The sequence below is a fragment of the Zosterops lateralis genome (assembly GCF_965231275.1).
Source record: "Zosterops lateralis genome assembly, chromosome: 1".
NCBI classification, from domain to species: domain Eukaryota; kingdom Metazoa; phylum Chordata; class Aves; order Passeriformes; family Zosteropidae; genus Zosterops; species Zosterops lateralis.
This window is the reverse complement of record NC_139762.1, coordinates 12,773,854-12,918,032: the sequence shown is the minus strand read 5'-3', so window position 1 is coordinate 12,918,032 and position 144,179 is coordinate 12,773,854. Positions and strand designations below refer to the sequence as shown.

General features: G+C 38.2%; 2 protein-coding genes across 4 annotated transcripts; one reads left to right on the top strand and one right to left on the bottom strand.

Annotated features, from left to right (window-relative positions):
• The first annotated feature begins 43,483 nt into the window (after positions 1–43,483).
• PITRM1 (pitrilysin metallopeptidase 1) lies at positions 43,484–70,566 on the top strand. Its single transcript, XM_083864529.1, has 27 exons — positions 43,484–43,559; positions 43,729–43,831; positions 44,639–44,745; positions 45,295–45,446; positions 45,865–45,979; positions 46,091–46,187; positions 46,580–46,740; positions 47,966–48,092; positions 48,744–48,832; positions 49,361–49,489; positions 51,248–51,361; positions 51,743–51,839; positions 55,777–55,911; positions 57,798–57,936; positions 59,175–59,291; positions 60,353–60,485; positions 61,222–61,342; positions 62,119–62,195; positions 62,495–62,660; positions 62,784–62,884; positions 63,816–63,936; positions 64,722–64,793; positions 65,836–65,948; positions 66,400–66,525; positions 67,728–67,873; positions 69,473–69,575; positions 70,084–70,566. The coding sequence occupies exons 1-27, from the start codon at positions 43,522–43,524 to the stop codon at positions 70,175–70,177; spliced, it is 3,093 nt and encodes a 1,030-aa protein (XP_083720655.1). The 5' UTR covers positions 43,484–43,521; the 3' UTR covers positions 70,178–70,566.
• A 637-nt stretch (positions 70,567–71,203) lies between these two features.
• On the bottom strand, positions 71,204–113,827 carry PFKP (phosphofructokinase, platelet). Of its 3 annotated transcripts, XM_083864542.1 has the most exons (23): positions 113,309–113,827; positions 105,436–105,509; positions 98,537–98,614; positions 96,421–96,610; positions 93,777–93,942; positions 93,071–93,115; positions 92,868–92,976; positions 92,335–92,430; positions 91,531–91,623; positions 91,043–91,168; positions 90,393–90,457; positions 89,620–89,689; positions 87,450–87,596; positions 86,517–86,587; positions 85,986–86,073; positions 84,948–85,100; positions 79,624–79,776; positions 75,911–76,075; positions 74,420–74,481; positions 73,799–73,910; positions 72,967–73,066; positions 72,225–72,330; positions 71,204–71,739 (listed from the first exon to the last, which is right to left on the bottom strand). In XM_083864542.1, exons 1-23 carry the CDS (start codon positions 113,391–113,393, stop codon positions 71,589–71,591), a joined length of 2,505 nt encoding a protein of 834 aa, XP_083720668.1. In that variant the 5' UTR covers positions 113,394–113,827; the 3' UTR covers positions 71,204–71,588. The 3 variants fall into 3 exon arrangements, with proteins under 3 accessions (XP_083720668.1, XP_083720666.1, XP_083720667.1); XM_083864540.1 differs by lacking the exon at positions 79,624–79,776 and having other exon boundaries at positions 113,309–113,826; XM_083864541.1 differs by lacking the exon at positions 84,948–85,100 and having other exon boundaries at positions 113,309–113,826.
• Between the last annotated feature and the right edge of the window lie 30,352 nt (positions 113,828–144,179).

Below are 144,179 nucleotides of genomic sequence, written 5' to 3'. Positions count from 1 at the left end.
AATGTACTGGACTGAATGAGACTTTTCCTTAATTTCATATAATAACTTAAAGTCATAAAGAATAGAATCATTTGTGTTGGCAAAGACCTCTGAAGGTCACCTCATCCAGACTCAGACTCAAAGCAGAGGTAACTCAGAAACTGGCCTGCACTTCTCAAGGGCATGTCCAGTTAGGCACAGAGCAAATGCCCCAGCCCAGGTCCATTGTGAGGATTCTCTTCTGAACTCACTCCTAGAGGAGCACTCTGCTCCCCAGGTGCCCTTCCGAGAGTTGTGTAGAGGAAATAAAACATTTTCCTTCAACCTGCAGGTTGTTCTTTTGCCAATACAGCCCATCATACTGTTAGCCTTTGTGGCTGCAAGGACTCTCCACTAATTCATGTCCAGGTGTTTATTTATGAGGGCTTCCAGGCCCTTTTGGCAGAGTTGCCACCTGGACAGTCATTTCCCAGCCTGGACTACTGCATGGAGTTGCTCCACTCCAGGTTCAGGGCTTTGCACTGTTTTTTTTGGACTTTATGAATTTTCCTAATTCTCCTGCTGGTTGATATTCCTTTTCTGTACTATCAACTCGTCTCCCTGTTTTGATGCCAGTTGAAAACTTTGCTGGGGTTATGCTTTGTCCCATTGTCCAGGTCATTGATAAAAATGTTAAACACTGCTATGCGCTCCAGGGAATATACCACAGTTTTCTTGTCTGTCTCACCTCCACTCCTAACTGCCCTCACACAATCTGTCACATAGAAAAAAAAGAAAAAAAAAATTGGCAGTAGAAGCTCCAAAATCTTCCCATTTCACGTGTGAGCAGCACCACGTGAACTATGCTATGGAAATAACAGATAAAAGTAAGATAGCTCAGCCAAACAAGGATAACCTAAAGTCAACATTAAATAGGTGGGAATATAGCTTCTCACAACTTGATTTTTAATTTCTTACTGCGATTTTGTATAGTGTTCCTAACAGTAAAAGATGTAGGTGAAACTGTAAAGCCAGTAATAATATTAGAAGGAGAGGATCTTAGCCAAAAAAGCAAGTTGTCCTTAAAAGGAGGTTAAATTCATAAATACAGACCATGTGCTAAGTGGTAAAACAAATTTAATACTTACTGAATAGTGTCACTGATATAAAAATAGAGCATGTTGCCTCATTCTTAATGGACCATATCAGATTCAGAAAAAAGTTTCTAGATATATTTGTTAGTTCAAAATAACCACGTGACACCGAACATTCACACTGCCCCATACTGATAAACAATCAGCAAAACCAAGCAGCTTTTAAAGAAAAACTGAAAAGCAGAAAGTGCAATAAATGAGTTTTTAATATCAGAATGGGGATGAATTCAGTCCATTTGATCTTCTCTCAAACCCTGTGATATGTTCTATGTGGCACAAAGGAAAGTGGTACTTTCTTAGAAAGAACACAGAACAGTCTGGATTGGAAAGGATGTTAAAGGTCCTCTAGTTTCAAACCCTCTTCCATGTACAGGAACACCTTCCACTACACCAGGTTACTGAGATCCCTATCCAGTCTGACTCTGAATACTTCCAGGAGTGGGGCATCCACACCATCTCTGGGCAACTTGTGCCCACCACCCTCACTGTAAAGAATTTCTGCCATATATCTAACCTAACTCTACTTAATTTTGAAGAGATTCCCCCCTTTTCCAATCACTAAATGCCCTTGTAGTATCTTTAGGTACTGGAAGGTGCTATAAGGTTTTCCCGGTGCCTTCTCCAGGCTGGACAACCCCAACTGTCTCAGCCTGTCTTTACAGGAGAGGTGCTCTAAGCCTCTGATCATTTTTGTGTCCTCCTCTGGACTTGCTCTAACATATCCATGACCTTCTTACATTAGGAGCACCAGAACTGTAAACAACAGTGCAAATGGGAGATCATCAGAGCAGGATGGAGGGGAAGAAGTGCCTTCCTCCACCTGTTGGCCACAGAGCAATGCCAAACACACAATATCTAAACCTTCCTCTTCCTTCTCCAAGAATGTTTAGTGAAAACCCTATGATTTCCAGAAAACACTGTCTTTAAAACCCTTGTTTGGCAATTGTAAGGCAATATGAGAAGGATTATTTAGGTGATGGGCAGCATAATAATCCACTGATAGCCTTCAGAGGCTACAGTAATTTACGCAAATATTGAGGTTGTATAAGACATGGCCACTGACTATTTCTACCCAGGATTTCTATAGGAAGTCTGGGTAGCTTGAACCTGGAAATCTTGCAGATCATGAGGGATCATTCTCTATTATCTAAGGAAAAGCAAGGTCCAACAGAAAATCATAGAATATCCTGATTTGAAAGGGACCCACGAGAATCATCACAGCACAATCTGCCCCTGCATGGGACAACCCTAAGAATCATGAGGTGCCTGAGGGCATTGTCCAAATGCTTCCTGAACTCTGTCAGGCTTGGTGCTGTGGCCATATCCCTGGGGAGCCTGTTCCAGTGTCCAACCACCCTCTAGCTGAAATAAATAAATAAACAAACAAATAAATGAATAGATAAATAATCAGAACCATAGAATGTTCAGAGTTGGAAGGGACCCACAAGGACGATGAGGTCCAAATGTGATTTCTGTCAGGTATGAGAGGTATTGGGGACTCAGGCTCTGGTTTGGCTTTCTCTAATACTAACATTACCTTGTGGCTGCTAATACCAATGCCAACAAGAAGCAAAGAAAACTTTTGCTTTGCCCTAGGCTTTGAAAGGGCTGGTGGTAGAACATCTACTTGAGCAGTCACAACATCTTGTGGTGTATTTGATGCAAGGAAGAAGGACTTGATAAACTCAACAGTTTCCCAGATTTGCTATTTTAATTCAGTTCATTCCTTGTCAGTTAAATTTCCTTCATTTCCCTTTTGTAATGGATTGTAATCCTAGATATGTATTCTCAAAGCTCAAAGTACCTCTGAGTTTTCAGCAGAGATATTTCTTTCAAGAAGCACTAACACAAGTTGTAACCATTCATCCTGGTTTTCAGCCAGGTTACTTGGCAAATGCATAGAATTAGGCGGTTCCTTTAATCTAATTTGATGCTTTGCCAAGGTGGGTTATTTTTATTATTAACCTTCTGTCATGCCTGCTGTATGACAGTCCAGAAACCTCTCGAGTCTTTGGCAGAGCAGCGAGGGAGACTCTCTGGCAGAGGAATAAGAAGGACTCAAAACCAATGGAATTTAAATGATTATGAAGAACAATAAAAAACTAAGTGACTAGATTGATTAAAAATATCTCGAGGACCCTGCTGCATCCAGCAGTGGGAGTTAGTGCTCACTAACAAAGTATTATTATTATTGTGAGAGTGGCCACCCAGAGGTGAATTTGGTGATCAGTTCATACAAAAAGAGATATCTCTACTAAAACTACTGTGTTCACAGATATATTGCATCCTCTTTTTTGATATTTCAGTAGATGTCAACAACTGACTGAACAGAAATGAATGTGTTTTCATTTAGATGAGAAAGGTCTCAGTCCTCCAAATCAAGAATTTTCTGGGCTTCAAGAAATCATGATGTTGCATTCAGATACTTGTGCTTTCACAACAGGAGGGTTGGTATTATTCTCTACTCCAATTCCAATTTCTTTTTCTCTTTTATTTATGTCTAGCCCCTTCTACAGTAAATCTCCTCACCTAAAAGACACATAAATAGCTCACAGCTTCAGCCTAAAATGCTGTGATTCATTCGTGACCCACTGTTTTGCTTGGAGTTACATAAGGAATACCCCTCTATGATTCCTTTGAGGAAATTGAGGCAATCAGTCTTTTGTAGCAAAACTTCATGAGAAGGCATGTTAGGAACTTTCTTCTCAAGCACAGCTCTGCAGAGGTAGACAGCTTCCAGTTCAGAATTTGCTTTATAGCCTCAGATATTCTTCATGTTGGCTTCCTACCCTTTAAAATAGGCAGGTCTTCTTGGCCTTTGAAACTTTGAACTCAATAGAATTATATACAAAAGAAGATCAGGCTGCATATAGTGTTTTGAGGCACAGTAATATAATCTGACTAGCACTTTACCTCTTAACAGTCAGGATTTATGTTTTATTTAAATAGAAAAACCAGCACAGGAATATCTCCAAACTAAAGAACTGCCTTGGCCCTTGGGAATTTAAAGTCCAGATATTTTTATTTCACATGAACTCTCTGGTAAGTTGTATAAAGGGTGAGTATTTTAAGAGGTATTAGTCAACTAATGCCAAGTTAGGTATCTCACTAACTTTTAAAGTATCTCCCCTGTTAACTTTTTATCAAAGTACCTGCTCTACTATATTAGGCTTTGTCTGTCTTAGGTTATATTTAAAATAAGAAAAATAAAATGGAAAATTGCTTGCTAACAAAAACTGAAAGAGTCTCTCAAAGGTCACAGATTCAAAAAGTTAAGGGGAATTTACACACGATCCCACTGCTCTTTTTTTCGTGTGGTCTTCCTAATATTTCTGTCAAAAACCCCAGTCTTTATAGGAAGTGGTTCTCTCACACATATTTCTCACTCTCATATTCCCTACAAGATTCAGTCAACCCTTGTAACACCACTTGGCAAATGCACTGACTGACACGACAGCAGATTAAGACCATTAATAAAATCCACTGCACAACCATCCTTCCAATGAGAATGTGCCCTGTGGTAATGGGGAAACTGTCAGTAGTAACTAAAAAGGAACAGCAAATCTACAAAAGGAAACTCATAACCATCTAACCTATGTAGCCTGCAGTAATGACCTAACTAAAATGATTTAACTAAATAATACAATGTTTAACTTTCCTCAGCGAGAAGAGGAAAGAAGAAAGGCAGATATACTAAGGTATTTAATTTTAGGAAGCTTGCTCAAGGGAACATGAATGTTATTGGTATTTGTTTTTTATTCTTAGAAATACCTATGGGATTGGTAATTTGCCCTTAACACTTTTACCATTTCACACATCAAGCTGTTTTATTGGAAGTGGAAAGAAACGAATGTGGGATAGGAATATGGACCTCCTTATTTTTCTATTTGTTTAGTAACAGCATGGTCCTCTCATGCTGTGTATGCAGCCAGAATAGATATTTCACTTTCTATCAGGCAAATGGGAATGGAAAGATGGAACCTTTGTGACATTAGCTTCTGTCAGGGTCATTTAGTGGACATCAGGCTAAGAAAACTTTTAAGGAGAGATTTATAAGAAGAAAGGAGGCTGAACTAGAGAGGAGAAAGCAGAAAGGTTTATTTGCCATACAGACCTTATTACATTAGCACTGGAAAGCCTGGACTACAAAAGCTTGAGCAACCAAAATAAAATCAATAGAATCATTTGTATAAATTAAACTTACATTATGTGGCACAGCTACTGTACACAGCTGTACATTCTTCATGTAAGCAATCCTCTTCCTTGGTTTAAATTAATGTCTGAAGAATAAGGAGTGCTCAGTCACTAGCAAAATGAAGATGGTCTCAGTGGCTATTATCATGGAAAACAGAGGATGTGGTACTAGGAAAGAAAGAAGAAGGAAAAGGAGCTGGGAAAAAACATTCTTTTAGATATCAATTTTTAGTCACAAGACAATGCCTTTTCCCATTGACCTTAGCATCAAATCAGGCTGAAGGATGACTGAAGGATGAGGAGGGACAGGGGAGGGGTAAGTGGGCCTCTTTCTCAGAATAATGTTGATTTCTGCACATGGGCTTTTTGACCATCATTATTGTATCTGACTGGAGCGAACTGAAAAGACACGGGTGAAACAAGAATTTATCCACTATAGTACTGTATCTTCCTTTTCCTGTGACAAAGGACAGCTCTGTGACATGCAGAAAGCTCCCTGCACATAAGGTGTTAACCTTTTGCAGTGACCCAAAATGGGGAAATTACTAAGAAAGGCAAGAGATCTTCTCAGAAATTATAAATCTCACTCTTTAATGCACATGAAAAATCTCTTTCTTTACCTTATTTTGCCTTTCATGATTCATTTTAGCAATGGGTGATACTGAATTTTTTGGAAAGCAAAGGGCTCCAGGGAGAGAGATGTAAAAGTAAGAAAAACTGCACATAAGCCTGTGAGTCACATTTTCTGTTGATCTAAATCACTGTCATTCCAGCTGTCTTCATTAGAAATATACTGATTTACACAGGCTGAGGACCTTGCCCTGCATTTCCAGGAATTAACAAACAGTGGATGATGGAAAAAATTGTATGATAGTTGTTATAACTCTATTGTATTTTCTTAGGGGAAGGAGGAGGATGGTTTTATGTACAGTATCTATGTTGATCCATGGTCATCATTAATTGTCTTTTGGTACATGATACCTCTCTTATTAATAGATTAACTTCCCAGCTGTAAATGACAAGATAAATTGATTGACCAGCTGGTAGTTTGGAGATGCAGTATTTCTCCAAAGTATCCAAAGCTTGAAGAGGGGGAAGGGATTAATTTTGTTTTAACCAGGATTCAGCATTTCTTCATACAAACAGGATTTATGGAATAAATCTGATTAACACATCTAGGTTATGAAGAAAAAAAAAAAGGTATTTTCCTTTAATTGTATACTCTGACTTTCAAAACATTTCCTCTCCTCCTCCCCCTAGCACACACACAGTAGATGTACCTTTGGTTTACTTTCGCATATTTTATGAAAAATGTATGATGAGGAGCAGCAGCGGGCAGCTGCCATCTGCCGGCAATTCCTCAGCCTGGGAGAGGGGGCTGTGCGCTGACATTGATCCAGACATTTCAGAGATTACTACTGCAAATCAAAGTACATTTGGAAAAACAGAGCAATAAATCAACATTATCAGAATCTAATCTGGTAACAGTGTTGAGGATACACCCCTATTCACGCTGCAATTCCCTGTCAGACTGACAGTAATCGCAGTGATCCTGATCAAAGAACTTTGGTTTCCCAGAAAAACAGAGAACCGAACCTGACACCACGTGCTGTGCTGCCCCGAGCAGGAATCCTTCCAAAAACTGGTTCTTTTTTTTTTTTTTTTTTTTTTTTTTTTTTTTTTTTTTTTTTTTTTTTTTTTTTTTCTAATTTAGAAGCTAGGAGGAGAAGTGATGGGGGAAGGAGAGAGGCTGCATTTCTGAAATTCTTTCTTTGTGAATCAGCAGATAGTGCTTCTGGAGCTGGGAATGTTTCCTCTTGGACGGACTCCATCTCCTTTTTTGGTCTGCAAATGCTTGAGGTTAATGGTTGGGGTTGAAGAAGTTGAAGCACATGGTAGTGCTTTGAATATGAAAAGAGGAATTTGCACAATATGGGTGCATTAGTCATTTGCAGTTCACTAATTATCTGTTTTATGTTAATGCTAATGCTCCATGTAAGTAAAGTAAATTAACACGATAACATAAAAGAAGCAATTAATGGAATATATAACATTTGTAGCTTTAATAAAACCGATTTCATTCCACACACAGAGAAAGCAGCTATTTAGGTCTCTGAAATAAATGAGGAGCTTGCTGAAACCTTGCTGCTCTAAGTAATACCAAGGACAGACTCACATGACATAATATTGTTGCCATAGTAACAGGGATGTGCACCAGCGGAATCATGCCCATATATCATTAATTTAGTGCTCTGCTAAACACAAAATAATACCTCTCCTAATTATATTGTGTCTTTGATTCTTAAGAATGTAACACCATTATTACCTAGAGTCAACAGTAGGACATTTGAAGCACAATGGCTATCAGAACATACAACCTAACCAGAACATATAGCTTGTTGTACACTTTCTTGGATTCAAAAAAAAAAAAAAAAAAAAAAAAAAAAAAAAAAAAAAAAAAAAAAAAAAGAAAATTAAAAGAATCCACGTCCACAAGTCTCCCATATCCACAAGTCTCCCCTAATTCTCCTATATATGCCACAGAGGAAGCTAATTGGATGTGTGCCATTTGGCAACATCCTTCTTTACAGTCTTCCTGAGGCTCTGTGATATCAACCACTTCCCAAAGCCTGGAGGCTCAGCTTGATTTAGAACCGCATCTGGTGCTTTTGGGAAGCGCGCTTGATATCAGCAATCACCCTGCACACACACAACTTCCCGAATATCACATCCATACCCAGAATACCCACAGCAGCAGCCAAAAAAGGGGGAGGGGAGAAAGAAAAACCAGCATAAAAAGCTGTGACTAAATTTACTGATGAGAAAATGCTGATGTTGGTGAAGCCACAGGATGACTTGAAATGTTAGTAATGCTATTAAGTCACCTTAGAGGAAATCACCCTGCAGACTAATGTAGAGAAAGACTGTTTTATGGCACAAAGTGTTTCATTCAGGTGATGAATAGTTTCCAGAGGATCCACGAGTTTCTGGAGGTTGCAGGATCTCACACTGCTCTCAATCCTGTTACCTTACTTCTGTCACTCACTCTAATTCAGTCAGGTATTTCAGTGCATGTAGTGGAAACACACCATGTGGTCTTGCTGAAAGCAAGAGCACAACTCATCTCCTCCAACTCGGCAGTGTGAAAATGCCTTCCGGATTTGGAGTCACAGTGTTTTATTTTCCTATACCTTGATCCTCAAGCACATCACACTGCTTCCTCCTAAGTGGGTTTGCACCATCAGCTTGCTCATTTTGAATCTCAGCTTCCTTCTGATTTGCAGAAGAAGGCCAGAGAACTCTGCTGAATGATGGGCTATTTTCGCATCTCATTTCTCTGGATGGAAGGGAAATCTCCAAGAACTTGCATCTCCTCAGTAACCCTTCTCACATTCCAGTCTGGCTGACGCTATTTCAGGACAGCACCCAGGTTCATCTCTCCTGTAGCCATGCTTTGATGTTGCTCCCCAAAGACATATTTATACTTTGTTTGAGTCTCTGCTTCTTCGACCAGGAGAGGTGGAAGGATTTTCCCCATTTTCCTCGCCACCCTTCCCCATTAATCTCAAATATCTCCCACTTAAAAAAAAAAAAAAAAAAAAAAAAAAAAAAAAAAAAAAAAAAGGGAATACTGCAGGGGGGCTAGGCGCGTGGTGGTGTTTAATATTCTTTTATATAAATTCAGTTCATAACCTCAGTTAAGTGATTGGTTCTCTTGAGGTGAGACATAATAATCATGATGTTACTTGTATGTATTGGAGTTCCATTTTTAACACATTTGAAACTCATGGGGGATTTCTTTTTTCCCTGAAAAGACAACGTAATTTGTATGCAGTTTTCCTAGTGATTATTCTGGGGGACATTTTTCTTCAAACGATGATTAGAGTCCTAACAAGGTTCAATACCTCCCATCACTTCACGGCGTGGATTCCGAGGACCACACTGTCACCTAGTGGAATGCTCCTGCAGCCAGCCCAGCACCCACCAACGGGGCTGCCCGGGAGCTCCAGTCCCTGCTGCTGCGCTGTGCTGGCCTCCGTTTATGCAAAAAAAACCCTCAGAAAAACCACCCAGCACAAATAAACAGTAGTTTAAATAAATAAATAAAATCACAGACAAGCTGAAGAAAGCCAGTAGGCAAAGTCTGGGACTATCTGTTACTGTTGTTATCTCTAAGCAAGCAAAAGCATCACTTGTATAGTTCTGTTTGGAAAAAAATATGTTCTCTTACACAGGGACTTGTGTCATTCACAGCACTGTAAATAAGAGCTATATGCATGAATGGGTAGGAGTCTCTCTACATTGCTAAATGAAAATCCACTGCAGGCAAATGCTAAATAAAATTTAATGTCATGTACTTCTACTTTCAGTGCCTGCTTCCATTGTACACAGTATAGAAACAGCATGTGACAGAGCTAAGTAACATGTTTTGCTTTCATCCTATTTTAAATTTGATTACTCCAGCTTTTATATTGCTGATGCATAGCAGGCACCTGATTTATAATATGATATAAAAAGGGAAATTACTCCTACAAGTAGTCTTAAGTAGCACTTACTTCTAGCCTCTGCTTCTTCCAGACAGGAGCCTTCTGACAGACCTTGGATTACAAGATAGATTTGCCTAAAATAACCACTGATTTAATAAATCAGCAACAAGAATAATCAGGAGCAAAATTAGGACATTAGGACACTGTCCTTTGGACCAGACTGTCCAATACCTGGCTAGATCCAGTGCTGCCAATGAGTACATGAGGTTCCTTTGTCTAATGATCTGGTTGAATATTTCTTGATATTAATCTATGCAATTTTTGGCAAGGGGAGAGCACAGGAACAGACTGCAGCTTTATTCTCGTTACTCAAAGGCAGGGGCTGTACAAGAACCCTCCCAGCTCCTAGCAGAAGACAGATTTGCTTTCCTCAGTGCCCAAAGGGCACAGAAGTGTTGCATCATTCAGTGTCCAGAATGTTCCTGAAAAACCCTAAAATGTGTGTGTGTTCAGCCAGGATATGACTGTTTGTGTCCAAGCTCTCCTAAAGTATCCTCTGGAGATCACTTTTGCCTTCTTTAGAGCCCTTTTATACCTTAAGGATGGCAAAGAGAAGCACTATTATGATGGATTATCTGTCCTTTGTCAGTCTATGCTGAGGTCCTTTGGATATGACCAGAACAGAAGAGCACTGGGTCACTGTGTTTTCTGGAGTCTGCTAGGTACAATTCCTCTACAATTCCTGTACAGCAAAGAACTTCAGGCACCAAGGAAGGACAATATATTGCAAACAAATCAAACTACAGTTTTACAGACTCTTTTCCATGATTTAGAAATGATTTATAATGGGGTGATTAATAAGGGTGTTTGTTGCGATTGTTTAGGCAAATGAGACAGAACACAGCAGCTCAGCCATAACCAGAAGCAGCAGAACATATTTTTTTTCCAGAAAAATGAAACTAGACAAAATGAAGGGATACAAAGGTTCAAGTGCTATAAATTTAAAAGTCTTCCAATTATGCCATCCTGCAAACTTTTCAAGCTTGGTGTGTGCCACAGCCAAACTTTTCCTCTCATTCTTTCAGTATGCAACAAAACCCGAATGGGGGGTCATGAGGCAAAGATGCCTCTTATTCTGGCATTTAAAATTGCTTTCTGTGAAGTGCCTGGAAGAGAGATTCACCAAGTGAACCTCAGAGCAGACACTGTAGGACATCATCATCCACTTGCAAATATTTCTGTCAACAAAAAGAAAAGCTCTATTTTTCAAATTGCATACCCTCTACAAATTACTCCCACAACGGTAATTAGGAACATGCCCCCAAGTACAAATAAAACACACTGTAAAAAGCAGAATTTCTCTCTGAGATTTGACAGGGGCACTTTGTGAGAGACTTACTAGGTTTCTTTGTACTTAAACTAAAATATTGGATCCACACTAATACAGACTTGCTGTAACAAATTAGTCACTAAGACCTGAAGGTTTCCTATCATAACCAGATGAATTACACTATGCATCACTCCATATGAAAATTAACAGTCCATCTCACACAACATAGTGTAGCTAATTTTATTTCACTCTACCTTTAGTCCACCTACACAAGAACCTTTTAAAAGGTTCCATTGCCATTAAAAACCGAGTATCACCATCTCAGGACTGGTTGTGCATCTCTGCTCTTTTGTGAAACATGATGGTGCTGCATGAATTTCTCTTAATGGCTGTTGTTCTCAAATATTCTTTTTAGGTCAGTTCCAGCATCCTTAAAAATCAGTGGAAGTCCTTCCTTTGATTTCAGTGGGAGCTGGATGAGATCTGTAATTTATAAATTACTAAAGCAGCTGGAATTCGAGACAAGCCCTCGGATTGAAATCTACAGACATCTGAGATAACTTACAATTACTGTATCTGAGGAAGGGTAACATGGGATTTTATTGCATAGCATTTTCCCTAGGAACTTACAGTGAATTATTGAAATAAGACATATGGTTTTGAACAGCCTTACATTCAGCATTGCATATTCTGAACATTTCTGGGTTTCAAATAAAACAGTATGACATTAAACAGACATGATGTCTTTTACCAAAGGGTCTTACAGTGCTTTAGAAGCAGCAATTAAGCTGGCAAGGTATTTAAGTGGTGCTACAGATGGTCACTAAGGCACAAAGACATTTCCAAGGTCACTCAATAAATCAGTGACAGCAAGAGAGCTAAACCCCAGGCATCCCTGTCTCCCCACTGCAGCCACATGTAGGGCCAGCCTGTGCCTCTGTTCTGTGGTTTCACTGTCCCACATATTTTTCTTTTTTTATTTTTTTAAATTTCTTGGAGGTTTTTGTGAGTGCTGGATGTTTGGTTATATGAATTGAGCAAGCCAATCTACTGATGTAAATTGGCTGGATTTGACTGACTCCTGAGCAATGCAGCATTTGCATTTAGCTTTGATACAGAATCATGTGAAATATGACAGTTTGATGCAGTTGGCCACCGTCATGCCTGGGTCCTGCAGGTCTGATTTAAAAGACACTGTCACTGACTTCGTTGGAGCTATGGCAGCTGAAACCAGCTGAGGATCTGACCCAGTAATCTCCTAAAACCCCTGAAAAATACAGAAGCAGCTAGAATTTCATACAACAAAGAATGACAGATATATCACAAATCATAGTCAGACACTTTATACATTCAACAGGCTCTTTAACTATTTACCTGCAGTCAAAGATTTGGAATACACTGATGTCTTTAGTTTGATGTAAATACATAAATAAACAGAAACTGAGACTCGCTGAACTTAAAGAAGCCAGGAGTAAATGAATATTTGATACTAAATGTTATTTTTTGAACATTTAAAGAACATTGAAACAATTTTCACAATACCCTACAATGAGAAAATTTTAATTATCCATAATAAATATTTAGTTTGGAAGAGTAGAGAACATTTGCAAGGGGGAAACTGAGACTGAGAGTTGATGACCTTGCCTCTGGACACAGAACAGGTCAGTAGTAGAGCAGAGTTTAGATTTTACCATTTCTCAAACCCCCATCTTGTATTCATTCCCCCAGAGCCCAGGCTCCTAATTTAGGAGGCATGTATTTAGCAACACACTGTCAAAACAAGTCATCATTTTTCAGGAAGAGATAATGTGACTGGAATTTACAAGCACCAGAACCTTTGCCATGTTTGATCATCAGCAAAAAGCTCTGTCTGCCTCCTACTGCCAGATTTCCTCAAACTTGGAGCTTTTCCATAAGCATGATTGCACTGCCCAGTAAGTCACCATTTCTTAGGTCAGCTCTTCTGAGGTGAAACCCTCACCCACCTTCCACTTACAAAGTAGAATGTCTTTGTGGGTTTTTTTACAATTATTACTCAGACATACATGTTTACCCTTAAAATCAAACGAAATAACATATAAAGATTGCTTTAAAAAGAGACATACTGTGTAAAGATTATGGTCTTTCACTTTACCTATAAAAATACCTTTCATTTCTGACTCATGACCAGCATACAGCATGTGGCCATATTCTGAAGGGCAAGAGAGAGTGTCTGGATGGTAACCAAATGTTATCTCATTCTCTGACTATTTTAAAATATTCATTAACATGAACCCAAGCTTGTAAAATGGAATATTTTTTTAATACTTTTATCATCATTCATAACATTGCAATTGCATACTAATGAACAAGAAATAGTCTCACTGCAAGAAATAACCCCATTGCTCTAAAATACTTGAGGAAAACTACAGGAAGTTGGAACTAACTGTAGTTAGTTTCAATAAAACTGTACAAGACAGACTGGAGTAAACCAGAAAGCCTGTGATGGTTATATTAAAAACATTCCCTTATTGAAGATTGTATTCTATTAAAATCACAGTTATATTCTTAGCTCCTCAGTCAAAGAAAAAAGAGTGAGTTCTTCTACTCCAAAGCCCCTCGACCTCATTATGATAGGAAATTGTTTCATGTTAGAAAAACCATAAATATCATTTAACTAATCTGCTTCTAAGTACACATGAACTCTGGCATCTACAGCTGTAAGGAAGTAGACGGCAACTAAATCTAGGAGTACATGCAGGGTTGAAAATTAAGAGGTCATCCACTAGAATAGTATTATTCTTATGCTTATTACCATTTTACTTGAAATGCATTTGTAGATACAGTAGATTTTCCCAGACATATCTGCTGAAACCAAAAGCTCCTTTTAAATTTTTCTTTTAATTCAGGTTGTTGATTCTAGATGCTGTGGGAAAAGAATTCTTGCAGTGATTTAAGCAAGCACCCAGCACCCATGTAAACATTTATCCTTCTACAAAGTGTGATGCTATTTTTTTGCAAACATTTCCATCTCTTTTATGTTCCTTGGTGCTAGGCTATTCAGTCCCAAATGATTTTTCCCATTTCCTCAAAGGCTGCAGTCACTTTTTATTGCAGTCAGCAGTTTCGTTTGATTTGTAGGACAAATGCTCTTAGCACTTGGGGTATTATTCTTGCATTTAAATTTCACAAAATGTACAATGAAATAGGCTTATTTCGTTGTCTCTAGTATAGAATCCCCCACAGTCTTAAAGAACATAATCTATTGGAGCACCAAAACTCCACACTTCTATCTGGAGACTTGATCTCCAAAAATTGATTAAAGAAGGAGTTAATTTGTTTGAATAATTAAGGGAAATTCTCCACTTAAATACCAGAAACTGAACTGAGAGGCTTATTCTGCATATGCTCAACATTCCACATATTAGCGTGGGAGAAATGAAATGTTTGAAGACTAATTTTGTTATCTGTGAGATATATGTCCCTCTGTAGGATGAGCGTCACTCTAAAAGTGAAGAAAGATTTTGCTAGGTTCTTAAGTTGAGTGAATTTTATCTCTTTGGTAGACATCAACAGCTTTTGAAAATCAAGAAAAGTTGAGAAAAATCATGAACACGGAAAACTGATGAAAGGTTTTAAATAATAATTATTCTATGTATAATGTCAGACCTGAACTCATATGCTTGCAGAGTAATCAGACAAAACAATAATAAATGACAACTAATCCATACCTATAAAGTGAACTGTGATCAACTGTGTGTTTGAAGAACTTCACTATGTATGACTTGATACTAGGAATTTCTCACTAAGCCATGACAAATGTGATGCTTGTTTACCATCACTGCCTCTTTTCACTCTATATTGACTTCGCTCCACTGGAAGTAAATTTGCATCTGGCACATAGATTATAATGAATGGTCATTAAACCTTAATTATAATCTGAATCTTAATTATCATCTGTTTATAATAAATGTTTTGGGACAAGGTAGTGCTAAAAGACCTTGATGTGCCAATATTTCAAGGCTGAAGACTTGGCTAAGATGAACAAGTGGTGGTAGGAGCTGTTTAGGAATTTGCTGGTACAAAGCAAGTGAAACATTGTGGAATGGAAATTTGCAGTCCAGTTTTTTAGTAAAGAGGAAGGGACAAAGCAGGAAAGATAAAATTTTGAAGAGGCAAACTTTGAAGTAATTCCTGAGCTCCTGAAGGTCTCTATCTATTGTTCAAAAGCTTAAAGAAAATTCAGAGTAATAAGGAAAAAAAATTATTTGAAGTGTTTCATTGCTCTGAGCAAAAGTTATGAATGACTGGTTTGGGAATGGTGCTTGTTCCTAGTGGAGAATGGGAAGACAATGAGCACTTGCCAAAGCTGTCTGTCAAAAAGGCCAACAAGTACAGGAGCAGACTCTGAGGAGTTATGCCTTATGTCATCTACTTGTCAGTATCCAGACTGTTCATGTCCAAGGTAGATTCTTACATCTACTCATATGAATCCTATCCAAGGCACTTGCTGCACGTGAGCCAAGCATGTGAGGCCCAAGCACAGCAGTCAGTCAAATGCCCAGAGACAAAGGGAACACTGCCAGGGCTGGAATAATATAGACTGTCCATTTAAAATGTCATCTAAGTTTCAGCGCTCTTGAGAGAGTGAAATAATTCACCTGTTAATTAAAATGAATAGGACCTGACTAATCACTCGGTACTTCTTTGTAAATCCAATCCCCCACTTCCTCCCACTTTCAAATGCTCACAATTTTATAAATCTATAAACTGTGTTCCTTGAAATGTATCTATTTATTTGTTTATTTATTTAAACCCACAGATGCTGGATTTTTGAAATTGGGTCATATCCTTGAAAATGCATGATTCATAATCTGTGTATTTCAGAATATTTCTACGTCTTACCTCAATTTACTTTACATTTCAGTCTTTCTTCCTCAAAGATGCCTAAGTAAATCTATGCTTCTGCAGCCCACAAGACCCCATGATCTCAGTTGCACCACAAGACTCATGAACATGAGTCAGGTGTTATAAACTATAATCACCTCCCTGGGAAGAGGGATGAGTGAAGACTCAGCCTTTGGAAGCTCTGGTTCATTACCCACCCAGCTTCTCAGTGGTGAGGAACCAACACTGAGCATAGAGGTACCCCAGACTTTGCACTTGCCTGTAACCTCAGCCAATAAGTTCTTTACATAACTCTGTATAAAACCTTGCATTTTTATAGTAAGAACTTCTAAGTTATACAAGGAAACTCCTTGAATATCAGCATTATACAAAAAAGACCATTTCTTCTCATAGGAACATCAGTCTCACTTGCAGCCCTTTCCCAGGGAATCACCAGAAGTAGGTGACCACATAACACAAGAAACACAATGCCAGCCAGACAGAACCCAGAGCTGTGACAGATAAAGCTTGTAACAAACCTGTGGCATGAAGCTTACTAAATCTTTCAGAATTTATATTTTCATTCACTACTGTTGATGGGGACATTCCTGGGAACTATATAAACATCCAGCTACCTTTTAATCTTGCTAAGTCTTCAACCTTAAAAGCATTCTTTCCAGTAAGTTTTAATATTTACCAGCTCTGTGCAACAATATATTTATTTTTATCTGTTTTCAATTTACGACCTTTTAATTTGATAAAAGCCCCCATATTCTTGTGTTATGAGACAGGGAGAACAGATGCTCCTGATCTATTTCTTCTATACTTTTTATTATTTTGCATTTTTATATCACATTCCCTTATTCGTCTTTTTTATCCCAATGCTTTCAATTTCTGTTATGAGTTTCTCCACTGCTCTATTCATTGTATAAATGAAGATTAAAAATGAAATAATTTTAAAATATTTAAATCAGATAAAATGGCTGAAGTATACAAAATAATAAAACTATAAACATTTGTGTTCAAGTTTGTTTGTTTGTTTGTTTTTTAAAGTCTCCAATGATACCAAGGATGGAAAATATTAGCAACAAAGTATTTTGTTTTGGACAAAATCAGCCTCAATAAAGAAAATGAATCTTGTTGTTATTATGTATAAAAATACAGACAAATATACAAACCTACTTATTCATATACAAAGATCTAAATATATAAATGTACACATGTTCATACAAAATGTTTGATTTACCTCCAGGTATTATGAGTCCTATGGCTACAGGTCAGTGAAATGGTTGAATTAGAATTGTGGGTACAAAGATTTGACAGTTCATGATACACCTCAGCCTGTTCCAGACACTGAAATTTATGCACCAGGCTGTTTTAATAGAACAGACATTAATATGATGGAATTCTAGTTAAAATACAATATTCATGGTGTTATAGAGCAAGTAACACAGTACCTATAAACCTGTTCTGTTAGCAGGAAAATTAAGGCTGGGTCTTACACCAGCTGCTGAACTCAATCTTGCAATCATCACAAATAAGTAACTTTACTCAAATGCATTTATCTTGGCCATGTTAGCTTTCTCATCTTTAATCTAGGCCCCTGCTTCATTTGATTTATTGCAATCATTACCCTCTTAAATCACAGCCTGAGACACCTTTTCGAGCTCAAATAGATAAATATTCTGCTTTCTTACAAGTTACCCCATATATTTATTTATTTTCTTACTCTGCTGTTGTCCTTTTATGTTATAAATGACAGTGAATGCACTGTATTTGAACAGGAAAACCGTTACTCAGTCTAGAATTTCAGCTTCCATATAAAACATGGATTATAATATGGTTTATAGCACAATCCATGGCCACATTAGTGTCTTAAATCACCACCACATTCCATCTGTCTCTATTTGATCAACACACAGAGAAAATGAGAGCCAAGATATAACAAGCATTTGCTGAAACTTTTTATGAACATGTCCAGTTTATTTTGCACTTCAAATAGAAGCAAAACCAGAAGTGAGGAACATAATCTCATGTGATTTAATCTCCGTTCCCATCACCATTCAGCAACGGACTCCGTGTCAGTCTGTGCACCAGGTTCATATTTGCTGAAGCAGAAATGAGCTTGGGAACCACTGTGAGTACACAGCCTGGCATTGATTCTGGTTCTCCCACACTACCCTGAGAGAGTTCAGGAGGAGGACAGCTCCCTTAAAGAAGACAAGTGAAGAACATGTTTGCATTTATTCACCATCCTGTCTAAACCAAAGGACAGATCAACAGCTTCTGCTGTCCCTGCTCACTGATGAGTCATTGGGCATCCCCACCTGCACCTGGGCATCAATATTTTTAGAATCTGCAGAAGTCAGGGCATGATTTCCCAGAGAAGGTAAAATCTTTTCTGTCCTGCTCTGTTTGCCTGCACCACAGTCAGCACAGTTGGATTAGTCAGCAGCGTCTATCCAGTATCTGAAGTACAATATCTTTGACTGGGAAAAGACAAACACAATCTTTTCATGCAGCGGAGATAAAACCAATTCCTTAAAAGTGCAGGAAAAGAACAGTGGAAAACTGATACCTTACCATACTGCAGAGGCACCTCCTTGACACAGATTTTCCTCGTTTCAGCTGGTTTAATGTAATGCATGCTGAGTTTCACTCCATAATTATAGAATACCTAAGTGAGAATGCTGAAAGGAAAATAATAAGTCAATACTATATGAATTCTAAAGATTTCAAAATGAGACCTGAAATTTTTTATTTCTATTACAGAACAGAAAGCAATATGCTGGAAATTTATAACAGTCAAGCAGCTGCACAAATTTCATTCTCCACTTAAACAACTGAAGACAGTATTTTCTTTTTGGTTTCTAAATATTCACAACAGGATACTTTTATTTTTGAAAGTTCTTCAAAATGGCATATGCCTTAAGAAAGAGTCAGTTTTAGGGTTTTTTTTAAATATCAAAAAATTTAGGTCCAGTTCTGGAGGTGTGCATACTGACGTATTCCTCACAGACAACAATAGCCATGCTATTGAAATCAAATTCAATGTCTCAAATATACCTTTGTATCACATCAACTTTTCTGGGTATGAATTACTGAAATTACAGGTCTAGCATATATTTACATCACCCACAGTTCTTATAAGAACAACTATTTCTGCTTATGTGAGGGAGGCAGGTTTGTGTGCAAGGAAACAGCATACATTTCTACAAAGATCAGTTTTTTCTCAAAGCCACATTCTGTCAATATACTTCAGGACAGAAAAAGCTGAAGATAGGCAGATGTGTCCCTTGCTTGCAGATTTGGGAATGGCAAATCCAAGTCCTGTTTGGATCCACTGGTGAGGCAGCAGCAGCAAGCAGAAAGCCTTTCCTTGCATACATGACATAAAGAAGAAATCTTGACTCTAAAGAGCCATTACTGATGTAGCTTTTGCAGATAAATTTTTCTTTCATGTGAACAACCTGCAGTAAAATTCCCTCATAGCAAGGAGTTAATTCTAATTTAAGTCGCTCACTCCCTTCTCCAGATGCTCAGCAGAAGGGATATCTGAAAGTCTGCTGGAAGCTCAGAGTCTGAGCCAAAACCCGACAAAGCCAGGAGGTTGCTGCCCCAAACCAGAATGAATCATCCATCCTGCAGCATTTTCACACTTATGAGTTTGCCAGTGAGTATCAGCTGATCAAGTCAGGTAGCCAAACATTTATCACACCCCACTCCACCCAGCCTGACCGCCTGGTTGCATAACGTGTCTGTGCTGCACAAAAGAAATGCTAAAGCCTGAGAAGTTATTCTAATTCAGGTTTCCGCTAACTCTGAGCAAAAATGGCTGGCAACTCTTGTAATAAAAGCTGACAAGCTGTCACTCTGCCTACAATGAAGAGAGAAAACTGTGGTTTTACACAAGGACCTGTCCAAATGAAAGAAAACAAACATTGAAACCACACGTTTAAGAGGTTGCAATGAAAACTGACTTGATAATTAAAAGAAACTTTTCAATTGAACAAATGATACCACTTAGAGCTTTTTTAATAGCTGTTAGCCAGCTATTAAAATTCCTCAGAGGGACATTTTTAACCATGAGTTTTAGTGTTTTCTGTAAGTGGCAGCTGGGTACACTGAAGACCAAGGCACGAGGCCAGCACAGGGGATAAGGGAGCTGGCTGCCTCTGGTGCCCTGCTCCCTCTCGACCAGGCACAGAGCTGCCATTAGAAATGAGAGCCTCCCAGCCTGTCCCATCCTGGTCCCTCTGTCTGCTGACATTGCCAGGGGGTCGTTTTCAGATAGAGACAAGAGTGCATCACAAATGCATAAACATGTCAAAACGAGACTGTTTAAAACTCTTTTTTATTACACTGGAGCTTGAAGCAGTGATCAGGAATGACTGATGAGTCTGGGTTTCGGGTTTGAGGATGGCCAAGTTTTCATTAAGTTACATCATTTTTGGCCTTGACCATTTGCTTTTATGTTTTTAAACTTTTGCTGGCACAGGCCTTATTGATCCCCATCCAACTACCCATCTCAAAATAGGTTTACCTCATGCTTTTCAAGAGAGGTTTTATTAGCATTGTCTAGCGGTGAGAGGAAAGCTCAAAGAGCCCAGTTTAGCTTTTAGTCAGAAAATTCCATGCCACTGATGTATTAAAAACCACTGCAGTAGGTCAGAGGAAGAAAAAAGGGAGAAAAATAAGAAATGAAAGAGTAGATTCTTCCATAATTAATAGATCACAGAGCTCTTCACTATTAATATAAATTCAATTCAACTACCTTTGTGTCCTGGACCTTCTTATTCTGTGTATGTAACTGTTTTTCACTATTAGCTGTTCCATCAAGTCTTTATTTAAATGCTTTCTGTCATGAACTCATTTCACTCTGTCCTCTAGGAAACATTTGCTCATTCTAGGTGCAGAATGGATAATGAAGTCATCCATTACAGGCTCTGGTCTACTCTGTCATACTCGGTTTATTTAGTAGAGATCTGTCTCACGGATACAGGCACACTCTTGCCGTCTTTCCAGCAGGAGATACAGTCCTGGCTGACAGTATTTTTGTTGATGAACTCCACAAGGCACATTCCTGTAGGTGCCTGTTACCTGCCAGCCAAAGCAAAGAATCACTCAGGCACTCCAGGAATCAGTTCCCAGCACAGCATCCCATGTATTTCCCCAGGCTGGAAGGCAGTGCTCCCCAGGGAGCTCAGGGTTAAGGCTCCTACTCTGCCAATCTCTTCGCAAATTGTTTTTCCTGAGTGCTACATCCCAAAAGCTTTCCCCTGTTACTTGTCTGGATCCTGTTTAAGCTAAGAGCTGGAAATTTTGTTTTGTAACAGAGGAAAGACAGTTACTCTCCAAAGTCCATAAAAATTACATATTCTATGTTACAAATCCAGACAGAAAGTCCACCTTTGTAGGAAAATTGGAAAGATTCCTGACACCCTGTAAATAGTCTCCCTTCATTTGAAGATGCAGTTTAATGCTTAACATCAACACAGAACTGAATGGACTTATTTTCACATGGGAATGTCAATAATCTTTATTTAGAAACTTTTTATTCTGTGGATAATTTTAATTATAATAATGGCCAAAAATCCAGATTTTAAGAAAGGACTGAACTGAAGGGGCTTCCCAGAATATGGAAGATCCAATTTTCATTTTTTCTAATTCTAAAATTCACAATTAAATACCAAGAGATTCCTCTCTGACATAAAAGCCCCCACAAAGTCTCAGTGAAGGATGATTTATCATTGTTTTTAACTGGTTACAAGCATTTAAAATAGCTGACAAATTCAAAAAGCTTCATAACAGAAACAGTTTCTATCACTGTAAATTGAGAAGATGAGTGAAGAGAGCAAGAAAATGCACTTGGAATTTCAATTCATGTTCAGAAAAACACTTAAGTCTGTGCTTAGCTTTCAGTAGGGCCAAGCTAAAGTTAAGTTTAACGTGGTTAATATGCTTTCCTGAACAGAGATAATTTTCTGCATCAGGTTGTTAATGGACAACTGGTGAGACTTTTTTTTTTCTGCTACATGTTCAAATGAAGCACAGTAATTTCCAACCAGCAAGTAATAAAACTATATTGTGAGGAATACCTTGCTAAGAAAATCTACTATGAAATATTATATAAAAATAACAGATTGTTCTGCATTTGATTTCTCCAAATGATCTCATTTAAATGTAAATTTTAACTAAGTTATGCTTCCCTTGGTGGTATTACTGTTTAAACTAATTGCTGGCTGTTAGAACTCAAAATCGTGTGTATGCAGCTGTGAATAATAAATTTCTATCATCTCACTAAAGAGCTCGGGTTTGTCTCTCTTGATATCTCTTTGTCTTCATGGTATTATTAGAACTAGTTTTTACACCAAATAAAGTTCAAGAAAGGTCATATAAGAAATCTTAAAAATAGATTTTGTAAGAGGTTAGGTAGGTCTCTTCCAAGGGAAACATCTGTAAGTTTGCAGAATTTTACCTAGAAGTCACTCTAAGATCATTTACTCCCATCAGCACAAAACAACCTCGTGCAATCTGTGACGCTTTGCTTTTAGTTTCCATCTACTGCATTTTTTTTTCTCTCAGAAAAATCAAAGCAGTTTGATTTTTGCCAAAATTTACAAAATCAGGAGAAGAATCAACAGCTAATGGATAAATGGTATTATGATATATCTCTTTTTTTTTCTCAACATATTCCCTCCAGTTTGTATCAGGAAATGCTGCACATTCATGGATCCCCAGGTGTGTTTGTGCCTTACAGTGGTGACCATGTGCAGAGACCAAGACTTACCCCAGACAAATACACATCCAAAACCACCCCCTTTTGAGGCTTTGCAGAACTGTGCATGTTCCACATGTCCCCAGTGCTTGCTCTCCAAGAGAGCTACACAGCAGTTCAGTGGCTGCCATTGGTGCAGAAAAAAATAACCACAATATATAAATGATTTGGCATAGGAAAGACATAGTCAGGAAGTGGCAGGTGATACAATATTTTCCAAATTTATAGCTCTCCAAGGAGGACCTTGGAGAATTTCCATTTTGTATTGTGATAATTTATTTGCAAAATTTATCAAAAAATTGTAACAGGAGTGTTCTAAGCATAAAAAACAAGTTTTTTGAAGTGCTTAGATAGCACAGCCACAAACCCCCAAACCAAACAATATAAAATAAAATTAAAAAAAAAAAAAAAAAAAAAAAAAAAAAAAAAAAAAAAAAACACCAACACATAATGCAAATAAATAAAAAATAAAAATAATGCAGATGGATAAAAATTCAATGAGAGCACAGACAGGAAACAAAGTGTGTTTCCAACTACTTCTGAGAAAGACAAGACCTTAAAAACCCAAAAACCTATTACTTGAAAAACTAGGTGATCTGACTGGAACCCAATGTAGAATTTACATGCATTATTCAAAAGCCAAACTACTGGTCTTCCTTTATGCATCCCTTGCCAGCAAAGCTGAAATATTTTACTTTGTCCATTTCCTTTCTTCCTGCCAATGCTACAAAATAAATTAATTCATTCATCCTGCTGTCACTTTGCTTTAAATGAGGTTTCCAAATATTCATTTAACTTAAAATATGAGCTGAAGATGATAAGTTTTGACCGGAGGTGGGAGTTTTAATGATTTCAGAAACCAGCAACTGGGCAGAATCTTTCTACTTTGATTACCAATTAAAACTTAATCAAAGGGTAACCTCTCAGGGGCTAGTTATGAAATTCATTGACACCTTGCACCCAATTCTTTGAACAGGAAACCACTTTGTAACTGGCACTTACTGGATGACTTGTTGGCCATCCAAGCAGAACAAGTTTTAAGATTTAAGAGATTTTGAAATTGAATCTTTTTCCAAGAGCTGAAGAGTGTGCGAGGTCCTTCTGCTGCTGTAGGTGATGGGATGTGCTCCCAAGCTGGAATTGCTGGGAGCTCTTCCACTTCCCACATGGGCTTAAGTTCACAAGCTAAAGCCCAGCTTCAACATTTCTGGGCGCTTTCCCTAGGACTGTCAGCAATTACAGTGTCATTACTTTATCACTGTAGCTCATTTGCTGGTGGTGGGTGTGCTTTTAGGCTCCTGTCCATAGTGCTAGGAAAACAGTAACACAATGTAAAGAAATGGACCCTCCCACAAATTACATAAACTTTATGGTTGCCAAGCCTAACACCTATACTTAACACACCCATGGACAGTTAAATTGCAAGCCAGTAGTTACCAAGTCACCACAAAGCTACAATAAAGTGCTGCACCCCTTTTTATATACGTTTAAGAGCCCCCACATTTAGAGAAAAAAGGAGTGTTACGGAGTAGCATCCAGAAAAGGTTGATTTCTCATGCTTGCTGCTGGAATATAAACTGTGATTATTGCAGTCAATCGAGTAACATTTTATTTCTACAATTTTTTTTTTCTCAAAATAAATTCGAACACTTCAATAACCATAAATTTTGCTCTGCTTTCTAGTCTCCTAAAACAAATGGAAATTACAGGAAAGTGTGTCCCAAAGATACAATGATATTTTGGAAATTAATGAGGGAATACAAAATTATGGTTCTGACAACAGGCATTATATTTTCCACATTGCATAATGTACTTGCTGCATAACTTGTTTTACTCCCTTTAAATCAGGGTTAAGGCAGCTTAGATGAAGTTTTATTAATGTTAACTTAAAAGATACCCACCGAATCTTCAGTAGCCTGGGACAAACTTAAAAAAGATTTTTATTTTATTTGTTCTTGTTCTTGGGAAGTGAAATTACATAATCCTGACAAAAAAGACAAATTCTCTTTGTCAAAGGAGACAGCATTTTTCACTTTGTAATACTGTCTTCATTGAATCAGATTATTCAGGAGAGTCAGCAATTCTTACATTACAAAATCAGAAAAACAGTGTAGAAATTCCCTTGAACAGCATAAAGCAGGATCTGTAGTGTGGAAACAGTAAACCTCAGCCCTCCTCTTGGAGAGTTGCTCGAACACTCTCCATAAATTCTACTGGGATATCTTTTTATTTGCTTTTGTGGACTGCCTATGCAGCTACGGAACATTAGTTAAATTGAACCAATATAGATGTATCATTTGGTACTATTGAAGGCAATTTTCTTTAATTAGCATAATAAGAGAGAAATTACATATCTTAGCAAGGGCCACTTGTGCCATTTCTCTGTGTAGGCAGGTCTCTCCAGCTGATTGTTTTCAATCAACCTGGAAAGCACCAGTGAAGGAAGCTGCTGCAGTGAGCAGCCTCACTTCCAACGTAATCCCTTTCATATGTGACATTAGCAAACAGGGTTTCTGCGATCCAGAGCGCATGAAAGGGTTTCTTCTGACTGTTTCGGAAAGTTTGCGGTCTGTCTGTTCTCTTACAGTCATCATAGAAAGGCTGATTCAATGACTGCATGTTTTTAGTGGTTTGGAGGTTTTTTTCCCCTTTCCTGTCTTGTGAGAGAAGATGAAAGAAGAACCTAATTACTCTAGGATTAAACTTCTTTATATGAAGGACACTTCTCTGTGACTTTGAACATTAATACCGCTAGAAAACACAGAGACAATAATTCTCATTTACCATGCAGGTTCAGATGATGCAACACACTGAATGAAAGGATGTAAAACTATAATTATATATGTATATATACACACACCTATATGACTTGTCAGAAAGTGAAAGGAATGTTATAATAGCTGCTAATTAACTTTTACAGCATGAGAAAAGTTGGTAAAGTATTTTGAATCATGAGAAGGTGAAAAGCCTTGCTGCTTCTGAACTGTGAAAAAAAGTGATATGAGCACTTTTGCCCCCAGAAAGATCACTCAAAAAACAGATAAAGTTGTATTTGAAACTTGGCATGTGAAAAATGGCTAGTGATCCTGTTCTTTGATGCACTGTAAAAGACTTGGTTGTCAAGCAACACAGGGCAACTAGCAGCTAAAGAGGCATAGCTCTGAACTTCTAAAAACATGTTGTCATATATGCACATTAAAAGTAAATCTAAGGATCTGTCACTAGAAATGTCTTGTAGTAATATTGCTCTTCAATTACTATGGAGGTTTTTTCATTTTCAGGATAAGGCTTCATTTTTGTTAAACACAAGAATGAGAGCAACTTAAAGGAAATAGAATTAATTTTTAAGAGATTCCAGAAATCAAAAAAATGTAATTTTTGTTGATATTTTTTTACTAGACTATATAAAAAAACGAAATTTTTTCATTTTTCATAGTTCTTTTATTTTGAATAGACGAAAATGTTACTTTTCTTCAACAAATGTAGTAGAAAAATAAAGAAACACCTGACACATACATTTATACATTATCCAGGTAGCCATGATTCACAGGCTTATAACAGTGGAAAACTAGGAAATGCACACAAGGACAAGGAGCTAAACTCTCTCTTTGGCTAAAGGTTCTCATGTAGATAAGTCTTAATTACACACTTAGAGCTTGCTTGATAACTTTTATCTAGAGTGAGCAACGCCCAGCTTCACCAGAAATTTTATGAAGACACTGGAGGAATGCTGACTGAAAAGAAAAATATGAAAATCTGCCTTGCAGTATGAATACAATCAAAACTTGTATGTACCACAGCCTGCATTCATTTTGAGGAATCTAATTCAGACGAAAACTGAAAGTAAGTTTTATTCGTGTCACAAAGTATTGTCCAATACCTCTGAGCAAAATGCTGCATTTTCTTTTTAAATGACCTTTCTGTAAAAAAAAAAAAAATAAACCTACTCAACTCAAAACACCAAACTCAAAACAAAACAAGACAAATCAAAATTCACCAATGAAAATTCCATTTACAGAGGGTGTTTGCAGTGGAAGTTTTGTTCTACTCAACCCGAATTTTCAAATCTTCCAATTCTTTTTTTGATTTTTGGAACCTTCCTCCTGCTTCACATAAAGAACATCACTGATTGACAGTGGGATCATCCAATTTTCCACATTTCAAGTAAATCAATTTTCTTCTTGGCACAAAACATGCAGGATTATGACAGCTTTGCCCACCACCAAAGCAGTCCTGCCATAAAGCCACACGTCACTCACACTGCTTATTGCCCACAATCCTGAGGTATGCTGACGTGCACTTCACAAGCCTTTGAGCCAAACACTTCTGTTCTTCATTACCTGGCTTTCCATTCTCTCAAGTATATGTGCAAGGTTGTAGCATCTGAGGAAACATGCTATTTTCTTTTTATAATAATCAATATCAACATCCCCTCCAGGTTGCAGCCTTCTCAAGTAAGAAACTTCCAAGGAACAAATAAATATCACTTTATGTGCCATTAATTACCATTTCTTTTGCAATGGCCAAAGGCAAAGTCACAGAGACTTGGAGAGGAGGTACTTTTATAAACTTCAACAAATTTAGTGCCCTCTGAGCTTATCTGAGCAAATCAAAACCAAGCTGCTTTTTGCCTAGAATTTTTAAATGTGAATTACTCGCAAAAAGCTTCTCTGGCTTTGATTCTCCATTTGGATTACCTGCAATTGCTTGTGAGCACTTAGATGCAAATAAGCACAATTTCCCTTCAAGATCAAAGACTTATTGGATGTCAGATTGTATCTCTGACAATCACAACTCTATATGCATAAGCCTAATGCTGCTGTATGTTCGTGCAGTCAGAGCTCTGCATTTACTGTGTTAAACAGAAAGTAGGTCATTGCCACATAGTAAGTGAATGAGCATAACAGTATAAGAAATCAATAATTCTCTCTTGAGGCTTCAACAAGAGAAGCAGGGAAAGAGATTGGATTAATTCTACTGAAACAGTGTGGTTGGTCATTATTCTTTATGTAGATCAATATGAACTGAGTCTGAGCTATTCTAAAACGTACTGTTACTTTCCAGAAGGCAGGGAGCTATTTTGGTGATGTGCTCAAACCATAATAGTTACATTTGTCAGATTATCCATTACACCTCACATCTCCATAGAAATTCTCAGTGCTGTGATGTGCTGATGGAATCATCTTGGATACTTTTACTTGGAGGTGAGATAATATAGCCGGAGCTATTTTGGGCAATTTTTTAATGACCTTTATTATCTTAACGATTCTTTAAAATATACTGAGGACAATTGGGTTGTAATTATCTCTAGCCATTTTTGATATTTAAAAAATTCATTTACTGTCTAATCTGAGTATATCAAAATATGACAAGATTAGACCTGCAAATATGAGATGCCACCTTAATATTAGTAACAAAGTAGTTACTGCTCAGGTTTTTCTGCCTCTTTGAATTGTGCTTACTTTCTTAGCCCCAGAATTCTGACAGATACCTAAGATGTATGCAATCCCAGCTGTCCCTTGGGAATATGCTTCATGGTGCTGTTGATGCTTGCTGATCTGATCCTGTAACAAATAAACAGCTTCTGGAACTTTTAAATTCCTTTTTCTAAGGACTAGGATTTTTGCTGAGATGAACTGTTACTGAAACAAGGAGAAAGACTTCAATGGATCTACAAGTATTTAAATCAGCTGATGTTTTGCCACTGCTTTCATGATCTCAGAAGGAGTTGCAGCCTTTCAACACCACATTGCAGGACGAAGCCCTGAGGAATAAAAGTTAAAAATCCCCTTACAACCTCTATCATAGGGACTATGTGCTCAGAATGTATATTTGAGGAAGTGTTTAGAGCTGCATAATATATGCTGTGAAAACGTCCTTCCTCCTTTTGACATTGACACAGATTGCCTCAACTCGTCGCAGAATTCTTCCTGCTTATAGCTAACTTCTTTTCCATTTATTATCTTCCCTGTATCTAATGATAGTGGGTGCAATGTGCAGTCATTTGGACAAAAGCAGTGTTCTTATATTCATACCCAGTAAATGGGAATGAAACAAGGATGTCCAGAAGCAAAGGACTGCATGAAAGATATGGAGGGCACTGAAAAGTCAGCTTTTTGAAGGGAATGTGTAAGGAGATTATTGTAATCATCTTCATATGAAGCACTTGACCTTTATCTTCACTGCAGCATTTAAAGGACGGGTGAAGTGTTTTGGTTTTTAATTCAAAAGACAAGGAATCAAATCTGAAAAAAGCACCTATTTTCAGTGTTAGTTATACAATAAAGTAAAACCTGTTTTCTCATATAATGTCTAGTAGACAGAGCTGCTGAGTAGATATCACTCAAAATGAATGAAAGGAGTCATGAGCAGTGGCTAAAAATCCTTTCTTCTCTCATTGCACAGATTTCAGTCTCTTTTCTCCTGAGATGTCATAATTTCATTGTATCTCCAGTTACTATAGCATTTTTCACAATGGACAAGAGCTGAAAGCACATTAAAGAATAATAAATGACTAAGCAAATAGAAGAAAACCCTTTTTATTTTCTTTTTTCAAAATTATTAATATGTGAGACTTCTCTTCCTGAGAAAATAAATGCAATGGATTAAATTAAAGCAATGCTGACATTGTGGCTGGAAAATGCAAGGGCATTATTCATTTATTACTTCCCACTGAGTCACAGAATTTAGAGAGTGAGCACTACCTCACAGTGTACTTAAGGTCCTTGATTCTGCTAACATGCACTTAAAACAGGGGAGTAATTTCATGTGATTGTAATGGCAAAACAAGCATGCTTCAAGTTAAGAAGCTGCATATGTCTTTGTGGGTTGGAAACCCAGATGGACAAGGCAGCTGATATGAGTACAAAAATTTACCCAAATTTTTGTATCCTAGACATGGAGAAATAGATCTTAAGTTTACTTCTGCTGAAAGTTATAGGTTGATTTTGCCCTTTAGGTATCATTGCACAACGGAAATACATGGAGATAAAAACAATATATTAGATTTTCAAACTGAACCCTTTAAAGTACAGAAAGTCCAGGAATAGCACTGCCTAAAGGTACCATCACACACTTTCTCAATACATTTGCATCCAGACAACAGGAAGTCCAAATATGAAAAACTCATAGGAATCAGGTCAGTGAGGCAAGTGACTAAATGTGCATTTGGGATTAGAATTTCCAAACAAGTCAGATCCCTCCTCTGCAACACTGTCCTCAAACCTAAGACACTTAAATGACTTAAATGCCTGAATCTTACTGTTCTTTCCTTTGATCTGCTGAAACTCCTAGTCTAGCATTGAAATCCAGGCCCCATTAAAGTCCATAAAAACCTACCCATTTGATCTCAACAATCTAGGATTTCACCTGGAATGTCTAGCTTTACCCATCCTAGAGCTTGGTTCTTTACCCAGTAATGACTCCATTTAGCACTAGAATGAGCCAGAGTAATTACCTTGATTTGAATCCAACTTGAGGTGAACAATCTTTAAGGAAAACTATGACACAGTGACAATAAGCCATGAACAAAATAGCCCCAATAAAAATCACAAATTTCTGCAAGGACACAGGAATTTATTATGCTTTCTACAGGCAGAAGGCAGTATTGTTGATCTGTGCTGCCACCCTGTGTCACTCCACACTCTGCCTGGTGATTTCAGTTGCTAACATATGGAGTACTCTCTGAGCAGCTCCAAATCCCTTACGATATTGGCCCCTTTTCCATTTCCTTTCTGTTGAACTTCGCCCACAGAAAACACCTCTCACTAGATTCCATCAGTGAGTGGGATGTATATTCCAGTTGGACATATTTGATATCAGCCTAGTTCCAAACACGTGCATGCACCAACCCTTGAAAAGTAAAAGTTTTCATCATAGCAAAGTCAAACTGATATTTTTTTACCACTATGGACAGACATCATTGTGTGCTAATTGTCAAATAGGTTATGCTCTGATTTAATTGGAAAACTGCAATTGAAAATGATGGAGAATGTTTCCATTACATTTTTTTTCAAGGCATTGCTTAATTATAGTTCATAATAGGGAAATATTTCGACTAAATTTCTGTAGGCAAGTCTGGGGACAAAAACTGTCCTTTCATTTTCATGTGAAGTCCTTTAGGCAAGAAGATTGCCATCTTTAATCATGGCCTTTAAACACAACTACAGTTAATAAATGCACAGTTTACATATGTATGCGTGTTTAGTTGGAAATTATAACTTTTAATTCTGTGCAGATGTGCAACAGCTTGAGTGGCCATGGGAAAACTGAGCTGGCTGTTTCCTCATGGTCAATTAGTTTTTCCCTCTGTTCAAGGGTGCAAAGGGCAGAAACATTCATTCCTTTCAACCACAATCTTCCGGTTAAGAAAATATTGTATATAGAGAAACCTATAATCTTGTTAAAGTTAGCTGCCAGCAAAACCACATGGTGTCCTCCTCTTTGGCACACAGGATGAGTTTTAATTAAAGAATGATGTTTTGCACAGGGCAGTATTTACCGATCAGTGAGTGCTCAAAATTTGTTTTCTTATATCTGAAGCTGAGAGGCCTCCACTCTTTTCTTGTTTGTGGTTCCCTTTGGAGCAGTAACAGCCAGGAAGTTTTACAGAGACTCTGCACTGTTGGCTTCAACTCTTCAGGTTGTTTCTTCATAATTCAGTTATCTTCCTTCTAGATTAACTCTTGCCCAGACTGCTGAGTGGGACATTTCTCATAAGTCCTGTCTCCTTTAGAGAAATACTCACTAGATACCAATCTTTGCATTTTATTGCACAACAATTTTTTTTCTAAACTAAGTTCAGAAACTGGTATACAAAACCCTTGTATTATACACAGAAAATACAAGACTGAAAATTGTTAACTAAATGTTATTTAATGAATACAGTCTTTGACCACACACTGTTTTTTCACAGTATTATTTAGTGCTGATAATAGCTAGTACACCATAAACTGATAATTTCTGGTAACTCTCAGGACACTCAGCATTGGATTTTATTTACTGTGTGCTGTTTATTTACATGCCAAATGTGCACATAGGGTATTTTATCTCCTCATGGCCTTTTCATGCTAAATCTTAGCCCCATTTTTCACAAGTGTTCATTAATCCAAGGTATGTGTGCACCAAGCAGTGGAGGGATGGACAGGCCAGCCACAAAACAAAAAGCACTACAAATGTACCAGTGTTACATTGCACCTTGTCTTAAGGATATGTTTTTGCCATGGAATGAGAATCCCACTGTCTTTGTAACTCAGATGAGTATCTCTGCATGGGAATGTGCTCTGCCCTTCAGCCATACCAAACAACTCGAAGCTGGCAGAGGGATCTGGAACATGGTGTTGTTTTGTATCACACAAACATGGCCTTATCTTCATTGTGCTGTGAAAAAGGAGATACTGTTCCTCTTGGTCTAGGAAAAATACTATCTGGTTTTGCTCCAATTATGGAACACATTCAGCTTGGTTTTTCAGTGATGGCAGCACTTTTATGGCACTTTAAAATACACTTCTTTTTTGCTCCACTTGCAAACCTAGGTTTTGCTTTCAGTTTCAAGTTAAAATAATGACATTGCAAAGCTCTGTCATGGCATGGACAGTTTTCTAGAAAAATAAACAGCAAAAACCCAGCCTAGACCACATATTAAAAATTTTGTATAATTTCACATCTCCACTGAGATATTTTAAGACAGCAAATCAAAAATTGCACATAAAATAACTGCCTTCAGTTTTCAGAGAAGGTCATGAATAGCATTGGAGGAGTTTTACCACTTTGCTGCAGTGTCAGATTTTAGCTTTAGAATCTAATACCACCCACCTAATGAGCTCTAAGTGCTCGGCTGGTCTCAGTGCCAACTGTGTCAAACAAAAGCTCCTCCTGGAGGCAGCCCAATCGATAATGCAATTGGAGCAGCAAAAGGAGGGAAGCTAAAACCAGCAGGGTGACCGAGAAGAAAGTGGAGGTTAAGCCAAGGCTTTGCCATAGAAAAGGGTGATAGCATCAGCTTTAAATAAGACTGGGGTAGAAGAAATGATGCAAAACAGGACTCAATCCTGTATCCAGGAGGTTTTAAGATGTGAGGGGGTGCCCTCATTCTCCAGAGGCTTGGTGACCAACAACCAACCTGGCTCTCTTGGGCTCACAAATCCTTCACTACAGCTCATGTGTGAAAAGGCTCAGGTCATGGAAATTCCTGGGCTGCAGGGATGCTGGCAGGATAGGGCTGTGTGCCCTCCTGAGAGCTGTCCATGCTGGTTTTGGCTGGGACAGAGTTAGCTTTCTTCCCAAAAGCTAGTATGTGGCTGTTCTTTGCATTTGAGCTGGAAACAGTGTTGATAACACAGGAATGTTCTAGCTATTGCTGAGCAGTGCTTATAGTCAAAACCTTTTCTGCTTCTCTCACTTCCCCACCAGCGAGGAGCCTGGGGAGCAAGAGAAAGGGGACAGCTGGCGGGGACAGGTGACCTCAGCTCACCTAAGGGATGTCCCATATCATCCTCAGTGTACGGAGGTGGGGGAGGAAGGTGGTGGGGGGGACATTCAGAGTGGTGGAGTTTGTTACCCCAAGTCACCATTACACATGATAGAACCCTGCTTTCCTGGGCATGGCTGAACACTTGCCTGCACACGGGAAGCAGGGAATGAATTCCTTGTTTTCCTTTGTTTGCACATGCAGTGTTGCTTCGCGTATCTGTCTCTCAGGTCAGCTCAGCGTCAGCTGGGCCACCCTGCTAGCTGTGATACGCCCAACAGTACCTTTGCGTGGGTCTTGGCTCCGCAGCACCTTTGCCTTAGCTGTCTCAGCCGTGGTTTGAAAGAGGGGACACTCCAGGCTCAGGGAGAAAAGGTTTTATTCGGGTAACTCAGGGGGTAGCCCCTGGTTCCAGGCCTGTGCCTCTGGGGAGTGACCCCTGGCCTCGGTTACAGGGGGTTTTTGTTCCCCCAAAATCTCAGGGGTGGATACAAGTTACCAGACCAATGAAACAAGGCCAGGTGGGTAAGGTCAAAATGCAATACACAACATTAACAAATCAGGTGAATTTGGGATGTGGTCCTGTGAGACCCACCAATCCCTGTCAGACACCTCTCCTGAAGGTTCTGGGGCCTGGGGGATGGTGGACATGTGGGGGAGAAATACAATGGGATGGGGGAAAATACAATAGGATGATCGAAACCCAGGGCAGAGGATTAGAGTTGTCTTGGCAACTCTTATCAACCTCTGATAAGCACAATCCAAGACAGGAACTTTACCAGGCTAGGGTTAAAGTCCAAATCACATCAAACCTACAACTAAGAAACTTATGATACCATTCCAGCACCCCCACAATGCAGCTTTTGTCTCCCCTATTAAACTGATTATCTTAACCAGGAGTTATCTAACCCAGGAGTTTCCTCACTTACTCTCCATTTTTCTCTTCTATCCCATGGGGGGAAGTTGTGAGCAGCTGTGTGGGGCTTATTTGCTGTTTGAGGTTAAACCATGAAACTGACTGCAAAAACTGAGCACTAAAGCTATCAGTCTGAACACTGAAGTTATCTGTAAGATAATTCAGGAGCTTCTGGAGCTACAAACTTGCAAATTGTGATCTTCCTGGAACAAATGAGAGCAGGTGTCACTTTCCCATACCATTTCTTGAGCATTAAGTCTGCCATGATCCTCAATCTCACCTAAAACTGATATCACCCCTTCCCATGGTATAGCCTCAGTTTAGCTTTCCTCTCCTTCCCTGTTCTCCAGCAAGTTTCATTTTCCTCTGTGTGGCACAAGTACCCACCATCTTTGCCTTGTATTTTATTACCTTTCCTTCTGCCTTCTCCACTGTCTCCAAAGGTGTGGAAGATGGGGGAGTTTTTTAATTTTTCAGTAATCCAACACCTACTATCACACCAACCTAAAATCCTCCATTCTCAGTATTGGTTCCTTAAAAAGTAAACCATTAATATGTGTGAAGAAAATGAAATTGTCATCCAAGGAATGGACTGCATATAACAAAACCTGTTTGGTTGCAGAGGACAAATAATTTTTTGATAGTTCCAAAGTCACCAAACTAAAAGAGTATTCCCAGGATAATTTAAGCAATGCTAAATGGATCATTTAGCAGAAAACTCTTAAATATGCATGGCATGTAATACCACTTCAGAAGCAGTTTGTACTTTTATTTTTGAAAGATGTGTAAATTTGACCAGCGTTCCCTAAGGTGTAAATTTTAAGGCTCTGTTGAATTTTAATTGCTTACTAACAACATTATGTAATTCTCCAATTAATCTTCTCTCAAAACAAGCTTACCCATGAGATATTATTTCAAAGCCTATTTGTGCAAAATTGTTATTCTTGAAAATGAAAATGTATTTGAATTCCTAACTGGACTTAATATCTTCTATTTTTGAACAATGTGTTAAGTAGGATCAGAAACCATAGCTGTTCAGTTTTGCAAATAAATGCAGCCCTCCTCATAATTTAATTACATCAAACCTTCCTCTGGAAACTGTTGATGTACCAGAAGAAGGTTTGGGGCCCACATTAAGAGAGCAGAGCCTATAATCTATAATCTAATCTATAAGATCAAACTGGATGTATTCTTGGCATGTTTGCTGATTTATTTAACTAGTTTCCACATGTATGACATATACATGGGTGCTTGATACATTACACAGCACACTGTTAAGTAGTTTATTTTAGCCAAACACAGTTATCTGAAGGCAAAATGTGAGTTTGGTGAGCTCTATCATTAATAGATAAATTACTGAGAGAAGTGTATCTGTAAGTAGGTCTGAGGCATGTATATTCAATGATTTTTCCATGTATGGTGATTTTTCTAATGGTTGATGTTGTATCTGACATTCAGGATGTACATTATTCCATTTATTGAAAGCTCGGTTGCTTCTGTTTTGAATGGCAAACTGTATGTGCTTGAGTTAACCATGATAGAAAAGCTTATCATAATAATGGCACACAAACTGCAAGAGGGCAAAATCTTTGGCCCATAGTAGCACCGTATGAGACATTGCCTCATCTGGATGCAATTGCACCCTAAGTTATGTTTAAGAGCTGAATAAGTCAAAGTTATTATCATGTTCACTTTTGTGCTCAGTTGTCACTTTAGAGACACAGCCTACTACACTTACATGCTGCCTGGCCTTAATGTTTTTATTGGGTATTCATCTTACAGAGAAATTTAAAAAGCTATATTTGACATACAGAAGCAGAGTGCCTTTTTCTGACTTGCTACATACAGAAATGAGAAATATATAAAATGGGTAAAGTGAAAAATATTATATATATTTTATTGACAGTAAGGTTTGGAGGTTCCAAGGATTCCATATTTCTAGCTACACATTTTTAATTAGAGTCTTCCAATCTCTTTTCAGTACCCTTTTGTCACAGCCTCACAACTCCATGGTGGAATTTTCCTGTTTGTGAATACATACCCCATTCGCCATAGACCAGTCCAGTTTCTCCTGATAAAATGAAAGGACAAACCCGTAACTGAAACCTTGCTGTGCTGACCCTATTTGCAGAGTGGTCATTGATTTGATCAGCATTTTTTCACATCCTCTTCATCCTCCATTAGTTTGTGAAAGACATGGGAGATGACATTGCAAATGATAGAAGGCTGAATGACATGTACATTTCACATACACATGGATGAAATCCATGCTGAAATTCTCCTTATTTGTTTGTTTTAACAATGCAGGAGGCTGTAGCTACAAGGCTAACAACATGAGTTCTTTTAACACTGGTTTTGCTATGATTTTGGTCAAAATGAGCAAAAAGCAAGCTTTAGAGAATTTACACTCTTGAAAAAAATTCACTACTGAATTACTTTTCATGTTGCCAAGAAAACTAACACAAAAAAACTCCCAAAGTTTTCAAAATGTATAAAATCACCAGATGTGACTTAGAAGTCTGTGTTCAAACTAGATCCATTTGTTTAGGATATCCATTTATGCAAAATAAATATTTCAGAAAATTGGCTTGTTTAGAAAGTCATAATGAAGCATTAAGAACAACATATATTTGAATTTCAAATATATACAAATACATTTGCATTTCTATAAAAAGTGTGCCAACTTTCCTGGAACTCCAGAAGAAGTTTCACCTATATATGTCAACACATAGGTGTTATATGATTCTGACAAATAAATTAATATTGTTCCTGAGTCCTACTGATCGATTAATGTAATCCTATTATATATAAAACAGATAAGAATAGCAACCTTAACTCATGATTTCTTTGAGAAATAGTGAGACTGAGAGACTTGATGACTGAAGCAGAGATTATAGTGATGCAGAAGTCACCATTAATCCTAGCAAGGTCAGGGTTTCTTTTTGTAAGTCAGTGGCAAAGTTAAAAGATTCCTGGAGTCACGACATACAGTCTTCAGTTTTAATAACTACTAAAGCCATCAAAAATACTAACTCAATTTTCATATTATTGTTGCAGGCAGTCATCCAACACTAAGCTTCTGTAGTAGGCTGCCTTCAATTATTAAGCAGTAAAAGGTGGCAGGTCTTTATCAGGAACAGAGATGAAAGAGAATACTTTGCTTTAATACACGAAGGGAGAGACGTTGCTGAACATAATGAACTGTATACTATGTGGAGTACATCATAATGCCCTCTTTATTTGGGTTACATGTGGAAGATGAAACAAATATGTTCATGCATTTCAGAGACATCTTTTTGAAACTTCAAATCATCTCATTTCATTCACTTTGGATAATATTTTACATCTGACAAGGCATGAGATCATTCAGCGGATTAGGTCACATCGCCTATTTGAAGACTTTATAGATTATTTAAAGGAGAGAGAACTTACATGTCCTGAAAACTGTAAGTAGAAATGTAATGTGCATGATAAAAACCCTGCCTCAGTTCTGCAACCTTACCTAGGTGTAGCTCCCAGGAGATTTATAGGAATGCCTGTATCCTGCCTGAAACTCAAGGATTGCAGAGGCTGCAGCTCTCTGTCAGAAGGATGCTTCTCAGGTGGTAGCAGTACTTGTGCACCTCTTCTTCCAGTCAGCTGGAAGTCCTTCCAACTACAGCTATAGAGAAAGAACCTTAAAGAACAAAAGCCATGGGACAACATTGCACTGGTTTGTGCTTCATGAAATGCTATTTATTTCAGTATATGACTTACCATGGCATATGTAAGTTAGCAGAAATTGTTTGACCCATGAGACTTGAGGATTAATTGAAAACAAAGGGGGTTTGAGCAAATTAAAAAAAAAAAAAAAAAAAAAAGCAAGCACAATCTTCAACATTTCTGAAGTGTTTTGACTCCAAATCTTCAGAACAATAACCCGCATTTTAAAGTTTCATTTCAACGGTACAAAATGATGACATGTAAAAGACATTTAACAAGACTTGAAATTGTGTCTCATGTCTACAATGTGTTTATAAGAGCTGGCCAACTGCAGCACCATGTAGACATTAACAGTAGAAGATACAGATGGTTTCTGCTCAGCATTTGCTTACAATAATAAAGTGTAAATCAAGTTGCATTTTGTTCTGCATTTTAAACAGCTGTTTAAGACCCAGTACAAAATCTAAAACCAAGTACTACTTATAATATAACACGTCTTGCTTTTCAGAAGGAGTCAGTGAACTGGAGAATGTTTTGATTACTTTAACTGTACATCCTTTGTACATCTTGGTTTGCTACGAAAATTAGATTTGCAGCTCATGCTTTTCCTGGCCATCACAGAGTTCCCCTCTCCTGTGCCAACTAATTGAAATGGAACCTGATGAGAGCAGAAGTCTTAGAGATATTAGAGTCTATGTTTTGTTTAAGGAGACAAGATGAGCAACAGAAAAGCTGAGCGCTCAGATGAGGGAAAAGCAGGAAGAGCCTATCCTTTACATGCTCATTTTGCTGAGCAATCTGTCCATACATCACTCCAAATCAGCTGCAGCACATGATTGCCCAGGTGGCCCACATGGTGCTCAGGTAGGTGAAAAGGCCAATGGCATCACTGTTTGTGTTGTGGTTTTACCCCAGACAACAACAAAACCCTACACAGCCGCTTGCTTGATGCCTCACCAGTGGGATGGGAGAGCCAATCAAAAGGGTAGAACTTGTGGGCTGAGATAAAGACCCAGGGAAAGCAAAAACAAAGGAAAAAAACCAAGGAATTAATTCAGTGCTTCCCATGGCAGGCAGGTGTTCAGCCATCTCCAGCAGGGCCCCATCACACATAACAGTGACTGGGAAAGACAAACCTGTATCACTCCAAATGCCCCCCTTTTCTCCTCCTTTCTCCCACTTTATATAACTGAGCATGATGTCACATGATCTGGGATATCCCTTTGGTCAGTGAGGTCATCTGTCCTGGCTGTGTTTCCTCCCAGCCCCCCAGTCACCCCCAGCCTCCTGGCCACTGTGGCCATATAGATAGCAGAGAAGGCCTTGGCTCAGTGTAAACCCTGTTCAACATTGCTAAATTATCAACCCTGTGTTCAGCAAAATCCAAAATACAGCCCTATACTCACCCCCATGAAGACAATTAATTCTACCCCAGTCAAACCCAGCACAACTTGTGTGGACAGCAAGACTGAGGAAGTTACTGTTCCCCTGCACTCCACACTGGTGAGGCCTCGAATCCAGTTTGGGGCTCTCCTGACAAGGAAGACATTGAGGGGCTCAATTGTGTCCAGAGAAGGGCAATGGAGCTGGTGAAGGGTCTGCAGCATAAGTTCTGTGAGGAGCAACTGAGGGAGCTGGAGGGCTCACCCTGGAGAAGAGGAGGCTCAGGGGAGACCTCATTGCTCTCCACCACCAGATGAAAGGAGGCTGAGCCAGGTGGGGATCTGCCTCTTCTCCCAGTGACAGGAGATGAGAGGAAATCGCCTTAAGTTGCACCAGGGGAAGTTTAGATTGGGTACTGGGAAAAATTTCTTAATGGAAATCACTGGAACAGAGAAGTGTCTGAGTCACCAAACCTGGAGGAATTTAAAAGACGTGTAGATGTGCTGCTTTGGGACACGGTTTAGTGGTGGCCTGGTAGTGTGAGTAATGGTTGGACTTGATAATCTTAAAGGTCTTTTCCAAACTAAATGTTTCTATGATTTTACACTGCTAGCACAGGAAATGAAAAATCAGAGTAGGGATGAGAGGCTTTGACAACATTGCAATATGGGGCAGATAATTGGCATAGCTTTACTTCAATGCAATGTACACAACTTATGCAAGCACCTGTCTCTTCACATAACAAACTTCTGATACTTTAAATAGTCATAGATGCAAATATGGCATTTTTACTGTCACTGCTACTTCAGCATGTCAGAATTCATCCAGCTGAGTACACTATGTGTTCAAACATAATAAGGAAAGCTGAAGATCAGTAAAAAACTGCTCCTCTGGCTATTGGGAGTATAGACTCTGGCAATACCATTCCCTTGTGGTTCAGACCATATAAACATTAATTCATTCTCAGGCTTTTGAAGTAAATAAAATAAAATAGTCCTGAAATGAAATCTGGTAAAATTATGGAGATAAGTTGCTCAAAAACCTTTTCTAAAAGGCAACTGGACCAACCTGTGCTGCAGAGGATAAAGAATGGAATTTCTTAGTCACACACAAAATAGCATTTCCATTCCTGAACAGATTATGTTGAATTTTTTTGAAAGAAACAGCTTGTGGAGGCATGGGACTTTTTATACCAAATATCTGGATAAACATATGATCGAAAACAAAATCTTTTGAAGGAAAATAACACTAAGTATCTCTCTACTCAAACACTGAGAATTAAATTATCATCTCATTCTCACCATTGGAAAAGCTCATTTGCCACAATTGCAGTTACACAGAATTTTTTGCTAAATAACTGAAAGCAAAATCTGGTCATGGTAATCAAAATGGTTTAATGCCATTTACCAAGACAAGTCAACAAAAATAATTTTAGATCTATTTTCACATGCCAGTAGTTTTTCTGAATTACTCTTCTCTTAAGATGCAAAAGTCATGTTACATATATATATTTATGTATGTGTGACTATACTTCACAAAGAATATAATGTACTACTCTTACACTATCAGTGTAGCAGAACTCTTACACAGCAAGAAAATAATAAAAAAAATACTGTAACATACCAGTTTCTGTTTTGTTTCACAGAAGAAAAGCTTTGATGTACAAAACATATCAGAGACAATAGCAGAAGTAGAAAGAAAAAAATATTTTAAAGTTGTCCAAGGGATCATGTAAAATACTTCCATCTTGTGATTAAGTTTAGGAATAATGTATTTTGAAACTCTGCTTGCTCAGACTGGTTAAGTTTGTGAAAGGTTGCCTGTCAAACGCTATGTCAGTGATATGAAAACAGACAGCCAGAAAATCATCCTTCCAATATAAACATCAACTAAAAGTAAATAAATGTCTGCAGCAGAATGCCAGCCTGATGTTCCATTAAGATGAATGCTATAAGCCATGAAGAAAACTAAATATTGATGACAAGAAATCTGCAAAGAGAGACAGTAGCTTATGGTCAGATTAGGAAACTGTTAGTAAAATGAAGAAACTGAGCAGTCAACAGAAACAACAGTATACCCTTGAATACAAAAATTGCTACAAATTAACCTTGTTGTGACAGTAATAAACAATAAACATATAAAAACATTTAGAAATATTTGAAAACTGAGCCATGCAGTGTAAATTCATGGTTCTACACAAAGCTCAGAAATACTTTTTTTTAATATGTTCATTCTTTTGAGAACATTGTTAATTTTATGTTTTCATCATTGTTTGGTCTTAATTTGAAAAAATGTTGAAGTTCCTATCATGGCTGGTTCCTCATGGTGCTAGCTATAATGCCTGGAAATATATGCTAAAATAAATACTGAAAAGAAACACATACTGGAAGCAGGTTCTATGAAAAGGTGTGATTTGAACCTAAAATGAAACAAATACAGAAAAATAGGACAAAGAGAGGAGGTGAATTGGTAGAAGGCAGGGAAGAAATCAGCTATAATGAAAACAGGGAGCAAACAGATCGCATTTGGTAGTGTCCAGGACCTAAGCTTTACATAAGCTATTGGATCTTTTCACTAACCTTAGAAAATAATGAGAAAGATAAGTAATTAAGATAGATGACAGGTTATATCGCTTAATGCACAACATCCACACTTTAACTACAGCAAGTTATTGGCTTTTTTATTTAATTTAAAAAATTAATGAAATGGGAAAATTACATGGAGAACACAAATGAGACAAGCAGAGAAAATGAAGGGTGTTGGAGAGAAGAGATCAGAGACGGTGGACACAAAAATTCCCGGAATACTTTAAATGTCTTTTCTTTATCTTTATCTTTGTTGTTGTTGGTTGGTTGTGGGGTTTTTTTTTTTTTTTTTTTTTTTTTTTTTTTTTTTTTTTTTTAACATCACAGCCAAAGAATTGAGGAAAAGCAGCGTGAGATACACCAAGCACCCACCCTTTGCTACATTTGGAATCCCATGTACTCTCATCTGGCACCAGGCTTCTTATGTCTAACCCAGGTAACCAGGCTCTTATGTCCAGGAACGAGGGACTGGCGATTCGGTGGCCACACTTGACAGGTGCTGTCCTTCTGGGTGACCTCATGAACACGCAGTATGAAAAAAAATTCCAGGTTACTATCTCAGAATCCTATTCCTTTACAAAACGGAAGGAATAAAAGCCCAGGCACGTACAAGCACTGTCCCGGTGGGCACGACATCCCGGGAAGCCTCGGTGAGGTCCCATTACTATAATGACACGGATGTTTCCAGCTCATCCGGACCGTGCAGAGGCTTTGGGCGGCTGCAAGGGCTGTGCACACACAAGGGCTGTGCACACACAAGGGCTCAGCACACACAAGGGCTCAGCACACACAAGGGCTGTGCACACACAAGGGCTGTGCACACACAAGGGCTCAGCACACACAAGGGCTGTGCACACACAAGGGCTGTGCACACACAAGGGCTCAGCACACACAAGGGCTGTGCACACACAAGGGCTCAGCACACACAAGGGCTGTGCACACACAAGGGCTGTGCACACACAAGGGCTGTGCACACACAAGGGCTCAGCACACACAAGGGCTGTGCACACACAAGGGCTCAGCACACACAAGGGCTGTGCACACACAAGGGCTCAGCACACACAAGGGCTGTGCACACACAAGGGCTCAGCACACACAAGGGCTCTGCACACCCAGGCACGGCCGCGGGTCATTGAAGGGCTTTAGTTCCCCACTTAATGCTGCTGGCCCATTTTCCTCACCGAGTCTTTCCATTAACAGATCGATGCACGGCCAAGGCACGGGCGAGCAGCGATGCAGCCCTTGGAACACACTGATCTCTTGTGTTTTGTTTTGTTGTTTTCTTTAATTAGGAAAAGCAAACTCTGCTCAAAGGTCGCTCCTTTCACAACCCACGGAGTTTTTCGATTTTCCTGAGAACTTCGTGAACAACGTAAAGGCATTTCCAAGAGATTGCCCAGAGAACCCTCCCCAGAATGGCAAACAGAGCAGTGCTGACTACAGCCCGAGGGCCGGCTGACCGGGCCGGCTGACCGGGCCCGCAGCGACCCCACAGCCCCGAGGCTCGGGTTTGGCGCGGGGCGGGGCGGGGCGGCTCGGAGCTGCTCGGAGCTGCTCGGGGCGGGGCGGGGCGGGGCGGGCGGAGCTGCGGGGCCGCCGCCAATGCGGGCGGGGTGGCGGCGCCTGCGCTGGTGCCGGTTCCCGCTGTCGGTTGCCGCTCCGCTCCGCCGTGCGGCCCGGCCCGTCCGGCCCGCTCCGCCATGTGGAGCCGCTACCGGGGGCTGCTGGGCCGCGGCCGGTGAGCGAACGGGAGCGGGCGGGATCCTCGCCCTGCGCTGCCCCGGCGCCCGGCCGAGGGACGCGGAGCTCCGGGCACAGGGCCCTGCTGCCGCCCGGGCCGGTGGCGGTGTCGGCTGCGGCCCCGCCGGCGGGAGCGAGTTGGTTTAGAGGGGATGGTGTCGTTTCAGGTCCCTGAGCCGGAGGGCGTGGAGGTGGAAGAGCGTGGCCGCGAATGAGAGAGCGCTGCAGTACCGGGTGGGCGAGCGGATCCACGGCTTCACCGTGCAGCAGGTGAGCGCCGCCCGCCGCCGGCCTTCCCCCGGTTGTGTACGGGGACCTCACCGCGCCTGGGGCAGGCCAGGCGTCTGCGCATTAAATACTGGCTTTGCGTGGTCAGGCATAAATATTATTCAGGAGTTCCTTGTATTTACCGTTCTGCAAACAAATACTTCCAGTGCCATTAATACATGTTCTTGTAGAGGGCTATTCTGGAGTAAATAATGCCCCCCCGAGGTTGTGTGTCTGCTGCAGATGTGACCATTCAGTGTGGCCTTCTAAAAGTCCTGACAGATAACGGAGCTTCAGAGTGTGTGTGTGTGAATGTGATAAACACGTTCAAGTAATACTTTACTTCCTAAGGTACTTTTAATACCTCTGTTGGAAAGCTGCCATGGAAATATGTTGAATTTCTTTCTACTTTTTTTTGAAGGAAAAATAACGGGAGTAGAGGGTAAAGATTATTTGTGAGAAGTGATTGCTAGTGGTAGAACAGGGTCCTTGCTTTTTCTATACCTGCCCTAGCACTGGCCTTTGAATATATGCCTTTTCTTTTTGTGTTTTTGATTGAATTTTTATCTGTACCATAAGAGTATGGTTCTTTTGTGGTAGTATACTTTCATTGGATTATAAATTTCATTTTCATTTTATTTTCTATTTGCGTAGTTATTTTTTCCCCTCAAACCACAGGAGCAAAATTTTATTTAATGCTGTATAAACCGGTATTTTATATAGGACCAACAGACTAATTCTTGTATCATGCACAATTTATTTGACCTAGTTGAAGTCACACTGCAATACAGATGTGTTCTTCCCATGCAGGTGACAGCTGTTCCTGAGCTGTTCCTGACTGCAGTGAAGCTTAGTCACGATGGTACAGGAGCCAGGTATTTACATGTGGCTCGGGAGGACTCCAATAATCTCTTCAGGTAAGACATTAATATAGATACTACACATTCAATCTCCACATCACCTTGTGTTTTTTTGGTTGTAATCTAGTATCATGGCTGGATTATTCTGTGATAACAGTGAGGACAGTAGTTCCTTCTTAGGGCTTCTTAGAATTTTTTGGGTTGGAACAGATATCATGAAGTCTGTTGTTTCAGTCTGCGGCTCAAAACAGGGTCAGTGTTTAATTTAGGTCCATTTCCTGCCTTGAAAGCTTTCAAAGACGGAGATTATGCAACCATAACCTTCCATGAGCTTTTTTTTATTTGAGCCTTTTGGGTATAAAGAAACATGTTTACTTGTGTGCTGAGAACTTCCGTACTAGCTCCAGAAATAGAAGTGCAGGGGCTGCACATCCTCTGTAAAAGGTGGCTGAGCACTCAGGAGTCTGAAGAACTCAAACTCTGCATCCTGGTGTGTGCCATGTTTGCTGTTAGGCAGTGATGATGCTCCCATAAATCACAGGTGCAGGTAGGAGTGCGTATTCTCCTCCCTGATGACTGCATCCCTCTGCATGCTCTCTCTTGCAGTATCCAGTTCCGAACCACTCCAATGGACAGCACTGGGGTCCCACATATTCTGGAGCACACGGTGCTCTGTGGTTCCCAGAAGTACCCCTGCAGAGATCCCTTCTTTAAAATGTTAAACAGGTCACTCTCCACTTTTATGAATGCATTCACAGGTAAGCCCAAAGGAAATAATACCACTTTAAATGCATGAGGGTTTACTGCAGTAGAACTGTCTGTTGGCTCTCCTTAATTTGGCTTTGGGGAGCCATTATTATTGGGTGTGGATGTTGTGAGATATTAAAAAGCTAATAAGGCAAGACAACAAAATAAGTCTTGTTTATTTGTCAGAGTCCCAGTAGAGCTGGAGCTTTGTAGTATATAAAAATGCATTTAATTATTTATATGGATATATGGCTAAAGCAAAGTTTTCATGGTAAAATAGCTGCAGTGTTAAATATATGTATTCCTCAGCAAAAATACATTTCTTCTCTTCTAGTTATTAATGTGGATGAGAAATTAAAAATCAACAGTGGCAAAATGCATCTTAGACTTTCTAAAATTCTGATTATTTTTACATTTATTTGTATGCAGCTAGTGATTACACACTCTATCCATTTTCAACACAAAATCCCAAGGACTTTCAGAACCTCCTGTCAGTGTACTTGGATGCAGCTTTCTTTCCATGTTTACGTCAGCTAGATTTCTGGTAAGACAGTTTGAGATCTGTGCAAACCTTAAATCAAAAGAAACCTCCCTCCCCCCCAATAAATCAATCAAACCTTCAAACTCTCAACAATTGCTGTTATTAATTTTTCAGGCAAGAAGGTTGGAGGTTAGAACATGAGAACCCAGCTGATCCTCAGACACCTCTGGTCTTCAAAGGAGTTGTTTTTAATGAAATGAAGGGGGCATTTGTGAGTTTTGTGGATGTTTGGTTTAAATTCTTACAGATAGTGAAGTAGCTTCAGCTGCAGGTTATCAATGGCATTTTTGCACCAGAGATTCCCATTCCTCCTTTTGACAGTTTAAGTCCTTAGTAAAGTCAACACTTTTGCATAGAATTTTTTTTTTAAATTAGCCTGTCAAAAGTTTGTTTATGTATAGAAAGGCATCTTGTTAATGGATTTTATTGTAAAATACTGTCTTACATTAATATGGACACAGCTAGTTTTATTAAAGTACATAGGACTGCATGCTTATGTGGGGAGGTTGTAAGTTAGAGCTCTGAGGTCTTGTTATTGACCACCTTTTGTCCTTAAAATATGTTTTGGTGGCTTTTACTGAAATGTGGTGTTTTCCTATTAAGACAGATAATGAGAGGATATTTGCACAGCACCTGCAGAACAAAATCCTTCCTGATCACACTTATGGTGTAATTTCTGGTGGAGATCCATTATGTATTCCTGACCTCACGTGGGAGCAGCTTAAGCAGTTCCATGCCACACATTATCATCCAAGCAATTCCAGGTATGTGAGATCAGTGACTAACCTCCTAGTTTATCGGGTTAGTGCTTGCTGTGTATTTTTGTGAGGATAAAACCAGAACCACAGTGTTGTTATCCACGTGGCCAGCAACAAAGATAACCTGTGCCCTACAGCAGCTAGAACAGTGTGGAAGCAAGGATTTTTGTTCTAGAAAGAGTGGTGAAGAGTGAATTGAAAGCAGGATAGAAAGGTGGCTGATTTTCTCAGCTGTGTCTGTTTGCCTGACATGGGGAAACAGCTGTTTTGGGGATTGATTGACCTGAATTCATATGAGCTGGGGAGGAAGGGAGCATACTAGTAAGTATTTATCAGTAATGTTAGGGAGTTAAGATACAAGTAGCAGAGATTGAGGGCTCCTGTCCGCTTTGAAGTAACACAGATTCAGTTAGAAGTTACAAATGAATGATTTAATTTTCTCCTGCATCACATATTACTGTAGTGAGTTCTAAATAATGCATAGTCATTTGATTCAGGTACTCATTTGGTTGGTATTAATAAGGTTTTAAACTGGAAGTCAATTTGAAAGTTACATGGAGGAAAATAATTCTGTCTTCTGTACAAATTTTGTGGCCAATCTGTTATTCTGCTTAATTCACTTGTGGAACATCCAGGTTGTCATGATAGTGAATTTACAATCTGTTGATTTTTCTCATCATCCCAAGTGTTCTGCTGTACTGGTGTTGAGATTATAATCAGGGGATGAGATTCACCTGAGGCATGGCTTGTGTTCGTATTTGGTCCAGTGGAAGTCATTTGGTGTGGGAATGTGTTTGGTGGACTGACCCATGGAACACATGTTAATAGACAGACAAAACCTAGGGCATGGATCATTGTATTTTGCGCTTAAAGTGTAAGGACCATAAGCATTTTGTCTTCTGAAACTTAGGAGCACTGGGTTTCTGGCTTCAATTGCTAAATTTTTTCTCTGGAACATTGTATATTCCTGCAACTGAACAAATTTGAACATAATAAAACTGAATGTAATGAAAATAACAAGGCCCACAAGCTGAGAAATGTGGATTTTTATCAAGAGATCTGTGAAGTTTATATATGTTGCATAGGTTGAAGACACACCAAAATGTTTTCCACTCCAGATGTAACAGAATTACTGGAAAGCACATGAAATTCAGCATATAATACAAGTGTAGCTACTGTACATTTTATATTAAATCAAATGCTTGATCCTGATATTTTATTTGAAATGCAGATTTTTCACTTATGGTAATTTTCCACTTGAGCAACATCTGAAGCAAATACATGAGGAAGCATTGGTAAAATTTGGAAGAATTGAATCAAATACTGACATCCCAAAACAGAAACTCTGGGAAAAGCCTGTAAGTAAAACCAACAAACAAACAAAAAGCACTGAACCTAACCCGCCCCACCCCCCCAGTTAATATTTTAACCTTACCTGCTGGAATTGTTTAGAATTGTGTAAATGAGCTGAAGTTTTTTAGGTTTTTTGGTTACACAGGGGACAAAATACACTTACTTTTGAGTTTCAGTAATGTAATGATTGCCTGCAGTTATTTGTTTTTCTTATTTCCAATTTTCAAGTGCCTTGCCATTTGAAGCACTTATTCATGGAAAGCATTTAGGGTTCATGGAAGGGCTAATAGTGATACTTAGTGTCAGAAAATATGCTTTCAAAAATAATTCTCATGTTCTCTTCCTCCCCCCTCCTCCTTTTCCTCTCTGGCTTGTCCTGAACTATAAACATTTCTTCCAAAGCCAGCTCAGATTGTTATTTATGGCCAGACTTTCTTCAACCTCTCCTATATTGTCCACCTCTAAAAATTGAGATGCCACTCATATTTGTCAAGATAATGTATGTTTGTGTATTTGCTCATTGATCTCAAATTTACTCATGAGCATCTGTAAAATTATTTTTAAAAATTGGAAAGATGATGCTATGAAGATACAAGTAATTTTTGTTTGTAACTTGTGCTCTGAGTCTAGTATGTATCATTTATTGTACTTTACAGAGGGAACACAGGGTGACATGTGGCTTAGACTCCTTTGCTGCTGATCCTTCCAAGCAGACCACGGTCAGTGTCAGCTACTTGTTGACAGAGTAAGTATATCAAAATGAAGTTCTGAATAAAAGGTTCATTTTAGATCTTTAGGTCAGGTGCAGGCATGTTTCCTGTCCCCAGTCCCTCTTGATAAATGTAATCTCTAAAGAAAATAATGCCATGGAAAATAGATCAATCCTGCTTCACTAAATAAAGTGTAATTGCTGAATAATTAATTAGTTTTAGCAGACACAAGAAAAATCCAGTGTTACCTTACAGAACTGTTCAGTGGATAAGACATTTGAAAACATTGTTTTCCTTTTAATTTCTTGCCATGTGCAAGCTCTTCTGTATGACCCTGCTACTAACTTATCCCCCCTTGCATCCCAATTTAAATTGCTTTCCTGGTAGTTACAACAAGTGAAAGATGCAGACCTCTCCTGTTTCCCTAAGGTCTGATGTGTGGTTCACAGCTGACGGTTATTTCTCACTTGCTGCCTCTACCTTCGTTTTCTAGTTCTTTTGAAATGGACTCAGTGATACTGAGTGTCACACATGGTTTTTAAGTACTAATAGTGTTTCTTCAGTATTACAGACACTTTTGAAACGTTCACCTTAAGCCTGTTGTCTTCACTGTTGGTTGATGGGCCGAATTCTCCTTTTTACAAAGCCTTGATTGAGTCTGGTGTTGGTACGGATTTTTCTCCTGATGTTGGGTAAGTGTTGCAATTCACTTTTCATCACTATAAGCCATGTTAGAAAAACTAAAAAGCAATTTTAAGTTGGAAAAACTCATCTCTTATACAGGCAATTTATACTAGAGTAATCGTATTTTAAAATTAAAGCATTGTAAGAGTTTCTCCTGGTCAACTGTAAAGCATACTCAGATGTAACTTTTGTCTCATCAAAGTACTTGGATAGAAGCTAAATTGGTTTAATCAAAGTTGTATTGCTTACATCTTACGAACCATAAAAATGGGTAGATGAACTAAAATATGGAATACTTTCAGTGCCTAACTTACCTGGGTTTTTCATCCTGGACATTTAAGTATTACTCATAAGTGTTTGTGAGCTCTTCTCTGTAATCATGTTGCTTTTATTGCTTTAATTCTGTGGTTTAGAAGTAAGTAGGTTTGTCACAAATGTGCCTTTGTGCAATCAGGTGCTGTTAGCTTGCCATCACCTCAGTAAAAAAGGATATTTCAGCTGACACTTGCTCCAGCTGGAACTCCCAGTCCTTGCTTCAGCTGCAACTCCCAGCCCATCTCCTGAGCACACTGTGGGTGCACTATCTGTGCTGAACTTGGGCTCTGCTGCTCATCACATTGTGCCTTTTTTGTCAGCACAAAGAAGGAAGTGCTTTCCAGGCATCATTCATCTGACTGATTTCTAGACTTGAGAATGACAAAAATTATGCCTTTTTCTCCAGTGACTCTCTCAGGTGTTTGAGTGTAAAACCTCATTATGATCACCCATAGTTTTAAACTCTTACTCTGCCTGGCTTTACCTGTCTCTGCATGAAGTAATGGGCTTTGTGCAAGTCCTATGCAAGATGTGGACATCTTAATATTCCAGAGCATGGCAGTAGAAATCTGTCTTAATACACTGGAGTAGGGATTATATTTTTTTTTCAGCTGATCCTTTTCCAGGTTGGCTGGGTTGATACTGAGTGAACTGCTCGGTGAGCTGGCTTTAATTTGCCTTAGTGACTATAGTGATGAATCTACTAGAATAAGTTTGAGTCCAGAGATGGATATTGCAGAATCCAGTGCCTGAGCCTGCCATTGAATTCTCTCTGTGGTGTTTAGACGTGTAATAGTGGTTGTTTGAGTACCTGAGCACCTATTGCTTTTTGCTTGTTGGCTTTGGTTTGAACTGCTAGGTGTTCTATATTTCTGCAAGTGCCAATTTGTCTCTCTAAAGATGAGCTCTGTGGTTAACACTGTCTGACAGCTTGGACAAAATTGTCTGTACTGTTACAATTTTTCTTAAGACAGTTGATAACAATTGCAGCAAACATGGGAAACTTCACCGTAACCACTTATTGTAAAAATACTGCTTTAGAAGTATTCCACTCACCTGCTTAAGTTGAATGTATGTGTTTGTATATGTCTGTTACATGCAGATAAAATTTTCTCCTTAAAAAGGGAGACTTCTTTACTTGAAAGAAATTACAGATGAGTGGGAAGATTAACAGCAAATACTAGCTTTACTCCTGTAGCTGTTTTCCTTTCTCTAAAACTGTATGCTGTAGGTTTTCTCAACAGTGGCTACTACTACTGAAATTGAACAAAAAATGCTTTTAAGTTCCATTTCTTGCCTCTTTGGTAATTACTTTCTATCTAGCTTTTAAAATCTTGTGTGTTTGTATATGTGGAAACAATGGGTGTTTTTTCCCTTCTCCTGCCCTTGTTGGCAACTTTAATGCTTAAGTTGTAGTACTTGTCATAACAGTTGGTTATGTTTTACCCTAGGTTTAATGGCTCAACAAGAGAAGCTTATTTCAGTGTGGGTCTACAGGGTATTGCTGAAAGAGACATTGCTACTGTGAAACAGATCATTGATAGAACAGTTGATGAAGTTATTGTGTGAGTAATGCTAAATTTCTAAGAACACTCTTAGTTAATATAATAATATGTAGACATGTAATAATACAGACTTGTATATAATAACATGCATTAAAAATCTTGTATTACAATAAAGGCACCAAAGCAGAAGTAATATTTCTGCTACTTCCTTTATTTTAGCTTGTTCTCATTCAGGAGACCTTCAGGAGTTTAATGATGTTAGTTCAGTTTCTCTAAATGACACAACATGATTAGATTATTTCATATCAATTTTAATTTATTGTGGAAGATGTTATGTTGTAATGCTTCCTTTATCGATCTAATAATTCATTTTCATAACTTCACTTAAAGTGATCAGTATTAATGGATATAATTTCCTTCTCTCATCACCCCTTCCCAAAGGAAAGGATTTGAGGAGGATAGGATTGAAGCTCTACTTCACAAAATTGAAATACAGTTGAAGCATCAATCTACGAGTTTTGGACTTGCCCTGACTTCTGTAAGTCCATGTGTGTGGTTTTTTTAAGAATAGTTATAAAAAGCCTGCTGCCTATGTCTTTATAATATACATTTTATAAGCTCCTGATGTATAAAACTTTCCACTTAAGGGCTCTTCCTTTGTCATATTGTGTACTTCTTTCTTCTCAGTAGCTGTCAGACTGTCTGTGGACTTCCCAGTGCATGAGTTAATCAGGCAGCGAGTCTGTCTTTGCCTGCATAGCAGCTTTGATTGTAGTAGCACTGGTTACTTCTGTGAGGGGCATATCATACTGCCTCTGGGAGCTGTATGTTTTGGCTGGATGCCTGTGTATTTTCTAAAAGCCAAATAGAAGGACTGTATTTTTCTATGGACTTTAGGATTGTCCTGCTGGAAGTTAATTTCTAGATTCACAAGGGGAAATGTACACCAGTGCAATTCTTGGCCTCAAATTTTAATACCAAACTGTTACAGAAAATCCATTCCACAGCAGAATGTTATGTCTTGAAGTCTGCAAGTCATCTTATGTTTGTAATGGGTGAGGTGCAGTATTTGCAGTCACTGTAGAAATCAGGGTCTCCTGCAGCCACTTATTCTTTAATCTGCTCTGTTCCTTTCCGCTGTGCAGCAACTTCAGTTCCTCAGTGGTTCTTTTGCTTTCTGACTCTCAGATGATGTATATTCTTTGCATGAGCAGGATTTCATTCCTAGATATGCACAGGCAAAGAAGCAGAGCCCTGGATTAACAGGAGATTTGTAAATGAGAGAGCACAAACAAAAGCTATTTCAAATCAGATTGCCATGCAGCCAAATAGGCAAATTGTAGATATTTAAATTCCTGTTGTTTTCATGGTAAATCTGGCAAAATATGCCTGACTTTAATAGTCAGTACTTTCTGGCATGTCTTTATACGTTGTGAGTAATTCTGTCTGATGAAATGCATATAACTTTATCCCTCAACATTTTTAAATCTTGAAATTGATTCAACTTCTATGCCTTCATTCTAAAAAAGAAAGCTCTTGAATTTTTCTTGCTTTTAAAGATCAGTCTTGCAGCATTTAGTGTTAACTGTCCCATAGAGGAGAGTTATGTTTCAGTTTGTTTCACTGAGGTCATGTTTTAGAAGCTGGCTTTAGAGAGCCTTGTTATAGAGATCTGGTTATAACTGAAGTGATCATAGAATCATAGAATGGTTTGTGTTTGAAGGGACTTTCAAAGATTATCCAGTTCCAACTTCCCTGCCATAAGCAGGGCCATCATTCACTAAATCCATTTACTCAGAGCACTTTTGACAAATCTTTAGGCACTTCCAGGGAACAGGGCACCCACAGCTGCTGTCAGCAACCTGTTCCACTGTTTCACCACCCTCATAGTAAAGGATTTCTTCTTTATGTCCAATCTAAATCTGCCCTTTTTCAGTTCAAAACCATTGCTGCTTGTCCTGTCTGTATAGGATGTGTAAGAAGTCTATCTTCTTATAAGGCCTTTTCATATATTGAAAGACCACAGTAGGGTCTTTCCAAAGCCCCTTCCTTCTCCAGGCTGAGCAACTTCAAGTCTCTGAGCCTTTGTAGGAGAGGTGTTCCAGCACTTTGGTCATTTTTGTGGTCCTGCTCTGATCTGCTCTAACAGGTAGATGTCTGTCTTGCACTGCAGGGCCCAGAGCTGGACGTAGGTGGGGTCTAATGGGAGTGGAGTAGAGGGGCAGCATCACCTCCCTTGCCCTACTGGCCCTGATTCTTTTGATGCCTCCCAGGATACACTTGTCTCTCTAGGCTGGAAGCATGTTATGGTCTCAGTTGCAATTTCTCATCTACCAGTATCCCCAAGCCCTTCTCTACAGGTCTACTCTCAAACATTAAATGACTAAACTTGTACTGATTATTGGTCATTGCCCCAGCCCCAGTGCAGGACCTTGCACTTGGCCTTGTTTGAACTTCATGGGGTTTGTGTAGGTGCACTCCTCAAGCCTGTCCAGGTCCCTCTGAATGGCAGCCCTTCCCTCCAGAGTGTCCACCACACCTTTCAGCTTGGTGTCATCTGCAAACCTGCTGCCAGTGCCCTCACTGCCACTGGCTGTGGAATTAATAAAGGTATTAATAGTATTGGACCCACTACAGACCCCTAAGGGACAGGCAGTGCTTGTTACTAATCTCCCCTTGGATCAGCTGGCCATTGGACTGCAACTGCTTGTATGTCACCATACAGCCAATTCCTTATCCATCCATCAAACCTATATCTTTCCAATGTAATGATGAAGGATGTTGTGTGGGACTTTCAAAGGTCCTGTGAAAGTCAAGATAGGTGACATCAGTTTTGATATTAGGAAAAAGCTGTTCACAAGAGGGTGGTCAGACATTGGAACAAGCTCTCCCATGTGGCTGGAGTAGAGTTAAATCTCTTCCTAGTGGCTGGAAGGGGGCTGTGTTCTAAGTTTGTGCTGACAACAGGGGTGTTTTCATTATTACTCAGTGTTGGCACAGTGTCAAGGCCTTCTCTGCCTGTCCCCCCTCCCCACCAGCCAGGAGGCTGGGGATGGGCAAGGAGCTGGGAGGGGACACCAGGGGACAGCTGACCCCAAATGACCCAAGGGTTGACCCACACCATGCTCAGCAGTAAGAGCTGAGGGAAGAAGAAAGGAAGGGATGTTTGGAGTGATGGTGTTTGTTTTCCCAAGTCACCAGTGCATGTGATGGAGCCCTGCTGTCCTGGGGATGGTGAACATCTGCCTGACCATGGAAAGCAGGGAATGAATTCCTTGGCTTGCTCTGCTTGCACACAGCTTTTGCTTTACCTGTTAAACTGCATTTATTTCAACACATGAGTTCCTTTACTTTCACCCTTCTGATCCTGCCCCCACATCCTGCTGTGAGGGGCAGAGAGTGAGTGGCTGTGTGGAGCTGAGCTGACACCCAGGGATGAATCCTGACATCAAAGTGGCCATGGCCCAAAGCCTGTCAGTGTTCAAAAAACTGCTTGGACAATGCTCTTACATACATGGTTAAACTTTAGGGCTGCCTACTGAGAACCAGGACTGAATTGCTGTAATGACCCCACAGCAGCCTCAAATAAGGAGTGACTACTTTTATTTCAAGAGAATTAGCTCAAGTGTGTTCTAAAAGAATACTATGCTTTGTATCATATTAGGGAATTTCCACAGAATAGATAAAAATAGTTGTTACTGAAAGATGCTGAAGGCTTATGAACCTGCTCATAATTAGAGGTAACAGAAGGTGGATTTAACAGTTACAATGCATTTGTTCTCTATATAAAGCCTTTTAAAGGCTTTTTTTTAATATATGTCTTGTAATTTTTATACATTGCTCTGTTTTGGTTTTGTTTTTGTTTTTTTTTTTCCTCATTCACACAGAGTAGAAATTGTAAAACTTTGGAGAACTTTCAATAGTAACTTCAGCAAACTCAAATTAGAAAATAAAAGAAATATCCTGGGGATATTTCTGGTTGTTTAGTATTTTCTTTCTCCTATGTCTCATCTATTTTACATACCTTACATGTTTGGGTCACCTTCCTATAAATCATTTCATGTAGCTGATACAAAACTGTAGTGTATATGTACTACTTTGTCTCTGCTACCTGTTTCTGTTTTCCTTCTTTCTTGAGTTGAAAAATTAATTTTAATGTGAGGGACCAAAGAATATTGCATATTTCCAGATATGCACAGCTATGCAAAAAAAAAAAGAAAAAAAGAGTAGCAATTTTAAAAATGGTGGTTTGGTATGGTGATATTAGAGGCCAGAATGGAGAGAACAGGGGATAGTTGATGATGGAATAGAACCTTTATCTGAACAGTGTTTTTCCCCATACACCTACATTAGGGCTACTCATTCTGTGTCTGCTATTCAAGTATAAGTGTTAAGGTGGTTTTGAGCATGGATGCTGTCAGTTAGAGAAATGCAGATGGATTGTCCTGCTCACCTAATTATTCTTTCCCATTCAGTACATAGCCTCGTGCTGGAATCAAGATGGGGATCCGGTGGAGCTTCTGAAGATTGCAGATAAAGTCTCTCAGTTCAGGCAGTGTCTTAAAGAAAATCCCAGATTTCTTCAAGAAAAAGTTAAAACATACTTCAAGGTAGGTAAACTTGCAGAAAATTGTCTTGTATTAATTTTTAAATCACAGTTTTGTATTTGAAATTAAACTGAAGGATATTTTTTTGTCACCATATTGCCTATTTCCAGGTGTAGAATGAACAGCAACATATTCAAATGAAACATGTTAATTTTAATGGTTTAAGTTTCCACTTTTCAAAGTGGAAAAAAAAAATCTGGCTGGTCATTTGGAACCACATATAATAGAACACTAATGAAATGCTAATCTTTCACCAAACTGTGATTTGTATAGAAGGGCACATCTCATTCTTGATAAGTTCAGATGTGAACAGAGAATTTTGGACCTAGTTGTGTGTTCCTTAGTATTGGCATAGCAAGGTGTATCTCCTTTTCTTTGCAAAGGATTTGGTTACAAGTGAGATTATCTTGGTGTTCCTCATGTTCATTTAACTGCTGTCTTAATTTTGCTGTTAGTGGCAATTACTTTCTGCTCTTTCTCTTCTTTTCCTCACCATATGTTCTTCGGGAGTTTTTGCAGAAATAAAAAAATAGTAGTAAAGGCATTATAATGTTAAATGGTTCTGAAGCCCTGAACTAGGTTAATTCCAGGAAAAAAAAATCCAGTGATAGCAATGCAAAAGTGGTGTGGATTTTTTGTGGGGTTTGTTTCATTGGCTTTGTTTTGTTTCCTTTTTTCTAAGGGTTTTGTTCCAGTTTTTATTTTTTCACTAGTCAACTTGTTTGTTTTGAAAGGCAGATTTATTATAAGTAACTGTCACCCTGATTGGAGTAAATCTTGATTATAATATACTCAAAAGCAACAAGAGGCAGTGGCATCAGTTGGAATCAGTTTTCCTAAGAACATTTACTAGTGCCTGGAGGTAGTAGGGAGCTGTGTAGGAAAGAAATACAGATGCAGTATTTTTCTGAATGTCCTTTACTGTACAGTACTGTTGAGGGGGCTGAGGCAAAGGAAATGATGAGAATAGTTGCATGTTCTTACATCATAAGATTATGCACTCTTGTACCTTGTGCTGGGAAATTATTAAAGCAGGCAGGGAGTAAGGGAGAGAATACCATTCACCCTCTCCATTTTACTATGGCTGGTTGATTTTGCATTTCTCTCTTTGACTCTGCAGTCAGGTTTCTGTAGTCTTTTCACACATGCATAAAACAGAATCTGATTTCATTGTCCCAAATTATTGCTGTCTGTCAGTGCCAGATGTTGCTGTTTGGCTCCTCCATTGAAATGGGAGGAGGTCACTGTCAATTTTTTGAGGTCACTGTCTTTTGACTGGCCTCCCTTTCCTATTAGGGAAAATGGAAACTGCTTGAGTAATTTTGATATTAAAATTCCACAGTCTGGTATAAACAAAGAATTCAACAGCAGTTATTACACTTGCATAATGGCTGGAGTTCTGTGGCAGCAAGGCTGATGTGTAAAGCATTTCTGAGCAGGATAAGGCATGCACATTCTACATCATATGGCATCTCTGTGCACTCAAGCTTGGGCAGGTCAAAAGAGGTATTTAATCAACATTTAACAGAATTGCCTCATCTCAGAACACCCTCCAGATAAAACTTAGGGCATGTAGCTCTGTAGCATTACATGCAGTTCAAGCTGGATTTAATTAAACTAATGAGTACTGTGTGCTGTCGAGAGATTCTGACTCTGGACTGAAACTTAGCAGAAGGCTGTTGGTGCTTGTCCTTGTGGTGAGCAGCCTCTTCCCCACAGCAGCTCGTTCTGTATGAAACCAAGGGTTCAGTCTGTGTGGTTAGGATACTATTGATAACATGCAAGGCAAATGATGCACAAGCTGTTTATCTGCTGCTGATAGAGCAATTATCTGAGGCAAGGAAGTTGCCCTCAGAATTAATGCTTTGTTTTGGGATATATTTCTGCAGGATAATCCACACAAATTGACTCTGTCAATGAGTCCAGAGGAAGACTACCATGACAAACAAGCTAAAATGGAAGCAGAAAAGCTGGAAAAAAAGGTCAATGCACTTTCTGAAGAAGAAAAAACACAAATCTTTGAAAAAGGTTAACTTGTGCTTTTTTGCATTTTTATTTGTATAACAGTTTTTTAGCTGTTCCTCTGTAGAATATCTTAAATTCTCAGGTACTCTCCAGCATTTGCTCTGAAAAGGATGGGGGTTTTTTTGTTGCAAATTTGTGTATATATGTTACAGCACTATGCAGTGCAATGCTTACACTACAGTATGTGGTTGTATGTTCTGTTAGTTTTAACACTCAAAAATAAAATTATCGATGTCCTGTGGCACAGGATTGCTTCCAGGGGTTCTGGAATATCTCCAGTGAGGGAGACTTCACACCCCCTGTGGGCAATCTCTTCTGTGCTTGGTCACTGCACAGTAAAGTTCTTCCTCAGGTTCAGTTGGAACTTTTTTGTGCATCAGTTTCTTCCCATTGCTTCCTGTCCTTCTGCTCAGCACCACCAAGCAGAGCCTGGCTCCATCCTCTGGGCACACTCTCTTCAGATATTACATATCATGTACCTTGAAGCTGTTTATTTACGAGCACAAGGTCTGCTCCATGCTCCTGTAAAATTTATATTTTGTAATTATATTTCTTGTATTTTCTGGTTAAAAAGCCAACTGTAAAAGTAATGCTGGGTTTAACTTATTCTGGAGAACAGCTTAGGCTTGAAAACCATGGGCAGTCATCTAATTTTGTTTAAAGCAGTGTCTAGTCACAGAAATCCTCCAAAAATGTGGCATTAATTTTCTGCAGCTTTGGTGTGTGACAGGAGATAGGGGAGCACGAAATCAGAGGAGGCTTTCTACTTTCAGAGATAAATTGGAGAGTACTCAGAGGTGACCAGCTGGTATCTGAAAGTCTGAAATGTGAAAGTAATGACAACAATTTAGCTGCATCAGTGTTCTGACAGAGCACTTGAGTAAGAACTGGAGCGGGTGGGGTTAGAAAGAAGCTTCTTATCTGCCAGGTCTGGGTCGATGCTTGCCGAACTGAGTGACAGGACAGACTGGCAAGTGTCATTTAAAGATTAAATTGCATGTCACTGTAAACAGGTTGTGAAGAGGGGATTAGAAGGAGAATCTAACAAAAGTGCTCTCTTTGCTGTTGTTACATGATAATCTGCAGAATTTGCTATAGTGAAGTATTTGCAAAATAACCAATAGAAGATTCCAGACTTGACCCTTGAGTTTTTCTGGTCTGCTTCATTCAGTAGGTTTTAGGTCTTGACAGCACTTTCACTACAAGCTGAAAATGACAATTTGGTATTCTCTCCTTACTAGGTTTGGAATTAATTGCTCTTCAAAGCAAACCTCAGGATACCTCTTGTCTCCCAGCTTTAAAAGTGTCGGACATCGAGCCCAAAATCCCCTTTACTGTGCTGGAGACAACACTCACAGGTTGGTGTCACCACTGTCTTGTGTCCCAAAGAGCAGCACTGTTGGGTTCTTCCCTGGCTGCTGTCCCAGCTGTGGCCCCTTGCCCAGCACATGGACTGGTTTGTGGCCCATAGTTGCGCTCTTTTCCCTCCACTCCAGCCCAGCACCTCTGGGCAGACATGGCAGTGAATCCCCAGAGCTGTCATGACTGAGGGGCCACATGGAGCAGGGGCTGGCAGGAGCTCCTGGTGGCAGCTCCCTGCTGCAGGCACACTCCCACCTTGCCCTGCAGTCAGAGGAGTCTCTGCCTGGCACATTCAGTGCTCTTGAGCCATTTCTCCACGTTACAAAGGCCTACCCAGGCTGCAGAGCCCTTGGCAGCTAGGGCAGCAAGCCTTCCTTGCTGCTCTCCCTCCCTACCCATTTTTTACAGGAAAGGATATACAAAAGCCATAGGGAAAAAAATAAGTTACTATCATTCCTCATAACTTCAGTGCAAGTTTTTCCCTGCTTCCCCAGGGACTGATAAGAGATGGTAGATCTGAATTTTGTTACAATTCTGTCAAATTTTTGCAGGTAAATACTGTTCTGTAGTATATTTCTAAAAGACATTTTTCTTCAAAAATTACCAGCAAGTATCAAGACTGTATAATTTTGATGCCAAAAATTACCTGATTTTGTGAAAATTCTAATGTCTATATTCTAATGGCCTGGCTTTGGAAGAGTGTACAGTACAAGAGGCTGATTTCCTCAAATTTTAAATGGGTGAAGGCAAAAATAAGGAGGAAAAACTCTTTGACTTGTTTAGGAACAAGTTACTACTACTTTTGTTTGAATGTTGTTTCTAAAATTCCTCTGATAGAAAAATTCTCTATTCAGATTGTCCAGTTGTCCATTACCTTACCATATGCAGAAACAGAAAAACCTCTTTGGTCCAGTGTTCAGTGTAATGTGCAAAATTTAAACAAGAATTGGCTCTGCAACAACAGCACAAAATTATTCTTAATGAGATATTCTTGTAAGAAATAATTTTGCTTTTATGTGCTTGTAGTTATTCTTTGCTTTTGTTTGTTTATCCCCAGCTGATGAAATTCCTGTCCAGTACTGTGCTCAGCCAACCAATGGGGTGGTTTATTTCCGAGCTGTTTCCAGCCTGAACACGCTTCCTGAGGAGCTCAAGCCATATGTGCCACTCTTCTGCAACGTCATTACCAGGTGAGAGGTTGACTTTCTTAGAAGCTGAAGCAACAGGCTGTAATACATCTTGCCAAAATACTAATACTGCCTTTAATAATTCCAGCATCTGGTTGTACTGTAAAAGGGAAAGGCTGATAAGTTGGTCTCCTGCAGAAAATTGTCTTATTTCCCAATGTTGCTAAATTGGTTCCCCTTCTGCAAAAAGTCTCTGCATTGCCTTTTTGCCCAGTGTCAACACAAGTGTTCCCTCAACAGATTGGAAAATTTCTATAAATGAAAAACAGCCTAGCAGAGATTAAAGTTTTCACTTGAATAGACTTTTGGTGCACTTTTGCCACGTGAGGACAGAAAAAGTGACCCCATCACTGGGGAAAGAGGAGCACAGACCAGAGCAAGTGACCTGGGCTGGAGGAATATGTTTTTATTAATAAGAACAACTGATGTGATGTTGTTAATGTAGTTCTTACAGATGCTGGTAGCAAGCCTGCACATAAAGTATGATTTTTAATACAGTATTTTAAATTAGTAGGATGCTTTAATTGGAAAGCTTGGTGGGAAGCTTTTATAAGGCATGAAGTATTATAATAATACTACTAATAATTAGTAAGTAATAATAATAATAATTGGGGCTTACTAATGCCCAAAATAGTTGCTAAATTTGTATTGTTCTAAACAGACTACTTACAAATCCTACATAGATTTTGGTTTTTGGCATACACTGAAAAGGGAAACAAATCTCTCTTGTTTTTTCCAGGATGGGATGTGGAGCCCTTGATTACAGGGAACAAGCCCAGAAAATAGAATTAAAAACAGGTGGTATGTCTGTGAGCCCACATATCATTCCAGATGATTCACACCTGGATGTCTATGAGCAGGTACATTAACCATAACCTTGCAGATGTTACACTTGCAGTAAAAGTTCTGTAGTTAAGGGTCAGTCGGGTCTTCCAGGTAGACGGTCAAACTAATGTGGTTTGAAAGCTTTGTGTATGAAAGGACTCCTGCCTCTCTTGTAAGATATAAATTAGATAAAAACAGTAACTTGGTGTTTTATGTTAGAGGGGTGCTGGATGTGGGTGTTCTGTCTAAGGCAGTGCTTCACTAGCATCTGTCAACATATTTTTGAGCACTCCAAAGTATTTTGGAAGCAGAGGGTAGGGGCCAGAATGGTGTGGTGTCACACACAGAGATGCTGTTAATGTGTGATGTCACTGTTGGCAGCATCATTAGATCTCTGTGTTGGGCATAACAGTTCTGGCAATATTTCTGGAGATTTTTGTGAACTTGCTGGGGCTCTGCTCTCTGTGGGTCCCGGAGTCAAATTAAGGGAATTCCCTTGGAGAAAGATGTACCCCAGAACAGAACTTCTACTTTATGGGAAAAAAATATGAAATTTTGTGTCTGAACTGCTGCTTGCTGTTGAGAAGAAGAAATTGAGGAATTGCCAGGCTTGTTTAGCAAGAAGAGCAATCACATTTCATGTCTGCTCTGATTTCAGTAGCACAGCCTACATTAGAGTGATTTTGTGATGTGTAGCATTAGCTTGGCATCATTGCATCGCTTCTGTGAAAAGTTACTGTGCATTTCTTGGGCCATTGCTGTGGTTGTCTTGTGTGAAGGGTTTTTTGTTTTGTTTATTTCTTTCCTTCAGGGTGTGCTCTTTTCATCTCTGTGCTTGGATAGAAATCTGCCAGACATGATGAATTTATGGAGTGAAATATTTAACAAGTACAGTACATTGGGTTTTGTTTGTTTGTGGGTTTGCATGTGTTCTGGGGTTCTCTTTTTCACTCATTCCCCAACCATTCTCCTCTTCTTAGAGATCCTACTTTGGGATTTATTTCCATAATTCTATCTCTAATGTCTTTCTAAATTTATGTATTGCATCAAAAGCATGACTGTATAGTGGATTAAATAGACAGCCAACAGTTTAAAAGCACTTTGTTGAACTTGGGATGGTGAATGGTTCAGTAAAATAAATTTCATTGGCATCCTTTTGCATGAGACCTGTTTGTATTCTTTTTTAGCCCGAGATTTGAAGAGGAAGAACATTTCAGAGTGCTGGTTAAGAAGACTGCCCAGGAGCTGTCAAATGGCATTCCAGATTGTGGGCATTTGTATGCCTCTATTAGAGCCAGCAAAAACCTTACACCTTCTGGAGAGCTGCAGGAAATGTTCAGTGGGATGGATCAGGTGAGAAGTTAATAATGCCCTTCAGCAAGGCCCAAATCCTTGACTGTGGAGTTACAGGCTGAGTTTTGTTAATTCTTCCTGTTGTTTTCGTCTGTGGTCTTTCTGCCATCCCTTCCTGCACAGGTGAAGTTGATGAAGAGAATAGCAGAAATGCCTGATATTAAACCAATACTACGCAAACTGCCACGCATTAAGAAGTATTTATTAAACAGTGACAACATCAGGTGAGCTAAAAAGAAAAGGGGCATTTTGGTTAAAGAGAGTTCATAGCCTGTGGATCTGCTTTTCTCAGTGCACCTCATGGGTTACTGGGGTTTTATGAAATGCGATGTCTGTGGAGAAACTGCAGAAATGTTAATTTAAATCCCCCTTGCTTACAGAGGTAGCTCATTTTTGTTCAGTTTTTAAATGGAATGAGAAACTTAAAGTAAGTTTTATAGGTAACAGTTGTACCCAAAGCTTGTAAGTGACCTATGTGATTTTACAGAAATAGTCAAAAATATCCCTTCAGGGTGCCCATTAGACAAATTCTGTTACATTGTTTTGTAAGTCATATATAGTTTGGTTTGGGTTTTTGTTTCTCTCCTAAAAGGAAAGCAGTGACAGTCTGAGACTTGCTTTATGCATATATTGGAAAGAGTAAAGAGAGCGCCTTAAGGTGTTTAATGTCAGATACATTAGTTCCAAAAATGGATCTGTTTGAAGTGATGTAAGTTGCAAAGTTTTGTTTTTTAAAGCATGAAATGATAAAGGAAATTATGTAAATATCTGTAGTTCAAAACTATGTTAGGGCTGTCTGTAAAGAGAAGATAGAGAGGGCGTTATTTTCCTTCAGAGACATTTTTATTTGCGAAACTGAGCTATTCTGTCTTACACACAGAAGTGGTTTGACAGCTGCTGTTTAGCTGTTGGTCTGAAAGTGTTCTAGATCAAGCAGAAGAAGAGCAAGCAGTTGGACTGTAATTTATTTTTTTTTTAATCAGGTGCTAGATTGAGTATTTTGCCTTTCTCTCTTTTAACGATTACCTGGCATCACTGGCCTAACATTCTGATGATTTAATAGGAAATGTTTAGAAGGACAAAGTGCTACAAATTATGAAAGACTCTCTGAAAACACAAAACCATATTCAAAAACTTGATATGTGTTTTTGACAGATGTTCGGTGAATGCAGCACCTCAGCAGATACCAGAAGCATCTAAAGAAGTAGAAAACTTTCTAAAGGGCATAGCCAAAAGTAAAAAAGAGAGAAAACCTGTTCGTCCACATGTGATTGAGGTGAGAAATTGTCATTTTTCATTAGGGCACCAAATACAGTTGACTTGATCCTATCAATACCATTGTGCAGTCAGGAACAATTTGAACTCAGATACTTTGTCCGTGTAAAGGTGTCTGAAGAAATCTGCCAGACATCTCTGTGATCAATTGTTCTGTCTTTTGCCATGGAGTGTCCTCACTGCAGCACCGTGGACAATAGAAATGCAGTGGATGAGCTGTTAAGCCTCACCCTGGGGTTACTGCTTTGGCGTGGGGCGTGGAAAAAGAATTTCTTCCTTTCCCTGTTGCATAAAATTGTAATTCTTTCTTAGCTGAGCTTTACTTGAAATGTTGGCCAAAAGCAAATAGGGCATGATGTGCAGTTCCTCCGCTGCATATGAGTTTTTGTTATCAGGGTGTTCAGGACATTTGGCACAAAATATAATTGATTCAGTGGAGTTGACAAAGGATCTGCTCTGTCACTAAGCAGATCTGTTTTAATTTCTGATTAAACTGGAATAAGCTCCCAGTTCCTTCCTTACCCGTGGATGAAATGATAGTTTGTAACTTTATGGGCCTCATTTAATCTGGGTCTTGGTGTCTCTCAGTGCCGGATTACTCTTAGAAGAAAATTAATTTGGCATTTGTTTAGGAAATATAAAGAAGCAATTGAGTACTTTGCTTATATTTGTGAAGGCATGGTTTGATGATTACCTTAAAGAGGTTTGAGTGGAAGGGGTTGCATTTGTAGTTGTCTTGGTCTAAATGGTTAAATCATCTTTTAATATGAGGATTCTCTCTTGTAGAAATCTTCAGAAGTGAAACCTATGGGAAGTGAAATGGTTACTGGTTTGCAGATCACAAGGAAATTAGTTAGTGTAAGTACATTATTGGTGGGGGATATTGGTATTACAGGCTTGTTACTGATGATAACGGTTCATCTTAAACTGTTACAGAAGCACAGCATCGAAACATAATTCATGCCCTCCAGTTCCACAACTAACCATCAAACTTAATCACTTCCAGTTAGTCCCTTCTTTTCCTTGGTCTCTACCCTAAATGATTCTGAATGTGAATGACACCTGACAGAAGAGAATTAGTGAAAGTTAGGTGAAAATGAAGATCTGTATTTGGCTGCAGGAATGAAAAGCACACCCTGAACTCTCCTTTTAGAAGAGGGGCAGGGAGAGCTCAGCTCAGTGCTGCAAATACACTGTTCTGCTTTGCCCAGCCAGAGTTGTGTCAGGGTCTGGGAATGGGGTTTCTGAATTTAAGAAAGGATGGGGAGTTCTGAAATAGCAGCACTGGAGGTATGTAAGGATCTGCTTGTGGTTAAGTGAGCACACAATCAGATGCATGCTTGAAGGAGGCAAAGGAAGGAGTTCTGCAGGGTCCCAGAGACATGAAGAGGACTGGAAGTTTGGAAGTGAGGTTGTAAGGAAGAATTGAGTCTGTTGCAAGGGATTGTTGAGAGGAATTTATACTACAGCTGCAGTCATAAATAGTTAACTTTTTTTGTGGGTACACAGTTTCTGACTCTGTTTTCAGTGTCTAGAATGGATGGATTGGGACACGATGTGGTGACCTGTACATGTGTGATGTGTTTCAATCAAATCCATGGCAAAATCCCAAGTCCTTGGTAGTGATTCAAAATCTGCAGAACTGAGAAGCAGGGTGCAAGGATGTGTAGCTGATGTATGGTGTCCCTCTCCTTTGGTTTTCCAAGGCAGTTCTTTGTACTGGATTGCCGATACAGGCACAAACAAAATGTCACTGGTTGCAGGATAGGATAAGTGGCAGCTTTAGCATTTGTGTATTTGTATGTTTAGCAGAATTTCCTAGTTCTCAAAAAAGTGAGAGTTCTCAGATGGATAAATTGTCTCCACTGCTAACTGTGACAATAATGTTTTCATCTCCTAGGATCCTACTTTCAAGCCATGCCAGATGAGGACCCATTTTGTACTTCCTTTCCCAGTGAACTATATTGGGGAATGCATTCGAACGGTTCCCTACACAGCTGCAGACTATGCCAGGTGGGGAGCACAACATGAGGGAGCTTCTCTGTGCACTGCACAGCACAAAATGGAAAGGGTTGGGCTGACTGCAGAAAATGGGGTGTTGATAGAAAATTATTTGCAGTGCATTTGTTACAGTCTTTACAAAGCAACTGTTGCATGGCTGGGCCCAGAGAAGCCTGTAAATGCTGAGATTAAGTAATGAGGGGCTGCTATGCCCTATCCTGGAATAAACAGCCCTGCCTACTTGGACCTGTCCTGAGTTGAAGGTCCTGTTTAACAGTGAAGGTCCTGCATTTAACAATGTGACATTATTCAGCTGTTAACAGTATATGAGTGTTGCTGCTGTAACTGTCATAGTTTACAAGAAGCAGTGCATTGCCAGCAGGGATCTGGGTGAGCCGTAGAGGCAGTTGAGACCATTACTGTTGCCCAGTTCACATCTTCTCTGCTTCTATTTCTATTTCAGCCTTCGAATTCTCGCACGGTTGATGACAGCTAAATTCCTACACACAGAGATCAGAGAGAAAGGAGGGGCTTATGGTGGAGGTGCTAAACTTAGTCCCAATGGCATATTCACATTCTACTCCTACAGGTAACAGTGCCTTTCTTTCCTCTTGATGGGTGAGGGGACCACTGATTGCATTTGGCTGTGTCTTATTTTTGACTTCATTTTAGCAGTCTTGCAAGAAGTGAAATAAAAAGGATGAAATTGAGTGAGTGATTCATTGCTGATGAAGTTAGATTGCCTAATATAACCATCCTTGCTTTCTCTTGTTTGTGTCCTTGGGAAAGCTTAATGTATCTTTGGTGGTAGCAACCACTACCTCACCTCTGCACTTTGGTGTTTACTGTCTCAGTATCAGATTTATGTGTAACTGGCTTTCACTTGTTTCTGAGTTAAGGAGGCCCTAAGAAAGGAAATTCAAGACGACTCTAAATTTGAGACCATGGAGTAGAATGGTGGTGTTCCCTAAGGTCCTGAGTTTGAAAATATGCAGCTTCCTTAAAGCAACTAGCTGTAATCATCAGAGATTCAGCAGAAAGTATTGCTGGTGATGAGCTGGAACTGCTTGCTCTTTCTTTTCTATTCCTCTCTTTTGCCAGTCCAGAACAGTTACCTTGTATTTGGCTTTACCAGGGCGCTTTCAGATGAAATTTGAACTGGAGGTATTATAGTTGTAATCCCCACTAGAAATGTGTGGATAGAGTCCTGGCTTCAGTTGTTTTCCTAGCCCAAAGGCAGCATGGCACAGTGCTTGGTCAGGGTTCCTAACTGAGCTTTGAGCAGCCTGGCCTTTCTGTGAAGCTTCAACAAGGTAGGACTTGTCCTGGTAGTCCTTAACTTGCCAGTAGTAGTTAACCTGTGGCACCTGTTTTACAGAGAGTGAAAACAGGTGTGGCAAGAAAAGCAGCTGAGAGAAGATAGGGCATATCATAAACAACCCTGGTGTGGGCAGTAATGGCAGTGGTGCTTTCAGAGCCCACTGACCTGCTTTTATTACACCACTTCTCTCTACACCATCTTGGAACTACTTTTAGGCAGCTGAACTTACATACCTCTGTATCTAAAATTCTAAACCTGCTTGGTTTGTAACACTACTTTCTTCTGGAAAAGAAACACAAAACCAAACCCCAAAACCTCTTTTTGTACAAAAAAAGGGAGTTTAAAATTTGTTTTTCCCCATGTATCTTTGTGTGATGCATAGTAAATTATGAATGGAGAACAAAGGAATTTCAGTTTTTCATTTTGTAAGACCGACATAATTAATTTTTGTGTTTTCTTCTTCTTCTAAGAGACCCAAATTCTTTAGCCACCTTGAAAACATTTGAAAAAGCAGTGGAATGGGCCAAATCTGGAGAATTCACACAGCAAGATATTGATGAAGCTAAACTAGCAGTGTTTGCTTCTGTGGATGCACCAATAGCTCCTTCAGACAAAGGTACATTCTCATCATTCTCCCAGGGATGTCAGTGTTTATTTGCTTTTTAATTTAGGTTTAAAGGGAAGAAAATAGTTTGTTAAACTGTGTCAGATGATAAAACTTGTGTTTGGCAGATGAGGGATATTGGCAGTTTCAATGAATCCATTGGTTTCTGTTGCTCCCTTTCAGAAACACCTCATCCACTCAGGCTCTGCCTAAGTTTTGTGTTCATACTGCTCCTCTGCATCAGATGGAGGTAGATTGAGGAAATTATTTTAGGTTTGGAGAGCAGACAAATGAAAAGAAATACTGGTCCTCTGCTTAAAAATGAGCTGAGGGATTACTTTCCTGACTCAGACAGGCATATTGACTGTGAATGTCACTAGCCCTTTTTGCATATGTTCTCTGAAGAAGTTACAGCACAGAAGGCTGGCTGCTGGGGTGGAGGGTGTTAGATTCTCTGCAGATCTGCACTCATGATGATGCATTGGTAGTCTCTTTTCAGTTTACTGACATGTAGCTGCTTTGCTGTCCTCACTTCCCTCCCCCCCCTTATTCTCAGCTGAATTTCAAGCCAAAACTTGCCCAGTTAAAATGTTTCCTTCCTATACACAAAGGAACTACAAGGTTAAGATTGGTGTTATTTTAAAATGTGCTTGTATTAACACTAACTTTTTAAACAAGAACATTTCGAATTAAGCTTTTACCTGTCAGAATCTGGTTTTGGTCTGGGCAGTTAAAAGCAGTGGGTGTGAGGTGCACACAAGTGCAGTGCCTGCTCGTTGGGTGTTGGTGTCAGCGAGGGATGACGAACGTTCTTTGGCATTTGAACACAGATCTTAACAGAGCCCTGAATAGGAGAGCTCTGTTCCAGAGGCCTGGGAAATGGTGCAAGGAGCGCCTGTCCCTTCATGCTTTTGAGTCACTGAGCCCTGCAGATGGATTTGAAAACCTTACCTGGCTGGGAGGTCAGCCCTGCCTTGGGCAGGAGGTTGGACTAGTTGACTCAAATCCTCCCAGGCACCTTTATTTCCCTATGGTTATTTGCCTGACAAAAAGGTTTTCTGTGATTATTTTGGAGTTCTCTGGTTGTTCAAGGAGTGATACTGTTTAGTATTAAAACACTGTGGGCAAGTACTCCCAACAAAACATTAAAGCATTTGTATGGAGATTTGTGTGTGTGTAGTACAAAAATGTGAGCAAACCTTCATGTCACAGATACATCAAAACTGATTGAAAATAAAAAATAGTTCTAACAATAGAAGCTTCATGAAACGCAGTTTGTTTTAAAAGTTGTTAGAACCAACACTCTTCAGAATGAATTATGTCTAAGTTTCCTGCACCACCATTATGTTCAGATTTTTGACAAACTAAATCATTTGCCAAAATAGAATTTTTTTTTTTTTTTTCTAAATAGAAAACTGTTACTACATCACCCTGGTCTTTAAGTTAGGATGTTTAATTCAGTTGGATATTCTCTCAGAACGATGGTTTGATGGTAGTCTCTAATTCCTTCCCAGCACACATTCCTATTGTAGTTTGCTCTCATTGCTGCCCGTGGTTGTGACAGATTCCAGTGCACCAGAGCAGTGTGTGGTTTTATTTTCTTTTCCCTAGGAATGGGTCATTTCTTATATGGGATTTCAGATGAAATGAAGCAATCGCACAGAGAACAACTTTTTGCTGTCAACAGTGATAACCTGGTTGATGTATCAAACAAGTAAGCTTGTGCTCAGTTGTTATATTTAAGTTACTGCATTTCTTCCCTCTCTCTTTCATACTACTTTCACTATTTTCTTCTGTAACTTAGAAAAGAATATGTTAATTATATCCTGCTTATTATTGATGTTTAGCAGATGTAACTCCCTCCTACACCGAGTTTGTGAGAGATTAGGTTTGATTTACTTTTGAAAGGCCCAGAAACTGTCAGGCTAGACTACATGAGTAGGTGTGGATAGAGACTATATGAGCTGGTTCTACTCCACTTGTAGCATTTTCTGTCTGGCTTCTGAATTCCACTGTGGATGTAAGAATTCCACTATAGCCAAGTACAGGGTTAAGGAGAGACTGTTGTGATTGGGCAAAACACAAGTTGCATGTAGCAAAGGACACTTCCTGAGATGGGAGCATTTTTAACTTCTACAGCACAGCTGTGGTTAACTGAATGTAGCAGTTTCTCACTTATTTATGGTTTGTTTTTTGTGTGTGTGTGGTTTTTTTTTTTCAAGGTACCTTGCAGCTGGGAAGAGCACTCGTGGTCAAGCTATACTTGGCCCAGAAAATGCAGATATCACCAAAGATCCCTCATGGGTCAAACGATGACTTCGCAGCTGAACAGCCACAGAAAACAAGCCCAATCTGTGTGACTATAGCATTAGGGGTTTTTGAGTAACTTCTGGCAGTGCTATGGTCCAACTGAAGTACTCACTGCTGTTTTTCAACAGTGTTCACCAAACCAGTTAGAAGCTCCCCTTCTCGAAATAATGATGTGAAAAATTTTCTAACCATACAGTATTTGAGAGCAAGAATTACATGCTCTGCATGGCAAAGACAGACTTTAATCTTTTACTGAAGCCTCACTCCTCCAATCACATATGAGTACTATATAAAGGAAATATTTTTGTATATGTAAACTCTAGTTTTAAATGGTGTTTTGTTTGAAACCATGTCTGCTGTTGGCTATAAAAAGAGCTGTCTCTCATACTGACAGATTTCATTGTGTGGTGTGGTAATTCCAGCTGCCTTTGCATCAGCCACCTCCAGGCTGAGCAGTCTGTGACAGTACATTCCACCAAGCTGACTGTGCAGTGCAGTGCAGTGGGCGAATCCCTCATCAGTCAGGGGAGTCTATTTTGTATAAAGTTCAATTTAGCTTGGCAGTTTATGCAACATTCATTCAGATTTTGGTATGCCATGATCTAGGTATTTACCTTGTTGTCATGGTCCAGTTAACATAAACTGGCACAAGAAAACATTTTTGGCTGCTTGTCAGCCTCATTACTCTTTTTCATTAATATTGGGGGTGTTCATAATCTTGAGCTGTGAGAAAAAGGAAACATGAAGCAAGGAGCAGGTTCCACCCTTTGGAATCTCAAGTTGCTAAAGCTGCTCCTCCCCACTCCTAACCCCAAGAACTAGTTTTATCATTCCTATAGAAGGGGAAAGGATTCCAAGTCCCAGCCTGACCCTGAAGCAGCCATGAAGAACACTTGGCCGGGTGTCACTGACTACTTCCTGCAGAGTTGAGGAAGGAAAAGGAGAGTTACTTTTTTACTTCACTGGAGTCTATAGAGAACAGTCCTTCAAGTGCTATTCCCTCCGTTGTCTAAAAGTGAGTAAACACACATGTGATGTTTGCAACAGTATTTTATTTCACTTCAGAAACATTAAGCACATCCTGTAACTCAACACAAGAACTAGCCATCTACACTTATTTTTGGGGTGTAAGTACTCTGAAACAAAGTGCAGTAGATGAGTAACTTACGGAGTGCATAGAACGGTGTTGCACTTGCTTGTTAAAGGGCAATATCAGTAACTGGTGTTTTCCATTAGATGCAAGGGTTTATTTCAAACATAACACACAAACAGGACAAAATCTGTGTGACAGCTGAACGTCTTGTTTCACATAAAGTGCTGGAACAATAATTTAAATGTTACAAAACAAAGCTTTAACGATTCTAAAGCATTGTTACTCACAATGTGCATCTATGACAACAATCTAAATGTGGTGTGTTTAGATGGCTCCGGTCTCAGCTTCCTTTGGGAGCATGGCCACGTGTTCCAGCTGGCCTGAGTCTGACACATCGTAGCTGGTCTTGTACTTGGCCAGGATCTTCATCAGCGGTCGCAGCTTCAGCCACCACTGCTCCTTGGGAATCCTGTGTCTGGGGGAGGAAACAGGGAGGTGAAATACAGGGGCGTAAGGCAAACACCTTCCTTATAAATGAGATCAGGCACTGACCCTCATGGGAGGATGTAAAACACTGACCCAAAATGAGGAGAATCAAGGACAAAATCCCAAAGAAATTAACAGGTCGTACTGGAAGATGTTAAGCAAAATACCAAATTTGGCACAAAAATGCTGCCCCAGTGAACTGAAACAGAAGTAGAGTAATTGTAGGCATTAAGGCAAAGGCAAGCACACAGAAGTTACTTAGCAGGACAGCAGAGTCCTAGACTTCAGCATGAGACTCTGAAGTGTAAGGAGGATGAAGTAAAAGCACAAAAGCAAGAGAGACATGAACAATCCAAGTGGATCTGGCAGAATTCAGGCCTAAGGCAAAAGCAGTAAGGTGTTGGGAAGTGTTTGTTTGAAGTGGTGCAGGGCAGGCTGTGGTGAGGTGTTTACCACCAGGCAGTGCATACGTACACAAAGTCTGTTTCACTCTTGAGCTCAACCACGGGTTGGAAAACAAGGTTGCGTCTCCGCATTCCCAGCAAACAAACTGAGTCATCGGTATTGGCAAATACTTTCCCTAAAAAGAATGAATTCATTCAGCATCTTTCGTACATGTATAAGGGTAAATACCACTTTTCTGTAATTAAACTGAACAAAAAAATTCACAGTAGCCTAATTTCAGCTGCTGATTATTTAACAGAATGACTGAACAACAAATTAGTGCTTTAATAGGGTTAGATCTTCACTTTTTAGCTTAATTTTGGTGATCAGTAATGAAACAGCAGTGCAATTAAACAACAAAAGGATTGAATTTTAGCTTCCAGTTTTAGATCAGATTTTAGGAAGTAGTGCTTTACAAAAATTCCCAAAGACAACATATTACCTCCTTCTGTCTCCCATGAAGGCAGCATGAAACAAAAAAGAACAGATGTAACTATACAAACATCAATTCCTGCATGCATGAAAACTGCAATCACACTGGCTATTTTGTTTAAGAGGATGATGAAACAGCTATCTGAATTATTGACCTCACTCAAGTGGAAAAGCTCATACAGCAGGAAGCACAGCAAGGCACTACTGAATAATAAAAACACCAAGATGGGAAGAAGGATGTTGACTAAGAAACGTTCTTATGTTTGGAAAGTGGAGGAGTCTTACAGACTGACAGACAATCAAAGACAGTAATAAGAGACTGCACCAAACATTTATGCACCTTTCCGGTAGGTTTCTTTCAGTTTTTTGGAGATCCACTGCATAGCTTTTGCTGAAATTTTTGTCCCAAAATTTCTATCAAATGGTGAAGGTGCTCCACCCTGCGTGAAAATTGAATTCTGGGTCAGCATATCAAACCAGGATTGGTGTGTTTTATCAGTTATCTCTGCTAATAGCCTGCTCTACCTCTTATTTCCATTTCCCCCACTTGGAAAAACAAACCAAAAGCCCCACCCCATAAGTCAATCTAAGGTGTTTGACATTTGTGTTCAGCACATGTGGCATTCTCACAGAATCAATACTACTTCTCCCTTAGAAGAATGGAGGAGTCTGTGCACTTTCCTCCATTGCAGCCATGCTGATAAGAGTAGCCAAATCAGGAACTCCCTCTGCCCACCAAACACCTGCATAGTGAGATAAAGCAATGCAGATATCACAGGCCAAAGGAGTAGCTCACTTCTGTCTCTTCCAGAAAAACACCCATCTGCACAGATTTTTTTAGTGAAATCTCTGCTCTGCAAGAGGGTTCAAGAGGCAGATACATTACAGATGGGCATATAATTGTATTAGGAAGACGGTATTACAATTAATTATAAGACAAAAAGTGGAATTATTTATTAATATAGATAGGAGAGGAATAAAAATAAAATTTATAAAGAACCTAATACTTTTCCTAGCTTTTTAAAAGGGGTTTGCAATAAAACCTGATGCTAAAAACACCTTCTAAGTAGCCTACAAACACAAATCCACATTTTTCCTTAATCTTGAGTCAGACTTGTTTGAAATGCTTAAACAGTGTAGTGCATATACTTTGTGTATAGGATTGTATTTACCTGCTGCATATGGCCCAATACATTTTTTCGACAGTCAAACACTCCTTTTCCTTCTTCAGAATACAGCTGATAAATGAAATCAGTTGTGTAATTCTCATTGCAGTTTTCATTTCTGTAACAGTTAAGGACAGATAGTTAGCAAATTTACTCTAAAGCATTGGATGTCTTTCCAGCTACTGAATGACAAGTCTTTTCCCTTTTCTTGATAGCAGTAATCCTGGCTTGGACATTTTCATCTGATCACATACACTCACTTCCATGTAAGAGGCTCACAATTTTTAGGGGTTTTATATTGAAGGCCATAGTGTATGTGACACACTACCTTTAGTAAGAAAGAATCTAGTATAAAAGACAAACCTGGTGAGAAAACAGACTGAAAATAGGATTAAGTATTAGGTTACAGAGCAAATATATTTACATACAAAGAAGTAAGTTTTGGACTTGAATTTCCAGACAGGTCCCAGAATTGCCTTTTGGAGTAACAGCTTTTCTAAAAATCTCAAGTTAAAGGAATAATCAAAGAATATAGACTTGGAGTGTCATTCCAAGTGGCCAAGCAGCATACCTGGCTAGGAATGTTCAGTATCACTGATGCCATCTATTACAACTACTTTTACCTACCTCAGCACTAGACCACGCTGGATACTGGTTTTCATTTTTTCAGTCAAGTGTTCCACGTTAGCCTAGAAACAAAAGTATTTTAAAAGATCCATACAGAACTCTGTATCTGAAACAACTTTAATGAGCCTACATTTCCTGAGAACTTCTGTCAAATATTCCACATAAAGCATTATATGCAAATTCAAATTACCAAGATTTTTGGAGATTCAGGATAACATGCTATTCATCTTGGGTTAAAACTAAAATCTTTACATCAGTAGTAACAGATTTTATTAACTCAAAGGTGGTTTTAATATGCTATATTTGTACAGCATCCAACTTGATATACATAAAAATACAGAATTTGCCACTGAAGTTCACAGCCTGCCCTTACTTCCAGTCCTGCCCACAACTGTGCGGGGATAAGTTCTGATTCATTTCACATCTCTGTGCTTCTCAGGAAATTTTTATCCTTTTAGCTTTGTTTGTCCATGACTGCAGCTAGCACTAAGCATCTCAAAAGTATAAAGTCCTTACAGCAGACAAGTTCTACATCAGCTTGTGTATGTACTACACCATAATCCATAATCCTTAAAGCCTGAGGGCTTTCTTTTAGTAACATCTCCAGACATGCTCTGAATAGCTGTGGTAACAGTCAGTATCTAATAAACCTGACATACTGGTCAGTTCCTATCCTGAACAGCCTTTAAACACAACTCTACTATAATGAGAAAACATTGACCCCTTGTTTCTGGCTTTATTTTAAAACTACCCAGGCCTGTTCAATTAATTAGAATTTCAATAAGAAGACTAAAAATGAAACAATTCAACTAGTAGTGTTTAATGGCCAATAAAATTATTTTTGTCATTTTACTGAACTTGGGTGTCAACAGTGATTGTGTCTACGTTCCTTTATATAATGTTATAGCACAATAACTTGTTGGAGTTGAGACAGCCACAACACTCAGATGCTTCAATAAAACTTCAGAGGGCTTCAAGCATCAGCACCTTGTTATCTAGACATCTTTCATTCCTTTTCTAAGTAGCAATCCTATGGACAGCTCCCTTCTTCTCTCCTACTTCTGCTGTTCCAGCTCGCTGCTTCCTGTCCCTAGCACGGCCACCTAACCCTGTCTGTCCCTTGTACAGTTGCTTTCCTTATCTGTCATTTGCCTGACCTCCTGTCCCTTCATCCTCACAGCACAGGCAGCCGACTCCAACTGACTCTCTACCAACTAACTCACTATTTTATCACACTCATAGCTGTGAGAGCAAGGCTGTTCCCACCCTCTGGTAATTAACACAGCTGCAATATATTGGAGGTAGGATTGCCTTTAGCACTATGTCTATCTGTCTCCCCACAGGAACTGTCAGGGCAAGTGCAGATTTTAGGTCCAACCTCAGCTGTTCTTTTCTTCCATGAGCCATCTACTTCAAGTATACACCTCATGATCTACATGTACAACAGCTTTAGATCTACTTAAAAATGAGCACAAGGTGCTGAATGTATACCTGGAGCTCTCTGATATCAAATTGCTCTTCGAAGATGTAGGCAGCATCAGCCCCTGCTGCGAGGCCTCCCATGTTGGCCAGGTACCCGCAGTAGCCGCCCATGGTCTCGATGATGAACACGCGGCGCTTGGTGCCGCTGGCCGACTGCTTGATGCGGTCACACGTCTGCTCAGAGACACGACAGCCTGAGTATGCACTAAAACCCCTCACTTTTTACATTTCTGTATGCCATGCAACTTTGTGTCACCTACTGGTAACAAAAAAATTAAAAATAAAACGTTTATAAAAAATAAATCTTTAAAGAATTCTAAAACAGCGTAACCCATGTAACTACAGTAATTATCCAATAAAGGATTTCTTATAAATCATATACTGAACAGCAGGGTAGAAATAAAATGTTTTTCTACTAGCAACTCTTAACATTTGCTTCCTGCAAATACTGAAACTAGTGGCATTAACCAGTTGTATATCTGCATTATCTAACACAGATACAAGCTGTATATCTGCATTATCTAACACAGATACAAGTAGATAGAATGAAGCTTTTAAAGGAATTGTGGTATGAATAAACTTCTCTTTGTTAACTCTATTCGTTACTTATGCTTACTTCTTCTTAGTATTGATATTGAAATTCACTGCATTCCCATCTACACTGAACTTCTTAAGTCCTGAGCATATATTGCCCAATTACTTTCCAGTAATGATTTTCACATAAATATTATTCTTTTAAGCACTACTAGTAGTGCATGTTTTAAAATGCTTTTGTTTTTTTACTAACAGGTACATACTTATTGTAAGAAGACTGAAATCTCCACCTGCACCTTGATCTGACCAGCATAAGGACTGTTCTCTACAAAGAGATCTGTTACTTACATGAAACCAGTTAACACCAATATTTATTAGAGCTGCCTAAGAGGCGTGGAAAGTAACAAAGACAGAGGCAATTTCTGGTGTAGCACGACCTAGGAATCTTAGGAAAACATGATAACTCAGGAAAATGCAGAAACCTAGGACCTATAGTTTACTATCTACCTTTAGGTTTTAATAGTACTCAAGAATCTGACAAGCTCACCACCTTCTGGAATGAAATTTTCTACCCTCAAAGTTATTTTCAAGTTGCTGATTCATGTATTTTCCTTTCAGAAAGCAAGTAAGAAAAATAAAGAGGTCCTATTTTCTTCTTTATCTTAGAAACAAACAAATAAATAGGATATAGCACACTTTGTGAAAGGAAGAATTTTGTGAAACCGATGTAGTGACCCAACACCAGCTCTGTTTAATAAAAATGGAAATGAAAGTACCTGGGAAGTTTGTCCTCTTGCAGCCTGAATTACAGTAACATTAAAAAATCCCCATGCTTTACTGATTTTTTTGAATGAGTAAGTGTAGGTGCTGTAATATTCAAGGTATTTCTGTTTCGCAGATTTTAAAACCAGAACTTCATTCAGCTAACTGAAACTACTACTTCAAGCTGAAATTCAGATTGTGAGCAATATGATCCTTAAAACCATACCATCATTAACTAATAAATGAGAAAACCCAATAAAAAACCTCAAGAACATCTAACATAATACAGTTTAATGCATTTAAAGACTAAGATCAGTGTATGCATTTAGGTTAAGCTAGCAAAAGATGCACGTAATTTATAAATATTTTATTTATGTATTTGCATATATGTATATTATGTGCTTACACAGAGAAGTGCAGCATTCACATGAATTTATTCAGAACATGGATATTCTGTTACCCTAAGCAGAAAAGTATTTTAAGAAAATTTTTAAGAAAAGTGTCTTGGGTTTTACAGTGTCCCCACCAAGCACTTTACTTTCTCCTTCTAAACACTGTTTCATGAAAATTTTTACAGAATACTGTAGCACTGGGGAAATTTAACTCATTTTTTAAAAAGCTTCCAGAAACTGGATAGGCACTATGAGTTTAACTTACGTTGTAAAACAATCTTGTCTTTAGACAATAAATACACATGTGAAGATTTCCACCATTTTGAGATACTTTAAATATTTGTAAACACCAAGATTTCTAAAAAGGTTTTCCATCTGCTGGTAGGAGAATGAAATTTTCTGCCTTTTGAGAATCTCCAAGTACTAAGCAAGGGGGCAAATCATCATTGGCTATGGGACTTACCACTTGAAATCTACTTAGAAGGGTTTCTATCCTTGACTGAACAAGGTATGTAATAGAAACTTTCTACTATTCTTGCTTTCTCAGAATGACTGTGACAGAAATACCCAAATATGAAATTGGCACAGATGGACTTCAATGAATTATTAATTCATACAACACACTACAGGCTGGAAAAGCCAAACCTCAAACACCTGGTGCAGGTTTCAGACATCATAAACATGGCACGAGGACTCTTTGGAATTCCATTGCTAGTTGAGCTTTCATATGAACTGACCCAGCTTAATGACAAATCCTAATGTTCAAAACACCAAATCAAGTGCTATTAGCAATAATTAAACATCTTAATGACAATAAAATTCAAATGATGGAACCATATTTTTTTTTTACTGAAAGCATTACTGAAATCTATACAAATTGTAATTAAATCAGTACCAAAAACAATTGAGTAAGAGGAAGCAGCACTATATGCGATCATTTGTTGCCCCATTTTGTTTTTAAAGTAACCACTTTTGAAGGTGCATCAGTCACAATTAGCAGACTTATCTACTTCTATAAAGGTCAGGCCAAGGGGTAAAAAGCTAAAGGAGTGGTACAGTACCCATGTCCTGCCTATGAATGTTGCTACATGATGAGCCCACACAACACCTTAGGACATCTCACCCAGGGATGCTGCACTGCAGCTCCCAAAGGCCAGGTCACCCTATTTTCTGACACAGCTCTTCCAGTTACCTACTGGAGCTTTTTCACTCACCATGTAAGAACACTGTATAAAGCAGGAAAACAAAACTGCTTTTCCTGGCCCTCTGGATCTGTAGTCTTGACTTCCTTGGCAAATTACTTCGTGATTAGTTACATGACCTGCTAATGATGGGTTTGATAAAACTCAGAGCTGGTAAGAGTTACTCATTTGTTTGCATTAGATCTCAACTCAGTCTCCTTTGCTGTGTCTTACGCAGTAAAATGTCTTAGGCAAATAGGACTGAAAAACCTTGTAAAACAGTTGTACCCAAGGGAAAAACTATGGTAGACTAAAACTAGAACACTGATTGTTCTGACCCTGCACTGTTTAGTTGAACATCAGGGACACACTGAACTGCTTATACTATCCATGCATTCATATGTATGTTAAGCCTAATGGAGTCTACAGGATTATTCAAGTATTTGGTGTTAATCATGTACTTAAAATGCTCTGCTGCACAGTAGAGCTCAGTCAACAGTTCATCCAACAAATGGGGCATTTATTTATAAAATATGTGCTTTCTTCTTTGCCTAAGTAATACGGAAGATAAAAAAAAAAAATTGAAGAAAGCAAAATATTTGACTCTCAGTAAAAGCAAATATCCTCAGTACTAATGCAGTAGTCTTGAAGAACAAAAGACAATATCCAAAAATTAAGCATATAATACTTTTTTTAAGGTTAATCTTTAATCAGTCTTGGAAAACTGAACTATTAACCATTAAAAAACACAGTAACTGAGTTATTTAAGAAAACCAGACATTTCAAGATCTTTAGGTATCCTCCTCTTATGCATTTTTTATCATCTTAACTTTTAAAAGATAGGCAATCTTACCTCCACAATAGCATTCAAGGAAGTATCAGCACCAAGGCTATAGTCTGTGCCTGGCACATTGTTGCTAATAGTAGCAGGGACCACACACATAGGAATCCTAAACTCCTCAAAGTTGGCACGCGCATCGTAGAGCTGCACACAACTTTCAAAGGCCTGAAGCAGTGGTAAAAGTGTGAGTGAAACATTCCTTGTCTTTGCACTGCTCTGCTAATGACTCCTGGCATGTGACGGTAAATGTGGCTGCCCATTGGCCCAAGTAAATACAATTGGTGAGATTATTTGGGGCTGTGGAAATATCCTGTTCATACCACAACAGTGCACTGGGGTTGCATTGGCACAATGCTCTTTGAAGAAATGCAGAGGATTAGTACAAGTTAGTACAGACTGAACGTGAAGTGTACACAGCAGAGAGGTTGGAAGAAGCTGGATAGCAAAGGATGGCAAAAAGCTAGACTGGAAATCATTCCACAAGATAGGACTAAAGAACAGAGTTTGATACATGCTAAGAAGCTTAGAAAGTTAACTAGTAAAACCCTTGCAACTTGAAGAAAATGCTTACAGAAAGACACTTAAAAACAAAACAAAACAAAACCAACTATGTTATCCTAGAAAGTCAAGACACTATTTCCACCAAGAGAAAGGGAAAAAAAAGGTCCACCCATGCCTTCAAAGTCTCTATCAACATCACACATATGCCTCTGTGCACATAGACTGGATGCAGGCCTAGAAAAATCCAGGAATATGTGCACGTGGATGAGTTAATAAGATCTGCAAGGTATAGTTCAAGGATTCTTTGAAAAGCAGTTTTAGGTCCTTGGAAAGACTCCAAACTCTACAAAATATATAATCATGTCAAAAGGATTAGGTGTTCCTAGTGGATGTCAAAATAAATGTTAAGATTTTGCAGCTGTTTTAAGTAAACATACATTACATTATTCCAATTATTTCTGACCTCAACTAATCAGCATCTCTCATGAAGTGTGGCAATTCTCTGAACTGCCTATGCTAATGCCTCTCCACCAGAAAGCCTGATTACATGGAACACTACTTTTTCATCTCTTTGTCCCAAAAACTGATGTTCACAGAAGTCTCATTCTCTGGATTTCTCAAATCGGTTCAGAGAAACAAACTATTGCAGATCAAAACTAGATACCTACTGAGGTATCTCCTCCAGGCACGTCTGCACTGTGATTGATTTGAGGAACAACTTAGAAGAAAATTATGGGAAAATCCCCTACCTGTGAGAGTTCTCCTTCTGGGCTTTTGTCCTAGACAGAGCAGATCCTGTTCAGTGAGAAGACAGGATGTTTATGGCTGTAGGTGCATAAATGCAAACTGACTTTCTGAAAACCTCTCTCCTCTCACAGGTTTTGTAAATGCAATGGCTCAGTGCTATACTTTCAGGTTGAGGCTGAAACACAGACTAAAAGATGGCACTTTCAGACCCAAAGAGCTGAAAAGCAGTACAGCCAGGAGCAAGAAATAGTAGTGGCTTATTTGGGATTTGTTTTTTTGAGTGCCTGAGACTTCACTTAGAAATTTCAGTAATTGCCTGGCTCAACTCAGCTCAGTCAGGCTGCTTTGAACTTTTATTTCTACTAAAAGAATAAAGATGTACAAAGTAACAGTTTGGTAAAACCACACAGCTTTCTGGAGATCTGCAGAACATGAGTTTCTCTAAAAGGTTTTTTATTAAGACTTCTGGAAAACCAAGTCAAAGGGAGATGGAGAGCAATAACTAATATAACTGGTTAGTCTGCATTTATGGTATGTTAAAATGCAGTTAAGATATGTTTTACTTGCATTAAATATTGCCATTTTATTTGATGCAAGTGGTTTCAGCCAACATATCTAATGACTGTACCTTCACCAAGCACGAGCATTAGACAATTATATGCAACGTCTTTGCATCGCTGTGGCAAAATATAAAAGTGCTTTTAATATATGGTCACTTAATTATAAAGGGTAAATAAGTCATCAACGGTTTTAGTAACTGCTATGCTAGTGTGGGGTTTTTTTTAATTACTACAGTAAGGTCATAGAGGGATACTGCACTATGTTAATAAAATGGCTTAATAATTTCTTACCCTTTTACTGGATTTGTGTTACTAAAAAGGTTATTGCCATAACCAACATAATCAAGGATGCTTTATAAAAATTCATGCAGTCAAGCAAAGACTATCGTCTGTTGACTTTAAGTTGATCTAAATACAAATGGCCACTGAAGGTGATGAAGTTACTGCCCTTACTCCACATCAGCTGTTACAAGGACTGAAGGAGATGAAAAATTAACAGGTTAGCCAGTGGCCAAGGCTAATTTTCAGCTTCCTAGTTCAGAGTCATGTGGAGCCACATACACTACTGGGAAGGCATCTGTTTTCCACGGGAAACGTGTGGAGACTGCCTTAAGGCATCTGCCTGTAGCTTTCTTTGCTCCTCGGGGGAGGTTTGATTTTTTGCTCTCACAAATCATCGGTCTGTACTCCCTTTTCCTTTGGGGAAAGGAAAGGCAAGATTGTCAATGAACGTAGTAGAAAGTTGTAGCCTCTCCCTTTTTCAGGTTCCATTATTCTCATGTAGCTGATACCTTTTCCTTTCATTTCATGGTTATCATATTCCTGAGGTCTGATATCCAAAATAACATCCTATTCATTTCATTTCATTACATTACATATTCATATAAAAACATACTTGAGAATATAGATGTTTTTATTATGGTAGTTATTTTAGTGGTGCTTATTTAATAGAAAACTCAAAGTTCATGTTCTTATCCTTCAAAAGGTTTACTTTGTATGCCTACATATATACATCAGCCTTAAGCATATCCTCCTCAGAAACATCCAGCTTTTCCCAGGTATTTTATATTTATGTTGCCATTAGCAGTTTTTCTAATATTCTGAAAAGTGAAGTGAAAAATATGGTTTATCATAAATTTAAAGCACTATTTAAAAGATAAATCACACTTGAAGCCAAGATTTTAAAACAGAAGTGGAAAAAATTGAAACATTTCAAAAGGGTCCCATGATCTGCTATAGAATCTAATTTAGTTATTGAGAAATGCATCCACTGTTTATGCCTTTGTGAGAAGCACATTCTTCACTAATCTCTCATTCAGAAGTTATGTATCTGTTAAGTCTGTTTTTTATATTGTTTTTCTTTTTAAATGCAGAATTTTAACACATTTTATCAGCAAATGTTTTAGGATACTATTTACACAGCTTGACAAGTTTAAACAACTGCAAGTGTCTAATGATGCCAAACAGCAACAATCCCTCATCACCAGCAGAACTGTACTTACCTTACTAGAGGTAGGCAAGATCACACAAGTAAAAACTGTACCACAGAAAACCTAAATGTGATGACATTCTGGTGTTTAGAAGAGGTTCTACTGCTCTGAGAGCACTGTAAACTATGATGCAATTATTGATCTGACTGTGGTAACAGGAATAAAATGCTATATATAAGCTAGATAAAATGGATATTCATGTCCACTTTCTACTTTTGCTTACCACAGTCAATTGTATGACAATGTATTGAGCTTATCTGGTCACATTTAACAGGGGGCACAGTTGCTACTGCACCTGATCTGAGTATGGCACAAGAATGAAAAGATGTATTTTTCACTGGGAGTTTTGATGAATCATGTTCAAACAAACAGAGCAAAAAGCTGAAAAGATACCAAGCAGAAATGTTCTCCAAATGCTAAAGTCTGTTCCATGAAAAAAAAAAAATCCACTCAACATAACCTAAATCTTGCAAAGCCATTACTTTTCATATTTACTCCAAGAAAAATCTAGGCAAAATAAAATTAAAAACAACCAGAAAAAAGCCATTAGCAAAACAAAAAATGCTTTTGAAAGGTTTTCAACTACCACATGGAAACCACGGAAATATGAACATTTTATCCAACAAAGGCAAATGATACCTAGAAACCTAAACAGAAAGCAAACTACAGCAATAGAGACTGACTGACTACAGTATATCCCCTTTGCATGAAATAACCTATAAAAAGAAGTCAGTTTGGTTAACAAAGTTTATGAAGATAAGAGAAGAAGGAAAGCAGATGTTATTATGCACAATCATTTTACTCACCTTAGTTCGTGATCAGTCATTTTGGAGGGATATTTTTATTTACCAGAACTGGAAACAATATCAACATTTATAACCCAAGTTGTCTATAAAGAATTCATGCGATGAACTTAGTTAGGTTACATTCTTATTCAAGGCAATACTTCAGGAAACTGATATTCCCTAGCTGAAGGGTTTCTTTTGATTAAGTTAAAATTATTTATGTTGGAATGGTTAAAAAAAAAAAAAAAAGAAAATTATGGTAGTGAATTCAAAGCTGGTGGCATCTGAAAAATGCTTGAAATGAAAGTGCTATCATGATTAAAATTTTCAAATACATTTAAGTGATAAGAGAACTGTCATTTCACTTTCAAAAGCAACTTGCAACTCTTTTTGTCCAACTGACTATGCTTTCTGTTCAACTGAGATTAGTATTAGAGAACTGAGGAATGGCTGGGGTTGGAAGGGTCCTCTGGAGATTCTGTAGTCCAGCTCCCTGTCAAAGCAGGATCACCTGAGCAACTGACACAGAAACAATCCAGAAGGGTTTGGATTATCTCCACAGGAGACTGCACAACCTCCCTGGGCAGCTTTCTCCAGTCCTCTATCACACTCAAAGTAGAGAAATTTTTTTCTTCCTAAGAGATTAAACATTCAATTTTTACTCTATGTTATATTACTGGATTTGATTTTTAAAAATATATTTCACGTGTCTCAACTCTTTTTATTAAATCTGCTATTAGCAGAATAAATGTAATGTCTATTATTAGAAAAATATGGATTTTACGTATTCTCTTAGAGGAGTAAAGAAAGATGTTACGTTAACTGACAATCTCCTTCTCAACAGAGCAACTTTCTTTCTCTACAGAGCAACTTTCCTTCAGTGTTTCTTGTAGCTGGGTATACTACAACTCTACATATTATGAACAGAGATTTTTTTTTTCCCTTCTACAGTGCAAATAATCATAAAGTCTCAGCTTTAGGTTTATCTCTCTCTTATGCAACAACAGATGCCATCTTATCTTCCACTTTAAAAACTTAGAGGTCATTTTAGTTTCAGCAGAAATTAAATGGAAGCATTTAGGATCCCAGACTTCCTTTTTCTAAAGTGGTGTCTTGACTGTGGCTATATCAAGTAATTATAATTTCCCAGATCACATTTCTGAAGTTCTGGTGTACAAAAATATCCAGCTGTAGCCAATTGAGTAAGTTTAAACTACTGCTTTGTTAGTATGCACACACAAGAGCAGACTTACATCAGTTATAGTGTTCAGAGCAGTATCTGCACCAATGCTGAAATCTGAACCCGGTACATTATTGGATACAGTTGCAGGAACCATAACCATTGGAACACAGAATTCGTCATATTTCTCCCGGGCAGCTGACAATTCCAGAAGTCCAAGGTAAGCCTGTTGGGCACAGGCATCAGGTGAAAAATTAGGATGAATAATAAGGGCAGAGTTGGGAGTGACAAAATGAGAAGGGCCACAGGGGGAGCCATTTCTACCACAGCACACTTCAGCAAGTCAGAGCACTAAGGAACCACTAAAATCTAACACAGACAAAAAAGAAAGCATTAGAAACAGGAATACATTTGAAAACGATAAATAGAATATACATTCTCTTGAAAATAAATAATTTAGACACAAAATGTTGGGTTTAAAACAAAACAAGCTCAAACAAAACTAACAAAACAAGTTCCCAATCTTCAGGTACTGTTACTCCCGATTTAAAAATCTTAATATTCCTGAATTAGGGTCACAGCTAATAGCTTGGGCAAAAAAGGAAGATACATTCTTTATCAAGAAGCAAAAAGCACATTCTTCTCTGCAAAGAGTAGGCAAAATACTTCCCTGAATAAAAATTTCAAAAATTAATTATTTTTTTGAAACAAAAAAAAAATTTTTTCTAGATCCATTACGTATTTTGACAAGCGCTATGTGAGAAGAATGGCTTAAATAAGGACCCACGGTGCAATTTCTACTAGAGTCAAAAACTTCTGCAAGGATTCACTACAGAAGTTATTAATTTATTTTAATACAAAAAACTGTAACACTCTCTGATTCATCCATTCAGCACATCTGTTTAGCAGTTTTAGTCACTGTCTTGAATGCCAGCTTGCCAGAGAACCGCTGACTGACAACACTTATGATTCTAAATGCTATCTATGTCATGCATCATATACAGATAGAGCCAAATACACCTTACATGAAGACTGGGTAAAAATCAAAACAGACTATTAATTTTGTTAGGAATTCTACTCTACTTAGACATAATTAGATATTTCAGGGTACCTCAAATCCACCAATAACCATAAGGGCGTTAATGTTGTTAGTCCGCATCTGCTCAGCAATCTTCTCCAAATACTTTGCAGGAAGAGTACTAAAATCATGAAACCAAAAGAAAAATAAAAACAATTTACTGACTGTGAAGCACTAGGAACTCATTACTAAGCAGAAGCCATAAAGTGAGCAGCAACACAATGGGTTTTGTTTTATATATTTATCCATACAAGTAATTCTTCCAGAAAAACAATTAGGAATCACATCAAGTGTACAGAAACTGTAGCTTTCCAGTCTTTTTAAGTGTAAGGACCCCAGGAAATTTTTAAGTTGAGGCCCCAACTCCCACTCTTCAGAGCTGGTTCAGTACTATAAAGATACCCAAGTTGGAACACAAGGATTTGAATAAAAAACAAAACACCTCAATGTATAAAAATGGGGCACTTAAAAACACTCTGTGGAAAGAAAAGAGCACAGAATCAAACAGAGGTTATATAAAGCCCTACAGTTCACCATACCAATTGACAAGAAGATTGATGTTACCGTTTTGTACCAAGAATTGATCCTCCTTGACCAGTCCAGCCTCCAACATCTCCCCAGGAAATTTCCTTTATCTTTGAATAAAAGTAAAAAAGGAGATTTTGTTAAGTGATTTTCCAATTACTTCTCTTGAGCAACACCAGGTTGCTTCACGAAAAGCTGCTAGAGCAAGTTGCTGGGCACTGACATCACTAAAATTAAATGAAGCCAAGAAAGAAAACAGCATCAAGAGTTTAACTCCATTTCTCTCAAATTACTACAAACCCTTTCCATTCAATTTGTTCTTTCTTCTTCCAGACAAAGATGAACCCCGTCTCTGTGCTTCATATTTTGATCCTATTTTTCACATCCTCTCCTACTGAATGTGAAGCAAAAAAATTTAAAGCTAGGTCTTTGATGGATGTTTTGGGATCTGTGGCTCCAGCCAGGCACAGAAATCATTAATCTTGCCTTCAGTTTCTCCTCAGTACACCAACCAATGCATAATGTTTAAAAACAGGGGAATAGAATAATCTAACTTACCTAAGAAAGAAAGAGATTCCTCCCTCAATAAGCACCATTACAAAGTTTCTTATGGCAGAAGAAAACATGTGCAACAACTCATTGTCCAGAATCAGAGATTTTTCTGCTACTCTGTGAAAAATCTTCAATATGCTAAACACTGACCAAAATTCAAAGGTAGGACACATCTGAACTGATTTTGTAGCTGTGCAGCATATGATGAATAACACTCAGCATAAATGACTCTACAGACTTGAACACAGTTGAGAAATACAGTTACAATCTAGGTTTTATGGCTCTTTATGAAACAAAAGCACCTAACAGAACCAGCTCCCTCAGCAGTTATGACAGAACATACATTCCAAGAACATGAACAAAGGTGGTGGTGTGGGATGGGGGACACAGCACTTGGTAATGCACACATGTGACACTGACCTTCCCTTTGGCAAACCCTTCAAAACCATCAATGACAGCAAATATTTTGTGACCTTCAGTTATGCCAACTCTCACTGCAGCCCTCACTGCGGCGTTCATTCCAGCTGCAGGGGCACCAACATTTAAAACTGCCACATTAAAATTAGTCTGCAAGATAAAAATAATATTTAGTAAGGACTTTGATTTCTACACCATAGTTAATTTATACAGCATATTCAGTTGCTAAATACTGGAACGCAGGAAAGGAAATTTCAAAGCCCCCAAATATGTCGAAAATTTAAAGTTAACTGGAACGTGCAGACATATTTCCTCACTTGCAGAATATCAAACAGACAAACAAACTTTTTTAAAAAATAATGTTTTTTCTTAAATAAGACTATCATCATTTCATTTGGCTTATGAGTTAAATTATTCAGGTTTTTATATTCTAGTCCAGGTTTGAGAAACATAAAACAGAATCACAGAATGTTTTTGGGTTGGAAGGACCATAAAGATCATCTTGTTCCAACCCACTAACATGGCCAGGGACAACTTTCACTAGATCAGGCTGCTCAGAGCTCCACAGGAAGGAAGGAAGGAAGGAGGGAATAAATTAGCAAACAAGAACACTCAGCATCTTTTCCAAAACCACACATTTTCAGATTATGGAAGTTTTTAAAACATTTCTGAATGACAATTGTAACAATTTGGCCCTGCAGAAGAGATAAAAGTTATTTAGCTTTATTCTGGAAGATGAGAACAAAAAACAAAACAAAAAATAGAACAGTTGTTAAGTAATGATCATAGAATCTCATCTGATTAAAAAACAAACAAACAAAAGCAAACAAAAAACCCCAATCCAACAACAACCCTCCCAAAAAAACCCAATAAAAGAGACACGAGCCAGAGTATATGTAGCTTTTTGGTTTTTTGGTTCTGGTACAATCAAAGGATTGTAGAAAAATGCATTGTTCACAAACAGCAAAATATAATGTGTGCAGAAGCACTGCTGAAGCAGAGCATTCAGCTGGCTCTCCTGATCCGATCAGCTTAGCTCTTTCCTCAATTCCTGTGACATGCACATTTCATCTACTTTTTAATTCCTATTCAACCTCTTTTAGTGAAGGCACACAGATTTTGTTAGTATGATCAAATCCAAGTAGGTAGTAATTACACTAGTAATGTAGTGGCCTATATTTCCTTCTAATGCCATTTATCACAAGAAGGTATGACAAAAGTATTTTTAAAAAGATAAAAAAGCCCAGTGCTAACAGTCCTGAATTTGCATTGCTGTATAAAAAACCCCACCACCCAAGCACCTGATCCGCCAAAGAAAATATTAAATATCCACCTAAAAAATCCTGAATTACTTGATCTCTTGAAGATCAAGTCTTAGCTCCTTACTGTATTATCAATGGAATTTTGCTCCTTAATAATATTGAGAAGCTACTATCAGTAATCATTACTCAAATATTTATTTGGAAAAAAGGTTTTTAAAAAGCGTAACAGCAACATTATTGTGCAAATAAGGTAACAAATGGTCACAAACCACAATTAGAAGAGGAATTAACAAGTGAGATCACAGTCACTAACTATGATCACAGAACTATTCAGTAAACTTTTAATAAAAACAAAAAAAAAAATCTTATCTAAGATTTGTTTGCACACAAAATTTAGTGTTTGCTTTCTATACAAATCCAAATTTTCTTACTGTATTATGCACAATGACTTATTATTTCACATAAAGGTGATGCACCTGTCCTCAGGATTTCTTCCTTCCCATGAATTCCTGAATTTGCCCTTGCTCTTCAGTGGTTTCACCCTCCAAAAGGAAGGCTCAGAATTCCTTTAATATAAAGTCTTCCTTTATCTCGAGATTTTCAGAGTCTTAATCATGATCTTAAACATCACCCCTCTCTCTCTCTCTAAGAAACAGAGGGCAAAACAGTAACCAAACATTCTAACAATTGGGACCAGATGTAAATCCAAGACAGAAAGCAACTGTCTACAGCAATTTTCTAGTAACAATGGTATTTCACTTGAAAAATGCTACTATTATTAGAATAAACTAGTTGCTTCAAGCATCTTTATAATATTTAATTTATAAACTATGCTATAGTAGAGGTTTGAAGGGAGTTATTAACAGATCCCAAAAGCAGACATGCATTGCACACTCAAAAAACCCCCTTACCTTTGGAAGCTCGGCATCTGGCCTTTTGTTCGACAGTAATTTGTACGTGTTAAGGTTGTTTTCAAAGCTCCTAAACAAATGAGTAAAAAGTAAGATAAGCAACTAAAATAGTAAAATTTTAAACTCATAGTTATTTTAAAGGAACATCTGAATTTTTCAGAAACTTTAAAAAACTAGCATGAAATATTAATACCACTGTTTTTGCAAATGCAAAACATGGCAAAAACTGAAAACAAGAGAACAATGAAAAATATTTGATTCTTTAAGATAAGAGTCACAAAATAACCATGTGGTTAACAAATTAGTTTTCTAGACTGGGGAGAAAGCATTTTATTATCAAATGACTTGAAACAGAAACCACTCTCCTGACAGGACTGAAGAACACCTCCTCCAATATGACTGCTGGAAAACTAGCAACTACTTAGAAACAGGCTCACAGGACTGGCCTCAAATTCATGAATAAAAAAAACTTATGGTTGCTACCAGTCAGGTCATACAGCACAGCACCTTTTGGCTCTGTGACCAGTTAGCCTAGGAACAGTCACTAGTCTCACATAGCAGTGAATTAGTTGGCTTTGTTTTGCATGTTTTGTTGCAGGTAAGAATTTTAATTACTCTATTTAGGCAACTCTGCTGTCTCCTCTCATTCTCAAACCCATAAAACCAGACAGTTAGTAAAATATTTAAAATAAAATGTTACGTGACAGCAAAACAGCAAGGCAACTCAGTTTTGCTACAGCAAATGAGCTGATGATATAAGCTATTGGCCATACCTTCCACGAAGCCTCACAGCCTCAAGAAATCTTCCCTCATCCATGGCTTTCTGGACTTCTTGAGTCTTGAAAAAAACAAGTTGATTACTCAATATGTTTAAAAAATGCAGGCGGTGGATTATTCAATATATTCCATGTATTAATATATTTCCACAGTGAAAAAAGAAATACTGACTATTTCCTCACTTTATGAGCTACCTCCTCTCACAGCATAAAAAAAAGCGTACAGGAGAAGAAGAAGGTGGAAACAAATACCTAAAGCCCTCATGGGACAAAGAAATCTATCTATCCATCATGTGTTTTCTTTTTTCAGTTTAAACTGAGCAGTTTTCATGCAGAAACCTGACTTGTGTATGACATATAAATGGATGCAAGCATCTAAAGAATTTGTTGTAACAATAAAAACAGAAGATCTGAGATGAAATTGTAGAACTTAAGAATTTAAGAAGATACATCTTTCTTATTCCTTGATAGTTTGCAAATGAATAGTAACACATAGAGAACATACATGAACTTCATTATTCATTCTAAAATATGGAAAAGTGCTGTACAAATTCCATCAATGTCCTAATGAGAATAGGCAATTATTGTACATAGTAGTCTGCCATAGTAAATAAATAACATAAATTGGCTTTTTGCCAGAGCCTCACCATCTGCACACACTCCATCAGAGGCAGACGGACAGCCTGGTTTCCAGACAGGGACACAACACAGGCAGGGGTATCTGGAGTAGCTTCTAAAAGGGCAAGTACAGCTTCCACACCCATACGACTGGCCTGAAAACAGAGAATGTTTGAGTGCTCCAGCAAACACTGAAATGCACAAGGCTTCCAATCACAGAAATGCTCCTGATTTCTCCATAGCTCAAACTGACAAAAACCACTACTCAGTAAGGTGAAAAAGTTGTGGGCTGTTTAATACCCATATGTATGGACGATTAAGCTTCACATTTTGAACCTAAACATAGATTCCTTCACACAAAGTGCTTCACTACTCTGAATTTGAGCTATTCAGTTAACGTGAGATAACAGTTTGATTTGTTGAGTTTATCAGATAGAGAACCATTCCCTCCCAAATAAACAGTCAAAATGCAGTTGTCTTATGTGGTGCCATGAGCAGTTACATTGGGAATACTCACAAGAATTCTGTCAAAAGCTGAAGGAGTTCCACCTCTTTGCACATGACCCAGGATGGTTACTCGGGTGTCAAAACCAAGCCGCTGAACCACAAGCTGCATAGAATTGCAAAATACAGTGGGTTTACCATTATTTTATATATATGTTAGCATCATGTAACTTAACACCACTTAGTGCTAAAACCGCAATTCTGAATGAAATCAAAGGTTTCTCTAAACTGACAGCTATGGAAAATAGAACTTCATAGTCACAGGACAGATAAACGTCAGGTTAAGCCAAAGAATCATACCTCCTTTCTACCAATGACTATTTCCCAATTTATTTCCTTAATGACCCCTTAAAAAAAAAAAAAAAGACAGAAAAATTCAGCTTAAGTCTTCTTAAAATTAGACACCAATGAAATTTTTAGCAAAGCAACCATTTGGATGAGACTTTGCCCAAAGCACACAGTATTACTTCACTGTGACACAGACCAATATTAAAAATTTTACAAGACATACAAAGTAAAATAGGATTATAAATACAGATTTGAGCTCATTTAAAACTATCAATTAAGGCAGCCAAGAAGGAGATGCTTTTGAACTGCTGTGTTGTATTACAAGGGGAAAAGGTTCTAATTAATTGCCACTGAAAACATTGCCCTTTAATTTGATTATGCAATTTTAGATAATAAAGCACAAGTATAAAATACAACTGTGTGATAGGCTATCTAACAGGAACAGATATTCTCTACAGAAATGTTATTGTTAAAAATAAGCCTTATCTTATGAACAGAAATCTTGTATTATAGGGATGTTGACACTTACATCCTTAACCTTCTCTGATGTTATAGGTTTGTTATGACAATCAATAGCTCCTTCAGCTACAATAATAATATTCAGCCTTTTCTTTCGTGCACGGTTCTGTAATAAAAATAAAGGCATATCCACGTAGTTTAAAAAAAAAAAAATTATGATTTACAGCATAATTTTATAATCAATTGCTCTACATTAAGCTGCTAGGATTTGAGGAAACATTTCTTTTATTTGATCACTCATACGTGATGTATTTTCACACCTTTTCTTTTCATACATGTCTTTTCACTGATGAAGTAAAATGTCTAACATCAAATTACTGAGGAAACATACACATACTGCTTATATAGATATAATTTTATGCAATTCCCAAAGTGGGTCATTTGATTCCTCAAAACAATTACAGAGTGCAAGAAAAGAAATCTTCAAGATCACAGAGAACTTTATGTGACACTGAAACCAAAGACTTACTTAAAGTCCTGATCACACTTTTCAATCACTGCTTTCAAATAAACATTGGGAATCTCAAACATATTAGAAATTACCTCTGAAAGCTTAACACACATTGTATCTTCCCAGCCTTCTTCTGGTGGGTATTCAGGAATAAACACCCAATCTGCACCACATGCTAAGGCACTAACCAGAGCTAGATACCTAATAAACAGAACAAATTATTAGACTTCTATGGTTCAGATTTTCTTCATAATTGTACCTATACAAGGCACAAAATGCTGAAGACAATACATACCCACAGTGTCGCCCCATAACCTCCAGAACAAATGTCCTCTGATGGCTGTAAAAATAAGAAAACAAATTAACTGGACCTAGTATCATGAAACAGCGTGTGCTTACCATGGTTACTGCACTCAGAATTCCTTAGCAAAACAGAAATACAGTAAGAAAACAATATTATTGCCACATTAAACAATATATTTAAAATTAAGTATCTTCCAATACATAATTCATTTTTGCTACTTTCTTGCAAAACATGTATGGGCAGCTATGAGAGATGTGAATCTTTACTGGAAATGTAAATGATGCAGACCCATAGTTAAGAACTATACTGATAAAGCTGTATTTAAAAAGACCCCAATCATTTAATTGCTTAATTCTGACTGAAATAAAGCTTATGCAAGACAGATGCTATTTTTGTACTATTCACAGTGTGTCTAGATCTTCTCTTACAGAATATGTCTCAAAAAGTCTAAAAACATTAAAAAACAAGTCTGCCCCTAAGGCTGATGCAGTCTCTGTGATCACATACTTCAAGTGCTGCCATGACAGGAATGATGAAAAAGCAGTTACTAAGAAAAAAACCAAAACAAGACAATTAAAGATGCAGTCAAAAAGAACTTTCATTTCCCCAGCTACCTAACCTCTATTTAAAATGAACTTAAACAAAAGTATAAACATCTGTGTATTTGTTATCAGACGCTATATTATGCTCAATTTACCTCTGAGCAGTGGTCATGATGGCATCCACAACTTCAATTATTCTGTGCAGAGCTGAGTCAGTACCTATGGTCATATCAGTGCCACAGAAGTCATTGTCTATGGATCCAACCATTCCCACAATGTTAAGGTAAGCATATTTCTTAACAGCCTCTGCATCAATCTTTCCTGTAAAGAAGTATTCAGAGAAAGAACTCTAAGATTATTAAAAAAAAAAAAAGTAGACATATTGCTTGGGTGCTCTACTTTTATAAATTAAACATATCCAAACATTAAATTATGTTTAGATATTTTAGATCACAAGGTTAGTCAAAACTACAAACAAAAGCCAATCACACATCCAAACAAAAGAATCCTGCACAGAACTCCTTACAGTAAGGAAGGAAATAAGAGCTTTTCAGTCCATCTCAAAGTGTCAAGTAATTCCCAACTTTTTTAACCAACCTTAAAATCGATGGTTTCAAATTAAAACAATATCATTCAAATTGTAGTTTCAGTGAATAACGTGCAATGAAGAAGCAGAACAATCCAAACTGGATGTGGTTATGGGCATATGTAAACAGTCAGAAACCAGCATCCAACTTTTGAAGACTTCTCTTCTGCAACACTGAAAGGCTCTGATTTCATCATTAATAAGCAAACAGAACAGAAAAGCTCCTATTCTACATCTTAGCAGTGTCTCCCAAGACAGCAATGAAAATGCTGCATCATCCAAGAGTTCTAAAGGATCTCAAGGATGAAATATGTTTAGCTGTTAAGCACTTAAAACTACCTTAGTATCTGTGGATGGGATGGTAGTAAATATAATGCCAAAATTTTAATATGAGATTTAAGAACTATGTATCAGTGTGTTTAATGTCTACATTACAGAAAGAACAGCAGAAACCATAATGAAAAACATAACTAATGTCCATGAAGATAAATATAACATTGTGAAAAAGAATCAAAATGTTTTCTATGAATGTATACCATGCATTACAAACCTCTTCTAGAGTTCCAAATGTGACTTAATATCTGGTTTACATATTCTACTTAGATTTCTAAAAAGCCATTGACAAAGTCTTTTGCCAAAGGATTTTGAGGAAACTAAGCAGTCACTGCATAAGACAGAAGGCTTTTCATAGAGTAAATAATGTGAAAGAGAGGGTAAAAAATACGAGGCAGAGGGCAGTAGTAAATGCAAATTCTTGTATCTTAGGAAGGTAACCAATGGAGTTCTACAGGGATCTGCGCTGTTCAATACACTCACCAAAAACCTAGAAAAGGGAATGAGCAGCAAAGTGCCAAAGTTTACTGATCAAACTGAATTATTTGGGATCTAAACGTATGGAGTGTTTGAGAAGAAATGAAGAAGACTAGCAAGACACAGTGAGCAGTAAAGTATCAGATGGAATTCATTGCAGATAAATGTAAACTAAGACACAGGAAAAAAATGTACCCTAACATCACAAGCAAAATAACGCTATTTCCAGCATAATATAATAATGCTGTTTTCATTAATAAATCAGCTTCAATGCTCAATAGCAGTAAAAAAAAAAATCAAAATATTAGAAAATATTAGGAAAAGAATAGAGAACAAAACAAAGATCATTATACTACTGTGCAGATCCATGGTTTGCCCTCATCTTGAATACTGGGTGCAGTTGTGGTCCTCCCCACCTCAAAACAGGATAGAACTGGAAAAGGTTCAGAGAAGGGCAACAAAGATGATCAAAGATATAGAACTTACATATAAGGAACAACTAAGCAAACTAGGACTCTTCCATCTAGAAAAAGAGATGATGAAGGGAAAATAAGACAGCTGTAAAATCTCAAGTGGCATGCAGGAAGCAGGACTGATCGTTCATGATTTATTTTAACACAGAAACTATGGACCTCAAATGATCTAGAAGCCAACAGGATCAAAATAAATAGAGGAAGATTCTTCACAATCTTCATTACTCAGTGAAGCTGCAGAACTCCTTGCTACACAATGTTTTCAGCAAAACTCTGTACGCTTTCAAGTAGACTGTATACATTCATGGAAGAGAAATTCATTAAGGACTGCTAACAGCATCTGGTTCAGGAAGCCCCCAAGACAGGAATGGACAAAACCCACCAGAGTATTTATGTATCATGAGTACCACATAGCATCAATACAGCATTATTTTACTCTTCCCTATACATTCTCCTGGATTCTATCAAACACAACTACTGGGCTGACAGTACTTCTATCAACAGCAACTTGATGTTCTGATCTTAAACAAACAGTAACAAAGGCAAGAAAGCAACATAATTTGATAGCATACAAATGCGTAACTTGTAGGAAAGGAATGACCACCTCAGACTGGATATGAGGGCATAGCACTTTTCAAGCAAAGGTAAGAAGTTCAGATCCTGAAAATTATTCATAATAGAAGAAAGCCACACAGACTGTTGGGCAGTAACTTATTTGGCCTTTTTTGGACCTTTATGATATGCATGAGTGGATGTACAGAAACCAAAGGTTATTACTTTATGAAGAACCACACGTTTTCCTAGAATGAACGCATTTGATTTTTAAACTTTAGAGATACCCTGTGGATACAACCTGCACAACTACAGTTGGGGTTCATAACTTCCCTGCAGACCGGAGGGGAAGTCCAGGGGGCCTGAAGGCACCCTCACCTTTCTGTGCCAGCTCTTCCAGCAGCCCACTCCACTCCTCCCTGAAGAGGTTGGCGCCGGTCAAGCTGCCATCGCCGCCGATGACGCAGAGGTTGGTGATCCCTCTCCGCACCAGGTTGAGCGCGGCCTGCAGGCGGCCCTCGCGCGTGCGGAAGGATTTGCAGCGCGCGCTGCCGATCACGGTGCCGCCCTGCCAGGGGAAGAGCAGCACTTTTAGCTGGTGACCTGGTGTGTTACTGTGTAGTTCTCAGATGGATTAATGATGAGTTTTGTAGCATAGCCTCCATCTTTTTATTTTACAGTGAGGTAAAGGAATGATAAACAAAATGTTTTTGAACCTGTGGGAATTTATGTTCAAGAGCAGATACACACACAAGGAAAAAACACTCAAAAATGACTGACAGAGCAACTCTGGAAGGTAAAGGTTACATTATATGGGATTAATTTTAGCAGTATTACAATAAATAGGTTGTTGGTCATTTTTAAAAATAAATGAACTGCCCTGTCAATGAAAACTGCTGGGTGCCTTGCTGGACACACATTATTTACATGTCTTCTGTTGTTCAGTCACTCGAGAAGTTTAATTTTTGCCTTATTTATTGTCACAGTAAAAAGTAGTATCAGTTAAGACTGAAAAAAACTATATTTTTTTCCTGCAAACAAATCTGGAGACGATTACAACACTTTTGCATAAACATTCCCTTCACTTTAACTGGTAGTAAATCTGTCACATCTATCTAAATTTGAACTTCAAGTCTGCAGTGGCTGTACTGACACGGTTTACCCAATCAATAGATGTTTCAGCTCTCAGGTCAGTTTGCCATCTGTACTGCATAGCTGCTAGTGGAAAGAAAAAATAAAGTGGAATAGAATTCAGCTGTCTCCAGACAAAAAGGTAGATGTGTACACACAGAGATGCTAAAAAAAATAAATTAGGACTAAAAAACATCTCCAAAACTAGGTATTTTCATACTTAGAAAAAACAGCTGTAAGAGGAAAAGAAACTGTACTTGAAACAAACTGCTACCTGTTCTGAATAAACAGAAATATACAATGGGCTGAAAAACCTTTCTCATCTAAACAACTAAACACATTCTGTAAGATACATGCTGAGGTTCATTGCTGGTCTGTGGAATTACCAGCTATAAAGCTCAGAAAGATGGTTTTCTTTTACACCACACATGTATAGGAGCCCACATCCTTCTTCTAACTATGCTCTTGTGTGGCTTGGGCAAGAGAACTCAATTTTCTTGTCATTGTACGAGGCATCTGGATGATGCTCTTAGTCATATTTTTTAGTTTTAGGATTCCATGATCCTTATGTGTCCCTGTCAGCTTGATATATTCTATGATTCTATTTACAGATTCTGCAAGATAAACAGGGGGGGAAAAGAAGAAAAGAAAAACAAGCAAACATAGGACAAAACACCTCACAGGATTCCAGGGCATTGGGTAAAAAAAAAATAAAATCTCTGCTAAGTTCATTAACTTTACAAAAAACTCCAAAGAAACCCACGCTTCACCTGGAGGTAGTTTTCAGAAAGCCTGGCAAGCAGTAAGGCCTCTTTGCCAAACATAGCACCTGCTCTGGAAGAGGTAACAACATTACCATGCTGAGCAAAAGCTGAGGAGATCCAAATGGCCACACTGCAGAATGTTGCAATAAAAATGTACAAAGTCATTGGCAGTATCTGAGCTCTGCAGAACTGCACTGTAATTACATCCGTTACTATAATTCTAAATCCACTTACACAGAAAGCCAACGGGGTTTCGTAAGACACTATTTGCCTTACAAAACACTGCTGTTTCACGTTTTGGCCCTATAATGTCTTTTTTATTAAATGTAGACTTGTCAGTATGGCTTTAGGAGGCTAATGACATGTGATGTTGCAAATCTAGCACAAAGGGCTCCGAACTGAAGACCACACCAAGATCTTTAGCAAGTGTCAACCATCCACACTGTAGAAATCAGGCTCTGCTGGAAGTGGTACATGCTGGTCACTCAGTCATCACACAGTTCAGATATATAATGACAGAGGTTGCCTGGACGGAGAATTTTGGTTCTTTTGTTTGAATAAAGAGGTTTTGGGTCCCACTCTCACCCCTTAGCACTTACCACTTGCAGGATACTTGAAACACTTTCCCATGAAACTTCTACAATATTATCACCTCCATCAACCATTCCCTGGTAACCCTGCAAAAGGGAAAGTATTTTGTAAGTCTGATTTAAAAATCTACATCAAATTTCCACTACAGTAACAGTCACCTTCTGCACTTTAATACAACTTTAATTAAAAATACTGAATAAAAATACTTTTTTTAAATGAAACAATATTCAAGCAGTTATCACTGCTTCTTTTAAGGGGGGGAAAGGCAAAACAAACCCTCTTCCTTAAAGGATCAGTTCCAAAAACAACTTCAAGATAAGGTAATACTTACAACAGATTACACAGCTATTAAACGAGAATGGTAATGTGTTTCTTCTTTATGAATAAATACTCAAGTTTTTAAAAAAAAACTACAACAAACTTTGAAATGCATTATAAAATATGTTCCTTAAAAACATAACCTCAGCCTGGGGCCATGAACTTAGGAAATCTTTGTAACACATTGTATATTTTTCCCCCCAGTGCTGGTAATAAGCAAAACAAGATAAAGAGCAATAACTAAATTTTTTTCATGAAAGAACAAAAAATCAGGTGACACAACCTTGTTTTCTTTTTTTTTTTTTTTTTTTTGGGGGGGGGGCGACAGTCACACAATAAATAAAAGACATTTAATACGGAAAAATACAATATTTTGTGATGTATTCAAGAAATTTGTAATACCTTAACTTAAATGGTCTTCTAAAACCACTGCATACTGTAATGTGAGAAGAGCTATGTTTACGTGAAAGAAGGAAAACTATCCAGCAAGCAGCTAAGGGGTTTGGCCTGGCTTTGCTTTATTACCTCTCTTGAAAAATACTAGCAAAATGGCAATTGCAGATTCCTTTCCAGTAGGTGATACTGTGAACATTGATTAAATAATAATAATAATAATAATAATAATAATAATAATAAATTAAATAAGTAAATAAATGAGAAAAAGCAGTCAAGTCCTAAGCCTGGAAAACCCTGACAGACATCATAATAAAACTAGAATTACCATTTAACTTCTTGACACTTATTTAAATCCACATTTATTTAAATCATAACATGTTAAAGAAAATAAACAAAAAACTACGTAAGAAAAATAACCATGACGATGTTTACGTCTCCATTTTTAGATTATGTGTACATATTCCCCACACCAACGAATAATTAGTTAACATTTTTTCTCTGTGAAGTTTTTTCAATAATAAGTCAGGAATTAGAAAAAGAAGGGAGTTCAGAAAACAGCAAAACTGACATTATAAACTGGAGAAATTTAATTTGGCATGATTCAGAGTATATGCAGAATTTACTCAATAAACAGTAACTTGGAAACATACCAAGCCTAAACTGGCTTAGTATTCATATAATATATATGGTTTTCTACGTCAAACTTTTAGTCACCAGCATGAGAAAATAAGAATGTACAGATAACCTGAACAGAGCAAAGTACAAGTTACTCAGTTGGCCATTTTAGGACTCCAAGGGGAAAGCATGAAAGTTTCTGCTCAGTGAGGCCTGACTGATTAATTTAGATATAACGTAATCAAGCAATAGCAAAAAACATCCGGATGGAAAACTACCTATGTCTCTAATTTCTGCCATCCAACTGACCTTTTCAGTATTTGTACATTCTCCAGATAATTCTGACATGTATCTCTATACACACAGAATGGCGTGGGTTGAATGGGACCTTAAAAGATCATCAATTTCCAATTCCCCAGCCATCAGCAGGGACACCTCCCACTAGACCAGGCTGCTCAATCCCCATCCAGCCCGGCCTGGAACACTGCCAGGGTTGGGGCATCCACATCTTCTCTGGAAAACCTGTTCCAGTGACTCACCACTCTCACAGTAAAGAATTTCCTCCATACATCTGACCTACATTTCCACTTTTTCAGTTTGACCCCATTACTTCTTGACCCAGCACTACAGTTCCTGGTGAACTATCTTCCCACTTCCTTTGTGGGGACCTACATACAGGAAATACTATTTGCATGCTAATGTATACACACAATGACTTGAAGAGATAAGCCCTTATTAACACAGTTTGTTCAAAATTAGAATGAAGTGGAAAAGAAATAATGCTTAATCTACATTTTAACTTTAAAAAAGTTCTCCCTCAGATAAACTGCAAAAGATCCTCAGAAAGAAACATTGCAGTGAATACAACTAAGTGTGATGATGGCTAATAAATTACTAAATTCATTCATCACCAGCTTTGCTGGTTTGCTTTTTTTAAACATAGAATTCTATGTTCTTTATATCATTCACTAATGGAGTGAAAGCACTTCCTGTAAGTATTTCTATTGACAACTACAATAACTCAAAAGATCTACTGGCAATAAATCCCGAAAGCATAGTGTAATGTTACATCTTAATTCAATTTGTGACACTGACTACAGTAACCTGCACTGAGAGCTGACAAAAATATACACAACTCATGTGTGCTGAAGTCATTCACCTTCCATTTTAACTTGAGAGGAAACACAAAAGTGCATCCAAAGAAGTATTACATATAGGAAACACATACACAAATAAGATTGATGGAATAAAATTCCCAATTTTCAGATAACAAATCTAAAACAGAAAAAAGCAAAGAGATAAAACAGGTGCTTAAGTTGTCTGTAAGACATTAAACACCTCATAGCTAGGCTAAGGATGAGCTATGACCCATTCCTGCACCATGTTTCTCTGAAGTAGAAAGAATTTGTGCATTTCGGTCAGCAATCCTTATCTGTGCAGACAAGTGAGAACTCGGGATGTATTAACAATTCCTCCCACTACAAGGTAAGGGCAGGGAACCTTTGGAATCATGATCTGTCTGACTTTTCCTAATGGAATTTGTCTGAATTGAATTGATCTGTCTGAATTTTGCTAATTCCTAATATTAACTTTTCCTAATTCAGTTGTCTGCCAAGTATGTGCACGCTACCTCTGAATAAGGTAGATAGAACTGTCACATTGTTTTCCACACCATTAAATGAGACAAGACACAGAATTACAACAGCTTTCTAGAAGAGCTATTGGGGGAAAAAATGAATCACTAATTACAACTGAAGTATTATTGTTGATGATTTCCACGTACTGTTTTAGTTATGTAAACACTGATGAGTACTGGACAGTGTATGTTTCAAGGTTCACCACTGTTCCAATAGTATGGTTACCAAAAATCACTGGCAGATGTGACTACACACCTTAATAGATGGGTGAGAATCTGTCAATTGATATTAAAAAAGTAAATTCTTACTTAGATCCTAAAAATATAGGAGTTTGGGTACTGAGATACTAAAACTGGAGGGCGAGAATGGAAAAAATGAACTGTCAAAAATACAGCAAGCACAGTTTGTGAAGATCAGCTCCATTTTATGTTCCGTCCTTCATGTACCCAGAATCTAAATACTCAAAGAACAAGAAGAAATCTCTGTGGGTCCAGTGTTCACAGGGTACATTCACAGACGCTGCAACTCCAGGAGTGCGTGCCAGGAGCAAACATGGCTTCCAGCCTGAACTCTGAACACAAAAGCTTTTGAAAAAGATCGAGCCATCTTCTGATGTGCTACATTTGGAACTTTAACACTTATGTGAATTGACTTACTGAGAATTCTTAGCCATTGCTCAACAACATAAAATATTATTGCCACTGAGTGCACAAACCACCACAGAAAAGACATGAAGTTTTCCTCACAGAAATCCATGACTGCCATACCATTGCATTCCCAATGCTGGCCTCTTGAGAAAAAGACTCTTAATCAAGATGAAGAATCTAAAAGCTCCATAGCTTAGTAGCAAGAGCACGCATCCACTGGGAACTATGTGCTTCAATCCTGGAAAAAGGGCAGGTTATTTGTATAAATATTCGAGACTTCAACTTTCTAAAATGAGTTGCCATAAATGAGAGGCATCACTTTTTCTTCCTGTTCTCAATTAAAAAGGAGAAACAAGACAAAAAAAAAAAAAAAAATCGACCTGACTTTAATAGCTTCTGTTTAGTGAAAAAAAATTGAACTAGTCCCCTAGAGCAGCCTGATACTCTGCACATACTTCCAGCTCCTACATTTTCACACCACGAGTGAAAGTAATCCATGGATATTGGATTGATGATGACAGTCAAGAAGGGTAACTACAGACTAAAATAACGTATTATAAAATACAAAACTGTGAAGCTAGCACAACTTTATAGATTTGCATTTAACAGCAAAATTTTGAAACACGCCAACTTCAGTGAATTAGGATACACAAGGATTTTTAATTTTATAGCAATAAATTTACAGGTTTTATATAAACTACAAAAAAAATACATAACAAATTATAGCTTTTATATAAATTATCTTCTAGTTTTCATTCTCACATGAGTTTACTCTTTTTTTCTTTTGCAAGTCCAAATAGGCCACGAATTCCAGCATGTAACTGTTTCTTTCTCTGGGCTTTTGTAAAACCTATTTTTAAAAGGCTAGAAAATTACTAAGATCTAATTTGTTACCAATTTTAATTAATTTATCTTAGTAATCTCTTATCACAAGATGAAGAAAAATAGAGTTAGGAAAACAGAGTTACTTTTTCATTTAGAACATAGAACTAGTGCTGGCCACAGCTGTAGAAGACAGATGGTTTTGCAGTGCAAAAAAAGTTCATACGACAGACATAGCTACAGGAGAAATAGAGCGTATGATGACTACAGCAAAGGCAGCCTGAAAAGGCTGAGACCTTTAACTCAACTTCTGGATCCGAATAAAAATACTTTTTTTCTTCTTTTAGATACTGTCACTTCAGGTTTTTCCATCACTTTTTCAGAGCAGCTTCAATACAAATATCACTTTACCCTGACCTACCTGTTAAAATGCTCAAAGGGTAGGCTTGAGATACACTATTCTCCTGGCTTGACACACTCAAGTCACACTCAGTAAACTAATTCAGAAGGAACACCTTCTAAAAGCATTAAATAACTCAAACTACACCCAAAAATACATCTCCTCTTTACACATCACACAAAGACTTATAACAGGGAACATTAGTGACAAGTCTCCAAAGAGGATTTTTAGCTTCATTATACTTGTCGCCTTCATTTGTTTGGCATTTCAAAGGGGTAAAATTAAACAGCTGTTTCATTTCAGTGCTTGCAACTCTGTTTCTCTAAAGTACTTGTAGGCATTGTGAAAGAAAACTGACTTCATGTTTCAATTATCACCAGTCAGAGAAGAACAAAGCTTAGCATTCAGTACTTTACGAAACACAGAACTGAATGGACTAACCTAGAAGCAAAATCTTTTTCAGAGCCCATACTTGCAGTGAAATGTTCATTTCCTCCCAGACTCTACTGTAACACTGAAGACAGAAGGACAATATTTATGGGAAACTCAAAATTCCCAACGTTGACTTATTTCTTACAATCACTTTTCATTCAGAATTATCTCTGACTACAGACTGACCAACTCTACCAAACACAGGAGCTAACTTAAATAATGCTATTTTGGTAAGTTCAGAAAAACAAATATTCAAATGTCTCTCAAAATTTATCACTCTATGTTACCAAATATGTTTAAAAGGTGAAAAAATATGGCAATTCTTGACTTAAAGCTAAATAAAAGATAAATTCAAATCTAAGTTCCGGCCTTAAAGATGCCCAAAACTCCCTCCTTACTCCCAGAGAAGTATCTGACCCATTTCAGTGAGGCAGCAAAACAGCTGAACACTGAAGGAATTCCAGAGATTGGCCATGTAATTAGCACAAACTAAGTATTCAGAGCAACTTGCTGTAGCACAGCAGTAGGAAAGAATTTTGAAGCAGTCCTCTGCTTATTTGCATTTCAATATACTTTGCATCTCATTAGTAAATGAGCTATAGAAACAAGCACACAGGGAAAAAAATGGATAAACAGCTACTTTTTAAAGATAAATTCTGTATTTGCCATGCACAAAACTAAAACTAAAGTATTTTCTGAGCGTCTCCATGAATTCTCGTACTCCATATTTTTATATTACAGTTAGACTTTACTGGGGACATACCAAGCTTTCCCTTGTATCAATTTTTTATGATTTGTAACAATCTCAAAGCACTAATGAGCTGTACAGGAATTCCAGTGGAAAAAGAATCTATATATTTACGGTATTGTTTAACCCACAAAATTTGTATAAAAACTGAAAGCATCCTTTATCAGGAAGTCTAACTGCAACAGTCTTCCAGAAAGACAAACACATGGAGCATCACCTTAGCATTGACATTAAACCTGTCCCACCTTTTTTCTTTTTGCATAATTGCTACATAAACTTAAAATCTTCCTGCACATAAAGTTACAAATTTCAACACAAAATTGACAGACCAATGATGGTCAAGTTTCTGATGTGGCTTTTTGTTAGTTGGTTGAATTTCTTCAGTTGCAACTTTCTACCTATAAGCCAGGCCAAGATGGCACCAGTGCCACAATAGTCTTGATCAAAATCAAGTTGTGCAACCTGTGAAATGAGGGTGAGGTACCCCCTTATCATACTCTAGGAAAATGGACTCAAATTACTAAGAATCAGTAGTTTAATCACGTTTAGGAAAATATTTATGAAGTACAGTAAGTGGGGCCAAACGTCTAACAAGTTCACAGATATGTAACTCACTGCAGGGTGACAACCACCTCTGGTTTTCTCTGCTTTCAAGTCTTTGGTGACACATAATGAATCCCATGTATTTAGGAACTTACTATTAAATTACACAGTTTTAGAATATACCTTGTGAAATATAAATTTCTATAAAAATAAAAAGTACTAAATAAAACACACAATGAAAAGGAATGGCACCTCCTTTAATTTCCATTATTTACTCCCCATGTTGTTTCTACAAAAACTCAAGTTTAGTCAGAATACAAAATAGGGAATGAATGAAACAAAAACTAACCTCATAAATAAAATAGACTTTGGCATTTACATAGATCCCCATGCGTACGACTGCGCGCACAGCAGCATTCATACCTGGGAAGAAAAAGCAAAATCACACTGTTATAGTCATCCAGCATTTTCTGTACACCAAAAATATTCACTGTCTGGAAAATAAAGGGAACATTAATTCATTCCTAAAGAAAGACAATGACCAGCACGTATTAAAACTGAAATTTGCTTAATGACAGTGCAAGCAGCTCATGAGCATGAAGGGTTCAGAACTATTCTTTGTTACGATAATTATGTGAATGCAGTATGTGTGTTAATCAGAGATTAAATTGCTGCTGACTGCAAAATAGCATTGTAAAAGTTACAGCTACTGAACAACAAAGTAAATTAATTTCGCAATAATGGTTAGTTTTCAGTCTGAAATGCAAAACATTCAGCAGATTAAAATTTAGCTTCTTCAAAGGAGAAATTATATTCGAACAGTTTTTCCGAGATTCCCAAAATAACACAGGTGTAAATATAGCATTTTGTGGGGAGCAGAGCCAAAGTTGACCTGGACAGATGCTCATTTAAAAAGAAAAAAGTAGAAGTAAATTAACATAAATAATGCTACATTGACTCATCTGACAGAAAGGCTGCTGAACACCACTTTGGTCCCAAAAATGCAAGCTCTGACTGGAATTCCCTACTCACAGACATCTGACAAATTATACTCGTGTAAAATTTTCCATTTAAGTCCCACGGTCAAACACTTACCCTCCTGAGCAGTAGTGAAACTTCCACTAGTCCCTCTACACAGGCCAAATTAATTTCTGTTTTAACTCATGCCTTTGGACACTGCATTACCTTGCCCATTATTCGGGAACTTTCTAAAACTGATCAACTAATTGCTTCCATACCACTAAAACAGACATAAGAGATCACACAAAGCATGAGGAGAGAAGTAGTTAGGCTACACTGAGAGTCTTGGCACATCAGCAAAAAACAGATGCCAGAAGGATGACAACCCAAAGTACCAGGCACCAATTCTTCAAATCTGGTGTATTTAATATCAAAACTGCCAAGTAGTAGGTAAAATCTGCTGCTCAACATGAGTGTTAAGTGTTCACCTCTCTGTAGATATAAAAAGCTGGTAACTAGAATATATAAACAGCACAGCAAGTCACAAAGAACTAATCCTACACTGTCTTCCTTTACTGCAAAAAATAATGAGCTGTAAAGGTCAATCTGTCTAGAATTAAGCTAAGGTTTTCTCAAAGATTCATTACTTATGGACACATCAGAAAGTTCCTCTAAGTTGCTCAATGTGAAACAAAAAAACTAAGTTTGCCAGAATTAAAAAGCTGCTTTTGCTGTTTGTGTGGATGTCACTTACACTTAAGACAAAAATTACAGGTAACAGTGCTTTTCACGTAAGTTCTGTTTTAGGAAATTCCAGCAAGAATTCTCTCAGCCAGAGCTGGCCTTGTGGCATAGCCGGAAAAAGTTTTCAAATGCCAAGACAGCTAAAAGCACAGCTTTAGACAAAGAACTGGATGATGCCATAGAAAAACAGAGAATCTCATCTGACAGCCTGTAATGAAAAGAAAGTTAACATGATATATCTCAGATTCAACAGAGTAGTTACCTCCCCAGCGAAAGAGTTTTCATAATAAAATTAATACCCCTCAGAGACAAAAACCTTTAATTTTACCAAACTGACACTTCATCACAGCACTGCCATTTTCCACAAACAGGAACACTCAACACAAGGTACTCCTTTCACCAAAGCCCACAGCTTGTTTCTATTAAAGCACATGTTGTGTGGGAGGCTTTTTTGTTGTTGTTGCTTGGTACGAGGTTTTTTTGGCAGTTCTGGTTTGGCTTTTGAGGTGTTTTTTGTTTTTTGGTGGGTTTTTTTTGTTTTTGTTTTTTTTTTTTTGGAGGGAGGTTGCTGTTGTTTGGTTTGGTTTGTTTGTGGAAAGTTTATATAAATTCTTAATACAGCCACATACTTCCATAGTGAATACCTTCCAGTTTCTGTTTCTTGCATGAATAATAGGTAAAACTCACTATTTGCCTGCTTCATCAAAAGGCAAAAACCCAGGCAAAAAACCCGGATTACAGACAGACAGCACCTTCCCAGTACTACCACTGCAGCTTTGTAAGTTTACGTAACCTATATTTTATTGTTATTTCATGTTGTATATTTTATCTCCTTATACATAAAAAGGACTTGGTTGTCTACTGGCAGGCTCCTGGCTTACATTTCTGAAGTGCTGAGGACTAAAGGATGTTAGAATTTGATTCCTACAAAATACAGTTAACGTGTTGCAGCTTTAAACTTCTACAATTTGACTGTCTAAACTGCAGTAATTCAAGAAAAAACACACAAAAATTTCATGAAGCCTCTGTAGGACTGTCTAATAAAATTTCATTATTTGTGAAGTCTAACAAAAGTATTTGTGAATTACCATGAAATGTTATTACTCATGCTTATTATTTTAAAAGAGATTTACCATGTTAACTGTGGATTTAGTTCTGAATAATAAATGCAGTTTGATAAACATACAGGATTAGAATAGCAGATTCAAAAGAAAGCCACAAGTAAAACCAGTATTTTTATTTTATTTAATAATATAAGAATTATTTAAAATGTTTCTGAATTACCACTTGCTTTTGCACTAAAGCCTTGGAAAGAGGGAAGCATTTATTTGCTCTTTTGGAGTCAGCAAAGATCAAGTGGAATGTAACTACTTTCAGGGCTTTACATAACATCCAAATTAATTTAAAAGTTGATCATTTATTGTCCGTGATCTTTTTTATTCAATTGTCCTGAAAAGGAGCACTTGGTTTTCATAACAGAATTACAAACAATACTGCAGAAATCTTTAAATTATTTCAAAGGCTCTCTCTGCCTCCAAAAGAGTATCCCTCTCTTGTGTGCCTACATCCTGGTCCACGTACAGATGTACCACTACAACAGAGGAGGTTCTACATGGGTTTATGTTTAAGCCAAGTTTGCCTTGCTTTAGTCAGCTAGACATGCCTTTAAATAAATAACTGTAACATAAACCATTCAAAAGTAAAATCGAAACTATGCATCTTGGACAAGCATCAAGAAATACTTAAGTACCACCAATTTTAAAGATAAACATTGGCTTTAACACAGGCTTAATGACTTAGCACATATGTCTCAGTGCTACCCTGAATAAAGATTCAGACTTAAAAGACTATATAGCAGAAATCACTAAGGAAAATGTCTAAACATTACCAAACAGGAAGACTTTATTCAAATATGTAAATGGTTACGTCAGTAAGAGTCTATAATCATCAAAAGAGAAATAGTGAAATACAAGAACTGGACAAATCATTAAAAACACAAATTTGTTTCATTTTATTTTAATTATGTTACAGATTTTATTGCATCTAATCACAGCATTCTAGATACCTGAAGAAAACATTAAACATTTTTTCTGAACACTAACTGTATTAGATCAGAATAATCTACTGCACAAGTATATACAATAGCAGAACATCTAGATGCCAAGGTACCTCCTTTTTAAAAATTAAAATAAAAATCTTAAGAGACCAGTTTCAATCATTGAATCCACTACAGAAGCAGCTTCTCAAAAATATTAAAGGTATTGAAATAGTTACATTTTTCCATTAATAACGACATTCCTTAATTTTGCATACAAAAAGTACTTATTGTATCTACAGACATATATATGTATGTATTTCATATATGTGTTTATTTGCACGTACTATTCTTAGCCAGAAAAGGTGCCTTTGGAGGGGGCTAAAATGCAAAAATTCCTTGTGACTATGTTCAAATTACATAAGTGTTAACAAACTCTAATTTGGATGACATAAGAAGAGTTTGGCTTATTTTAGTTTGTTTGCAACTTTAAAAAAAATTTAAAAAATTTTATTTTACTGTTATTAGTTGAGAAGCTTATGGTGAAAAAAGAAATTTTGCCACCAGGACAAGATCAATACATTTAAACTACTATATTAAACATGTCCTATGATGTTCCTCAGCCTGTAATGCTTCAAGAGCAGAAATACATAAATCTTTGCTTGCACCATCATGGTCTGTGGTATTCCAAAACTCTGGAATCCAAAAGGCTTCTTTAGGGTTCTTTTTAAGCTATTTTTAAAACCAGATTTGCTGAAGGAGTTGAGCTTCTTCATTTGTTGAGTGCAAGATTTCTTCTTCCAATCTATGTCACCAGGACAAGAGTTGCATATCTACACTACTAACTAAGCCTTGGAATTTTGGGAAGTCTGGAATGCTCTGAACATAGAGACACATAGCTCCTTACTTCAGCAGGATGGGCTGAAGACCCAGACCCAGAATATTCCAGGCCCTTACTCACACTGTCCTCAATAGCGAATCTTTGAGTTGATCTGAAAAACAACATGTTCCTATTCAAAGATAATGATCTTGAGCCAGTGGGCTGGGCAGCAGCTCTGTAGCCACAAACACATCCTTCCCCAGGAGTGCACTGTCACTTCTGCCACCAATGGCTGTTCCTGCACGGAGCCGTGCCCACCACGGTCCCGGAATAGGCTGTGTGGAGGCTGCGTGCACCTCAGTGACCTACGGTGGCCACAACCGGCTGTGGCAGCCACTGGCAACCACAGAAAATTCAGCCCATGTACTCCATGGCCTGAAGCAGAATGGCCAGAGAATCCCACAAAGAGAGAAGTGTGACTTATTAAACCACCTTCCTGAGCTGCAACTTGTACAATTTAGAAATAGTCCAGAAACTGAACCAACACATAAATATTGAAAACTGATTGTCAGAATTTCTTTTGCCTCTCAAGGTACTTGTAATTATGGTGGAAAGTACATTTTTAGTTCACACTTTAACAGCTGGCTAGCTGAAGTGACAGACTATCAAGTTCAGTATTTATACATTTTAAAGGTACTAAATAGAGATATTTTTTCCTGTGAAACACATCAGATAAATTCTTTAATTCCACACAAAAAAAAGAAGTCTAGTACGACACATATACATTCTATAGTCTTTAAAATTCTACACGTAGAAAAACAAAAATGAAACTTTCAAGAAAGTAGCACCAATGTGGGGAAGTAACTGAAAACTTAAAATGGCCTATAAATAGAAAGCCTTGTGTAATTTACATAATGTTACTTTTAAATTATTAGAAGTACAAATAGCAGCAAAGGGAGTAATTTCACCTTAAAATAATTCCACGTATATTTTATTCTATGCTTAGACTTACAGTCCAATCTAAACACTGGCACCTACTAAGATTTTGTGTTTAACAGGCATTTTTTCGACTCAATTGTTTGTGAGTTTAGTTTGGAAACAGATACTCTGAAGACTTTCAGTGAAAGAAAGAGAAATCTAACACAAAACAAAACAGAAGTCTGCAACTTTTTTTCTAATACTAGATTTTCTTTTTCCTACTTCTGAGTCAGCAGCTTTGCCTCACCTACACTTTGCTTGAACAGATTATTTTCAAATAGCAGTAACAGCAGTGTATTTCCTTCTGCATGTCCTTCAGGACTTCACCTCTCTCATGCATTTGCACTCTGTCCTCCAAAGGGCAAATGACCTTGACAGGGCATGACTCATTCTGTCCCTTGTTAAACTCCTAACCTTCAAACTGACTTGAGGTTGCTTATTTTACACACCTCTGCTGTTACCAAGATAGTAAAGGGTTATGGTCACACACTGTGTTGTGTGATTCAGCTGAAATGATCAAGTTCTGAAACGCTGGCCGGTTAATTTCCTTGTTCTTCACAGTTAGGACAACAATGCTGCCAATGAAGCAGCTTGGAAGGCATCCAGTTTACTTTTTTTGGTCTTTGTGACAACCCCACTCCTTAGACAGCAACTTTCACTGGCTGTTACTTTGGAACCCTCCATGCTTCTGTAGAAATCTGCCACATGTAAAGTCTAGATGTTACCCCTGGATTCTCCAAGTCCTTCAAATGACTTAACTCACACAGAGGCAAGTGCAGATTAATACTTTATACAAGGAGATGCATCTGCTGCTGCATTATATAATCTCCAGCCACGCAGAAACAAGTTGCAGGGCTCAGCCTCTTGCTGAGCAGGACACTGCTGCTTCAGGCAGCGCCCCGCCACACTTTTAAATTAAAATGGCGATTTGGCCACCAGACCATTAAGACAGAGATGCTCTGGTTCTCAGTTCCCCCTAGAATCATCTAGCAGTGGAATTGATGTCACTGAGGGCAAACTGGATAAAACTTGAAAAAGTGTAGCTCCACCGAGGGGTAAAAGAGAAGGCATTAAAATGCATTAATTTGTTTTTTTCTCCAGAACGGCCACATTTTCCTCCTCGATGGCAACAAATCCCTTTCATCCCGATTAGAGTTTCGGATAATCCTAGGTAAACCCCGGGGCTCCCCGTTATTCCTGCGAGCAGGGGGAGGGAGGATGCTTCTCCCAGCCCAGATGACGCAAAGAGGCGGAATCTGCAGCGACTCGCAGCGGATCACGTACACACCGGCGGCGAGAGGGAGGCAGAGCCCAGACACTGGTCCATGCAAGCCACCACCGCATGGACGCGCCGGGAACCCGGGCAAGAGGAGAGGAGAGGGGAGGCTGCCCCGGCCGCGGGCTGGTCCCGGCACGTCCCGTGTAAAATCTGGGGAGAGACTGGTCCCCGAACCACCGAGCACACGCAGAAAGGAAGGAGAGGTTCCCACCCCCCATTCTCTTCACAAACGCGATTGAAAGCCGCTTCTTCTTTAAGTGAAAGTACTCTCGAGACAGTCCCGGGGGAAAAAAAATAAAAGTAAATAACTGTAAATTAAGAGAAGGTGCTAAAAGCAATTATTATTGAACAACTCTCCTCGTATAAGCAGAGCAAGAGTCCTCTCGAACTTCACGGAGCATTCCACGTTTGAAATCTTAATTAAGTGGAACTTTAAACTATTACCATAAAATCACAAAAAACGCCGAGCTGGAAAAGACCCATCATGATTTTCTGGTAGGAAAGGGGAAACTAAAGTGTAGGAAAAAAATGGATTCTTGACTAGGTACGTTGTGATCAAGCCTCTTTTCTTTCCCATCCCTCTTAATGTCCGTGGTCTTTTGTTCGCCCTGTCCTGTAGTAGCGACGACTTCCTCTACACTGAAGAGATTTAAGAAGGCGCGACACGTTTCTGACATACTCCTACAGGGGGAGAGTAAACCACGATCTGAGCGTTCTAAGCCTCGGGAAGGAACATAAACGTGTTGCTGGTGCCAAAACGAAGTGAAAAGCAGATGAGGCGAGGGCTGGCAGAGCCCCAGCAGCGCAGCCAAGCCTCCCGCCCGCCGTGCAGGGCGGCACGACCTCCTCCTCCCCCGCCCGCATCAGCCATCCCCGCTCAGCCTCCTCTCCCCACCATCTCTCCAGGGAACGAGACATCTCGGTAGTAAAAGTTACTGCAGCCTTTCTACCCTCCCCCTTGCCCAGCCTGGGGCAGAGGAAACGTGGCGAGGAAGGGAGAGGGGAGGAAGAAGGGGTGAGGGGATGTTAGAACCTCAAGCGCCCAGGCCGTGCAAAAATGATTTATCTTTTAAAGGCGCTTAGTAGGAAAGCCGGGTCGAAGGCCAGCACGGAAAGAGGAACCCGAGCAGCACTGCAATCCCCGGTGAACCGCTCCCAGAGCCTCCATGTGCCGCACTGTGGCTTCCCGACACCAGCCCTAAGGCAGCCCACGCTGCTCCCCCGGCCTCCCGCATGGGCGCCCTGCCAGCCGGGGCGGCCCTTCCTTCCTGCCCCTCACACCGCCCTCGGGGGGCTCCTCGCCCTCTCCTGCTGCTGCCCCGCTCCCCCCCGTGCCCACAGCTCTCCCCGTTCTCCTTCCCCCTCGTCCTCCCCGTGCTCCCGGAGCAAACGGCGTGAGCCGCTACCTTGGGCATCGCCGCCGCTGGTCAGCACCGCGATGGCCTTCCCGGCGCCCGAGAGGTTCTCGAAGAACTTGGGCTGGTGATCCATGGCGCTGCGGGAGCGGCGCCGGCGGGCGAGGCGGAGCGCGGTCGCTGAGGGAGCCCCTGGCCGCCGGGGTCTGCCCCCGCTCCGCTGGACTGAACGTTCGGCCTCTGCGGGAAAACAGCCCGAGCAGCCCGGTGTGGGTGTGTGGTTACCGGCAGGTAAATCTCTGCAGAAGGCCTGAGAGGAAGGGACGACTGCGTGCAAAAGCCCGGGTAAAAAAGCTGAGCGAGAAGAGCAGCAGCCCGACACTCCTCTCACCCGCCACCCCCCGCTCTGCCCCGCCGACAGCGCGGCCCCGCCCCCTCAGCCCTGCGGGAGAGGCGCTGACGGGCGGGCGGCGCGGCCAATCAGCGGCCGAGATGGACCGCGGCGGGCGGGGCGGGGGCGCTCCGGGGCGCGGGCAGGTGGGCGGGGGCGGCGGCCCCAGCGGGGCGGGAGTCCCGGCGCCGCCTCCCCGCCTTCCTTCCCCTTCCCCCTCTCCCGCCCTGGCGCCTGAGGTGGGGGCGATGCGGGAACATGGCTGGCGCCTTGGCACGGCGGCAGTGCGGGGGAGGGAGTTGTGTTGGCTAGAGCTGGCTCATCCTCCCCGCAGTAGCGGCTGAGGAACGCCGCGTGTCTCCGTCGCGCCTGCGGCTCCCCTGGGCAGCCCCTTCAGCGGGAGCTCTTCGGCGGCTTCCCGGCGCCCTCACGGCTGTGCCGGAGCTCGAGGGGTCAATCCCCCTCCACGTGTGGGTTTCTCTCAGCCTGATGCCTCAGGGCAGCTCGGGCTCGCTGGCCCGCCCGGCGGCTGCTGGAAGGCTCCCGCTCGGAATGCACGACAGACGGGCCGTCGGCTCCCGCCGGCGTCTGGCGGGGTCCGTGTCACGGGCAGGGACACCCAGAGAGGCCCCGAGCCTTGTTCTTTCTCTTACTGCCTCTCATCCTTCCTCAGGTGTGCCTTCCCGCCGAGGCCTCTCGGCCCCGCAGCGGGGGGTCCGGCCCGGCGGGAAAAGGAGGAGGTTCTGTGAGGGGATTAGGGGCTGAGAGACAGAGATTGAGTCAAAGAGAGCCACAGAGGCAAAGCGGCTGGGGGGAATTCCTCTGGGTAGGAATCGCTGTTTTTCTGCCTTCCTTTTCGTTCTCCTGCTGTGCACTGATGCTTTTGCCTGGGGAGTGGTTGGTACTAACAACTGCTGCGTTAAGTGCGCTCTTAAACTCCTGCATGGTAACACCACCCTGGCAGGGTAATTCTGTTGATCATACAGCGTGTCCAGTCACAGAAACAATAAAAGCGCCGGGTTTGGGTAATTTAAGCAAATAAAGCTCTATTATACTGTATACAGTTGTTTGTGGTACTTCGTATAAGTAAAAGTATTTGTGGACTCGGGCCAACTTAACTTGCACAAAATAATAAAGCAAGTCAGAGAGAGAGTCGGGAGCACCATCAAAATGCTGACGCGAGTTTTATATTTTAATTGCTGTATTAATTACTGGTTTTATTCAACATCTTCATCACATCACAGACAACTCACACCGTAAAAATACACGTGCTCATCGTGTGAGCTTTCACACAGACACATGTGGAAGTACAGTCATTTGAGTAGTTCAGTCAAAATTACTCATAGATAAGTGTTTGAAGCCATACCTGAACATGGATATTTATACCCAGCGTGTGGGCAGCTCACATTTGCAAATCTACACCGAGACTAAAATGAGTGTGATTTGACAACAGAGATAGAAATCCATTGACAAATAGAATTGCATACCATGAACATTAATGACTCTGCAGGGAATTTACTATATTCTTTCCTGAATCTGAAGAGAAGTCTTGAATCACAGACTATAATGAAGGTGCACTTCTGTTATAGAAGTATGTAAACATCCATAAAGTCACACTGTGTTCAAGAGGTTCTGGTTTTATTTGAAATCACATTAGCTTATTTGAGAATAGCTCTGCAAAAACTAAATTAGGGTCTTTGCATGATTCGGGGCTTGATTCAAAACCTGTAAAATCAGGAAGATCTTTTGCTAGGAGAAACAATTATGAGAAACAACTATTTTAACATCATGGACCAAGGGCCATTGACATCTCAGGAGCACTTTGAGAAAGACGACAACTTCTTGCTGCTTGTGGTTGGTTTGGTTCAGCCATTTCTAAAGAATGGCTATTCACTGTAGCTAAACATTCACACTTTGTCTGGAAGTCAACTTGTCCCTCTTGCTTCCTGATACAACCTCAGTGCTAAGGAACTCCTATTTTCTGAAAGTTTTTTTTCTTCAATTGCTCTATTGTACACTACGAACTTATAAGTAATTAATTTTTCCCCCTCATATAACTAGGAATCTGCCAATGATTTCACTGTTTTCATCATTTAGTATAGCTACTCCTTGTTCTTCAGCAGAGCTGTTGGAGAAGAATTGTGTTTTGGCTGTGTTAAGTTTTTGGAGGTGGGAGGAGAGGAAAGGATGTGGAACTGTTTGTTCCTGAAGCCGTCTTGATATACTTAAATATCTTCCAGCAATACAATTGCCTATAATATTAAAAGGAGTGAATGTTTGCCTGGCTTAAGTGTTGAAGATTATTGGGAGAAACAGTGTTAGCCTTGTGGGATATTGTTAATGCAGCTAAGTACACATATATAAGTCATACTGACACTAAGAGAATGGGCTCTTGGGGGATATGCAAACTGATAAACAGAAACTGCATATCTGAATAAAGCTTCAGCAGGTCATTTGCACACTACATTAAGTGTGGTAATTGTCCTGTTACTGTAATACTAAATGGAACCAATTTACCTGGAATAGGCAGAGGACAGGTGAGTTTGACTGTTCTCTGGTACTGACCATTGCAGGTGGTCTGGTGCATCCTTTTCATGTTGCCTGTTTGTTCCCTGGGCCATAGAGGTCAAGCCTATCTGCCCATCTCTGGATATAACCCTAAAAAATCTTGGTTGACCCTTTAACATACTTTGGCTTGCTACCCACTTCTTCTTCCTGCGCCAGAATCATTACAGGTGCTGCTTTAAAATACACAACAGTTCATCTTCTGGGTGTAATACCTCAGATGCATCCAGTACTACGTTTGGCACAGCATTTTCCATTGAAATCAGATTCAACTGAGAAGAACAAGTTATGCCCAAAGAGAACAAGATTACAGCATGAATACCAGAACTGAATGAATGGATTTGCAGCCAACTGAAGCAGTTTTTTACAGCTAGACCTTTCTTGGATGTGGATTCTCTGGCATCTATGATACATGAGCCCACACTTCCAAGTTTGTCTGAAGTGCTTGGAGGAATTGTCTCTTCTGCTCAGCTGTCTTTTTTCATGAGGCTTATGAATCATAAAGGCAAATAAATTCTGCATATTCAACCTTCTAATATTATTAAAAAACAGGCAGAGAACAGAAATGAGATGGAAGAATTTACAAAAATTCTGGCATTTTAACTTATGCAGCTAGTCATGGAATGCACAGATAAACATGAAAAGAAGGAACTAATAAGTCATTTAGGTATCATTTCTGAGCAGATGGTGACAGCAATTTCTTCAAGAGAATTGACTGCTTTCTTTCATAATACTCCCCTACTTCCCATACTACAGTATTTCCTGGTCCTACACATCAGCTATAGAGGATTTTTTATGGTTTTTGTTGAGAAATGGTTAAACATCAGCATATATTCATCATGAAGGAAAATCATGTATTGAACATGAGCTACAATTTTTTCTTGAATGTCAAATGGCTATTGCTTTGAATTTGCTGTAACTGATTCTTCAGTTGAAAGATTAGGTACAAATTTAAGGCATTGAGTCCCACTGAAATAAAACTACAAGAGTTTTTAATGGTACTTGAATCTGGCCTTTTGTAAATGAAAAGCACAAATTTAATTCCTATGTTTACTTCATTATAATTGTTCTTAATTAAAATAAAAAAGAAAATGATTGAACAGTATTTTGTAGGAGTTATTTCTTTCACTGTGTTTTTATCTCGGAATCTAAATGTAAACATGATAAATCAGTAGCAAATTAATACCTAGCCAAAACATTTTGAATGGGAATGTTGTTACATAGCTTTAAAACCAAAAACTATTGTTCAGCTTATAGTAGTTTTGAAGCCTCCAGGGCTTTATGGAAAATGTTCTATAAGTAGTTATATGGAAAATATGTCAGTGTGGTCTTTAGGCTTGATATTATTTCTTCTCTGGTAAATTAATGTGTGATTTCTTAAATGACACATAGAAATTTTTAATTTGCGCTCAAGAGGCTCATTATGTGTCACTGTTTTTCCTTCCTCTTGCTGCCAGCTCCTAAATTTTCTGCTTAGTGTTACCATCAAAGAACATGCTATGTATGTCTGAGTTATCTAACTTTCAAACTTTCATTATTGAAAAAAAACCCCAACCAAGTTCTAAACCCCTAAAAACTCATGTTTCTGTGGTTTGATGTGACTTGGAGTCCACTTCTTAATTGAAAAGTGCCCTCTTCTTTGTGTTTTATTGGTTAGTAAAATTCACAGCTGAGCTAAATACCATCCAAAATTATTGCAGACCAAAGAGGATCTGTGTTACTGTGAAAGATCCATTGTGTAAGATATGCTCTTTTTGGAAAAATTGAGCCATGCTAGTCATACATGTATCATAATTGCTCAGAGGTTTAAAAAATCCTCAGAAACAGGAAAAAAATCTACCCAACCCTTCAATAAAAGGAAACATTGTGGTAATCAGACAATTAATCGATGATACAATTGATTAAGCTATTTCTCCAGGGGGAGAAGAATATGAAAGCCTTTCTCACCTAGAAAACTTCCACACTGAGCCATCATTTGGTGTCACAGGATAATTTGCAAACTTGCTGCACTACAAACGACAAAAGGTGTGTGTCTCTTTGTGAAATGAGTAGGGCCATGTATACATGTTCATAGTCTGCATTAAAAGAATATAGACTACTCATACATTCTCAGAATGTGGTAGTTCTGCAGTTTTCTCTTAAGCACAAAGTAATTTGAGATATCAAGAAGAATTCTTACTATTTGTGAGATATTCTCAAATTATGTTTGTTTACTTTGATGCTCTGTATAAAAATGTGAACAATAATCTTAGAACATTGTCTAAAATGCAGAACTTTCTTTTAGATGAACGCCCTAATTGATTATAAGTGGTGTTCTCCTTTTGTACAGTATTTCTGAATGAGTGGATCCTTGGAACAGCTTCACCAGGAGTGTTAAAGTGTCCCTATCCAGAAAACTGGTGGGCAGGTTGTGGAGGAAGGGTTCAATGTACTTGGGCAAGACTATCTCACTGAGCATCTCTTCCTAGTCATTCATGTGCTGAGTTGTTAGGCTATATATATGTGTGTGTGTATATATATATATATATAAAAGGTATTCTACTTGGAGGTCACTTCTGTTGAAGAGTGAATGATATTAAGGAATTCTCTGAAGATTTGTTATATCATATTCCTTGACAGAGTTTGGTAAGAATAATGTTTATTTAGACACTTGTTCCCAAAAAGACGTGAATACAGAACACATCAACTAAGTGCTTGTGTGGATTTGGGCCAAATGGATAATTTGGCTTGAAGCTTTCTCTGTTTCTTCCTGTAGCAGAATTGATGGAAACAACTGCAAGGGGAAATGTCTGAAAGAACTAGGAGAGATAAAGAGTACAGATGATTTGTGCACCTTAGGGCTGCTCAAGAAGACAGTAGTCTCTTCCCCTCCTTTATGACTTTGGGGATCATTTTTATGTGTAAAAGAAAAAAAATATAGGAATGTTTTTCTACTTAAAATTATGTACTCTTATTTCAAGAACTGGTACCATTAGTAATGATCTGATCTAATTATTTTGATTGGTTAGTGTAACTTCATTCCTAAATGTAAGCTCTGATGTTTTATAAACATTACAATGGTTGTTCTCTTCCACAAAGAATATAATTTTGCAGAGTTAACATGGCAGTATAGTTGAAGTAATGAACATACAGTTACATGGCTACTGATATGATGAATTGTGAATACAGTCCTCCCAACTACTGATTTGTGCAGCACTTCCCCCAAATATTCAACAGTCCTTGTGATACTGAAGAATTTTAGTTTGTTTAAAATTAAACTGATGATGGTTTTTAATTTGCAATCTTTATCTTTTGTGATACATGAGAGTTAAATAGATGACCTTGTTGTCCACTGCAGTGTAATACTCAACTTCCTACTTACCAAATGATTTTGCTGAAGTTTATATTGCTTTTGTTTGTACTGTTAAGAAATGGATTTCATATATATTTCCCATTGGATTATTTTACTTTTGAGGATAGATTTCACTCTTTCCAATAGAGATTGTGCATATTTTCTTTGCAGTTTTATGCCTTGCTGAAAATGGCAGCTCCAGAAATGCTTAAAATACCTTAGGTGGTTGTGGAGACCTCAGGCAGCCATTAGTGATAGACTGCTCAGATTTTATTGCACGTGCTGTGACCCCAGTCCTTCAAAGGCTCTTGTTCAGTGTGGTGTCTTCAGATTGAAAGAGGATTAAAAATCATCTAAGTCTAATGGAGTCATTGATTTGGGGGGCAGCAGGGTGGAGAGAGAGCTGCTCTAAATGGAATGTGTTCCTGAGTGTACAGGGCATTTTTGTCTCTTTCAAAAGCTGTCTGGGGAGTACAGTGCCACAGAGGTGTGTTTGCAGGACTGAGGAGACTAGAAAAGCAGTTTTGGTACCAGAGCTGAGAGTGGGATCATCATTGCATGTATGTTAGCAGCCAATAGGGTCTGCGAGAGATTAAAAGTACCTGGAGAACTCAATCAAGTAAGGTATTCCATCCAAATAATTAGCACTTCAAGAGCAGTCTTTGCCTTCCCTTCCTTCCTTTTATGTATTTTCTTATCATCCATTTTCCTTTTCTTCTTGCTTTTACTACTTTCAACTTTCTTCCCACCTCTTTCCTCCTTTCTTCTTAAATTGAAGATAAGAATGACAGGAGTTTTTTTACTCCCATTGTTGGTTTTAGTATAGTAGTTAACTGCTACAATTTTAATACTCTTGCTTCTAAATATTTTTATGACTCAGTATCATAACAAATGATGAAAAATATGTAATGTGCCCTTACAGAATTAAAAAAATACCCTTTAATAACTGGCAGAGCCATTTTCATTTGCAAGAAGCCAGTCTAGATGCCTTATGCAATGTGATCTGTTTTCTTCCTGTGAGGGGAATTAATAACATCTCATTTCTTCTTGTCTGTGAAATTTAATAAGTTAGCAAAGATGTATTTAATATTGAGTTCCTTGGAACATGCATTTGGATGCATCCTTTGCACAGAGAAAAAAATCTAATCTCACATTCTGTAGCACAAGGCCCACCCTCCCCCCTGAAAAAAAAGTCAAGCAAAAACATATTGCTGATGTCAGAACCTACAGTTTAGAAATAGTTTGACAGGCATAGCTGAGAATTTAAGTGACGTATTTGAACTATGGAACAGAGCTGAATAAAAAGCTCAAACCAGATTGGTTTTGCTTTTATTTACAGAATTAATAATGCTGGGAACTTCTGTGGAGTGTAGAATTGAAGACTTTAAGAGTTTGAGCCAGTGCTCAAACATATTAAATATCCATATAAAAAACATATTCAATATTTGGTTTCTTGCTTTTTTGTTTTTTCTTTTTTCTTTACTTGCATAATAGTTCCTTGAATCCTCTTAGAATTTTACTGAAGAAAAATTGATTTATTTGATTGTTTTTGCAAATAACCAAAATCCTTTTAAAATACATTTGGGTAATACCATTAGGGTCATTATATGAAAATAGACAGCATATTGTGAGTAAATTTGTTTGGTGATTGTTTGGATCAGGCATAGATGGAGCACATTTAATGTTTAATGTTTACAGTCAGTTTTCTTAGGCTGATCATTTCCCTTCCAGGAAGGCAGTGGTTTTTTGACATTGAGTGTCTCCATTTGCTGCTGAGGCCAAATGCCTCGCACAGCATCTTGTCTGTAGAATCTTGGTGTTGTAGGTAGACTGGCACAGGTGACCAATTGCATTCACAAGTGTTATGGTGTAGTTCTCTTCAACTTTTTCATCCAGGGAATCAGAAGGTCCGTGTGACTTATCTCCTCCCCTGTGTCCCTGTGGAGGATGTACTTTGAAGTATGGTATAGCATCTTCCATGGAAGGGAAGAACATCAGTTACAGGCTAAAAACATCAGATGGGGCTTACACATGTGGTTCCACTGCCAAGTGAGTTGCAGCTGGCCTGAAAATACATTTTGTTTTAAGAAAGAACTAATGTAGTTTTAGAAACTTCTGAGGAAATTCTTACTGTGCAGCTGTCTGGGTCAACAGCGTGAGTCAGTGCAGGATTGTGATTAATGAGAAAAGAGGAAGCATTTTATAGTTGGCAAATTCAGACCCAAGGGGTACTTCCTTGTCCAGGGAAAAGAATTGTTAGAAGCATGAAGAAGCCATAATTACTGAAATTACAGGCATTTTCTTTGCAGGTGTTAGGGCCACAATGTCCCAAAAGCCATGCACCCTGACAGGAAGCCACAGTGCATTGGTGCTGTAGATGATGTCATATAAAGAATGGGATTTTTCTACAGAGTTAGTTCAGTACTGAAAATGAAAGTGAATATAACTTGTGGAGTAGGTCTGGCAGCACACAGCCAAGCCTTGAGCAGCAATCCCTTCCATGGCACCCTTGAGCAATGTCAGTCAGCAAACACCTGCACAAAGAATGATAACCACCCTTAAGAGGAAAGGTGTGGTGTGGGTGTTGGAGGGAGAGGCTGCTGATCACAGGTCCAGCACATGGATCACATGAGGAGGGCAAATGGGAGATTTGTACTCTGCTCCTTTATCATGGAGCATATTCACTTTTACAACCTTTTCAGCCTTGTAATGAGTTCACATCATCAGTTTCCGCTCTGCTCTGTGTTAGGCTTCAAATCTAAACCTCATGATATAACATCAGATAACAGTCTTGAAGTAGTTTCCGAATTAACTTTAAATAATTTTGCCACTTAGATATTGTACTTAAAAATGAAGGTTGCATCTAGTTATATCTTTCAGGACATGAGAGTTTAATAAGAAAATTTATTTGACCAGAAATAAAGAATTCAGATGTAAGAGAGTACCATATGACAATTAGTATTTTCATTATGTTACCTGCAATGTTTAATATTCACTTAGAAATTTACCTATATTGTTTGTATTTCTTAAGAGGTAGAAGTTATCCACAAAACAAAAAGATGCACAGTGGTTAAATAGCAGGAGCAGAATATTCATTCTTGTCAACAGGAACAAAAGTCCACTTTAGCCAACAACATTAACAGTTCTGTGAAAAAAGAGAGGAAAAGTCACAAATCACAGAATGGGTAAGGCTGGAAGATCATCTGGTCCAACCTCTCTGCTCAAGCAGGGTCATCCTAGAAAAAGTTGCAAAGGATCTTGCTTCTGTGTGGTTTTTGAAAGTTTTCCCTATTCAAGTTTAGCAGTAGAGACATTGGGAGCCATGTGTCCATTGAAGTTTCACGACTGAACCTAGAAAGAATTGTGAATCTGCTGAGCTGGACAAAGGCTAGACATGTTCTTCTGTGCTAGACCTGCCCTTCTAGGGTGGACGCTGGAGTTCCAGGTAAACTCTGTATTTCTGGTGACATTGTCTTATGAACTCAGATTGTTGATGATAGAATTATTTTCAGGACTCCATGCTGCAAGAAAAGCCTTACTTGGAAAACAACTTGATATCTCAGATAGACTTTTCTCAGTTTTTCTGATGTGCAGTTGTGGTATATTCAGGGGAAATGCAAGGGAAGCAGTAAAAAAGATGAGGTGAGAATATAAAAACATGGAAAGGAAATAGCTTTAGCTATAAATTATGACTTCTTTATTCCAGAACTTCTGTTCCCTTTGTCAGAAAGAGCATTGTCTGTGAACAGTTTCCATTAGAAAAAAGTATCTTGGTGTTCCAAGCCAGCTAGAGACAATGGGACTATTAACTTGTATTGGACCTGAGTGATTTCAAGAACTGGAAATTAGTAATGTTGTAGTATCACAACTACAACATGGTTGTTATAAAATCCTTAACATCTTTTTCTCTAAGTATTTCAGAATTATCAGAATCAAATTAGACTTAGGATGATTACAGGAATAAGATTATCACGTGAAGAATGTGTTGTTAACAAAGTCCAGTAAAACAATATAAAATTATCCCTTCATCCAAGCACCATAAACTATTAGTGTTTTGATATTCAGTGTGGACTCTGACTCATACGAGCTTAAGCTAAATGGAAGCTCTCTGTTATGATCAGGAACGAAGGAGAGTCCTCTGGAGTATAATTCAGAGCAGCTATTGTTTTTCTTATTAGGTACAGAGAGCATCCCCAGTCTGTGACAGGCCTTGCTGTAGCAAGGTTTTTCCCTCTGATATATCTGAGTGAAGATCACATAAAAAGGCAATGTGGGGCTGCTTTCTTCTGATGTTGTGGTTAGCTCAGATTAAACTGAAAGCCATGTATTCTCATTATGGTCTAGAAGCTGGTTTATGGCACTAATTTCTTCTTGTTTTCAGCTGTGAGTTCATGTTAAAACGCTGATACACCACTGTTATCTCATAAACAGCTCAGTTGCTATAGTTGAGTAAAATCACCAGTAAGCACAATTTTCCAATTTGTGTCTGTGCCTCATGCTGCTCTTCCCTGTCCCTCTTGAGATGCCTCTGTGCAAATGGAGTAGATTAAAACTTCAAACATCAAATAACTAGTGTATATTTGGGTTGTCATATGCTAATAGCATAAATATGCCAATTTCTGCTTGTTCTTGCTATTCTTGCCATTCCTGTATGCCACCAGGTTTGTTTCTCCTGGATAGCTGGGTCAAGGACAGCTACAAGCTCTTACCATATCGGGTACACTAAAATATTCACACTGAGTCTGAGTGACAAACCAAACTGTGTTATGTGCTTCATTAAATTAATTAGTTCAGGCTATAAGGGGGGTACCATTATACTTATAATGATGTTGGTTATTTGATACAGACTAGGGAAGAGTTTAAAATCAAATTACATTGCATGATATTGGGAAAAGCCTATGGAAATATGAATGTAGGTGTGAAAACCTTTGAAGTCATCATGGATCTATGCATATGTTGTAAAGAGTGACCACTCTCATCGCTTTCACAGGTTGGAATTAGAGACTCATTAATCTCGTCTCAGTAAAAATGGTGTTTAATATAATACAGTATTGCTGGTCAATTTCCAGTATTGTACCTTAAAATATTTTCTTTACTTAAAAGATTGTGCTTACTACATCTGAGTATGTACACATTTGAAATTATCAAGGCTGCTACTGAGGAATAAGGTTTTACAAAAATGCTTTTAAGATGAAATTTTGAGTGTGAATACTCAACTGGTAAAAGATGCTATGCTTAAAATTTGATATTACAAATTCCTCTAGGCAGATAAAATCATATTTGCTGGACATAAGTAAATATGATAGAATTTGTGATAGAAAAGACTTTTAAATTTGTGTATGTTAGTGACTTCAAATGGAAGAACAAAAATAAAGTTAGTTTATTCCAAAGATGGTGTTTCATAGCATGTACAGTCTGCTTGCTTTGTTTGTATTCTGAAATACTTTCATGTTGAAATACTTCATAAACATATGCTAAATAAGATAACATATATCTTAATCCTGTGTCTACAACTTTTCAAGAAAAAGTGTAGGCTGTTTAACATGATAATTTTTTCATATTTTTATTTCTCTAATTTTAAAAATCTTTTTCCTCCAGCCTTCTCTTTTCTCTCTCACTACAAAATAAATGTTTTAGAAGATGCTAAATATCTTCTGTCTTTTTTCCCCCAAAGCACAGAAACCGTTAGCAATTCTAATGCTTTTTTTCAGGAAAAATAAAAATTTGAATAAACCACTCATGAATAGTGAGTTATGCATTGAGTCCTGTTAAATTTTTGTTGTATAAAACCAAGATTGCTGTTATTCTGCTCTTCACAACCTAAGTGAAGTATTGATGCTATGATCTCTAGCCTATGTTTTAATCCTGCTATGGCCAAGTGTTTTAAAGTTAGCTCAGGTATTTTTGGACTACCCTGTGCTGTAGAGAGTTTTCTTCTCAGAATGGTCCCTAATGGAGGCCTTACACCTGCTGTTCCAAACTTTCTGTCACTGTCTGGCATCAGAGTGGTTTGTGGCCATGACCTGTGATTGGTGTCAGAAGATAACAGATATCTTTGTTTCATATATTGCTCTACCTTGCCTGCAAATCTGCGAATGCACAGAAAAATGTGTTCCTATGAAGAGAGCACGGGTTGGTTTATTCATTGGAGACCAAAGAAAGTTAGAAATTGCCAACTTTTCCATCAGGAACTAAAGTGTCTGCCCTTGGCTATTTGAAATGCACTGTGTCACTGCTAAAAATTTCCTATTACTAGTCACTCTTCCTCCATGGCAGAAGATTGGGATAGGTACTGTAAAAATTATGCATTCAGCAAATGATTCATTAGCTGAAACTTGAAACCCCATTGCATCTCTTCATTCCTTTATTTTTCCAAGGTTGTTTGTGTCTTCTTATACTTTCCGCATTACATATTTTAAGTACTTTTTGTATTTTCCAATCTGTTTAAAAAAACGTAGTACCACTATTAAAATAAATATTAAATAAATATTTAATTTACTATTAAAATAAGCATATGCATTAGAATAATAATCATACCCAAACTCAGTTCACGTCTACATGTTAAGTAATAAGTATATGTATGTTTTAGATTAAACTATAATCAAGAGAACACATTGGAAAGTGACAGACTCTTTATTATTATTACTACTATAATTTTCTCTTTAAGTATTTAATACTATCAGTATATATAATATGCTACACTGGCACTGTATCATTTATGATGGAAAGGCCAGATTTGTATCAAAACTACACTAATATGTATCAATATCTGCCTTAGAAGGCAATGAATGCAAAACATTCCTTCAGCTCAAAGATGTGGAAATTCTGTTCATTATTTTAATGTATTATTTGGCTTAGTAGATTTTATTAATTGAAGCATTTTGATTCTTGTACTGATTTCTGTGTGACTTCAGGGGCTTATATTTTTCAGCTGGAACAGTGTCTGCACACTGATCAAGTCTCAACTGAGTGAACATTTTCCAATTCAGATGATGCATGAACAGGGCAGCATAATGAATATGTCATGAAAAAGCACAACTGTGTTTGTTGTTAAACTTGGTGACAAAGTGATGGACCAAAAGGGTTAACATTGATTAACTGGTTACTCTTATATTTATTTGTAAAACATAAAACTTGGATTTTGAGGCTTTTTTCTGAAGCCATTTTTTAAAAGGAAAGATGAAGGCATCTTTTGAATTTGGGAAAGTCACACTGAAGTGAGGTGCTGGGCTGCCTGTAGGCCCAAACCAGATTTAAAACCAGCTAAACAAACAAACAAACAACAAAACCAATGTCCAAGAATGGTAAGAAAATGACACACATAGGGTATTACAAATATTTTTACTCATTTCATCTTTGTGCAATCTAAGTGTAAATGTTAGAATCCTTTGCAGTCTCCTGATTTGTTTTAACATCTTTGTCTGAAGAGGCAGCTTGAAAACCAGTGCCTAGAAATCAGGAACCAGAGAAATGAGGACTATCTCACTGTTAAAAATGTTATGAATGTGGTTATGATGTTCAGTAACTGTACCCCTCCTTTGTCTCCTTCAAAACTGCCAGCTTCATAGATGTTATCTTCTACATGCTCTCAAATAATCAGTGATCTGTTTGGAAAACTGTGCCAGTGTGCAGTGCTGCCAGTGCCTGTTAGATACCATGAGAGCATTTAAAGGTGTTTTGCTGTTAGGGGGCCTAGTCTTTACAATAGAATGTAGAGATTTTTTTCTTTGTTTTGTTGTGCTTGTTTTTTAAAATATGTATACATATATAAAATTTGCATCTGGATGATCAAACTGCAGTTTCAGAATTCCTGAATGGCTGTGGAAGCCTGGCAGCACAGTGTTGTGGAAAGAGGCTGATCTTTTCACACATGAATGGTTAGGGAGCCTTGTGACTGCAGTGGTAAAAGTGCAAGAATGAAGATGTGAGATGTGCATTGGAAAAGCATTAGGCTGTCCGAGGTTTGTATTTCCATAGCTTGATGGATGTACTGTGAAATCAAATAATGTAACTGATACTCACTTTTTAGCTTGGAAACAAGTTTTGGGGGGCCTTATATAGGATAAAGGTGAAAAATATCACATTTCTTTTTGTAAAACAAGTGAATACAAATATATTTACATAAAGTTGGGGGTTTTTTTGCATCCTTTTTATTAAGGCTTAAGTTTTATAATAGTTTAGAAAAATATCTTGATAAAAATAAATTAATCTCTTTATAGTCTTATATTCAAACAGTGTGTTTGCCTCTTCCTTTACTTTTTACATCTTGACATGATAGTAGAACCTTGAAGTATGTGGTACAAACTGACTTTGCTAATGTGTTGCTCTTCTCTTGAAAGAGTAGTTTTCAATTCTTTGGAGTATCTCTCTGGAATGTGCATGGATCTCTTGCCAAATGCAGTGGTCATTTGACTGTGAAAAAAAAAATATTATTAAGAAGTGTCTATTAACTGGTTTGTAAAAATTACATCCAGTATTATGGCAAGCAAAATGTGAATTGAGAACCAGCATATAATTATTCAAAAGAAATTTAAGTAAAAATTAATACTAATTTCAGGAAGTCTATCTAAAGTACAAATATTCTTTGGTATAAATGATGATAATTTATTTTTCACCAACAGACACATGGCTAATCCTGACCCATGAGATATAAAGGTTCTCTAAAAAGGCACAGACTTCCATGGGTTTTGATGCTGAGTGCTGAATTAAAACTAAATGTTTTTTAAAAGCCCATGATGATACACTGGCCTTGACATGAGTGTGGACAAAATATTTTAAGTGAGTGAAAATCCATAGTTCATGGAAGTGGGGCACAATTTCACAGGTATCAGCAGTGGGACTTCTTGCATAAGAACCTGCTTTTTATCTTTAGACTTCCTTAAATTAAGCTGGAAAGAAACAGCCTACTTACCTTGGCCACAAATTCATCCATTTTTTTGAAGCAGTCTTTCACTGTAGACTCATGGCTAATGTTACACCTGGGGTTCAGCTCTTATTTTAAAGGAAAAGAAAAGAAACTGTTAGTTTGAACAATGACTGGGAAATAAAAGTTCAAACAGTGCCCTCTGATGGACATGGTCATGGACTGAGAGCACTGTAATTCTGCTGCCATATGCCAGCCTGCTGAACGGGTTAATGCTGAAGGTAGTGCAGCACACACTGTTTGCAGAGAGACTAGGAAATTAATTTATCAGTGTTCAGGGCAAGGCAAGGGTCTGTGGATCTTTTTGTTTTGAGACAATACTGGTGTTGTGTCAGTGGGTGCTGTCTGAAGGAAACAGATTTCAGAGGAACTGGTGGTCATTGATATTCAGTGTTACAGATGTACAGATGTGATTATGTTCAATCAGTAACACAAAATAACTAACTAACTATTGATGTGTATGTGTGTCTATACAGGCATTAAACAACAGTTATTGTCCATAGCTGAACACAGTTATTGCTGGGGCCTGACCTGGTCAGGAGCAGTGGGCTTGGAGGTCAGGGCTTTGTGCTCCTGCTCAGACCAGTGTCCAGTGAAGCTCTCTGCCCTCCTGGAGCACAGAGGAGTAGGGTACACATCTGCATGCCCAGGTTTGCTCTCCTGCAGGTTTGTTGGCAAATCTGGTGCCTGGCACAGGCATTAGTTTCAAGGGAAGCTGCAGTAAATCTGAGGCTTTGTCCTCTGTAAATAGTTCTTAAGCTGACCCCAACTGAGTTAACTATTTGCACATATGTTTAAGTAGTTTGCTCAGCTGATATAGGCTGAATGCAGACCTAAGACTTTTTGCCTACAACTTTCATGTAGTTTTTTATGTTAGCTTGTCTTGACAGAAGTCATCAGTACTTGAAAAAAAAAAAAAAGGAAATTGATATTTAGTTAAAATAGTAAGTACTTTTGTTTAGAGCTAGTGCAGTCTTTAAGGGGAAGAAAGTGAAATATTGGTTTTTAGGCTTCACATCTTTAAATTAACCCATAAATAAAATGTGTGAATTTCAGTTTGCCTGTATCATACAGGTCAGTAAAAGAGTTGAAAGATGCCTGTCTTTACTTTCAGACATATGATTTAGTTATCATTATTTGAAAATGTAGTCTTTTGCATTTTCTATTGCATTTCCAGCATGCATATTATCAGTTTTATTCACCATGAATACCTGACTTGAATATCATGCCATGTAAATGAATAAATTGTACTTACACATGTCTTGAGCTGAGCATGAGCCTCATACATTTCTCTTAGAAAAGTGTTCTTATTTTCAAAAGGAGTGTCTGCTCTCTTGAAAAACTCAGCAATTTCATGCACTATGTGAACAATAGCTGCATTATCATATTTAACCTGTGATGACAAAAAAAAAAGTACAGACAAATTCAGTTTCTGAAATCTGCACTTAAATATCAGTTAATTTTTCAACTACTCGAGTCCAGTTATCATAAGTTGGTAAACAATTTTCACCACGTTCCTGTGCTTTTCTAAATTTTTAGTACGTCAGTTCTAGCTAGAAATATTCATTGCAAAAATGGCATTTACTTGAAAATCATGAATTGGATGTTCAACTTCCAGTTGCAATTCATAAGTTGCTTCAATTCAAGTTGCTTTCATAAGGAGAACACCTATTTTTTAAAATTAGTATATATTGTATTTTTGGGCTGAATTTATATGGTTAGATATTTACAATGCATAAGCAATAGTCAATAAAAGGCCAAGAGGCAAAAGCAGATCTTTTGAATTCAGGCCCAAGACATCAGACTCTGCAGGGCTTTCCTCCAAGCACAGTCCCTAATCTGATGAAGGGCAGAGATGAAATACAGGAAAGGCCAATATTGCCATGCATCCCTTTTGTTCCCTGGGTGCATTTTAGAAGATCCATTGAAGAGATGAGCTGGAAACAGGAAGAATGAATTGCTGGGGTGCAGTACCACCTTCTCAACCAGTACCTTATTTTGTGGCATTGCAGATCTAAATGGAAAGTGAGCTGAAGTGCACATGAAGTGATGTGTGTGCCAAGCAGTACATGGAATTACCCCTGCTCTGCCTTTATGGAATTTGCTTCTGACTGAAACTGAGGCCAGCATGCTGTTCTGGTGGTTCCCAGCCTACCAGACTGATTCCAACTAATTTTTCCCCTTTAAACAGCAGGACCAAAAAGAAAAATCTAACCCTTTCCTTGTAAGAGTAGCATCGTGACTTAAATAGTAGGAGAAGGAAGAAAACAGTGATTTCCATAAATAACCTCTCCAGGAAATAACTCAGACTGAAAAGTCAACAGAGTTATCACTTAAGCCTGTATTACAACGTGGCACAATTCTAGTGTAGAGTTCTCATGACAAGATGCATAGGCTGTGTGAGGTAGAGCTGCTACAGCGAGATAGTGTCAAGTACAAGTATTTTTCTACTTACTGCTTTCAGCATCTGCTCAGGGAAACACAAATCTTCACTGCTCACTTCCTCACACTCCAAGGAAAAGCCTCTTTTGTTCTTAAGGAAAACATAATATAGTAACTATAAGCATATCCTAAACCAGGTTTATTATGTCAAAAATTTATAGAAGTCACTTCTCAGTTGGTTTCTTAACAATGAAGTGTAAAACTGATGACACTAACATTAAATCTCATGAGTTTGAAGAAGATTCATTTGCTTCCCAAGCCTGTCTGAAATGGGAAGAAGAGCTGCTTGTTTCAACTTTTTTCAAATTTTCCAGGGATGGCAATATGTGGAGTTGAGGAAAGGGCAGGCCACAAAAAAGCCAAAGTGAGAAAGGAGTCTTTCCATAAAGCTGATTTCAAAAACAGCTTCAGAGAGTATTTGTACCAAAAACTTTATGACTGTAAATGTTTTCCTTTCAGTGGAATTATGCCATGGTAACGTACATTATGGTGTTACAGTTTCAGCTGCTGCCAATTAGAAGGACTCCCAGATGACTCTGCAATCTTCTTGGGAAGGCACACAAATGTCATATATTCAACTAAAAAATCTAAACTTAAGATTTTTTTGATTTTGTAGAGAAGGAACATCTGACTCATAACTTTTTAATTATGGGAGGAAAAAAATTGTAATCTTGCAGTTACACATTTGAGAATTCCTTACAGCTAGACTGAAGAAAGATGGAAAACAACACCTTTAGATTGAGGCAGTGTTTGACACTTTGACTTACCAGCTGCTCAAGCTCCTGCAAAAGCTCAGTCCACAGCACACTTTGGAAGCACTGGGAGCTGCTGTGTTTGGGGCTGCCAAGGGATGTGGCAATAAGGGATGCAGTTAACAGGAAGAAACAGCTCCCGGGGCAATACATTGTCAAGTTCTGAAATTAGGAGAGGAAGACAGGAAGCTTAATAAAATCAGGAAGGTTTTACAGTTATAAGTCACACAAGTGGAGGTGATTGTTAACTCCTGCTTGTTCACTGTTCTCCGTATTTACAGATGTTCTGTGATACATCTGGCAAGTTCAGATGTTGTGGTGGGACATTTGAAAGTTAAATACATTTATCCATTGAATAAATAGGAAAAAAATGTACGAAGAACCTCCTTTTTAAATAGTGTGTATATATATATATATATAATTGTATATATTATGTATAATTATATTTCTATAACATGTAAAGGATTGCATGTTTGTTTTTTTAAACCCATTTCTGTTTTTCTGAGATACTTATTTTCATAAATACATACAATATCTAGAAAACTGACATTATTTTCTGTAGTAAATTTGACTAAATATAAAATGTTTCCTAGTAATCAATTAATTAAAAATTAGTTTTTCCAGTCTTCCAGCAGTTTGCTGTAATTCATATTAACCTGTAACTTTGCTACCTCTAACTCATAACAAGATTTAGAGAAGTTTCTTTTAAGTATAAGGTTGTATTTAATCAGATTTTTTTCATAAACACATCTTGCATTACAGTAGTAAAGTAAAATGAAGAAATGAAATGAACAAATAAATCACACCTAGAAAAAGCAGTAATAAAATCAAAGAAGCCTACCTTGTGGATAATTCTCAGCTCCTGGCTGTGCACTTCTGTAGGGCTCCTGGGGTACCATTCTGACAGCTGAGTCCCTTTTAAATAGTCTTCCACTTGTATTAATTTCTCACCACCTACTCTCACTAGATTATGCAGAGTGAAACTATCTTCTTTCAATATTCCATCCTTTCAGGTGTGTTGATTTCCAGGCAACAGAGAGGCTGTATGTGGGTGGCATATCTTGAAAGTTTTATTTGAACAGAAAAGGTCCTAAAGCCTGTAGAACAAATATGTGAATTTTTATCTTACTTGATTTTACAACAACTTTATTGTTAACAGTTTTTAAATATTCACATGCAGGTGATAAAATACACAGCACACTGTTCTTTGATATGAATAGTATCATCTTCTGTATTTATAATAGGGATGTAGAATTTTGTATATCTTACTCCATGTAGTTTATACTTGTAGTAATTAAACAGTAAAAAAGTTTACTCTTTTTGTGTGAACTTCTTATAATTCTGCAACTATTATATTTACTTTCAAATATAAAGTACAAACTCATATGCACACTCATATTATATGTCACATGTATGTATATATAGACATGTTCATTCCAGAAGCTGCACCAAGTACTGTGAAGTAATCTGCAGAAGTTTTTATTTTACTGTAGATTGGAAGTTCTGAAGAGAATTAACTTCAAAGAGAGCTAATAATCCCTACAAAATCAGAAAATCTAGTAGTTCATTACATTTTCTCCCTGGGGGGGTGTTAAATCCCATTAACACTCAAAGCAGGTCCAGTGTCCAACTGTACTGTTCTTGTTATTTCATACCTGTCTGAGCTCCTTCATCTTACTCCCTGAAGTTTCCCTGTGATAGTTTGGCCAAATGTTAAGCACTGCATCACTTGCTGACAGAAAGGGGATTGAACCAGGGTTTTTGAAGCTCTTTCTGGATGGATTTGCTTGTAATTTTAGAAGTCCTTAGATGCCTAACATCCAGTTTCTGGAAATCACATAAAGATCATATTTGTAACTTTTATCTGTAATATTTTGTGAGTTGTCAATTCTCTATGTGCCATTCATAAATCATCAGGAACTGTAATGAACCTAACAGCAGGAACAAGAGGCAACTTCTGCCACTAGTCTGAGAATAAGTAGCTAGGTGTGTGTGGTAAAACAGGCCTCATTTCATCTTGTTTTGGAAATGTCTCATGAACATCTTTTCAGCAGTAGATTCTGGATACAGGACCTAAATATTTACCATAAGACACCTGCAGCCACTAGGGAAGGGTAAAATTGAGGATTCTGCTGTCTTAGCATGGTGCCATGTCAGGATTGAGTAGAGGGCAGAGGTAACAGGGCAAAGTGAGCACCAGTGGTGGTGCCTGGAACATTTTCAGACTTGATGGCCATTTCAATGTGATCACACCTTTCAGTGTGAGCCCCCTGACTACCTGACTTGATGATGCAGATATGGACCTAAATCTTAGGGATTCATTTGTAATCAGGATTATTGTGTCTTCTGACAAAATTATAACTGTTCTTTCTAGAACTTTACTGTACCTCCAATAAAATTTGTTTCAATCACTTTGGAGAGTGTATTCATGGAAGGAGAGTTGGTAGGGTTGCAGCTAAAGCACATCAGCTTTCAAAAGGTTTATCTTTATGCTATGTGTGGTAGCAGAGATTCTTTCTCAGACAACTGATGAAATAACCATATTGTGAGCCTCCACTTCACCTCTGTGTCTGTAATCATCTATTAATGTTGGGATTCAAATATGTTCTCTTGAAGAAAGAAAAGCACAAAAAATGAAGAGAGGAAGTAATACATTTTTGTAGCCATGTAAATTGAACCTACAAATCTTTCAGTAACAGTTTTTTTAAATATATATATTTACCTTTAAAATTAGATCACCTTAACAGCATAAATGCTACTTGTGTGTTGTTAAAATGATAGACTTTGCTTGGTCTGAAAGATGTCTGACAAATGTCTGTGTAAATTTGCTACTTCATTTTTTCCATCCAGCTTGGCTTTCAACATTAAGCTTCACATTTCAGGATAATATAATTTCCGTTTGTGCACTTGAAGTCTATTAGTGGCTGGGAGTGGCACTTTTAGCTTTTTTATTTTAATATTTTATTCTTGTATTATGGTTTTCCTTTTATGAGATTCTCAGCACTGATGTGGTAAAATTTTCCTCTGCTGTGTTTCTCTTTAAAGCATTTGCAAACAAACAGAAGACTTGTAAAATAATTAAATAATGAAAAAATATTTCACAGAAAATTTATTGATCACGAGAACCAAAGTCTTTATTGTGTTTTGGCCACTCTCTGCTGGTTTAACAGAGGAAACAATAGCTCATTTTCTAAAAACTGGGTAATGGAATATTGTCAGTGTCACTATGGAACTGTAGAAATTCCTTATACTAGGAGATCCCATTCTGTGTGGGATTAATGTGTGTGGGAGGGGTGTTCCTACTCTGCCCCACCTCTTTTTTTTTTTTTTTTTTTAGCTATTTTTTGAAAAGGCACACCTTGCTGTGTGAAACATGACTGCAGAAAGTGAAAGTGACATCTGAAAGAAAGACATTTCCTGTTCTTCAGAAAAAGGAACTCAGGCTTGGAAATTAGGCATCTGACTTTACCATTTGGAATTTCAAAGACCTGTAAATGAAATAATAGCATCATAGCTGTCAAGAAAAAAATTTACTTTCACTAGTTCAAGAAGATGGATAACAAGGAAATTATTAACCTTTGTTAGGCCTCATAAAGATATAGATTATAAATTGTCTTTAAGGCACCAAAATGGAACTTGGAAGATCTGGACATTCAGACTTTGTATTTTGGTGACCTTCGTGCAATTACTTTTTCTTTATTACTTTAATTCTTATCTCTAGAACAGTGTGTCCATTGGGAAATTTAACAGAAGGCTTTCCATCTGCAGAAAGAAACCTAAATATTGTTAGAGAAACAGAAAAGCCAAGTGAGAGCTTGTGTTAGTAGCAGAGTCAGGAACAGCAAAGTCTCTGGAGACTCAACACTATGAGCAGGGACAGACTCTTTCTGGTGATAATCATATATTTCCTACCATAATCATATCTTTCCTATCATATCCACCTGTAATCATTCCTACCATTCCAAGTGAAGAGAGCTGCAGCATGATCTAAACCATGTTTACACAATATTAATTTCCATTTATGGTTTTCACAAGGCAGTTCTCTTGCAAATTCATCATAGCTTAGAATGACAAATCCTAAAACTAAAATATTTACTAGGAAGGGGAGGGAATACTAGTATTTTGTCACTGCTATAGGTACCTGAGCTTCATGGACAAGAAATTCAGATTGCTTAAAAAAACCCCAAAACAACTCTATTAAATTGTGTCATTTTTTAACTTTGGTGAAAGTGAAGTTAACAGTCTTATAACATTTATCAGTATTAGGATATGAGGCATGTGAGAGTCCAAAGGGTGAATGCAGAAGACCAACAGTGATTTAATAACCTGACATTACAATTACGGAGTTTCAGGAATGGGTTTTTTTTGACTGCCAGTATTGTTTTGTTTCAGCACATTACATGTTAGAAGAAAAGGCAAATGTGATTAAATTTTGATTGCATATCAATGTTTAAATGCTTTGAAGGGAAGGTATTGTTTGAATCCTGAAGCTCTGAGTATGTGGCATAACTGGGTGTCAGGAGTAGGTTGTAGAGAGTGACAGCCATGACAACACATCACTCCAGAGATCTTGTGCCTATGTATTTGTAGGAAGCTGAAAGAACTTCTCTGCCTCTCAAGAACTTGTGCAGAGACTGATGGCTTCCTGATCTCACTAGGGCCAGGCCCTCCAGAGCACTCAGCACAGCTAAGGTCCTAGGGTTAGGGGTTTTTTGTTTTATACAGGAACCATTTTAAACATATCAATATTTAATTGTCATTTTACAACCTCTTGGATTCAGGAACAATCTTCTAATTAGAGTAGTGATAAATTATATTTTGCATTAACATATTACTTTTATAAATTGATGTAAAGTATAATGAAATCCAGTGTGTGCCAGAGCTGGAAGCTGGATTTGGTAATTTTAGAAGTCCCTGCATATTTTTTTCCACACTTTTGTGAGCTAGAGTAAACATTCTTCAGAAAGTTTTAATTCACCAGAATGAATTCTGATTTGAAAGCCAGAAAATTACAGTAAGAAGGAGCTGCCTCATTTTCAGAAGTTCTCAGAACCACATCACTGCCTAATTAATCCTTACCACTTTTGGTATCACTTCCTTCCATAGGATTTAATGATCCCTGCTTTCTATTCCTGAGGCTTATGCATCGGTTTTAAAATTGTCATTCATTTCTTTCTGTGTATAATTTTTCATTAAATGACTCAACATTATGTGCCAGATATTCCTGAGCTCTTGTTTGGAAGTACTTTGTGGTTTATGTATACTCTTTCACCAATATTGAGATATGAAGCATTATAGATGTCATTTTTTTGGCATCCAGACCAAGGCACTGTCAAAAGGCCTGGCTTCCTGGAAATACTCATCATCCAGTCTCTGAAAATCATACTTGCAATAATTTTAATTAAAAAAATCATCAATTATTTTCAAAGTCATGGCCACACATCTTTTAACTTTGCATTAACCTTTTAAAGATTATCTTTTGTTAAAACTTTCTCTAAATTTACCGTTTCTGTTCACATGAATGTAAGCCTTGCTAGCATTTAATTTTTATTAATTAACTCAATTCTGTCAGAAAATAATACGAAAATGCTTCTGGAAAGTCTATTAATTAGCTATATAGTCAGCTGTTCCCAAAAGTGTGACAATTTATCATTCAAAATTTAAAATTAAAAACCTAAAAAATCACTGTTTAATTCTCATTAAATTTCATAGGATTTTTCACTTATTTAGAGGTCAATGCAATTTTAAAAAATGTAGTTCTGTGTTGAAAGCACAAATTAAAGACAGTCATTTAGGCTTTTAACACAGAAGTATATTTATTAAAAGATACACAAAAGCCTGTAGTGACATAATAGAGTATAAAAATGATGGAAACTCACTAAATTCTGCTCAGAAAGCCTTATGCTTTTTGATTGGCAGATGAAATTCCTGTTTCGGGGAAGAATTAATGAAGGAGTAGAAAGGCTAATAATGGAAACAAGAATACAACAGAAAGGAAACTTAATTGTGGCAAAACTCTACTAATTTTCAACTCTAGAAACTTGTTAAGCCTCATCATATTCTTTATCTTTACATATTTCCTGTTGTGGACTCTGGGCTCCTGAAGTAGGCACAAAGGCTCCGGAAACTGTACTTGGAAAAGTCAGCTGCTATAAAACAGCTCTGGAACACCAGATACAGTGAGAGACTGAGCTAAAAAGGGAATTTGCTCATTGCTACTTGCCATGAGTAGTGTCTGCTGCTTAGTCACCAGGTGATCTCCAGAGATTGCCTTCCAATCTCAACCATTCTATCAATCTTTGATTGAACACAAGGGCAATATTTTTGGAAAAAAACCCAATTATTTTGCTTTACAGTGTAGATTAAAAAAGCCAGGAACATAGGTGTCATCCCTCAGTTTAGGATAAATTATAACCTTTAAGAGATTTAAGGAAGGCTGTACCAGCTAGGGGTGAACATAATAGCCATGCTACTTGTGTTAATGTTTTAGTTAAATCTTGTGCCTGCCCAGGCTGCCTGCTAAGGCAGCACAGGCAATGTGAGAGCTGCACATCCTTCCAGTGCAATTTGTGTTTCATTTGTCACACAAAGAGGAAGAGGCACTGCTGTTCTGCCCTAGATTTGCTTTTAAACTAAACTTTGTTGACTTCTATATTGAGCTGATCTGTTTTGTCTTCCCACTAAAGAAGAGTTGTGTCATTTTGTGTTCTCAAAATACTAGAGTGTCTCCCTTTAGAGTTTCAGACAGTGCTGTACTTAAGTGTGAGGTAGATGTTGGTCAGGCTCGGTAGTGTACAGGGGAAGAACCTTACATGGCTTGAATAAACGAATTCAAAGAGCTGAAATTCTGATAAATTCAGGCACCTTTAAGGCTTCCAGAACTGAAGTCTTAAACAAAACTGTATGATGTAGGAATCCGATATTAATTTAATCCTTTTTGGAATTGTTCCAAAGTAATCCTTTTATAGAGCAGACATTACTCCCTAATGGTATAGCTACTTCTTTTTTCCTTTTCAAATATATGTGTAATGGGCTCTGTAATAGCTGCTCAGTATGCATTAAGCTATAACTTGAAAAAACTTTGTCATTCACCAGATTCCACCAACCACCTGCAAGAAAATGTCATTAAAAATTTCTGACATTTGAAAAGTCATTCAAATTAGAAATATACAGGACATTTTCAGTCTTTCAACAGCTAGTTGTTTATTAGTAATTACTGCATGGAAAATCTTCAGGATTAAAAAAGAAAGGGGGAAAATAATGAAGAATGGATAATACAATCTAAAATGTGAAGTTTTTTTCCAGTGACAATTTAATGTCCTTGTTTCTGAAGTACTACTCCAGAAATGAGAATTTTTAAATCCATAAACACATTAACAGATGACTATGGAACCATGTGAGGTGGTTTCTGCTACAGTGACTTTGGCTTCAATTTTCCATTCGTATCTCTAGCTTTGATAAAGTAGCTGAGTGGGTGGTAAAAAACAGATGCTGGTGTACAGTGTAATTGGAAGTCTCCAGGGAATAAGACCCTTCATTTTGGTTTCTGGGAAAAATTAGGATTACTCATTTCTTTAAAAATTCATAGCAGGTCACTCATATTTATGTGAAACCTGACAAATAAACCTGCAACCTGATGTAGGAGTCCCAATGTCAAAACTGTCCTCTGCTTAATAAAGGGCAGCCTCATAATCCAGGTGCTGCCAGCCTAATTTGTAAAAAATATTTTAGGCTTATGACACTTGTGCAGGTATGCTTAAATGGAGGAGTGATGTACACAAGGCAAATACATTTCTATAATAAAACAGATTTTTCACACTGTGCTAAGAGAATCACGTTAGTTTTGGAATTGTTGTTACAGGGTTTTGGACTACCTCCATCCACTGATATAATAAAAGAACTGAATTAAATTATTGAGAATTTTCATAAACATTAATATTTTTAATCATTTTTAGGTGGTAAAATTATAGAAGATAAATTTTAATTGCTACATATGATAAGAACGCTGCAATTTACTTTAGGAAAGCTTAACTTCAGGGAAAAATTAATGGCAAGAGGAGGTAATACATGTGGAGAGAATTAAGCCAGCTTATTTTCATTTCCCAGAAATGGACATTTAGAAGACTTTTACAAGCCACTCAATCTTTTATATTTGTCAGTCATAAGAAGCTCTGTCCTGGCTTGCAGTAACAATTACAGGCGCATTTTCTCCTTTTTTTTTTTTTTTTTTTTTTTCAACAGGGTAGTATAGGAAAATGCATCATCATGGCATAGGCATTTTACAAAGTCTGGTCTTAGAAAGTTATATCTGAATTTTCATACAACCTAGAAACTGGAAACTATGAAATGTGTACTTCTGAATTGTGCTTTCAATGAGTTTAAATTTCTAGCACAATTCTTTTTCCTGTTTTTTAGAAGAGATATTTGAAATAACATTTAACTATTAGGAATTTTCAAAGCTTTATGATTTTTGAAGTTTGCAACAGAAACAATTTCCCCAAAATCCTAGAATATTTTATAGCATGAAGTTACAAATTTATCCATCTCATAATCCAAGATAAAATGTGATATATTTATTTTCATTCTTGCTGTTATCAGAACTCGGGAAGATATTTTAAATGGTGAACATATAATTTCAAGATATTCTAAACCAATGTGTATATATAAGGATATTTATCCATACATAAAAATATTATCTTCAATGTTGATTTACTATACTATATAGAAAAAAATAAGTAATTTGCCAGAAGATCTGGAAACAGCAGTTGTTGAAATTTTTTAAACCAAATTTTTATAGAGACTGGGGTTTTTTTAAATTCCAGAGCTAAATAAGACCTTAAAAATTGTTGATTGCTGATAAAAGAAAACCAGTAAATTAACTTGAAAGATCACCATTTTTTAAACACTTATTTCTGACTAGAAAAACTTATATCGGTATAATAAATACTTAGTTCTCTTTACTGTGGATTTTGAAAGCAATGCCAGTAGTGTGACATAGATAGTTATATATAATCTTCTTATATGTACATAGCTAAAAAATTTTATATAGAAAAAATTCTGATTTCTTATGGTTTAGATTGTTCCACTTGCCTAATGTGCCTAAGTATTTATTGTGCAAAACCAGATTGTTCAATTACTTGCTTTCACTTTTCTTGGTCAGAGTAGCACTGAATGGTTTCACTTTACTCTGACCAGCAGCTGGAAAATACTCTTCACCCTTCCCACAAGTTAAATACCTCACTTTACAATAATTTGCAAAATCTTTTTGATGGCCAACTCAGTTTTTGTTTTGTTTTATAGTTCCATGTGATTAAATGGACAATTGTTTGTACAGTGCATTCCTGCCAGTTCCAAGTTGAGCTGTTTGTTTTTGTTTTGTTTTTTTTTAATCCATGGCATTTCATTAATGCGTTTCCTGGCAATAAATGGAACATCTCTGATGATGATGTAACAGTGGCACTTGAGGAATTTCATGGTTCTCCACAGTTCATGACTCTACCTTGAGAAAAAGTCTGACACATTTACTTTCCTTTCCTTCTAGTGTTCCCCTGACCATTTCACAGAATCAACTGGGCTGGGAAAGACCTCTGTTCCTAGTGATCTGTCAGTGAGATTTCCAGTAGATTTAATTTTTTTTATTTCATCATTTTACTCACCATTCAATTTCATCTGAATTGTATAACAGGAGTCTGTAACTTTTAAAACTGTTTCAAATCTGGTAGACCTGATTGACTGGTTCTCCCTGAAGTGAAGCTTAATCACCAGTCAGATTGTTCATTAGATTTATTATCATGCCTACAGGACAAGATCTTACTGAAGAACATGGGCAGCTAGAGAAGATCATAGATTTCTGCATTGTCTATCGTAGGAGGGCTACTTTTAAAATACATTGCAAAGCAGACAATGAGACAACTAAGAATTGTTGAGAGGAAAAAAAATAAAACGTGCTCCTATCCCAAGGGTTCTCAGGGAAGCAACTGCCTCTTACACCTCACATTAACATGACATTCATGAGGACCGTCCAAATGTCAGTAAAAGGCCACTGTAAAGATTTAAATATTTACAGATCAAACTTTATGTCATCGTTCTTCTTTTAAGTAAATAAAAGAAGCCAATAAATGAAGAAAAATTCTAAATCACAAAATCAGCTAAGACCTTCAGTGATGCCTCATTCTGAAAACTGGAAGACAGGCTGTAACCTCATGGTGGCATAAATGAGTAACCTTTAACATGAATGAGTTATTAGTGACTGGATATCTAAAATGAGATTAGTCTTTGTTAAACATTCAGGTCTCAATTTAAGTTATGGACTATGTCATCATTAGAAAATGATGCAAGAAATAGGAATGAATCTGTAGAACCCAAACAGTTGATTCTGAGGAGTGGAGTTCTAATAAGCTATCCAAGTTTTGTAGTAGTTATTTATAATTAACTCTAGTCTCAGTAGAAATATTCAGTTGTGATCCTGGAATGCATCTTCTGGTTGCAGATGAAAGCAGTTCCCCCCCACTCATGATCTGAGATTTGTCTTAGAAACACACTCCTGACCCAAAACACCAATATGCCCTTACTCTGAGTTAGTCATCTGGGGGTTTTTAACAATCAATGCAGGTAAATAGGCAACTCCAGAATGTGATTTATTGGCACTTACACACTGTCTCAGGGCAATTGTCTAGAAATGTCTAGTTGTTTATCAATATGAGAGGAATCTGCAATGAGTACCTGAGGCATAGATGTCTACCAACTCAAATTTTAGCTTTGGGCTAGGATCCAACCTCACTAATGTATAAATTATATCAGACTGCTTAAAGTATCTTATCTAGTTGCTAAAAAACAAATCACCTGAACACTTAAAAAAAATCATTACTCTCAAATTAATCAGCATAATTTTCTTTGATCTATCTCAGCTGCCAAATCTTTGAGGTTTTTACCCAAAGCTAATTCCTAATGGATCTATTAAAAAACTTAGGTGTTTAAAGAAATCATTGAGTGGATCTGCAATATATTTATAATTTTTGATGCATAAACTAAGGAGTGTGGCTTTGTAATTTTTATTGGCCTATGTATTTGAGTATCTAAAATGAAATTTGTATACAAGAAAATATATTTTTAATAGAATTCTTTCTACTTCATTTTCTTAATCCTCAATCTTCTCAGGTAAGGTTTAGTTTGTTTTTCTCAAGAATTTCTGGTTTAAATTCATTACTGTTCTGAGTGTTAAATAACCAACACACTAATTGTGTTCTTTTAAATGAGAAATTACCTAGATGAAAGATAGTAAAGGTTGAATTTATTTCATGTAATACTTGCCATCTATAAGACAGCAGTTATACGATTACATATTTTCTATAATGATAGGCAATGAAGAAAGAAGGACTTTGGCTAAGTCACTTCATTCTAGAATGGGTGGAATAAATTTACATATTGAGGAATCTGTCTTAATTCTTAATAAAATAGATGAGAAAAGACCTCTGGAGGTTTTCTGGTCCAGCTCCCTGCTCAAAGTGGGGCCAGATTTAGGGCAGGTTTCACCAGGGTGTGTCCTGATGAGATTTGACTATCTCCAGTATGAAGAGATGGAGTCTCTCTGGACATTATTTTGATTACCCTCATTGTGAATGTCTTTTCCATACTACTCAGAGTTTCCTTTATTGCTGGATGTATCCCTTGGCAGTTGTTTCATCTCTTGTACCTCCAAGAGGTGTCTGTGTCTCTCTTCTCTGTACCCTCTCTTTAGCAGCTGTAGGCCTCCCTTTAGATTTCATTCTTTCAGGCTTACAAGCCAATTCTCTCAGTACTCATCTTGTGCTTCAGCCCCCTAATCCTCTTGGTGACCCCTGTGCTGAACTTGCTCCAGTATGACAATGTCCTTTATTGTGCTGGACACTTGTGCTTCTCACAAGTCCTGAATGGAAGAGAATAATTGTTTCACTGGCCCTGCTTGCCAATCCTTGCTAATAGAGGCCAGGATGTTTTCCACTGGAAGGGTGTAATTTTGACTCATTTTCATGCCCCCCAGGACCACAGGAGTGTTTTGCACAGCTCCTTTCTAGCTGGTAGCACTCATCATGGGCTGAGTGTGGTTATTCCATCCCAGCTACAAGGACTTTCCATTTGCCTTTGCTGAGCTTGATATCAGTCCATACCTTTAGTCCTTTGGAATTCCTTGGAATGGAATTCTTTCACCTCCCAGTGTACTGGCCCCTTCCCTCCACTTTGATATTCTCTACAAACCTGCTGTGAGTATGTTCACTTCCATTGTTTAGGTCATTAAAAACGACCCTGGAAGAACTGACCCCAGCAAAGGCTGCTGCCCCACAGCCACCAGACCTGGGCTGAGGAACCAGGTAATGTGCTGGATCAGTGACTGGTTGTGTGTGTCTTTTCCAAACTAAATGATGCTACAATTCTATGATCCCATGACTCCTGAGGATCAGTGCTGGGAATTCACTGCCCTCTGTGCTGTTCCCTGCCCAGTCAATTTTCCACCATAGCCCATGAATTGAAACTGTATTTCA

Coding starts and splice junctions, on each gene's coding strand:
- PFKP (XM_083864542.1), bottom strand. CDS start 113,393: ATGGATCACCAGCCCAAGTTCTTCGAGAACCTCTCGGGCGCCGGGAAG. Junction 90,458..91,042: donor TGATGGAGTGTGTGCAGATG/GTGAGGCTCTGG, acceptor GTTTTTTTCAAG/ACTCAAGAAGTCCAGAAAGC. Junction 86,074..86,516: donor TCAATTCTTGGTACAAAACG/GTAACATCAATC, acceptor TCATGATTTTAG/TACTCTTCCTGCAAAGTATT.
- PITRM1 (XM_083864529.1), top strand. CDS start 43,522: ATGTGGAGCCGCTACCGGGGGCTGCTGGGCCGCGGCCG. Junction 57,937..59,174: donor AACACAAATCTTTGAAAAAG/GTTAACTTGTGC, acceptor TCTCCTTACTAG/GTTTGGAATTAATTGCTCTT. Junction 66,526..67,727: donor TTCACATTCTACTCCTACAG/GTAACAGTGCCT, acceptor TCTTCTTCTAAG/AGACCCAAATTCTTTAGCCA.